Source organism: Heterocephalus glaber, unplaced genomic scaffold, assembly GCF_053883595.1.
Source record: "Heterocephalus glaber isolate CG9 unplaced genomic scaffold, H.glaber_assembly_v1.0 deba00001457, whole genome shotgun sequence".
NCBI classification, from domain to species: domain Eukaryota; kingdom Metazoa; phylum Chordata; class Mammalia; order Rodentia; family Bathyergidae; genus Heterocephalus; species Heterocephalus glaber.
Window position 1 is genome coordinate 30,173,052 of NW_028258305.1, and position 144,179 is coordinate 30,317,230.

A 144,179-nucleotide genomic window follows, 5' to 3' on the forward strand; every position below is an offset into this window, starting at 1 on the left:
TGATTTTTGTAATATGCTTTCTATATCCTTTTAAATTCCGTAAAATCTGTGGTAATGTCTCCTAGATCTTAATATTGTAATTTAAAAAATGTATAACTGATATTGTGTAACAGGAAGAAAAGGTCTAAAAGAGCAGGGAAATTGGGAGGGGTAGGAGAAGGGAAAAAAGGGAAAGGAAAAAAATATGAGAAGAGGAAAAAATATGGAAACAAGGTCTTTGCAAATAGGGAAGGGTGGAGGGGGTGAAGGGAGGGCAAGGGAAGGGGAAACAAAAATAAGAACCAAGATACTCATGTAATGGTACAAGATCCCAATAATGGATGTAACTATTTTATACCGAAAATGTACCAATAAACTTAATGGGGAACCCCCCCCCCCCGCCCAAAACTAAGGGAATGTCTACTGGGGCCTGGGAAATTTTTCTTCTAATGATCATAAAGAGATTCAAGGCTGGAAATAGATCCTCTTTTGTTCACACTGCTGTGTCTTTATGACTTTAGTAGCCAGTTTGTAACTACGGAGGATACATTCGCTTTTTGTTGATGACAATTTTGGTTGCATCCCCTATTACTGTTAGCCTAAAACCTAACTAAAACATTATCACTTGGTAATTTTATCAATTGTCATTCTACTTAAAATATTGAAATAACCTACTTTTCCCCTCAAGATCATATTGCATCCACACACACTTACTAGAATTGGCCTATGAATTTTTTTTTTTTGGTACCGGGAATCGAACCCTGGTCTCTGTGCTTATAAGGCAGGTGGCAGAACCACTGAGCTAAATCCTCAGCCCATGGCCTATGAATTTTAATGATGCCTTTGGAGGCATCTACCTGTGAAGGTTTGCAGATGTCAACAAATGTCACCAGGAAACCAGGTCCTGACACTGTGAGGAGCCGGCCCTTGGTCCGTGGTCCTCTGTGCTCTTGATGAAAGAATTCAGTCAAGACACATAGGTGGCTGTGTAGAAGTCTAGGGAGAATTCATTGTAGATGTAGAGAAATTCATGCCTTCAAGAGAGAAAGTAGGCAGTGCAACAAAGGCACTTGCAAAACAAACAAATAAACATACAACAAAAAAAAATAAAGGCACTTGCTTTGATTGTAAGTCTGGATATTTTTATGCACACAGAGTTACTCCTGGGGGAACTTGGGAGATTATTACACTTATTGACATTTTTCATAAAAATGACTTTGGAATTGCAAAATGTCTGCCTGTTCTTTTTAAATGGTCAGTGTTTCCTCAGGGGCCTTAATTAATCTTTACTTTACAAATTTAGTAAAGAAATTTACAAAAGATAAGTTCCAATTTAAATCAGGTCTCAGCAAGACAGGAGGGTCTTTAAAGACCATTTATTTCCTTTTCTGATCTCATTGGGTCATAAGCTATGGCCACCAGGAATGCTGTATGCCTTGTTCTAGAAAAAGAGGCTCTGTATTTTTGGGTTTAAGGCCTAATAAATGATTTTAAATATGTGAAAGATTGAGTCTTCATTTCTTAACTATAACTGGCACAGCATGCTTTTTTTTTTTTTTTTTTTTGGGGTGCTGGGGATCAAACTCTGGTCCTTGCGTTGTGCAGCAGACAGTGAAATCACTGAGCTAAATCCCTACCCCCACAGCATGCTATTTTTGACTTCTCCTTTATCCCTCAGGCCCACTAATGTTTACCTCCCTAACACAGAGGTCTCTGGCAGGAGAAGAGAGCTTTCTTGTGCATCCATGGTGGGTTGGTAGCTTGTGCTCAGTGCCACATCCTTAGGTGTCCTCTCTGGGGAATCAAGTACAGTCTTAGATTTAAGTCACCCAGTTCAGGGCTGGGTTTGTAGCTCTGTGGAGGACTGCTGATCTAGCATGCCTGAGGCCCTGGGTTCAGTCTCCAGCATCACAAAACATATTCATTGAACTTCAAAGGATCCTGGTGGTCAAATGAGCTATGATCTACAAATTACATTTTTTCTGTGATCATTTTGTAACCTTCTGAGGCTTAATCAACCAGCTGTGCAGCCCACTGCAGATGCTGTGCTCATCTCTGGGCTTTCTCAGCTGCACCTCCTAAGTCTTTCTTTTCTTTTTGGTATTGGGGATCAAACACAGGTAGGCGCTGTGTTGCCGAGTTACATCCCCAGCCTCTTAAGTCTTTCTTATATAAGATATTTGCTGCCATCGTCCTTTATATTTCCTCCTGCGTCGGTTGTCTGTATCTTTGTATCCTCCCTGTCCCCTAAGAGAGACTAGTTGGCTAAATTATTGCTTTAGGGATTGTTTTAGTGGATGTTGGAAAGGGTAGACTGGAAACCAAGTCTAACTTTCTTCATTTCCTTGCTTGTGGAGCTGGGGAACAACATTTTTTAGTGAGTGGATTCAGATTTTCCAGAATCATGTATCATACGTGACTCTAATACATCCCATTCCCCGCCCGGCACCCCCTTTCTTAGATAGGGTCTCACTCTGTAATTCAGGCTGGCCTTGAACTCATGGCGATCTTTCTGTCTCAGCCTCCCAAATGCTGGAATTACAGGCATGCACCACCACCGTGCCCAGCTCTCTTTGTTTTTGTTTTTAAAAATTTATTTATTCCTGAATTTGTGTTACCTAATTTCTCCTTCCTCTTGCTTGGCTCATACTGTCATGGGCATTCCTTTGCTTCAGTTGATCTTTTCACCTTCCCAAGTCTAACTTTTTCTTAGTCCCTCTTTTCCAATCTCAACTGCTCACAAGTAGTTACTTTGTCACATGATATCCCACTTCCTGTCTTTCTACCAGAGACTTATTATTTTTTTACCTTCCTCCCCAGAGCATCTGTGTTTGTACCTGAATTGGCGGTGCTTCCTGGAGCTCTCCTGATTTAAATTTTGAAAGTAGCCACGTATCAATCTTCTGCATACAGTGCTTAATGTCCACCATTTCCAGCTCCCCACAGAGAGGCTATGAACTCGGAAGTTCTCATAGAAACATTACAGAAGATATTAAAATCTCATGTAAATAGGTTTCTTTGTCACAGTGTAGACTGAGTTTATGCTTTTAAAAATATTATTGCAGGGCCAGGGATTTAGTTCGGTGGTTCCGCCAACTGCCTTGCAAATGCAAGGCCCCAGTTCGATCCCTGATACCAAAAAAAAAAAAAAAAAAATTATTGCAAGTATTATGGTAAGAAATAATCTGCCTTTCTTATAACAAGTACCATACCTACGGTCATGGTGAACTTCCCACAGCGTTTCTTCATTAACCCGAATTTGATAAATCCTCTCAGTCGCCATCTATTAAGGATGAAATAAAAGAAAACTCAAATGTACATGAGGAGAGAGCCCCAATATGAGATACAGAGGGTGTTGGTTTTGTTTTTTGTTTTTTTTTTTGGTACCAGAGATCGAACTCGGGTCCTTGTGCTTTTGAGGCAGGCAGCGGAACCACTGAGCTAAATCCCCAGCCCCTGACCTTCAGGTTTAAATAGTGCCCATGAATGAGAATCTACCATACTATTTTCTCATGTGGACATGCACATTTTTGGTTCCACATACTTAAAATAAGAATAGGATGAAAATATTTCATCATTCCTAAGTATGATTATTTTTTGACATCTGTTATGGAACAATTTTGAATTACCGAGCTGGGGCCAAAATAGAGCTAGTGAGGATAATATTTGTATTTCAAGTCTCTTTTGATTCCTGCTTCCCTCCCCCCAGTGCCTATTTTTACCCATCGTTGTCACTAATACATGGTTTTGTGCTATGTTGATTTAACATCCAATGCCCTTGGAAAAAGACAGGTAGGATTAGTTGAGAGCAGGATCTGAGAAGCAAATGAAAGTGGAAGAAGGTCCAGTATGTGTTCACTGCATGACCTCTTGGAAGGGTTTGGAGACTCCTGGTTAGACAGGTGAGGCCAGCAATAGAAGAGGAGTCTTCCCAAGACTTTGAGGTAGCCCCTTCCCAGGTGATGAGAAGTTGTAAAACCATTCATAAGGATGGGAATCCTTAAGTCCAAACAAAAATACTTAAGGACAAAGTGTGGCTCTGCATAGAGTTCTTCTCAGCTCTGGTACCTGGTGGACCAGAGACTCTGGGAGCATCAACAGTGCCTGATTGGCACAGACCCTGGGTCTTTGCTCGGGCACTGTCAGCAGCAGCAGGGCTATGGCTTGGTTCTCAAGAGCTCTGAGGAAAACAGGTGCTAATGGGAGGAGGGCGTTGGGGGAATGGCAAGACTGAGAAAAGAAGTACATTAAAAATCAACCCTTGGGCCAGGGATTTAGCTCAGTGGGTTCACTGCCTGCCTCAAAGTCCCAAGATCAGTCCCTGGTACCAAAGGAAAAAAAAATCAACACTTGCTCAAGAAGAAAACAAATCTGAAGCCTCTGCACAAAAGAGACCTGATGGAAGTTTTCCCAGCTTTGGCAACAATCCTAAAATGATACACAATATTCACAATAAAATGTTATGAGCCAATCAGCCTGAAAATGATAGTAGTATGTTGCACCCCCTTAATTTTTGCAGAAATAAAATAACATAAAGGTTAAATACAATTTTAATAGTTCTTCTCACAAATCTGAAATTGGAATCTGGAGATCTTACTGCTCCAATTTTGGGTTCCCCATAGCAAGTATGGTCACTCCTCAGGATGACATTCCATGGGTTACAGTAGCAGCACATGGTTGTGCTGAGAGTGAGTATATCCTTGAGATGCTCCAGAGGCTTCTTGAACATAGCAGAGAACGGGTTACCAGACAGAGAGCATGGGTTGGCTGTTGCCAGCATAGCCCCAGTGTGGGATCCACAGAGCGGTGATGGTGGATGGGCAGTGTTTCTCTAGTAACAGTGCCCCTTCTCCTAGCAACCTGGGCTCTGGGTTTGAGAAGCAGACTACACTGAATACACTGGAACAACAATCACTTTATCTTCTGAGATCTGGCATTGATGTTACATGGTGACACCGATGGCAAAACCCCCCAAATTCTGATGGAAGCACTGTAGGTATTTAATAGTGGCCTTTGACTTGATGGTGTAGAGAAAACAACCTCTAGCCTTGGATGGTTTGTTCATACTGAAGGGAATTAGGTCTTAACTCAAGGAAAGAACTTACAGGGGGAATGGTCAGGCCAACTCCATGAACCTATTGGCATTGTACAACTCGAGTTCTTCAAGTTGCTACAGTCAACTCAGCTGCGTAGTTTGAGTATGGACTCCAGAGTTCTACAAGGCAGACAAGCATTCTGGCCAAAGCTCAGCCCCACTATTTTATAGAGTAGGTAGCCTTCAGAAAAGTATCTAATTTCTCTTTAAGTTTTTTATTGTAAGATATAAACAGTAATAACACTTTTATTTTAGAGTTATTGTGAGCTTAATTGGAAAAAAGTAATATATTATTATGGTAATATGATAAATATTAGAGGTTATGAATAGTAGAGGAGAATTTCAAGGATTTTCCGAGGTGGGCAGCAGCACCACTGAGCTAAATCCCCAGCCGGTAAAGGATTTTCCCTTGTGACTTGAGACTCTGATTCTGGTCTCTTAGGCTCTGTGTTTCTACTACTCCTAGAACAAGAGCTAAAGGACTAGGATTGCGTCTGGATGGAACACTTCCTTGTGTGATCACCTGGCAAAGGGAAGAGGCTGTCTAGGTGCATGTCTGGATCCCACTGCTCTTGCGCAGAGCCTTACTGGGCTGGTCTGTGAAGTGCTTGCCTAGCACCTGCACTCATGTCTGTGGAGTTAGTTGGAGCTGACTCTGGGCTTTGTTCTTTGGTTTGCAAGACCCAGTGCTCTTTTTCTGCTGATTGAGGTCACATCAGATTGGCAGTCCTGTCTGAATCTCACCTAAACCTCCATGTGATTCCTGGCTTAGTATGGACACCCTATAGAACTACCATGGCCTCTGGTTCTTCATCTAGCTGCTTTGCTAGTCCTCTATGGTATATGTGGTGAGAGGTCAGGACCTTAGCCAAGTAATACTCCGAGAAGATAACTGAGACTCATTTCCATCTAACCACCATATAGTATCATTTTAAATCTACTGCACTATTTTTAATGGAATAAGGCTATCTGGTGGAGCATGAGTCTCCATCATGACTTCCACATGGAAAAGAGGGGCAAGAATCCCTTCTACTTTCTATTTTCTCCTCAACCTATTTAACATCAGCTTCTAGGATGTAAGCCCTAAATGGACAAACCAGAACACATGTCCTTTATTTTTTTTTATTCCTAAATTCCTGGGCTCAAAGGCAATAAAAACATCTATCTGTTAAGTTCAGAGGTTTAGTGTCCTACAGTGCCTGGCCCCAGCACTAATATGTGGGGAGTGGAAAGCAATATTTGACATGTGTGGAGTCAGAAACTAGTCTGGAAAATTCTTCCAGTCACTAGATGGGCAAAACTGTAAAAGGGGGGAATTTTGTTTTCATAGACAACAGTTAAAAAAGGTATTTCTCTATTGTCTACAATATATTGCAAAATACATCATATACAATTATAAATTCCCCACATATTTTTTTCTTCCTTCCTTCCTTTCTGTTTTCTGACTTTTTCTTTCTCGTTCTCTTTTTTTTCTTTTTTTGAGTTTTTGAGACAGTATCCTTATGCGGTTTAGGCTGGCCTTGAACTCACTGTGTAGTCCAGGGTGGCCTTGAACTTGCAGCAACCTCTTGCCTCAGCCTTCTCAGGGCTGGGAATACAGGCATGGGCCACCACAGCTGCCAAATTCCCCATATATTTTCAATGAAAAGTTATTGGATTTGTTTTATTTTTGTGATATTGGGGATTAAACCCGAGACCTTGCACATGCTAAGCAAGTGCTCTACCACTGAACTACATCCCCCAGGCCTCAAAGATTCTTTGAGATTGCTACTGAAAATAAAATTTATATGCCCTGAAATCCAAAGCTCCCACATGAAAGAGACATGATGGAAATTTCCCCAACTTTGACAGTAATCCTAAAAGCTCAATGACATTCGCAATAAAATGTCATAAAATCCAGACAGACTGTTCTCTGTGACCTATAAATTAAAATATTATAAGGGCTGGGGATTTAGCTCAGTGGTTCTGCCACCTGCCTTGCAAGCTCAAGGACCCAGGTTTGATCTCCAGTACCAAAAAAAACCCCAAAACCCCAGCCCCAAAACTATTATTGACTATTCTACAGGCTAAAATAAATGGTCTTTCTACTGTTCCTTCAGAAAATGATATTGCCAAGATGATTTAGTATGAAGAGGCAACCAAAGACTACAACTGAAGAGTTAGAAAAAACATTTTAGGAAGGTATGCTGTGAAGTTAATCAGAAAAACCACATTTTTTGTATGTTTCTGCTGTATGTAGTATATGTTAACTTTAGAAAAATTTGTGATTTGGGGAGTTTTTTGGATCCTAAATAAATATTTAAATTCATGGGCCAGGGATTTAGCTCAGTGGTTCTGGCACCTGCCTCGCAAGCACAAGATCCTGAGTTTGATCCCCAGTACCAAAACAAAACAAAACAAAAAACCCCAAAATATTTGAATTCATAATTTGTTTTCATGTTTTTTTCTTTTTTCCTTTTTTGGCTTTTTGAGGCAGGGTCTCCCTATGTAGTTCAGGCTGGCCTTAAACTCACTATGTAGCCCAGGCTGACCTCAAACTCACAGCAATCCTTCTGCCTCAGCCTCCCGAGTGCTGGGATTACAGCCATGCACCACCACACCTGGCTTATAATTTGTTTTCTTGAAGAAAATTATCCAAGTTTTTAGATGCTTTAGGCTCACAAATTCTAGATCTGTTCTTGATGGGAGATACATGGCCCAAATCTAATTTATAGTGGCCACCAATGGATATTTGGGCACACCGACGGGAACATGTCTTTGGATGAATGTTATGTATCATTTGTATCAGTCAAATCAAAACAAAACAAAAGTTAAGAACCACTGGGTTGGACAGCAGAAACAGAAAATAACTTTACCAAATGGCAACTGCTAGTCCCAGAACTCAGTGTTTCTTATGACTATGTACTTACTTACATGTTTACTACACATATATTTATATACCATATGCATGTGTGCTGATTGTCTATTGCTATATGAAAAATTACACCAGAGCATGTCTTGAAACAACAATCTATTTCATTATGTTTTACTATACCTCACCTCCGAGGGTGATCAAGGTTGAAAGATAAATATTTGCCAAGTAGATCAGGTGGAAGGGACATTACATGCCGATAGCTCAGTCTGAACAAAGAACTGCCATAGGAAATTGAAAGAAAGGACTTGCATTCTGAACAGTTGTAGTTGAAGAAAGATCCCAAGAATATTGGGTGTGGTGGATTAACTAATGGTCAATTTGGAACGCCCAGCTGAATTGAATCAACGTGTTTGGGCTGAGGATTATTGCCAATGGCATAAAAAAAGAACTGGAGAGGAATACTGTGGGGTGTTGATTTTCTAGAAGCTTGCTGCACTTGGATTTCCTGATGTGAACTTGGCTGCTCTCATTGGAGGAGGAGCTTGGGATCTCGCTGTTGCTGGGAATGGCTGCTGTTCTCATCAGGGGAGCTCTGATCTCCACTGTGAGCATCACTTCCTGGCTCCAGCGTAGATCCCTCGGCCTGCTGGCACAAATCCTTCACCCCACCAGCGCAGGTTTTCTGGCTTCCACCAGTGGCCTTTGGGTCTTCCAGGTACAGATCCTCAATATGGACAAGCATAAGACATTGCCATGGGCTCTAGGCCACTGGCTGGACTCATGGAGGACATTGCCTTGGACTTTAGGCCTTCAGGTGGACTTGTGCGGGACATTTGTGCGGGATCCAGACCCTTGGCTGGATTCCTTGAGCCTCTAGTATGTGGTTTTATCTCTGGCACTTCTCTGCATTTGACTTTTTGGGTGACTATTATAAAATAATCCTATAAATTATGTTTCCTGTATTAAATCAATTTCCTTGGAAACCCTGACTACAACATTCAGGGAGGAGAACAATGGGGTGAGACTGAGATAAAGTGTTGGAAGTGAGGTGAGATTTAACCACTGAAGTATAGTGATCAGGTTGCTTTAATGGTAGTGAATCCAAGGGTGAGATGGGTAATGACAGGGACAGTGGACTCTAAGGGCATTGTCAAGGTGCAGTGTTCCTGCCTCTCACCCAGAAGTGTTCAGGAGTTTTGAATTACGCTTAGGCGTAAAATGGAAAGAAAGATTTGGCTATTTGCCAGTTATAAATAAAATATGCTGATTGTAAAAAGGCCACTGTAAATGTTGTCTTAATCTTAAAAGAGGCTCAACTATGCAGTTCCTTCTGTGAAGTCTGGGTTTCCCACTGACTTCAAAGGCATTCCTGAGGGCAGGCGAGTTATGGGAAACATGTTAGGTGTTGGCTTATTCACTATCCTGTTCTCAGAGGAGTGTAAAGCGCATGGTAATGTTTGCTTCAAACTTTAAGCGCATTTTCTATATCATTATTATCTTTGAAACAGTGGTATAGAATACGACATAGTCCTTAGAGAGATCCTGCCAGTATTCTTTTGTATCATGATCATATCTTAAAAACCATTCTTTGTCTACTTTTCCAAACATAAGCAAGTCCAGTCGATGGACTTGGATTTTTTTTGTTACTCCCACTATGAAACTATTTTAGTGACTACCAGACACTTATGATCTCTGTAGAAGTCAATTATTTAAGTAGATGATCCCTACTGCATCCAGCAGATGCAGTATCCAGGACAGTATTTACTCTAGCTGTCTGAAACCATCTCCTGGATATCCAGAAGCTATGGTTCTAGCTACTTAAGTGGCTTGAATAAATTGTTCTTATTACTATGGTGCTTCAGTGCTGAGCCACAAGGGGAGTGTGTTATTCAGAGACACATGCTTAAGAACATGGGCAGCCGGGCATGGTGGCACATGCCTATTATCCCAGCACTTGGGAGGCTGAGGCAGGAGAACAGTTTTCGACCAGCCAAGGCTGCATAGTAAGTTTGAGGCCAGCCTGAACTACATAATGAGACTTTGTCTCAAAAAACCACAAAAACGAAAGCAAAGCAAAACAAAAAGAACATGGCCAATCCAAAAGCCTTTGAATTTGGTATGATATCATTTATTAATTCTTGCAACTATTTCTTGTGCCATTTGAGTTCTGTTCAGAAAGTCCTTACCTATACCTGTCCGTAAGAGTTTTAACTATTTTATCTTCCAGCAAATAGTTTCTGCTTTAAAATTCAGATTTTTGATCTATTTTGATTTTAATTTAATATATGGTGACATATATGAGTCTAGATTCAATCTTTTGTACATGATAAACCCAAAATATAAATAAAGAGCAGAATAAAAGTTAGATAACAAGAAATAGAGAGATCTTTTTCAAATGGAAAGGGAATCAAAGGTTGGAGGGAGGGGAGAGGGAAGAGGATGAAAAAAGAGTTGAGATGTGTTATGTACATATACCAACTCTCCACAAAGGATGTAATCATTATATAATGCAAAGATATACTAACACAAAAATAAAAACTGAAAAAAAGAAAAAAAATTCATGTCCACATATAAAACCGAACAACATGAAACCAAACCAAACCACATTAAGAAAAGAAAAAAAAGACAACAAAAAAACCATGGGCAATTCCAGCAGGCGGAACTGGTTTGAAACCTCAGCTCCTAGTCATTAGCCTTGAACAAATTACCTTTTAAGCCTTAGTTTCTTCACCCATAAAAAGCTGATGATGAGGATAATGCCAGTAATCCTTGCCTTGCAGAGTTATTTTGTAGGTTAGATGAAATTAGTATTAATTATTATTATCAATTATGTTCCTCCTCTTCAAAGGGAAGGTCTTAGACTTGAAAGATCTACTTCATTGGAACAATTATCAAATTGGCCATCATTTATTGGCATGTGCCGGTCACTGGGATAAATACTTCACAGCAGAGGAAACTGGAGGCCTGAGAGGTTAATTATCTTTTTCAAGGTCATAAAAGCAAGCAGCAGGGCTCGTGTTTGAACTTCAAAGCTAGTGTTCCTTCTTTCACTAAGTAAAAGAGATGTTCATGTACTCTGATTTAAGTCATTGTACCTGGGACTGAATACAGAATGGAAGGATCATTATTTCCCTCTTGTAATCAAAAGGGACAGCAGTCCTTGCTCTGGAGAAAAATGGACCCTTAAGATTAGGTAGCAGTTGGGCTGGGGATTTAGCTCAGTAGTGCTGCCGCCTGCCCCAATATTAGGCAGCAGTTTGGCATGGTGGCACATGCCTGTAATCCTAGCACTTGGGAGGCAGGAGGATTACCATAGGTTCAAGGCCAGCCTGGGCTACATAATGAGTTCTAGGCCAGGTTGAACTACATACTAAGACCCTGTCTCAACCCCTTCTTGCCCCCTAAATGTTAAACAGAAACCTGAAATAGATACTCATCTCTCTGTAGTGTTCCATATAGGACAACTGCTTTTCAGGATGCCCACAATTTTCAGCCTGAGTCAACCAGCATTGTGCCATGGAGGCACGAACTCATGTGCAGGCTCCTACGACAAGTATGGTATTAGCTTCAAGGCATCCTTGATATTCCTGATTTGATGTGTTTTAGAGAGTATAAATTAGTGGAGCTAGATGCGGGTGCATACCTGCAATCTCAGCTACTCAGGAAGCTGACACAAAAGGATAGCAAGAGCAAGGTCCATGTGGGTAATCTATTTATTTGTTTGTTTGTTTGTTTTTTGGGGGCAGAGTATTGCTGTGTAGTTCAGGCTGGTCTTGAACTCATTAAGTAGCCTAGGCTAGCCTCAAACTCATGGCGATCCTCCTGCCCTAGCCTCCCAAGTGCTGGGATTACAGACGTGCACTACCATGCCTGGCTGTATGGGCAATTTAGTGAGGCCCTATCTCAAAATAAAAAATGAAAAGGGCTAGGGATGTAGCTCAGTGGTAGAGCACTTGCCTAGTATGTATGATCCCCAGCACTGCAAACAACAAAAGCTACTACCACCAAAATAAGCTAACAATCCAGACTCACCAATTTGGATATAAATAAAATTTGCCTGCTAACCATTAACTGCTATATTGGGAAGTAGTAGACTCTTCAAGAAGTAGTCCTTAGGTCACTAGGGGCATGCCCTTGGAGGGGATTGTGGGAATGTTGGCCCTTCTCTGTCTCCGCTCCTTGACTTGTGATAAGGTGAGTGAAACACTCCACCACAGACTCCCTGCCATTGTCACCTGGCACCACCAGTAGGGGTCAACCCAGTGGGTCAACCCAATCACAGACAGAACTTTCAAAACCACGAGGCAAAACAAACCTTTCTCTCTATATATTGGTTATCTTAGGTGTTTGTTAAAGTAACTAATACTCTAACCCAGAGTCCTTATTTTTGTCTGCATCCACTCCAGCATAAACTCTGATTGCTCTCTGCTTCTGCAAAAAAATTCCTCTCCCCAATTTTTTTTATCTTAAAGGAAGCAAATCAGTTTATCGGCCATAGTCATTGTGCAACTCCTGGGATTAATCAATGGTCACTGTGCCTTGAGGTCAAGGGAAAAAGCCCGTATAGTCCATCCCAAGAATAGAGTACCAGTTGTGTTAGTCAGCTTTCTGTCTCTGGGACAAAATACCTGACATGACTTTGGTTCACACTTTCTGAGATTACAGTCCGTGTTGAGCTGGCTCCTAGGCAGAGACATAATGGCATAAGGGCATCTCAGAGCAGAGCAGCATAGTTCACGGCAGCTAGGAAGCAGCGAGAGCAAGGAAGGGCCAGAGATAAAGGGGCCAGAAACAAAACTACGCTCTCAGGTGATGAGGTTAGTATCACATGGCCTAATCACCTTCAGAAAGCTCCCTATCTGAACACATGAGCCTTTGGGGGGTATTTTTGATACAAATCATAATACCAGTGATTAAGCAAGTTATTGTTTCCTGCTTCAAGGTTTTCCTGTTTCAATGCTGCCAGATTCTGAGGCCAATTCCCTTGCAGCTCTGCTTTGCTTTTCATCTCCTGGGCCTTGAAGCAATTCTGCCTGTGTTCAGGATTCCACATAGTCCAGGGAAACAGCTCACTCATCTTCCGTCAGCTGTTCTTGTACATTCTTGCATCTTCAGGGACACCAGCTTGCAAGTATGGTGTGGCTGAAACAGCACTTCCAGAAAAAACACGTTACTGAAAGAATAAACATGTCTGTAGAAATGCAGTTTGCCCCTCAACATAGGCAGCCTTGACATTCACAGAGAGAACAGTTTATCTCATTTGAGCCACAGAAATATCCAAGTGCTCCACCACTAAGTTATACCCCTTTTTTATTTTGAGATAAGGTTTGGTAAGTTGTCCAGGATGGCTTTGAACTTGCAATCCTCCTGCCTCAGCCTCACCAGTAGTTGGGATTGCAGGCATACACCACCGTACTTGACTCAAATCTCTCTATCTTACAGGGGGGAACACTTTTCTATCTTATACCATCTTCATGAAGGTTAAAAAGATGGGTGAGTTCTAGCTAATTCTCACAGTTTATGCCTTGTGCTTTCCTTCTTCCACAGAAGAATTATAAGAAAGAATGTCTCCCTGAGAAGTGGCAATGAAAGGTTTTCTTTAGGAATCACTACCCTTTTTCTGGACAATGATTTTTTTTTTTTTTTTTTTTTTAAATAAGAGTGTGGGCCGGGGATTTAGCTCAGTGGTTCTGGTGCCTGCCTTGTAAGCTCAAAGTTCCAAGTTTAATCCCCCTTACAAAAAAAAAAAAAAATGATTCAGGTTTAGTAACCACAGGCTGGGGGGGAGGGGATTGAGCTTGGAGACTAAGATGGGCATTACACCAAAAGAGAAAAGCATAGAGGAGGAAAAGGAAAGAGAACAAAACAAAAGGAAAAGAAAATGAACAGAAGGGAAGGGGAGGGAAGGGAAGGGAAACACAAGGGTCAGTAGATGAGACTAACAGATAGAACTGGATTCCTTAACGTTCAAGGCAGAGGGAGGAAACCCATAAAGGCTCTTACATAACAGATGTTTACAACTCCCCAAAGAATGCCCACACTGAAGAGCAGGGGGTGAGCTGAGCTTGATGGACGCTACAGGTCGGGAGGGTCCTGGGTGGCTTATTTTTTTGTTGAGCACATCAAGTTTCATATAGCAGGTTGTTTGAAATGATGTTCCAAATTGTAAAAAATGTTAACACTTTTGTTTGTGAATGTTCTTCTTTGTTTTGTCTCAACAAATAGTTTTAGTGAGTAAAACATCTTTATAGAGTAATTCATGTAAATTTTTTCTTTTCTTTTCTTTGTCTTCTTTTTTTTTTTTGTGTGTGTGTGTGTGTGTGGTGCTGGGGATCAAATTCAGGACCTTGCACTTGCAAGGCAGACATGGCGCCACTGAACTAAATCCACGGCTCTTCTCCTTCTTCTTCTTCTTCTTCTTCTTCTTCTTCTTCTTCTTCTTCTTCTTCTTCTTCTTCTTCTTCTTCTTCTTCTTCTTCTTCTTTCTCTTCTTCTTCTTTTTATGTAGTATGTTATTGGGGCCAATAATAAAACAGAACATGTTCTCACAAAGTGAACTCTCTAAAGTACCATGAAGGAGGGAAGGGTGATTGTCCTTTGTACTGTGGTGTTGGTACAGGCCATTAATTAATTACTCAAAGAATACTGCCAAAAATGTAGATATCCCCTATATCTTCCTATTACTTTCTTTCGCCTTTAATATATCTCTTTCCATGTTTTTCCATACCCACGTTTTCACAATTAAAATTTCTTTTCCTACCTGACATTGTAAACCCTTTGTTTAGTTCCAAATTGTTAATGATAGTGATTTTTAATAAGTATGTATTTATACATGGAGTGTACATTTTTTAAATCTTTGAGTTATTAAAGAGATGAGGTGTTTTGCTCTTTAAAATAAGTAGTTAGTTTATTTTTACATTTTTAAAAATTAAAAAACCCCAGACTATTATTTTTTCTGTTTTTTTGGGACAGGGTCTTGCTATGTAGTCCAGGCTGGCATGGAACTCATGGTGATTCTCCTGTCTCAGCCTCCCAAGTGTTGGGATTACGGGCATGTGCCACCACACCCAGCCCCAGACAATTTTTGGAAATAATTTCAAACTTACAGAAAAGTTTCAAGAATCAAAATAAAACATCAATATAATCTCTATCCAGATTCAGGTATTAGTAACATTTTGCTCTATTTGTTTTATCATCATGCTTTCTCTCTTTGTTCCAACTTCTCTTTCTTTCTCTACATACATAATGCTTTTCTGAACCATTTGAGAGCAAGGTGTGCACATCACAGAACTTTATTCCAGTTGTGCCAGGTTTGGTCAACAGGAGCCCCTTCAATTAACTTCTGTGTCTTAGTCACACACCTGATTACACATTTGAAAACCTCCTTAAATTCTGCCCCAGAAATAATGCTCATGACTCATCTTGGACTCACCCAGCTCTGGAATCAGCCATTTCTCTGAGGATTCCTGTCTCTTTAGGAAATGCAATTAGAGACCAACACTGGGCACTATGTATGATCATTGCTACTCTGGGTATCTTTGCTAAGAGACCTATTTTGTGGACAGAGTTGAAAATCCATGTACACATATACATACTGTATCTATATGTATGCATATAGATTTACATGCATGTTTATACTTTTGTACACTCATATATTATTCAGAAATCTTTTTTTTTGGTACTGGAGATTGAACTTGGGACCTTCCGCTTGTGAGGCAGGTGGCAGAACCACTGAGCTAAATCCTCAGCTTATTCAGAAATCTTGACTGCTAATACTTCTAATTTAATCCATCCTAAGGGGTTCTTGCTGTTTTTCCATTATTTGTATGTTTCTTCTTCCTCATGGAGAATCCTAGCTTTCAATAATGTGGCACTCATTCATTTGCTCAATCCTATAGTACATCTAAAATAAGTTCAGAACTGCTTTGCCCAAATCACTATAAAAACAAGCCTGCTAGAAAGTCCTGGGGAATGTGTAGCTCAGTGGTAGAGCACATGCTTAGCATGTGTGAGGCCCTGGATTTTTCTTTCTTTCTTTTCTTCTTCTTCTTTTTTTTTTGCTCTCCATTGACTCAAAATAACACTGAGATGTAGTTATGGTCCAATGCCATATTTGTAAATTACTTGGATTAATTAGCTTTCTTTTTTTCCTTCTTCAGAATGGTTATTAATTTTATTTGTATTATTTTATTTATTATTATTATTACTAGTAGTAGTGGTAGTAGTATTGGGTTTTTAAAAATTTTTATTTTTTTTAGTATTGGTTTTTTTGAGACAGGGTCTCACTATGTATTTTAGGCTGGCCTGGAACTCACCATATAGCCCAGGCTGGCCTTGAACTTGTGATGATCCTCCTGGCTTGGTCTCTTGAGTGCTGGAATCACAGGTGTGCGCCACCATGCACAGTTGGTTATGTTTTTAACTGGTGAGATCATGTGTGTGACTTGTTTTCAGTTTTAGTTCCTCATTTCCATCCTTGTTTATGTATTTACTTTTGATCACATAGCACATGTTTTCAAGTCAATACTATATAAAAAGGTACAGAGAAATGCCTCTGCATCCTGTACTCCTTTTGTCTTTGGAACTGAATTTATTGCTTTCTGTTTAAACCTTCTGAATTTCTTTTGGGACAGATAAGTAGATATATGTATATTTTGTTATGTCTCCTCTTCACACTAAATATGAGAGCATATACTAAATAGGCTCTTTGCATTTTCCTTTTTTAACAAGAATATCACTTAAAAATTACTACATATCAATTCCTAGAAATCTTCCTTTTTCTTTCTTCCCTTATAACAGCAGCAATGTGCTACATCATGAGTACTTATCATAGTATATTTAACCAAGCACCTATGTTTGGACATTTGGATATTTTCCAATTTCTTGCAGCTGTAAGTAATTGTGGCAATGAATAATCTTGCACAAAAAAATTATTTTTCCAATACAGGGGCCTCATACACGCTAGGCAAGTACTCTTCCACTGAGGTATATCCCCAGCCCCCCCCCTTTTTTTTGGTACCGGGGATTGAACTTGGGTCCTTACACTTGCAGGGCAGATGGCAGAACCACTGAGCTAAATCCCCGGTCCTACCCCAGCCCTTTTAAATGTTAAAACAGGGTGTCACTAACTTACCCAGGTTACCTTCAAACTTATGATCCTCTTGCCTCAGCCTCCCGAGTAGCTAGGATTGTGTGCACCACCAACTCTGGTACGTGTGTGTGTGTGTGTGTGTAATATTATTGGAGTTGTATCTTTGGGGTAAATGCTCAGAAGTGAGATTGATGGGTTGAAGTAAAAGCAAATTCCTTTCTATAGCAAATTCCTATGAAAATAGGTCATGTGAAATTCCTATTGCAAATTCCTTTTTATAGGGGTTACATCATTTTGCATCCTTACCCAGCACTGTATGACAGTAACTTTCTTTTTTTTGGTACCAGGGATTGAACTCAGCACCTTGTGCTTTCAAGGCAGGCATGGCACCACTGAGCTAAATCCCAGGCCCAAAGAGTAACTTTCTCTTGCATTGTTGCCAACTCAGTGTTACCACAAGCTTTTGAATTTTTGCCAAACAGATGGGTGGGAAGTGGTTTTAATCTTCATTTATCTTACTAGGAGTGAAACTGAACTTTTTAAAAAGTTCAAATGTGTTTAAGGTCCATTTTTAGAACACTTTTTAGTGACTATGGATATCCTTTACTCATTTTTTTTCCCTATGGGATTTGAAATTTTTTTTTTTTTTTGGTACTGGGAATCGAACTTGGGTCCTTGCGCTTGTGCAGCAAGCAGCGAAATCCCTGAGCTAAATCCCCAGCCCAGGATTTGAAAATTTTCAATGTTGCTTATTTAGCATTTACATTCACTGCAGGCAGAACCCTGAAAGCTGACCTCCTTCACAGTGGGGCTCAGCATAAGCTCTGCACCCAGATTTCCCCAGGGTTAACATCATTTTACCCTGAAGGCTACTCCTGCCAGGGAGACAGGTTATTTTACCTGTGGTGCTTCTGTTTCCCCATCTATAAATTGACAATCACAATAGCCCTGGTTTCTAAGGATTGTTGTAAGCATTACTTGAAGTAACATACATAAAGCACCTTGAACAGTACATGCAACAGTAGACATTCCACAGATATTAGCTGCTTACAGTCAAGGGAATGTTCTCAATCCCTTATTTCTTTTGATCTCACAAGAAAGCTGTTAGTTGGAAAACATGATGACATGGAAACTTAGAAGCATTAAGCAAATCAGTGGTAGAATGAGAATTGTAACTCATTCCTTTATTTATTCATGTGTTCACTCCACAGGTGTTTACGGAGGCTCTGCTATGGACCAGGCACTGGTCTGGGTGATGGAGGTAGATCCTGAGCTAGACTGACCTTTGAGCTTTAAGGAAACTTGTTCTCTTGCAGTGGTGGGGTCATGTGGGGTGTGGGAAGAGAAAAAAAAACCAAGAAAATCCATTCTGTCTTGTTCATTACTTGACTTTTAGGCACCCAGAAGAGAGTGAAGATTCATTTGCTAAGTGAAAGAATGAAGGAATGGATGACTGAGTGGTGAAAATGTTCAATACGTGGCAGAAGCCAAATCACAAAAGGCTTTTTTCAACTACCCTGAAGAGCCTGGACTTCATCCTGAGCACAAAAATTGCAGGATCTGACTTGCTTCCATGAAAACTTGAGCTGAGAGCTTTGTGGAGGACCCACAGAAGGCTGAACCATGGTCACAGCAAGTCTAGTGGTAGATGATGAAGTCCTCAATCAGGGAGGAGCCTGGTGGGATGGAGAAGAGGAGCTGGGGAGAGATTCGGAAGTCAGAATCCACTTCACATGGGCTTTGACAGGCATAGAGAGAAGTGTTAGAAAGAGAAGTCTGGAATAAAGCCGAGGTTTCACTGTGACAAGAAATTGGAGATGGCTAACGGGGGGAGAAGGCTTTTAAAACCCAGATTTGGGGTGATCGTTGGACCAGGTTCATTTGACTGCTTGCATTTAGTTTCTCTATATTCCCTGCAGGAGCTGTGGACCTGTCTGGGGCACTGTAGTAGCAGCTTACAAGATTAGCAGTAACTAACAGTACAGAATGTACCAGTTAGGAGACTAACTCCCCTGCATTCTCTCATGGGGTGCACTCGGTGCTACATTAACAGCTAATTCTAAATGAAGTTTAGTCTTTGAAGGCAAAACTGTTCATCTTTGCATCTTTTCTTATGTCCCAGATGATACCTTGCACAAGGCAGACTGTGGACAGTATGAAATAGTAAGCAAATGATAGGTTAGGCTGCCCCTGGTCACTGAACCAGGATGGAGGGAGTTAGTCCAGAAAGAGCTCCCAATTCCTTCTGCCAAAGACAGAAAACACACGATTGAACAAACAATTCTCAAACAATCCGACAAAACCCCCTCTATCATGGCATTCTGAACGCTTCAACAATACCAATGCTTTTCTAGAGATCTACAGGGAGGAAGGCTGCGAAACTTAGACTTATGAGAAGACAGGCAGCCATTTGAACACCTGTCTTTATCAGAGAAAAGGGATTTCTACTGCAGCTGGGGGTGGGGTAGGTGCCTCCGCAAGCTGATATTTATTTCACAAAGTGAGCTGAACCTTCTGCAGATGTCACAGGATCCCCTCCAGAAGGTTCCTCACAGTTAGGAAAGGACCTGCTACAGGTCTTCTTTCTGGCTTGCGCTAGGAGCGGAAAGGCAAGGATGTAGTTCGCTCAGTTTCAAAGAGGGGAAGGTCTCCTGAGTAGACGGAGAGCTGAAGCGAACAAGCTGCAGGCTGGTGGTGGGAGAGACAACAACATCCAGGACTTGTGCGGGGGTGAAAGCAAGGATCAGGAGAAGCAGGGCCCCGAGCTCCAGGGTGCAGGGTGGGAAGGGGAACAAGTGCGGAGGAGAAGGCAGAGACAGGAAGGTAAGGAAAAGGGTGCGAGGGCGCGAATGACCACGCAGATGTAAAGAGAATTGGGTAAGTGAATTCGGGAGGGACTCAGTTTTCTGGAGAAACCTCGGTTTCTACAAACCAGCCCAGGTCTAAGGGGGTGTGGCATCTGAGCAGTGTCGGCTGCTGCGCAACCGCTCCCAGCATTTCCTCCAGAAGTGCGAGGCCAGGGGCGGCGGGCGGCGGGCTGCGGCGAGACTGGGGAGCGGTGGGCGTGGCTGGGGAGGGGCGGGGCCGCCGGAGGAGGCCGGAGGCGCACTGGGGGCGGCGCTAGGACCCGCCAGCGGCCCCGCCAGCTCCCTGGAGGTTGATAAAGCGGCGGCGGCGTTTGACGTCAGTGGGGAGTTAATTTTAAATCGGTACAAGATGGCGGAGGGGGACGAGGCAGCGCGAAGGCAGCAGCCGCACCAGGGGCTGAGGCACCGGCGGCGGACCAGCGACCCCAGCGCCGGGGTGAACCACGTCTCGTCCACGACCTCCCTAGGTACGGACTGGAGGGGCAGAGGCTGCAGGGGCCCTGCGGGGAGAGGCCGTGGCCGCTCGGGCTCGCAGGCACCAGCCTCCAGTGGCGGGGTCCTAGACCTGGGCTGCTCCGCTGTGCGCCCGCCCGGCCTCGCCTCGCCCCGCGCTGCCCCGCGCGCCGCCCCACAGCGCTGCCGGGGCCCGCTGCTTCGGGCAGCGGGCGGCGCGCGTGTGCGCCGGGCCCGGCCCCCTGCCACAGCGTGCTCGCCCCGACCTGAGGGGGCGGCCTCGAGCGGGGGCGCGGGCCGGGCCGGGCGCGGGAGGTCGGCGGCGGCGGCGGGACAATCGGTGCCCTCGCTCCTCGCGCGGACGGGGAAGGAGGACGGCCGGGGCGATGGGCCTCGTGGAGGAGGGCTCGCGGACGGCAGGCACCTCGCCGCCAGGTCGGAAAGCGCTCCCGACACCCTCGCGGGAGCGAGCCGCAGTCCGCAGGCCGGGGCTGTGTCCTGGGCTCGCGTCCTGGGCTCTTCGGCCCCCGAGCCCGTTTGCGCGAGTCGCGCGTGGCTAGGGTTGCAAGTGTGGGTTTAGGTGTCAAACTGGGGTTATGAGCCCAGGGGTTACTAGTCATTCGGGTCAGACTGAAAGTGTCTGGTGTGAAGTTACCTGATCCTTCGCTCCTCGGTTTTGCTGAATGTGAGCTCCTACTGTACGTGTACCGGGCGCCCCCGCCCCCTCAAAGACGCAGTTGCACTGGCACCACAATGTTGTGTTTCTCTCACTCAAAGCACCCCTATTTTTAGGAGTTTAGCATTTGATCTTTCACTGGGGTGCGAATTGAACGCATGAAATCTTGATTGAGAATTTTGATGGTGCCTAATGACAGTTTATCAAAGGCTTATAAATTGTAAAAGCCTACAGTTATGTACGTGCAGCCAAGATGTATATATTAAATATACCAGATATGAGCGTGTGTTTTAGATTTCTTTTTTCACAATCTGAAAAAGGTCCTGCTGGATGAAATTTAAAACATTTTGATTAAATATTAACCACAAGGGTTCACTTTAATGAAAAAATTTACTTAGAATACACTTCATCATTCATGGTAGGTCTTGGACATATGTCAGAGGTGGTGACAAACTAAAATTTTCCTTAAGGAAAAAGGCAAGGAAATAAAGCCTGTTTTATTATTTTCTGCCAACCATAGGACTTGACAGAACTGTTTACAGTGCTAGTACTCTATAGAAAAGAATACTACTAAAAAAGGGGCTTTGCCTTAGAGCTCTGCTGGTGGGATTTCTCAAGTTCCTTGGAATACCTATGGATTGCTTAGTTTTTGTGGTGGGACTTGGAGTGCCCGTGGATATGTGCTTTCTTTTTTTCTTAAGTTTATCGTTTTAGATGTAGTTGAAAAGTATTTTATGTACTTGCTTCATCAGGGTGGCATACATTTTGACTCTGTCGTGGTTATGAACTTCGTTATGCTCTCGTACATTGAAAAGAGATGAGTCTTTTGAGACTGTTAAATAATAGGGCCCACCATTTGTTAAATGTTCTTGTCAGCTACTCGGTGGATTTTGTCTTTTTTTTTTTTAATGAGAGACACGTGGAAGTTCACTTGATAACTGTTCCTACCAAATGACTGCCCTAAAACACCCCTTGTACGAGCCATTTTGCTCTGAGTCACCCATTCCAGCATTAAAAAACCAAATAAGCTTGTTAGGATTTGTGTTGAAGGTAAGAACAAATAGGCTGTAAATGATTAGGGACTCATCTATTTTTGATTGTGTACAAAGTTTTTGTTTTTGCTTTTTGGAGAAGTTGAGCTGAGTTGGGGTGAATCTGAGTTACTTTGGTAGTTAAGACCTAGAAGATGCTTTTTGTCTGTGTTTAGAGAAATACTGTTTTCGGGAATGTAGGCTTTTTAGAAAGTAAAAAAATACGCATTATTGACTGTATATATTGACAGGATTCTGTACATGTGATTAAATCTACTGAGTAAATTGTTTTGAAAATCTGTGAAATTCTTTTGGGGAGAAGGAGCTACCTTATAGAGATACTTATTTTAGGGAAAATAAACCATGAGTAAAAATGAGATTTTTTTTCCTGTATGTGGAGTGTACATTGGTGTGCATATATTAGGATTCCTGTGTGTGTGACCTGTATTATAAATTTAGGATAAAGTGTTTGGATAGTCATTAATAAAAATAAGTCTTAGAATTGTTAGAACTTTTCCAAAATTGTGCTTTTTCATAATTGATATTAGGCAGCTACCAAGAGTATGGTATTTGGAAAACTGATTATCAACTAGTGTAATGATGCTGGAGTTCAAGATATCTTTTTTAAACTGTGGGACTTAGTAGCAAGATGAACATAAAAAATTGTTTATGCTCACGTGGAAGACCTATTTGACACACAATTGTAAGCAAAGCTGCTTGGCAGGCTCTCAAAATTAAAAGCCAGAAATGTAAGGGATAAGAGTAGAAGTTAAATTATTTTTGTCATGGTGATTTACAGCTTGCAAGAAGAAGAGTTTTCAATGGGGTGGATGCAGAGAAACAACTTTCTTCTTTTTTCCTCTTTGTCTTTCTCTTTTTTAAGTGTAATGGTATTCTGATTTTGTAGCCATTGTGAGATTTCAAACCCCAGATGTATTACTAACTTTCTAGAAAATTTAGGCTTTTTTTTTTTGACCTTAAGAAAGGAAGATAGATGTGAACGTAGAATAACTGTACTTGAGCCCACAATGAATTCAAGTAAGTTTCTTGCCATCCTTTATTATCCCTTGCCACCCAGGATATAGAACACTTGAGAACTTTCTCTACAGCTTTCCAAGTGTTTAGCCAGAAGAAAACACATCTTGAAAATACAATGACAATAGGGTAATATTTCGTACTTTATAAAGCACTTTAAGCATCTTGTCTTGATTTTATGTATTTCTTAAAAGCCTTCCCGAGAGAATTCAGTTATTCCCAATGGAGAGAGTAACTGATTTACTGATTTCTTCAGTCACAGAAACTACTGAGGCACTCTTGTTTTTTCTTTGTACTGGGGGTCGAACTCAGAACCTTGTCTTCTCCAGGTAGGCAGTGCCACTGAGCTAAATCCCTGGCTACTGAGGCACTCTTACACATCCCTCGTTAGACTTGGAAGAGCCTAGAGGTCCTTCTTAATTGGACACTATCACAGTAATTAGAGATAGCTGGGTAAGACTTGGTTGAATAAGTTTGAAATCATACTGATGAGGAAGGGAGAAGATAGGGCAGTTTAAAAAGGAAAGAGAAGAAAATCAGTAAGTAGACTGGAAAATTTAGTAGGTGAAAAGGTAGATATAAAAAGTAAAGTAGTGAAGTAGAATAGATCTGCTTTTGTTTTTGTTTCTTGTTTTTTGAGACAGGGTCTTGCTATGTAGCTCAGGTTGGCATTGAACTCATGGTAATCCTCCTGCCTCAAAATGGGATTGCAGGATGTGTCACCGTGGCCAGCAGATCTGCTTGTTATGGACATTGAGAAACATGAAGTTCAGAAATGCAAAGCCAAAATAACTTTTACAAATTATTTTTCAAGTTATTAGTAAATAGACTTCTATGTGCTTAGTTATATGGACATGTTGTGAATAGAGTTGTGTAAAAATGTGTGTACTTAAGTAGCCACCTTCACTACTCTGAGACAACTGGCTATATAGTAATTGGTTTTATGGGCAAGTGAGAGCTACTAGAAACAACACAAGTCATGAAAGACTAACTTATATATCCTTTATTTTCCTAAGGAAATAACATGCATTTTGACTGACTTGGATTTGGTCTTCTGGCCAGTATAAGTAGAACCCATGGGATTCCCTTCCTAAACCACTAGCTTAATAACAATTATTCAAACAACCTGTATTACTGTGGTGGACACCAAAATAACCATTTGGTGGTTATATCTTACTAACCTGTAACTCTATTTTTTTTTTTTTTTTTTTTTTTTTTTGGTACCAGGGATTGAACTCTGGTACTCTTGCTTGCACAGCAGGCGGCGAAACCACTGAGCTAAATCCCCAGCCCCACCCGTAACACTAATAACTAGCTAGAGAAATAAGTAATGGATGAAAGATGTATATCTAGGATCTGTAGCACATTTTATTTTTTACTGCAAAATGCCCAGTTGTGGTAGAGAAGAAAGCTAGTGCAGTGGGAGAAGTTATAAGCTCAGTGATTTTGCTTAAACTCTGAGCTTTGAAGTCCTCATATACTGTAATGATACTCTTTTTTTTTTTGTTACCGGGGATCGAACTCGGGTCCTTGCACTTGCGGGGCAGGCGGCGAAACCACTGAGCTAAATCCCTGGCCCCCCATACACTGTAATGATAATCTCCTAACAAGGCTGTTGTGAGAAGCAGATGATAGGGTTCAAGTATTCATAACACAGTTTGTAAAGCTGTGAATTAGGCAGTTATGTAAGAATGTAGCAGTTTGACTACTTGTACTATTACATATATGCTTATATTTGCATTATAGAAAAAGTTAAGACAATTATTTTTCCTGTAATGTGAACAGAAGTTTAGTTTGGGCAAGGATGAATTTATTTAGTTAGGGCAAGGTTAGATTTATCTATAAAATGCTAACAGTATGGTTATGATATGGTTATTGTGAGTATTGAATGTGACAAAAGTGCTTAACCCAGGGCCGGGGATTTAGCTCAGTGGTCCTGCCGCCTGCCTTGCAAGAGCAAGGTAACGAGTTCGATTCCCGGAACCAAAAAACAAAACAAAACAAAAATGCTTAACCCAGTGCCAAGTATTCTCTTGGAGGTAATTATTACTATTTGATTATTTAAGACAAGACTTTTTGTTTCTTGGTCCTCCCCACTCTGCCCCTCTCTTCTGGGGATCAAAATCAGGGCTTCCTGCCTACTTAGGCAAGTCCTCTATCACTGAGCAACACCCCTAGTCCTATAAGATGAGACTGAACTAAAAATTAATGTTTAAAATAGGTGACTTGGAAAGCCTTTGTTCAGTTTTAAAATAAAAGTATATATTCACACTTCTTAGCTCTTTATTTCTATAAACATGTATTTTTTTGAAGCAAAACATTTATTGGTACATTTTAGATATACGTAACGATAACATTCATCATGGGGAGTTTGTACCTGTACATGATATATCTTGCTTCTTTTTTCCATTCCCCTCCCCTCCCTTCAACCCTTCCTCCCTTCCTTATTTACAGAAGCTTTTATAAACATGTATTTTATAGAATCACTTAATCATGTAGTGAAGTTACTTGTTTTCTGGAGTTTTTCAGTTACAAGATTCAATATGAGTTAATTTCTTCGTTTAAGGTCATGGAAGTTTCAATATATTGACTTTTCAAATAGTAAATCTGCAAAATCTGACTTAAGTCTGTTATGTACAGGAATACCTGAAAAATGACGGGCTTGAAATTCTACTGATAGTGACTCCCATTAAAAAAACCTTGTGCACCTCCAGTATTTAATCCTTTATAATAGTCATAGATAGTGATCTCCATCCTTAACTTTTTTTTTTTTTTTTTTTGGGTACCCGGGATCCAACTCAGGACCTTGCGCTTTCAAGGCAGGCGACGGAACCACTGGGCTGAATCCCCGGGCTGTCCTTAACATTTTAACTAAAGACTTCTGAGTTCTGTAAATGTCCTGTGATATCTTTAGAATGGAGACTTGGATTTTAATATTAGTAATATTAGTATTGTAATGTTTGTAACTTTTTTTTTTTCCTTGCTAATGGTTGATATCTACCAAGCTTACAGGTCTTTTTCCTTTCAAATTAAAGAGATAATTTCTATACAGAGTCTTTAGAAACTCAAGCCCTTTAAAAAAAACTCTCAAAAGGGGAGAAATTGGCTCACTAAACAAGTTGCTCTTTTTCATATTCAGATAAGTGGATTTAAAAGAAATCAAATTGGATTAAATTCAGTTTTATTAGAATGGGGGGTTGATTTTTGAATGAAAAATCAGAGCTCTTTATGGGAAAATCATCCTTGTTCTTAGAGTTTTTGAAAGTTATTTAAAAACTTCAGAGATTCCTGTTTTTATCAGACCTTTTAAGTTTTTAAATACATATAATAATATGAATGAACTGTGAAGTACTTGTATAGAGTTGAGGCTTTATATTGCAAGAAAGTAGTAGTGTACTTGGTTAATCTTTCTTAAAAAACAGCTCAGCTTGGCGTGGTGGCACACATCTGTAATCCCAGCACTCAGAAGGCTGAGACAGGAGGATTGCTGTGAGCTTGAGGCCATCCTTGGGTGCATAGTGAGTTCAAGGCGAGGCTGAACTCCACAGCGAGACCCTGTCTCACCAAAGGGGAAAAAAAAGATTATTGGGTCAAATGACAGTAAAGGTTATACGTGCTGTCTCTCTATTAAGGTTAGTTTTGTGTTTGTTTACAAACACAGTAGGTCTTGATTAAAAACAAATGTCAAGACATAAGCAAAAATGACACATAACTTTCAATCTGTATTTCTTTGATTAGAGTTGATGTTGGAAATATTAATATGGTAATTGAAAATGTGAATTCTTTTTTTTTCCCCCATTAAGTTTATTGGTACATTTTAGGTATAAAAAACAGTTACATACATCATTGGGATCTTGTACCATTACATGAGTATCTTGGTTCTTATTTTTTTCCCCCTTCCCTCTGCCCTCCCTTCACCCCCTCCACCGTTCCCTATTTGCAAAGACTTTGTTTCCAGTTTTTTCCTTCTCTCATAGAAAATGTGAATTCTTATTAATGGCCTTTGACCATCTCTCAGTTTCTCTTATTTTGTAAAAGCCTTTTTTTATGCAAGAAATTATTCATACATGGTTTGTAATTTTGTACTTTTTGACCAAGAATAATGTGCTTTTAAAAACGTAAGAGATGGGCATGGGCCACACACCTGTAGTCCCAGCACTCAGGAGGCTGAGGCAGGAAGATTGCTTTGATTTCAAAGCCAGACTAAAATACGCAGTATGACCTTATCTCAACCCCCCCCCCAAGCTTTGTTATTATCATTTGGCATATTGTGTAGCTACCTTGAAAACAAGGCTTTTTTTGCTTGCTTGTAGTAAATACCTGCATAAAAAAGAGGGAGATCACTATTCCAAGCTTTCATGTAGAAGGGAGATCAGAGGGGCCTTATACATATTTCTGAGTTTATCATTCAGTTTATAAGTTCAGAAGTAGAATTAGTGTTGAAAATTTGTGGAGGAGAGTGGGTTTGTTGTTGTTGTTTGTTTATTTGTTTTGGTACTGAGGATCAAACTCAGGACCTTGCAAGGCAGGTGAGGTGCCACTGAGCTAAATCCCTGGCCTAGTACATCCATTTTAAATGACTAAAGTTTATCTTTCTTTATGGCAGAGTAGTATTCCACTGTGTGTAAATACATTTTCTTTTTTTAAAAATAACTTTATTATCAAACACACACACATACAGAAAATTAAAACCATTCGTAGAAGAACAATGCAAGGGGAAAAAAACCCTACAATAATATTCAAATACAGTAGAACTCAACCAAAACAAAACTGAAAAGCACTTAAACATTTTTCCATATAACTTAAAAAAGCATCTCAAGCACCAACAAGACACCAGAGGATGTGATTTGTTTCAGAAAGGTTCCCAAAACCAACATTGAACAAATAACGATCTGGAAAAAAACTCCAGTTAGCATACTCCACATAAGCCAAACTTCTCCCTAATTTAAATTTCGATACAGTCATATGACATGTGATGGAAACACAATCCGAGAAATATGTTATTAGACCATTTCATCCATGTGTATCCTTAATTACACTTTCAGTTTCTTACACCAGAGAAACTATTCGGTATTTATACATGTGTGTCCTATTTATTCCACTTAAGAGGACGGCCTCAATATGCATCCATTTAGCTGTAAATGTCTGTAGTTTCTCGTTCTTTATGGATGTGTAGTACTCCATTTTATATAAAAAAAATCTTTATCCAGTTTCCAGTTGATGGGCAGTTGGGCTGTTTCCAAGCTTTTGCTATTATGAACTGTGCAGCTATAAACATATCGCTGTGGTAAGATTCTTTTAATTCTTTTATGAAGATACCCAGCAGGGGGATAGCTGGGTCGAATGGGACCTCTAAGCCTAGTTCTTTGAGGTATCTCCATACTGATTTCCACAGTGGTTGCACCAGTCTGCACTCCCACCAACAATGGAGAAGGGTTCCTTTCTCCCCACACCCCCTCCAGCATTTGTTATTAGATGATTTCTTAATAGCAGCCATTCTTTGTGGGGTGAGGTGGAATCTCAGTGTTGTTTTCATTTGCATCTATCGAATAACCAGCGATGTCGAACATTTTTTTGTATATTTATTTGCTGCTTTACTTCTTTGTCTGAGAAATGTCTGTTCATTTTCAGATGCCCATTTTTGAATTGGGTCTTTGAATTTGGGGGGTCTGATGTTTTTCAGTTCTTTATATATTCTAGATAGTAGTTCTTTGTCTAAAGCACAGTTGCTGAAAATTTTTTCCTATGTTGTAGGTTGTCTCTTAGCCCTGTTGGTGGTTTCTCTTGCAGTGCAGAAGCTTTTAAATAAGATAAGATCCCAGTTGTTGATTCTTTGTGAAAGTTCCTGTGCCACTGAGGTTTTGTTCATAAAATCTTTTCCTATACCAATATCTTCAAGAGTTCTACCTAACTTATCTTCCAGCAAATTTAGTGTTTCTGTCCTAATAGTTAAATCTTTAATCCACTTTGATCTTAATTTAGTGCGTGGTGATAGGCATGGGTCAAGTTTTAATCTTTGGCAGGTTGAAATCCAGTTTTTCCAACACCATTTATTAAATAGGCTATCTTTCCTCCATTGAGGATGATTGGCTCCTTTGTCAAAGATGAGGTGGCTGAGCATATCTGTAGTTGCTTCTGCATCTTCTAATCTATTCCACTGATCCTCAGGTCTGTTTCTTTGCCAATACCATGCTGTTTTTATCACAGTAGCTTTGTAGTATAGTTTCAAGTTGGTGATTGTTGCCCCCAGCCATATCTCTGTTGCCTAAAATTTCTTTTGCTATTCTAGGTCTCTTCTGGTTCCAAATGAATTTTTGGATTGTTTTCTGTAGTACTGTGAAATATATTGTTGGAATTTCAATTGGGATTGCGTTAAACCTATATAATAGTTTTGGAAGTATGGCCATTTTCACTATATTGGTTCTTCCTATCCAGGAACAAGGGATGTCTTTCCATTTTCTTATTTATCTTCCTCAATATCCTTTTTCAAAGTGTTACAGTTTTCAGTGTAGAGGTCTTTTGGTTCCTTTGTTATATTGATTCCTAGATATATTTCATTTTTTTAGATGCTATTGTAAAAGGAATTATTTCCCTAATTTCTCTGTCAGTGAGTCTGCTATTTGTGTACAAGAAGGCTATTGTTTTTTGAGTGTTGACCTTATATCCAGCTACTCTACTGAATCTGTCAATTAAGTCTAGAAGTCTTTTGGCAGAGTATTTTGGGTCTTCTATGTAAAGTATCATATCATCAGCAAATAATGACAATTTAAGTATGAGTATTTCTACCAGCAGTGTAAAAGCCATCCTGTTCACGCCAACATTTGTTATTATTTGATTTCTTGATAATAGCCATTCTTTCTGGAGTAAGATGGAATATCAGTGTTTTAATTTGCATTTCTCTAATGGCCAGCAATGTTGAGCATTTCTTCATGTATTTATTTGTCATTTGTACTTCTGTGAAGTGTCTATTCTTTTCACTTGCCCATTTTTTTTTTCCTTTGGTACCAGGGATTGAACTTAGGTCCTTGCACTTGCAAGGCAGGCAGTGGAACCACTGTGCTAAATCCCCAGCACTTGCCCGTCTTTTGATTGGGTCTTTTATTTTGGGGGGTCTTAATTTTTTTGAGTTCTTTAGATATTTCTAGATAGTAATCTTCTGTTTGAGGAATAGCTGGCAAATTTTTTTCCCATTCTGTAGGCTGTCTTCACTTTGCTGGTTTTGCTGTGCAGTAGCTTTCTAATTTGATAGGATCGTATTTGTTCGTTCTCAGTATTATTTCCTGTGCAATCAGGATTCTATTCAGAAAATTCTTGCCTATACCTATGACTTCAAGAGTTTTACCTAGTTTATCTTCCAGCAGGTTGTTCTTGTTTTATTTTTATTTTATTTTTTTTCCGCTACTGGGGATCAGACTCAGGACCTTGTGCTTGCCAGGCAGACGCGTGCCACTGAGCTACATCACTGACCCTGTTCTTGTTTTAATATTTAGTTCTTTGATCCATTTTGATTTTATTTTAGTACATGGTGAGAGATACGGGTCTAGATTCAAACTTCTGCATATGGATAGTCCATTTTTCCAACACCATGTATTAAATAGGCCATCTTTCCTCCAGTGTAGTGTATGTTTTTGGCCCCTTTGTCCTAGATCAGATACAATAGTTGAAGGTACCTGGGGTTGTTTCTTTCTTTTTTTTGTTTCTCTCTTGTCTGGAGTTGTTTCTGCATACTCTGTTCTGTTCCATTGATCATCATGTTTTTGTGCTAGTACCGTGCTGTTTTTATCACTGTAGCTTTGTAATATAACTTCAAGTCTGAAATAGTGATGCTTCTTGCTTTGCTCTGGTTATGCAGGATTGCTTTGGCTATTTTGGGGTTCTTCTGGTTCTCTATGAATTTTAGGTTTGTTTTCTCCAGGTCTGTGAAGAATGTTGTTGGCATTTTGATTGGATTGCATTAAATCTGTATGTGACTTTTGGAAGTATGGCCATTTTGACTGTATTGGTTCTGCCTATCCGGTAACAGGGAATATGTTTCTATTTTCTCATGTCCTCTTCAATGTTTTTTCAGACCACTGTAGTTTTCATTGTAGAAGTCTTTCATTTCCTTATTTTAATTCCTAAGTATTTAATTTTTCTTGGTGCTATTGTGAATGGTATTTTTTTTCTAATTTCTTTCTCAGTGGGTTCATTACTAGTGTATAGGAACACTATTGATTTTTTTTGGGGGGGGTACCGGGGATCAAACTCAGGACCTTGTGCTTTCGAGGCAGGTGCGGTGCCACTGAGATAATCCCCAGCCACTATTAATTATTGTATGTTGATTTTGTATCCTGCTATGTTTACTGAGTTTGTTTATTCTTTTCTTTTTTTGGTACTGGGGATCGAACTTGGGTCCTTGTGCTTGCGGGGCAGGCAATGGAACCACTGAGCTAAATCCCCGGCTCCTGAGTTTGTTTATAATCTAGGAATCTTTTGGTGGAATGTTTTGTGTGTCATGTAGAAGATCATGTCATCTGCAAATAATAATAATTTGACATCTTCCTTTCTTATACATATCCCCCTTTTTTTCTTGCTTAACTGTTCTTGCTAATGTCTCGAGTACTATGTTGAACATGAGTGGTGATAGTGAACATCCTGTCTTGTTCCTGATTTTAGTGGGAAAACTTTCAATTTTTTCCCATTTAATATTATGTTGGCAGTAAATCTATCGTAAGTGGCTTTTATCAGTGTCTTAATTTTTTTCTCATTGCTGAGCAAAATACCTGACACAAGTTAAAGGAGAAAAGGCTTATTTTAGTTCACAATTCATAGAGGTTTCAGTTCATAGTTGGCTGTCTCTGAGGTAGGGCAGTATGCCAGAGAGGCATGGAGGCAAGAAGCAGCAGTGAGCCTTCCTTTTCCTTTCTGTCCCATCCAGGCTACAAGCCTTTTGGTTGGTGCCATACACACCAGGGTGGGTCTTCTGCCTTCAGTAAATCCATTCAGCCACAACCAGAGCTATTCCAATCCAGTCAACAGAGAAATCCAGTTACTGCACACCCATGATCCACTCACTCCCAAATCCCTGCTTTGGAGCCCATGAAGCTTTGGGGGACATTTTATGGTTTAGATATAAACCATAGCAATCAGTTTGAGATAAGGTCTTTCTATACCTATTTTATTCAGTGTTTTCTTTCTTTCTTTCTTTCTTTCTTTCTTTCTTTCTTTCTTTCTTTCTTAACATGAAGGGATGTTAGATTTTTTTCAAAGGCTTTTTTTCTGCATCTGTTGAGAGGATTATGTGATTTTTGTTCTTCTATTTATATGATGTTAATACATTTATTGATTTGTATATGTTGAACCAACCTTGCATCCTTGGGATGAAGCCTGCTCTGTCATGATGTACAATCTTTTTGATGATTCACTGTATTTTGTTTGCCTGTATCATGCTGAGGATTTTTGCATCTGCATTTATTAAAGATTGTTCTATAGTTCTCCTTTTTAGTTGGGGCCTTGTGTGGTTTTGGAATCAGATAATCAGCTTTCAGTAGTGACTTTGAGAGTATTCATTCCCTTTTAATTTCATTAAGGATTTTGAGGACTGTTGGTGTTAGATCTTACCTAAAGTTTTAGAATTCAGCAGTGAATCCTTCCCAACCTTTGCTTAGGCTTTTCTTAGTTGGTAGGTACTGCTTCAGTTTTATTTCCTATTATTGGATTATTCAGGATTTAAAAATTACTGTTGGTAATTCATATTTATCTAGGAATCTATCCATTTTTTTCTGAATTCTCTGATTAATGTAAAGGTTTGTGAGGTAGTTGTTAATCTTTTTTTTTTTTTGGTACTGGGGATCGAACTTGGAACCTTATGCTTGCGAGGCAGGCGCCGGAACCACTGAGCTGTTAATCTTTTTTTGAGCCAGGAGTGGTGGTACACACCTGTAATTCTACCACTTTGGGAGGCCGAGGCAGGAGGATTGCAGTGAATTGGGAGGTCAGCCTGGGCTACCTAGTGAGTTTGAGGCCATCCTGGACTAAATAGGGAGACTCTGTCTCAAAAACCAAAAAAAAAAAAAAAAAGAGAGAGAGTATATAGTGGAGAAATGCTTGACATTATTATTCTGGGTTTTTTTTTTTGGTGCTGGGGATTGCACTCGCCACCTTGCGCTTGCCAGGCAGGAGATGGAACCACTGAGCTAAATCCGCGGCCCATTCTGTTTTTTTTCCCCCTAATTAGTCACATTTTATCTATTTGGAAGGATGCTTGTTTTTGGCACCATCCCCCTCCCCCCCTTTATAGCACAACATTTATTGGTACATTTTAGGTGTACATAATGCTAATGCTCATTATAGGGAATTTGTACCTGTACATGGTACATCCCACCATTCCCTTCTTTTTACAGTTGATCTTGTAGTAGGAGTTTTGCCTATATTGAGACACATCTGGAATTTGAATACTTTTCCTTTTTTTGGTACCAGGGATCGAACTTTTTCTTTTTCTTCTTTTTAAACTGCTAGTATAATACTCATCTTAGGCAGAGAGATTGTGGCAAAATAGAATTTAGTGTCTTATATCCATAGTTTTGACAAATACCTTTTTGAGATTTGTCATGATAACCCTATTTATTTTATTTTTTATTTTATGTATGATATATTGTTTTATTTTTAAATTTTTTACCAATTGTACAAATAATACATGTTTATTGCTAGAAAAAAATTGAAAAAAACCCCTGAAGAATAAAGTGAAACAAAAAAATCATCCATAATCATAGAATATATAGACTAAGCACTTTTAGTATTTTTGTTTGTTTTCTCCTCTTTATTTCTTTTAAGATCCGCAGGAAAGAGGTGTGCAGGTAAATAAGTAGATAAATAGGCAGACAGGCATATTTCAAGAAATCAAATTGTACCACAGATATGCAGGATGTGCCAACAAATGCACAAGTACCTTTTGGATGAAAATCAGACAAGAATACACATCACTGCGAAGGGTGTGTCATGCACAGTGGTATTAGTAAAGATTTGTCATTTTTACATACTAAAACTAGGTATTGGTTAACATTTGCTCCCTGAAATTGTCAATTCATTAATTTTATTTGACTTTTTATGTCAGAAATTTCCTGTAGTATAAAACAAAATTTATAAACATTATTTTAATGACTGCATCATAGGCCATTCATTATATTTATATACCATATCTTATCACTGGGCATTTATTTTAATCTTAAGCTGGTTCTGCGTATACGTGTGTGTGTGTGTGTGTGTGTGTGTGTGTATGATTCCTTTAGTAACTGGTTATCTAAAATTTTTTACTCTTTTATGGATTTTATACCTTTGCCTTCCACAGAGTTAATTTTTGAGCCAAAAGGGAATGATTAAACTGGCTGACTTAAGGAAATCTGGTTTTGGTGGCTTCCTGATCCCTGTGTTACAAAACCTTGGAGTCAAAAATACTTTTTGAAATGGAAATGGAATACCTTGTCACCCAATAAAGGCTTTTATGAAAAAAGAACATCCCTTATAAAATATATAGTATAATTTAGTGTTACCGGTTTTCTAGGCTAAAGAAGAATGTGTAAGAACTAGCACTTGCACATATGTTTTCCCAATTTTACTGTCACCTTGAGTTTGGACTTCTTACTGATATCCAGGCTCTTCCAGTACTGTACCTTATATCTGATGTCCCTGTTTTTAGACTTCTACTAACTTCTTACTCATCACTTTAAATTTCTGCAATGCAGTTTTGATCTTATCACTCTTCTGCTCCAGAATTCTCGGAGACTCTCTCTGCTCAGTGATAATGCCATGCCTTACATTCTTTGGCTACATTTTTAAGGTTAGCCTTAATCTGACTTCTAGGGCCAGAGAGAGACAGCCATCTCCAGGTGTCTTCATTGATAGCCATAGTTTATTTTTTTAATTTTTTATTTTTTTGTACCGGGGATTGAACTTGGGTCCTTGTGCTTGTGCAGCAGGCAGCGAAACCACTGAGCTAAATCCTGGGCCTGATAACCATAGTTTAAGTAACTAAATCTGGTGCTGTTTTGTTTTACCCAAGTAGCATTTCCTTTATATTGTCCTTTTTGTTTTTTTTGGTACCAGGGATTGAACTTGGGTCCTTGCTCTTGCACAGCAGGTGGCAAAACCACTGAGCTAGATCCCCAGCCCTATATTGTCCTTTTATACCTTGAGAATAAGGATGTTAGTAGCAAATTGTTCACTAGTATCGTGCTCTGTTCTCTAGTTATTAGCTTGAAATAGGGTAGGAAGCTTTTTACAGTTACAACATACTGAGTAATAATTGTACTGAGCATTGTTGAAGTCAATAAATATGAATATTGAATATATATGCATATTATGCTGAAGATGGTCAAATGTCTTTTGATTGCATCTTCTATTTTAAAGGTCTGCAATTTAAAACTTACCCTTCTAAAAAATTTATGAAGAAAAAAATGTTCCCTAGATGTTGGGGAACGTGTATAAATGATTTGCTGATTGTATACATGATTAAATTTTGACAAGGAGATTTAGTTTTGAAAATAGATGTATACCAAAAATTTTAATAATAACCATCCTTTTTATGTAAAAATCACATTTTTGGTAACTTTTTTCAGGTTTCTAGATATTTTGAGCGCATAAGAATTCAGACGGGTTTATTCTATGTGCTACTTTGGTGATAAAGGAGTTTGGCATAGTTGGAAGATGATGGATTTGATAATTACAGAGATCTGGCTCTGCGTCCTCACGTGATTACTTACAAAGTATTTGTCCTTGCAAATTATTTAATCTGAGCCCCACTATCCTCTTTTATGAAAATAAGAAAAAAACTAATATCCCCACGAAGTGATTTTAAGCATTAATGAAACAATGTATAATATTAGCTCAGAGTAGGTACTCTCCATGTTTTCCTGTCTTCTGTAGTAAAAAGTAGAACATCTAAAATTCTTTCATATGGTAAATTATTTTAAAGGATGAGAAAGTTATTAATAATGTTTTCCTCTCTCCTCCCAGATACCACCTTCAGATTTTGCCTCAAATATTTTTCCTTAGGAGAAATTTTCTCTGATCATTGTTTTGTAAATGGCAACCCCAGGTTTCATTCCTTTTATTTAACCTGTTTTTATTTCTTTGAACTATTTAACACTAGTGGATGTCATGTATATATTTTCTGTTTTTCCACCTTTAGGATGTAAACTCCTAAGAACAAGATTTTTTTGTTTTGTTCACTATTGAATCTTCAGTTCCTAAAACCATGTTAGATGTTCAGTCAGTATTTATACAAGAAATACAGGTTTATGCACTTCCAATTCCAGTTCTTTCATCCTATGCCTCAGAATTACCTTGGTGGTGGTTAGTGGGGTGCTTGTTAAAAATGTAGATGGGCCACTTGCCTGATGAAATGAATCAAATTCTGGAGGGTTAGGATGCAGGAATCTTTACTTAGCAAGCCATGTGGATGGTGTCCATGGGATGAGACTCACTGTTTACTGTGTGGCTAAGGTTAATTAAATGACATTATTTGTGACTGAGTTGAGTTGTAGACCCACTGTGATTCAGTTACAGATGTGCTGACTGTACTAGAGCAAGCAGTTTTTTCTTCCAATTTGTTAATGAAGGGTTATGTGTATAGTTGTGGTATACTCTAGTTTTTGTCCAAAAATCCAGTTTTATCTGGAACATTAGGAATCCAGAAATTTCAAATACCAGATGTTAGTTAATCCATCTCTCCCAAATAAAAACAAACCCTTTAATTCACTCATATTCTGTCCTTGTCATTTTTTTTTTTTGTCCTTGTCATTTTTGACTCAGAAAAGATTAGCTCTATCACTTATTTGATTTGTTTGTTTGTTTTTGGTACCGGGAATCAAAGGGAATCAAACTCGGGTCCTTGGGCTTGCAGCAGGCAGCAAACCACTGAGGTAAATCCCTGGCCCTCTATCACTTATTTGAAATGATAAGCATTATTCAGAAATATGGATTGGTTTGCATCTCTTTAATTTCTGTGATTATACCACTGGGGAACAGTGAGTGATCTTTGTAAGAATTACAGCACTGAAAGTATTTGGTATAGTGGAAACAGCATGGATTTAATGTAAAAATCTTGACGTATGCATATACTACATTTTAGCTGTAGAATCTTGAAGAATTTAAAAAAAACTTTTTTGAATGTCCACATTTACTCTCTGAAATGGGAATAATAGCTAAGTCACAGTTGAATGGATTAGTTTCACAGTGCTTGGCCTAAAGTCATTGAGTCATTCAATGAATATAAATTCTCTTCCCAGTGGAAATAAATTCTGAGACAATTGAAGATGTTTCATGGAAGACAATGTAATATATTTCAAACTTATGAAAGCGATAGATATAATAGATGTCCAATTCCTGTTGCATAGATTTAATACATAAAATTTGCCATACCAGTTTTGAATTCTTTCTACAAGAAAAATAAAATGTTACCATAGAGTTGAGAGGTTCTCCCTATACCTTTTTTTTCTTTCTCTATCTACACTTATTCTGAAGGTGGCATATGTTTCTTTTTTTAGTATTTCTGTAGTGTGTATATATATTTCTCCGTATATAGTATTTTGCTGTGTTTGCAAAATTTTATCTAGTGGTTGATTTACATTTTCATTGAACATTTGTACCTTATCTATGTGTAAATATTTATATTTCCTTTATTTTAAATTCCCTGGCTTACGGTTTGTTTATCCATGGGTATAAGGTGCTCCTTTTTTTTTTTTTTTTCAAACAATTACAAACAAAACTTTAGTGAATAAGAAATCATGTCTCTCTTGTATATATGCTGGAAGGATATAAACAACCTAGCTAAAAAAAAAATTAAAGAATTTTGATTATTGTGTTTTCTCTTTAAAGAATTTGACCACAGAACACAAGTATATTCCTCCCATTAAACAAGATACCTATGAAAAGATGCAGAGCCTTTGTTATGTCTTGTCTTGAGGTGAGATTTTTCTGCAAGACTTCTTAGAAGAAAATGGAAGAGAACCATAGTGTGAGGACTTGCCAAACCTTAGACACTTCTGAGTTTCTGAATTTCTGTATTGTTACTTAGGCTCCCCAGAGCTGCCATTTATTCTAACATCTCTTAACAAGCCAACAAAGGTGACTTCATAAACTGTAACCTCATGTATTCAAAATATCTGATTTAACCTCAGAATTTTCTTGATCTTACAGTACACTTATATTCAGTTGTATGTTTAAAGAACTGGTTAATTGCAAGCTGTGGGAAAAATACTGAGTTCACATATTTATAATCTATTTTACATTTTACTTCATCTATTTAGATAAATGCTTAAAAGCATTTTTATGCCACAGTATTCTTTAAGTGGGAACAGCAAAAATTGTATGACATCAGTGCTGGTTACTATGGAAACAGGATAAATTTCAAGTAGAAAATAATTTGTGAATCTTATAGGAAAAGCAGCTCTACTTTCTGATTTGACAGTAATGAAGGAAGATGAAATATATATTCTTTAAAGTATTTTTTAAAGCATCTGTGTTTTAGGATGGTCTATTATTGTTGGCTAGAGGGGCAGAGCTAATTAGAGGGAAAGTATTTGATAACTGACATTGTTAATAGGTCCTTTTGGATTCTTCCTAGTTTTGTTTTGTTGTAATTTGTGCTGTAGTTCTAGTTTTGTATGAGAGAAAATTTAACCTTATGCATTTTTACTGACATTATCTTATAGGAGCAGATTCTGAGTTAAAACTATTTTCTTGTAATATTTGATTGCCTAATAGCTACTTCTCTCCTTCAAAAAAAATTTTTTTATTGAAGTCCAGGTTTATGTCTTTGTCAATATTCCTATTCCAGGATACATCAGCCTGGGAGGTAGAAACAGCTCTGTCATAAAGCTTACTCTGATGATGATGATCACTTTTGATCAGTAGTTTTCAACCTGAGCTGTATATCATATTAGCCTTTTAAAGCACCTTCTCCTTCTGTTTTTTTAATGTAGTGATTTTTTTGTATATTGTGTCTCTTTTGTGCTTTATATGGAATCCTCAATAGGCTGAAGTTTTAGTTGTATCAGAGTATAAGCACTTTTCCAGGAAGAATGGAGGCTTATAGTTTGGCTTGAAATTTTTGTCTTTCCTTGAAAACTTTGCTTTAACATAATTAGAGACTACATGAAATAAAATTATCTGCATGGCATTTACATACTAAACACTTATAAAATACTGTGACTCTTGTTACTCTGCATGTTCTGAACATTTGGAGTGTTGGTATGTCTTGGAGTTAAAAATGCACACTTTCAAACTTTACCTAAGACTTAAGTAGAGCCAGAATAAGGATTTTAACAAGATCATCAAGTGATTCCTGTTCATATTAAAAGCTTGAGAAGCACTGCCGTAGAGGTAACATTGAATAAGTTTTAGCTCAGTTCCCTCCTATCCTCCCATCTCCTGTGTTTTGGTCATGTTTTCCTTATTTCTAAAGCAAATAAAGTGAATGAAATTAATGAATTTGGGTGCATATCTATAAAGCCCCTGTGAGGGCCTGGGATTTAGCTCAGTGGTGCCGCCGCCTGCCTTGCAGGTGATCCCCCGTACCCCAAAAAACCCCCCAAAACAAAAATGAAAAACCAGATTATAAAGCCCCTGTGAGTGATATATTAGATTTAAATATTGAGTCTGTTTTCAAAGCATATGTATTAGAACTTGAAGATATGTTCTCAGATGTACAATATTCTGAGGATATGTACAGTTTATTGATTCTTTAAAAACATAGGACTGGGCTAGGGATTTAGCTCTGTGGTTCCACTGCCTGCCTCACAAGTGCAAGGTCCCGAGTTCATTCCTCAGTACCAAAAAAAGAAAAACCTTTTAGGACTTAGACAATGCCAGCCCCTCCCCCAATATAATAGGGGATTGATCCTAGGGCCTTTGTACTGAGCTATATCCTCAGTCCTTTTTGTAAAATTTTGAGACAGAGTCACTAAGTTGCTGAATTATCCATGCTGGGCTTGAATTTGCGATCCTCCTGTATCAGCTTCCCAGAGTGCTGGGATTACAGGAGTGCACCACCATGCCTACCGTTTTATTTTTTAACCACAACCTCAAGGCATGATCAGGTACTGTATTTATAAGAATTTACCCACAAAGAAGTAAGTAAATATGTCACCATTGGAAACATTCCAAATTATGTTTTCAAGGCCGTGTATTCAAGACATGAGAATACTATAGATTTTCAGTTGAATGTGTGCAGTGTGAGAATTGGGCAATTCCAGTTTTTTACCATATTGGTAAAACTCTTATGGGCAGTTATCCTAGAAGAATACAGTACAATGTTAATTAGAATGTGTTTGTTTTGGAAGTTGATTACTAGAGTAGCTGTTTTGCTTTATTCTTTTAATAAATGAAAGTGCTAAGAGGCTGGATCTGATTTTTTAAAATCTGCCCTATTGAGATTTACTTTATATAAAATTTACTGATTTGGGAGAAGAGTTTAGTTTAATAAATATAGTTTACAATCATATAGAACATTTTTAATACCACAGAAAATTCCCTTGTTTGTAGTTCTCTTTCTTTACCATTGGCTTCCAGCAGCCACTGATCTGCTTTCTCTCATAGTTTTTTTTGCTTTTTCTAGAATTTCATGTAAATGAAATCATAGCATATGATATTTTGTGTGGCTTCTTTCACTTAGCATAATGTGTAGGTTTACCTCTGTGTATGTGTGTGTGTATACTAGCATGTGTTTGTTTGTTTCTATATAATATAAATATATTTCATTTCATTGCTGAGTAGTAATCTGTTACATAGATTTGACACATGATTTTCTAGTAAATGAAAAAACATTTGGGTTGTTTGCGGATTTGGCTATTATGACTAAATCTGCCATGAACATTTGTGCTCGGATATTTTGTTATCATATGTTTTAATTTCTCTTAAGTACCTGAGAATATGACTATTGGTTGTATGTGTTTAACATCAATATGAGATATTGCCAAAAAGTGTATCAAAGTGACTGCACCAGAAATATTTGTGAGAGCCAGCTACTCCCCACCAACCCTGCACTTTGTCTTGTCATTCAGGTGAGTATATAGTGGCATCTTATTGTGGTATTAGCTTATATTTCCTTAACATGTAATGGTTTTGAATATTTTTTATGTGCTTAGCAAATTGCATGAATGTTTTACTTGTATCTTTAAAAGATTAAAGACTAGAAAACAGGCACAGTATCATCACACTAGAAAAATAATATCAAATCTAGAGTTTAAATTTCTCTGAATGTCTTTTTATGTAATAGTTAATTGGCTTAAGCAAAGGTCAAGCATTGCATTTTGTTGTCTTTTAAGTTTCTTTTATTTAGATTTTTCTTTTTTTCTTCTCTGCTTTTTCAATTTAATCTGTCCAGGTTTGTCTATCCATTGGAATTTCTTATGTCCTGGACTTTTCTGATGCCATTTCTGTGACAGTTTTTTTTTTTTCTGTGACAGTGTTTAACAAGTTTCTATGCCTTCTAAATTTCCTTCTATGCAGTTTTTTTGTTTTGTTTTTTTCCGTGCTGGGAATCAAACCCAGGGCCTTGTGCATGCTGAACAAGTGCCCTACCTCTGAGCTATATCCCGAGTCCTTTTCCATGCAGTTAGAACTAGAGGCTTGTCAGGTTTAGGCTTTTAGAATTGTCCCCTCCAATACATCATGGATGGCATGGTATGCTTCTTGATGCATCACATCAGGAGCACATAATGTCTGATTATCTCTTTTTCATATTAGGATTGACTCGTAGGAGTTAGGTCTTGATCCTATTATAAGCTACTTTACCAGCTTTTTACCCAGTAGTCCCAATCATTGTCCTTTGCTGCTTTCTTGAAGCCCCCATTTCTAAGAAATGAAGTTTAACTGGGTTCTTCTGAGAACCACATTTTCCTATGGGCAAAACAGATTGCCTGTAATATTAAGATGAAAGTTGCATTTCTGACTGAGCGTCTGTAGGGAGGAAATCAGATCATACAAGCAGATATATAGCAACAATAAACTTTTGGTTTTCAGCATTAAATTATGTATGTAGTTCCCGTAGACTACTCCAGTATAGTCTTAAATGTGCAGGTACCACATAAATTCTTTGGAATTTATAAAGCTATTTGTAAAATACTATTTAAGCATTTAACAATTTGCTACTATAGAGTTAAAGGTTGAGGTTAATTTTTTATATACGGGTACCAGGTGTTCTAGTGCTGTTTGCTGAAGACACTATCTCTTCCTCGGCTCTTGAATCGAGTTTATATTCTATAAAATGTTAATGTTAAATAATCTTTCAAAACTCAGTGGACCATATATGTGTGGTTCTGTTTCTAGATTCTCTGTTTTAATCAAATGATCTATATGTCTTTCCTTACACCAACACTGCCTTGATTACTGTAGCTTTACAAGAAGTCTTAAAATTGGGTGCTAAACATCTTCCAACACTGTTTTTGTTTTTGTTTTTGGCTTTTCTGGGTCCTCTGTACTCCTACATAACTTTTAAATTTCAATATCCAGTTCTTCATTTATAGCAAGTATACACAGACCTGAATTTTTATATATACCTTGGGTTTTCTAATCCTGCTAAATTCAAGTATACAAGTTCTAGGGGCTCCTAGAGATTTCTTAGGATTTTCTCTGTAGATGATCATTTCATCTACATATAAAGATTTTGTTTCTGATGTGCCAGTCCTATCCTAGTTGTGTCACTTTATTGCCAGACTATTTTGGTTTAGACCTATGTTTCAAAGTCTAATGGACAGATGAAGAGTAAGCATATATGCCCTTGTTCCCCTCTTTAGGGAGAAAGCATTGTATCATCTCCATTCATAGAAGAATTTTTTTGTTGGAAGTATGGAGTACATGTCTTTGATCTGTTGAGAACAGTCTGTTCTACTTCTAGTCTCCTAATAGCTTTTACCATGAACAGCTGTAGAATTTAGTCCAATACTCTTTCTCCAACTAGTGACAGGATCATATGGCTTTCTCCTTTCCTCTGTTAAAATGATGACTTTTGGGGGTGGATCTTCCAATGCTGAACCAACACTGCCATCCCTATAGTAAAACCACTTTCTACATCCTGCCAGATCTGACTTCTGAGAGTTTGTTTTGTTAAACAAATTTCTATCTATGTTCATACTTTTTTCTTCTATTATCTTTATCCAGTTTTAGGATTAGCACAATGTTGATTTCCTAAAATGAAGGGAGAAGTGTTCCTTCTTTTTTCTGCTTTAAATGTTTGATATAATTTATCAGTTAAAATGTTTATGAGCCTGCTGTTGTCATATAGGTAGGTTTTCAAGCTAGGAATATACTTTCTTTAATAGGTGCTATTCAAATTTTATATTTCCTCCAGAGTTAGTTTCATTAATTTGTCTTCTAAGTTACTTCTTAGAAGTTGTCAAATTTATTTCAAAAAAGATTTTTGTGATATGCTTTCTATATCCTTTTAAATTCCATAAAATCTGTGGTAATGTCTCCTAGATCTTAATATTGTAATTTAAAAAAATGTATAACTGATATTGTGTAACAGGAAGAAAAGGTCTAAAAGAGCAGGGGAATTGGGAGGGGTAGGGGAAGGGAAAAAAGGGAAAGGAAAAAATATGAGAAGAGGAAAAAAATGGAAACAAGGTCTTTGCAAATAGGGAAGGGTGGAGGGGGTGAAGGGAGGGCAAGGGAAGGGGAAAAAAAATAAGAACCAAGAGACTCATGTAATGGTACAAGATCCCAATGATGAATGTAACTGTATTTTATACCGAAAATGTACCAATAAAGTTAATGGGGAAAAATAAATAAATAAATAAATTAATTAATCTCAGGCTCCCTTCCTCATCCTTACAAGGTGTGATTCAAGTGGTATCCCACATATGATCACACACACACAAAAAGAATTAAAGGTACTTCTCAGTGATAAACTGCTTTGCTTTCTTAAAGCAATTCTTACAAGAAATGAATATGTGGAGACCAGTGATCAACTTTAGAGTAGTGCATATTAAAGAATGTAGATAACATGACTGAAGAACAGAATTTTAGCTTACCTTTTAAAAATAGGTAGTTTTGCCATTATGGATCCAAGTATGAATAGAAAATGATGTTTTTGTATTCTATTCAGTTATTAGAAAATTTTAAGTATGTTTGGAAAAACTTGTATATGTGACTTTTTGAGTAGTAAATTTTATGAAATTTGATCATATATTTCTGGTAAGTATTTAATGCCTAAGTTGAGATATACTGTACATGTAAAATACAGCACAGAGCTGATTTTGAAGACTGTAAAAAGTAAACATCTCAATCATGAAATAATCAACTGTTGAAATAACAATATTTGGAATATATTGAATTAACAAATACAAAATATTATTATAATTCTTTTTGATTCTTTTTATTCTTTAATATGATTCCAGAAAACTGAAAATTATGTAGTTAATATTTTATCTGCACAAGGCTATCCTATGTTCTTAAGCAGTCATTTTTGTCTTATTAAATTAATTAGAGTTGGTATGTTTAGCATATTTGTCCTTGATGGGACTATTGATTCAGTTGAGTATAGGTTTGCCATATTACTAATTGTTTTTCTTTTCTGGTTATTGTTTTCTGTTCATCCCTTTTGTTATATTTTCTTTTGGGTGAATGGAATGTTTTTAGTATTGTTTGTTTTTTTTTGGTACCAGGGATCGAACTCGGGTCCTTCTGCTTGCGAGGCAGGCAGCAGAACCCCTGAGCTAAATCCCTGGCCCGTTTTTAGTATTCTTTACTGGTTTTTTTTAAGCTATACTTCTTTTTTATTTAAAAAAAAAAATCATTCCTCTAGGGCACTTTAGGAGTGTAATTTTATTTACGTGTACTCACAACATTTGTCATATTTTTGCTCTTTATTTTTTGCATACATTATAAAACTACATTACAATTTATTATGTTTACTCTAATTTTTCAATTATCTGTTAAGGAAATTATGTTGAGAAAGGAAATAGTCTTTTTTTTTTTTTGGTACTGGGGATCAAACTTGGGACCTTGCGCTTGTGAAGCAGGCGGTGGCCCAGTAGTCTTTTATATTTGTATCTGTTTGCTACTTTAGGTTCACATCTATAGAATAATAAATTTTCCAGTTGGTAACATTACGTTTTAGCTTGAGCAACACTTAGCATCTTTATGTAGTGTACATTTGCGGGTGACATAATCTTAGCTTTCCTTATTTTCTATTTTGCTTGCTCCCCTCCCCCTCCTCTCCTTTCTCCTCCGCTTCCCTTTCCTTCCTTCATTCTTCTCTCCCTCTCTCTCTTCTTACAACCCAAGGCCTCTCATGCTAGGCATAGCTCTCTCTGCTACTGAGTTACACTCTCAGCCCCTTACTTTCCTTAGTCTGGACTTGAAACAGATACCGGCTCTTGTCTTCCGGCCTCTGATAAGAAGCACTCATTTTAAATTATTTCCCTCTGTGTAATATGTATTACCCTTCCACTCCACCCCGTTGACTTTTTAAAATTTTTCCCTTTCCTTATCTTTGGCTTGGAGCAGAAACCGAAGTTATTTTCTTTATGTTTACCTTACCTGAGGTTTGTGGAGTATTTTGGAACTCAAGTCTCTTTCATCACATTTGGAACATTTTATTACTTTTTGAAACTTTTTTCATCTTTGTTTTCCTTTTGTTGTTCTTCTAGAACTCTTAACTTACTGTTGGATGTTGCTTCACAGTTCTCTGATATTCTCTTAGTTTTTCTTCATTTTTTTTCTCTGTTGTTCACATTAGAGAATTTCGTTTTCAAGTGGACTGTGACCCTTTCTTTTGCTATCCCCAATTTGCTACCCCCAATCTGATTGTTAAATCTACCCATTGCTTTTCATTTTAATTATTATAATTCTCAGTTCTAGAATTTTCTCCCCCCCCCACATGGGGGATCCAACTCAGGACCTTGTGCTTGTGAGACAGATGTGGTGCCACTTAGCTAAATCCCCAGCCCTTTCATTTGATTTTTAATAATCTATTTATTGTCTGAGACTCACCATTTGCTCATTATTTTTCTGCAAATCCTTGAATATATTTCAGTTATTTACTTAAAAGCTTTTCTCTGCTAAATTCCTCATCTGGGTCATTGTAGGATTAGTTTTTTTTTTTTAATGGTACGGGGGATTGAGCTCAGGACCTTTTGCTTGTGAGGCAGGCAGCGTCACCACTGAGCTAAATCCCTGGCCCTTTTTTTTTTTTTTAACCCCGGTACCAGGGATTGAATTCAGGACCTTGCACTTGTGAGGCAGGCATGGTACTACTGAGCTAAATCCCCAGCCCAGAGATTAGTTTTTATTTACTGCTTTTCCTTCTTCACCATGATCTGTATTTTCTTCTTTGTATGTCTAATCACTTCTGATGGTATACTGTAATAGTGTATGTTGTGCATTGTAGATATTCTGAATTATGTTACCTAGTTTTGTTATGGCAACCAGCTCAGTTACCACACAGTTACCTGTGTAGGCCTGACTTTATACTTCATAATTGGGGGTCTATGGAAAGCTTAGTACCACTGCTTATACGCCCATTTGTCTGCACTGACTTTTCAAACTACCTTCAGGTCTGTCTTTTCAAGTCTTGATTTTAGGCTTTGTTCAATGTATCTTCAGTGGGCTTTATTGTATGTGGTCCTTAATTCTAAGACAGGGTGCTTCCCAGTGTCTCAGCTGAATAGATGCCTGATGTGTGAGGTCTTTCCACCGTGGTAAGGCTAGAACTGTAATGTCTCAGAACTGTATGACTGGTGGTGGCTGTCTGTCTCCTAATCCTGTAGTGAACATTCTGTAATGTTATTTTCTGTTGTACTAGTGAAGCTTGTTGTCCTTCTGGGTGCCACTCCATATAGATCCATTTTCTCTTGTGTTCTGCCTCACATATTCCTAATGCCTTAGTAATCCTGAACTCAGATCGTTGTGTTCTAGTTCTTGCTATGGTTAGGAATTTGTTCCCTTCCAAAGAATTGGACATGACCCTGGGGGGTGGCCTTCTGAGTTTCCCTTTCAAAGATTACTGTCTTGTGCTGCCTGTTGTCCAATGCCTGAAAAAAGATACCTCATGTGTTTTGTCTAATTTTACTGCTGTTAAGGGCCAGTCCAGTACCGGTTACTTTAATATTAGAGTTGAAGTCTCCATTCTCTCTTGTTCCCCAAGTACCTATGTTTTGAAAACAAAGCAAACAGAGTTTGGGATGATTTGTTTTACTATATATCACCTGCTCTTTTCCCATGTAATTTAATTTAATTTTTATTCAATTGTTTGATCCCATTAAATTTTATGCTGATTTTGAAAAGTATTCTTAACTTCTTAAGAGTGTATATGTGTTCCTTAAGTGGCATGTCAGTATATGGCTAAAAGTTGGGCCACTTTTCAATTCTGAGACACTCATTAATTTAATGTTGAATTAATTAACATTAATTTTTATTACTATAAATAGCACTGGTAAACAGATTTGTATGCCTTTGTTGGCATCTTTGGTTTGTCCTTTTACAATAAATTCCTAGAAATAGGTTTACCACAGAGAGGCTCTTTAAGGCTTTAAAAATATGTGCTGGGATATAAACTTTGAATACTTAGGTACCATTTTCATTTGGGTGTAGAATATGAGTGGTGATTTCCAGGTGCCAGGCTGTAGTCTAAAACATTACTTTGCTTTTGTGGGATAACTGATTTTTATAAATGGACTGAATAGACTAAATCAAGATTACTTTCCATAAAAATTTGTCTCAAATTTGTATTTGAAATGGGAATAATAATCTAAAATAAACTTTCATTGCCTCTGAAAAATGAATTACTCTGTTCTCTGTTAGTTTGGGATTGATATAATCTACCCAACGTAACATTTTATTGTGACGCAGATTTGTAGCACCTTTTTTTTTTTTTTTTTTGTCTTAGCTTATAATTAAGCCTGAAGTTTGCTGACAGTTCTAGGTCAGCTCTGAAATGTAAATTTTGCTGTTGGAATCCATGCTGGTTGCATGACTTTGGCAGATTTAAGATAAAGTATGATTAAACAGTAAAAAGAGGTGTCTTTTTTCAAATAGATTTTATTTCTTAGAGTAATTTTAGGTTCATAGCAAAATTGAGCAGAAAGTACAGTTCTCATACTCAGTTGTGGGCTGGAGTAGGGAGAACTGTTACGCAAGAAGATGTTGAAGGAAAAATACTTGTCCCAGTATTTGTGCATAGAATGGGAATATAGTAACTATTCTGTACACAGGCCTTAATTTCTGTTTAAAATCTTAGGATAATGCTAAATTGAAAAAGACTTCCAACTGTAGGTGATCACCAAATCAAATGCTAATATTTATGGGTTTTCTAATAAAATTTACATAAAATTCTCTTTTATTCAGCTGCCTTAATGAAGTACTTTATCTGTATTTATTCTTAAGTTTGATAGAGAAATGAAAGGAGTTAAGGTGGGTGACCCAGATGGTCAAGTGCTCCATTATACCTTTGAAATACATTTGCCTTTAGAAGTCTATGACTATGTACACATGCTATCTCTGTTTATCTCCCTGACTATTTTTCTCCATGCTAATAAAAGAAACTGAGCCACAGGGTAACTGCAGCCAAATAATCTAGGTGAAATTTCAAGTTAATGATTTCCTGCACATGCCTGTAGTCCCTCCTGGTGCTTAGGAGGTTGATGCAGGAGGATCGAGGCCAGCCTGGTCTACATAGTGAGTTCAAGGCAAACGTGAACTGCATGGTGAGACTCAGTCTCAAAAAAAAAAAAAAAAAAAATTTCCTGCATAGTATCTTTTCTTCCTTTTTTTGTTTTTTGTTTTGTTTTTTTAACCAGTCTCCATAGTTGGTCATTGTAATATTTTAGTGCGTACTACTTTTGAGTTCTCTAAAAGTGTTTTATTGGGTAGAACTTCATGTTTTTTATTGTAGTTTTGAGGTAAAACTCTTGATTTGCTAGAGATATTTTCCCAAACTAATTATAAAATAGGTAAGAATAGACCTCAGACTCTTAAGGGTAGATATAAGACTTTTGGATAATATGTTTTGATTTTATCCATTCAAGAAATATTTATTTATTTATTTATTTAATTTTTTTTAGAAGTATTTATTAAGTACCTAGTAGGCTAGGTATTCAGCACTGTTTTAGGTGCTGGGATGATTAGTTTTGCACACATTCTTTAGAGGGAGAGATAGGTGGTACACATATAAATAAGAGAAAAAGATTTTAGGTATTGAAAAAGACTGAAAAAAATGTTTTAAAGTGATAGGTGACTTAGATTGAATGGTCAGGGAAGACCACACCAAGAAGATAACGTCTGAGTTGAGACCTGGGTGATAGAGATGTGATAGCATGTGAATGTCCAGAGCAGAGCATTCCAGACAGAGGGAAGAACACAGGTTCTTCTGAGATTCTAAGGTGGGAAATAAGTTTGGTCTGTTGAGAGAACAGCGAGAAGGCCAGATGGTCTGGGGCTTTGGGATTGGACTAGAACATGTTCTAAGGTGAAACTAGAGGGGATGCAGGGGTCAGAGCATATAGGACCTTGGAGGCCATGGCAAGGAACTTACCATTTTTCACTGTTTGTTTTCTTTATTCTGTGGTTACAGTGGGAAGCCAATTGAGAGTTTTAAGCAATAGTTTAGCACTCTTGGAGGGAAGACATAGTAAATAATGTGCTTACATGCAATTTTCAAATGATAAAATTAAGGGAGTATATGAGACCTGAACTTGGTTGGGAATCTCAGGGAAGGTTCTTGTTCTTGGGACTGATGTTTAAGCTGAGATTTAAAGAATAAGCATTGATGAGTGGAACAGTGTGGGAAAGTGTATTTCAGACAGGAGTATTGTGAGTAAAGTCTGAGTCTAGAAGAATAACATTAAAGACCTAAAGAAAAACTAGCTTGATTTAAAGAGAGAAGAGTAGCATCAAATACAGCCAGAGAAATTGGCAATCAATACAGGATCTTGTAGAACATGTAGAGGATTTTAATCATTAGTCTTTCCTAACAGTGATTTGAAGATTTGTGCCTGAGCAATGGGATATGCGGTTATGTTAGTGCATAGCTACTGTAGTAAATTCTACTATAAAGAATTTTGGCATTTCAAGGTGTCTTAGTTGCTTTTCTCATTGCTGAGACAAAATACCTGACATCCAAAGTTAAAGGAGGAAAGGTTTATTGTAGCTCACAGTTTGTAGAGGTTTCAGTCCGTAATCAGCTGGCTCCAAAGCAGGGAGTCATGGCAGACAAGCATCACAGAAGAGAAACAGTTCATGACAGGCAGAAGGTAGCAAAGCAAACAAGAGAAGACAAGCCTCTTTCTGTCCCTTATATTGTATCCAGGCTACCAGGATTAGGGCTGTGCCAAACAATCAGTGGACTGATACAGTAATCACCCACCCTTAATCCTAGCATTTTACCATGAATCAATCACACACTCCAGATTCAGCCACCTCTAAAAAAAAACCCCACTTATGACTGCGTGAGGCTTTGGGTGACATCTAGACAGAAGCCATAACACAAGGTATAAATAAAGCCCCCTTTGGATTATTTTATTGTTACCTTAATAACAACCACCTATAGTGCTTACTATGTACTATGCATATTTCACTCATTTAGTACTGGTGACAGGTAGATACTGTTATGATTGCAATTTTATGAATGAGAAAACAGGTGCTGAGAACTTGTGACATAATCTAGGCAGTTTTGCCCTCCAATTTATAGACCTAACCACTAAGCTTAGAAGTTTTTAGTCACACAATTTGCAACTGTTTTACCATCTATCTGGACTTGCCTAATGATGTTAACTTGGAACTTAACTGTGTTGCACTTTTCCTGGAGAGTTTACTTTTTGTGCATTCAGACAGCATTCTTGGCTATGACCATATGTTATTGAAGTAGGCAGTGATAATATCTTCTTTATTTAAATATTGAATACTTTTACTTCCAAAAATTCTTTGAAGTTTCTTGTACTCTACTATGCTTGGTAACTGTTTGTAGCATATTTTGAAATAGTGTTGACTTTGCTATAAGTAGATAAAGGTACCTTGTGATGTGGTGGAAAAGGTTCTAATAGCCTTTGTAAATCAGATAAGCTAGATTTTCTTTGTGTAAAAAGACTAAAAATCCATTAATGTAGGTAATAATTTGTGCTGTGTGAACAAGTTATGTGAATAATGTATTATTGTACTGCTGACTAACTCACTAACTCAGTAGACTGGTTCTGCCCTGAGAATGAAGGGAGAGTCATTGCGTTGACCATAGTGGATAGCATAGATTTTAGATTGTTTTGTTTGTTTTTGCTTTTTTTGAAACAGTTTCCCAGTGTAGTTTAGGCTGGCCTTGAACTTGTGGGGATCCTCTTGCTTCAGCTTCCTGAGTGCTGGGATTGGCTGTGGGCCACTGTGGCCTACAAGTCTCCTTTGTGGCATTTAATAGGCGATGTCTGGTTGAACGAAAGAGTCCTTAGAAATTTTGATGTGAGGGGGGTAAGACCCCTATGAGTAACTTGTTGCTACATGGGACTAAATGGTTGGTAAAAAAGAAAGTTGAACCAGATACATATCCTAGGAAACTATTAGGTGTTGTGTGTGTGTGTGTGTGTGTGTATTTTACTTTATTTTTGTGTGTGTGTGTATTTTACTTTATTTTTTGGGGGGGTACCGGGGATTGAACTTGGGTCCTTCTGCTTGCGAGGCAAGCAGCGGAACCACTGAGCTAAATCCCCAGCCCTATTTTAAAAGAACAGAAACCTGAACTTCGGACATTTGTCTTTGTTGTTTACATTTTCTATAATTATTTCTGCATTACTGTTAAGTAAAGATTTTTCTGCAAAGGTCACTTTATTTTGGTGTGCTATGGTAAACAAAGGAAGGGTTTATGTGGTAGTTTTCACGAACTGCATGCTTTTGAAGTAGTGGCTACATAGTGTTTGGTAAGAAAGAGTCCCAGGAGATGAAACTCTACCAGCTCACCAACTGCTCTCTACTAAAACATTAATTCTGTGCTTTGCTTTCATAAGGAAGGCTATACTACTAGGCTGCTCTCATAAAAGTAGGGATTCGTTAGCTTTATCATGTCATTTTGGAAACTCCGTAGGACTCTGATTTTGCCATTTAAATTCCAGAATGAAAAACAGCATTCAAAACTCATATATACATTTTCATCTTTGTAATCTAGAGAGATTCCAGGTGGTACCTGCCGGGAAATTTGGAATCTGAAGTATTAGGTGAAATGGATGTTTTCCTCCTTATGCATCTAGTTTCTGTGTGCACGGTAGCAAAATGTGATTACAGAAAGATGTGGTGCTTAAGAACAGCTGTTGCTCACATTTAGCTGATAGGATTTAACAGAGGTAGAGGCCACACTTAGTATTGCTTCTCTGTACATATAGTGTGAAATCTGAGTGGTATCCTTTGTCCTGTTAGAGAGGGGGTGAGAAATTCAAAGGTACTCAAACATCACTTTTAAATATTCTCAAATGATCTGTGGGTATTAGATATTTTGCTTGACCTGTGATTCTTAAGGAAAAGTTTATAATGCAGGGATTAAAGTAACCTGTTTCTTTTTTTTTTTTTTTTGGTACCGGGGATCGAACTCAGGTCCTTGCGCTTGCACAGCAAGTGGTGAAACCACTGAGCTAAATCCTCGGCCCTAACCTGTTTCTTTTTAAATTCTAGGTGAGGATTATGAAGATGATGACCTAGTAAACTCTGATGAGGTTATGAAGAAACCATGTCCAGTACAGATTGTTCTTGCTCATGAAGATGATCATAACTTTGAGCTTGATGAAGAAGCTTTGGAGCAGATTTTGCTACAGGAGCACATACGAGATCTTAACATAGTTGTGGTGTCCGTGGCAGGAGCTTTTCGTAAAGGAAAATCATTTCTACTGGACTTCATGCTTAGATATATGTATAACAAGGTGAATAGTGTTTTAAATTCAGCACAATTAAACAAAAACTACCAGCGAACATTTTTTTAAAGACAAAAACCAAGAATGTGCCTTTAACTTTACAGATATAAAAATAGTTCTTTAATAGGATTTCTCCCTTAAGACGGTAACAAAAGTTTGTTTGAGCTCTTGATTTTTTTAATCTATAATGCTTTTGTGATAAAATACATATTGTATGATTGAGCCTCCATGTTCAGTGCATTGTAGATGTAAGATTTCTGAGTGTACCCTGAAAATTTCTGAAGTACTGTATATCTTCTCTCCTTTTTTGTTGTTTCTGTACATTTCCTCCTTGGTGGCTATCTTTACAGTTAGTGAAGCTGGCTGATAGAGACCTTTGTAAAAGAATACCCAAATAAGTTACTTTTAGTGACTGTTTTTTTTTTTTTTTTGAGATAAAGTTCAGTTCCTTAGTGGCTTTCATGGCCTTGGAAGATATCTGAGCCTTATCTCTTGGTTCTATATGTCAGGTATGCTATAATTTTTGCTATTCTTAAGAGTATGTCATGTTATTTCTCAAATCTTGTAATAATCTTGGCTACTCTTTTCTTAGGAGGCCTTTCCTGACTTCTAGGTTGGTTATATCTTCTTCCCAACTCTCATGGCATGGGTCTTATATTTTAGAGCTATTACTTTATTTCCTTATTTTTTTTTTGGTATCGGGGATTGAACTTGGGTCCTTGGGCTTGCACAGCAGGCAGCGAAACCACTGAGCTAAATCCCCGCCCTATTTCCTTATTTTTTTGACTATGTTACTAATATTGGTAGTAATTTATCCATCTGTACTACTTACCGCTTATGTTATTATCTGTTTACCACTTAGCTATCCATCATCTGTTTTGATGGATAGATCTTTCTCCTTCTGTATACGTTGACTTACATGTTACCAATTTCCCCTCTTCTGTCCTGAAGAAAAACCAAACAAAATTTACTTGACTTAGAATGTGTTTCGAACAGCCAGAAGTGGGGCTGAGGGAATGGAAGCTTGATAGGGATAAAGAAGAAGGAATTGGACATTTTGGAGTAGAGCAATTAGCAGGAGTGGTTTTAGAAGGACTTTTGACATTCTGGAGCCCCATGAAGGCACTAAAAATAACTGAACAGAATTCTGTAATTTTCTAAACACCTGTGTAAATCTGAGCATACATCTGCCTTGAAATAAGGAATGAAGAAAACTTTCCCAGTTGTTTTTCCAGGAAGCTTTTACAGTAAATTCTGAATACTACACTCTGTAGATAGGATAATCAGCATTTCTTGAGGCATTTTCAAGTGTGCCGGAGTATCAAGAATGAAGCTCATATTAATGAACAGTATTTTACTTGATTAAAGATATGCTGTTTTAAAGTTTTTCCATTTAGATTTACTTTTGAGTTTATATCTGAAATAGATAAATGTGTAAATAATGGCATATTCTCTTTTAAAAATCTGTACATTTAAAGGTTATAAAAGAATTTCTGTATTTTGAGGTCCTCTAACTCCTTAAATTAACTTATATGTATTGCATCTATTTGTATCTGAACTGTTGACTGCAAAAGTATTTGATTCCGAGTAGGTCACAGTTAGTAAATGGTAGAATGTTAGAAGGAGAAGGAAACTTAGATCACTTGTCTAAGGATGACAGATAAGTTTCACCTCAGATGCCATTTCTGATTCTAACTGTGGTCAATCAGGGATTGTTTAGAGGGGAAGTAGCAGCCTCCCTTTGTCAGGTATTCATAATCCCTGAAATTATATTTATGCCTATTATTATACATTAAATCATCATCTTTATATTTTGCAACGGGCAAAGCTTATTCTTTTTTTTTTGTATTGGGGATCGAGCTTGGGACTTTGGTGCTTGCAAGGCAGGCACTGGAACCACTGAGCTAAATCCCTGGCAATCCCTGAAATTATAAAACTCCACCTTTCCTAAAGGAGGTACTGAAGCTACAGAAAGGTCATGATGGGGTGAGGAAGGTCATAACACCTAGTTAGTGGATTTTGAATTAAAATATCGTTATTAATTTTGTTATAGGGTTGCCATATAGAATTCCTTATATATATAAGACACTTATTCTGTTAAATTGCATGAAACACTGTCTCATTTGGGGATAACATCGTGATTTAGTGGTGTGAGTCATGCTTTTTCTATGAGATGTAATTAAGGAAAATAACAGCAGGATAGTTTTGAAATCATTTCATTAACCTGTGTGTACCTGCCAAGGTGGTATGTTAGGTAAAAAAGAAGAGTAATGGCTTATACTGTTTTTGTGTATCTTCTCTATTGAACTTCCCTGGGCCAATTTATGTAAGTGTGTATTTCACTAAAGGAACTACACATGTGAACATTTTACTTTATAATTTAGAAGTACGTAAGTATTTTCATTTTGAGTAGTTAGCAAAGGAATAAAAATGCAAAGCTGAATGTGAGCCCTTTTCTGTCGGGTAAAAATAAAAACTTTAGTAGCAAAGTTTTAAAATCTAAGAATATTCTGAAATTTTTACCCTAGATCTCCAAATTGCAGGGGAAATTCCTGTGTTTTTAGGTCTCATTTTGTGAAGTAAGTAGCTTCTTGTACAGATTGTTTTTTTGAGCTGCTACTGTGTTTAACAGATGGGTTGTTTTTTACTTGACGTGAGAAGAAGGTTTTTTTTAGTAAACTGAAGGTGTAAACTAAAGGTTTGTCTAGAATAAAATTCTCTCACATCATGTGAAGGTTAATTATTGTAGTAAGGCTTTACTATGGAATGTAAGACATGAGAGTGTGACTAGGATTGCTAGTTTATTGAGTTCATATCTCAGGAGACATTTTGAACTTGTGAGGATGTTCTGAGTTTATCAGGAATGCCATATTTGAAATATACCACAAAATGAAAGTATTGTCGATATACCTAACAATTTGGAAGCAGAAATTTGTTGCTTGTAGAAGTCATTCTTGAAAGTTGTCAAATTAAATGATTGTAAAAATTTATGTGGGGACAATTATGTCTATTATGCCAGTACTTTTAATCAATTTATTTCATGTGCAAAAGAATTCTTTTAAAGGTAGGAACATGTCATTCAGTGTAACTTTAGTCTGTGTTTTTCAGCCACGGTCACTCTTACTTGGCTCAAAAGAAACGTATCTTCTTATTTTGTTATAAACGTTTTTAAATTATAATTTTTAATTATATGTTTGTAATTCATAATGAATACATTCATTATGGAGTATTGATACACATGCAAGTATAATTTTGCATACTGAAAGATACACAAATCTTCAGGATATAGCTTGATGAAATTTTACATGGAGTATATACCAGTATACTCAGCAGTCAGAGGAAATCTAGAACATCCTGCTTTGTGCTCCCTCTCAGTATCTGTCCCCCAAAAGGAACTGTTCTGAACCTCTCACCATAAGCATGTTTCCCATCTTTGAATTTCATATGAATGAACTCATACCCTAAATATTTTTCTTCCTTATTCTTATTTTATTAACATTAGAACTATGAGATGTACCTGTGTTTTTGCATAGAATGATGTCATTATTTTTGTTAGTATTCCATATTTTATTTACCCATTAATCTATTGATGGATATTTACTTTGATATTACAATTTTTACTTGGCTGATTTTTGTGAATCACGTTCTTTTGAAGTCAAGTAGATTAATATAGTGTCAATAGAAGTTGTTGGATGAACTTTCATATTTGGCTACTATAAAAAAGTAGTTTCAATTGTAGGAATCAGTTTACAAAGTTCAAAAATTAATTTAGTAGAATTAAACTATATATATAAAACAACAAAGTGCTCAGAATATTGTCACTAAGTGATTGATGTTGAACTCTTAAAGAGATAAAAATTCTTAATTCTATAGAGTTGCTTCTATTTTATATTAGCCGTTATTCTTTTTAAAAGTTTATCATGAAGAACTTCCAACACAGGTAAAAGTGATAGTAGTATAATGAATGCCCATGTATTGAATTTTTAGCAATCATCAACTCTTGTCAGTCTTGTTTCATCTATGTGCCAACTCATTCTGTAACCTTATGTTTTGTTTTCAAGTAAATCCCAGATATTGAGTGATTTTATTTGTAAATAATTTGGTATCTCTTAAACATAGACTTTTTTGGACATTACAGTAACATTGACATACATAAAACAGTAATTCTATTATGGAATGTCTTACAACTCTTCAGTTTTCCAGTTGCTTTAAATTCTTTTTTTCCAGTAGTTTGAAACCAATCAGATAAGATCAGCATTATGATTGGCTGTCTTTAAAATGTATTTAAAAAAAAAAATCTCTATCTTGGCAATTTATTTTATTTTTTTTTTGTTTTTGGTACCAGGGATTGAACTCGGATCCTTGCACTTGGCCCAGCAGGCAGCGAAACCACTGAGCTAAATCCCCGGCCCCAGCAATTTATTTGTTAAAAGAGATTCATTGCTGAGCTTACAGACATCCACTCTGTATTACTTTTTCCCATTAGTGTAGTTTTACTTGTTTCTTTACCTGATAAATTTTCCAGAAAGTATTAGTCAAATCTAGAGAATTGATTAGAGTCAGGTTTTACTCTTTTTGTTGTTGTTGTTTTTTGTACTGGGCATTGAACTCAGGACCTTACACTTTCAAGGCAAGCACAGTGCCACTGAGCTAAATTCCTGGCCCAGGTTTTACTCTTTTTGGCAAGAGTATTTCATAGATAATGATGTATTCATTTAGTATCTTTTAGTGTAATGGGTTTTGGATCTATTGAATTCTAAGTACTCTGATTATTAAGCAATTAACAGTTCTTTTTTTTGGAGTTTACTCAGAATTCGCAATAATCCTCTGCAGTAATATTAGTATTTTAACTTGGCAGTTTAAGAAATGGGGCCCAGAGTAATTAGCAAGGCTAAGATGACAGACAACTCGTTGGAAAAGCCTTTATTATGAAAAATATATAAACTTGTCTTAAATATATAAACTAGTCTTAGTTACTTTTCTCATTGCAGGACAAAGTACCCGACAGCCCCAAGTTAAAGGAGGAAAGGCTTATTTTAGCTCACAATTTGTAGAGGTTTCAGCTCAGAGTCAGCTGGCTCCAAGGCAGGGCAGCATGGCAGAGGAGAAACAGTTCATGGCAAGACAGGAAGAAGGCAGTGAGCAGCAAGGCTTCCTTTCCCTTTTATCACCCCCAGGCTACAAGCCTGTTGGTTGGTGCCAGCCACAACCAGGGTGGGCCATCCCATTATTCACACACACAGCTATGCTAAATCAATCAATGGACTAATAAAGTTATCATCTATCACACCCTTCCAGGATCACACACCCATGATCCATTCACTCCCCAAAGCCCCACCTGGAAGTCCCTAAGGGGACATTTTAGATATAGACCATAACAGTCATATACCCATAATCTGTATTTCTAGTGTGTAAAGTATACGTTCTTTCCTATACTGAATTATTCTTTTGTCTGTGCTTGCTTTTCATTATTTACTTCACAAGTTGAAATAGACTGACAGAAAGACGTGCTAATGCAAGCTAACTTTCTTGTTGCTTACTAGTGTCCAAGCTGAAATAAAGGATCTTTGCTCTGTTTGGTACACAAGTTTCGACTTGTCTATAACATATTTGCTAAAGGTATTTTAAAAGGAATTATTCTTTATATAGTTTTTATTCTTTACTATTTAAAGAGCTACTCCTAAAACTGCTGGCAGAGATCAGGAGTAAAATATGTCTCTAAGGATGATATGAACCACTACATACAACTTGCCAAAAACATGAATTAGCCCTGTGGATTTTGAACTTGATTTCAATTTTCTCTCCAGGTTAACAGTGTCTGAGGTGTATGACTCATAGGAAATAGATGCATATATGAAGAAAAACTTAGTTTTTTTTTCATGTTCTTTTTCAGGAAAGAAATGTCTCTTCCTAGGGTCACTTTATTTAGTATTGTGGTATAATGTACATGCAATAACTGCATAGACCTTAGTATAGCCAGTGAATTTTTATATCCATGTACTTTGGTAATCACTGCTTCTCTGATAAAGATAAAACACTTCCTGCATTTTAGAAGACTCATTCATTTCTTCTCCCAGTTATTAATTATCTCTAGCTCTAAAGGGCTGCTATTCTGACTTGTGTCACCATATGTTAATTTTGCCTACTTTGAAATTTTGCATAAATGTTATCATAAAGAATGTACACTTTGTTTCTGGTTTCTTTCATATAACTTTAAGTCTACGAGATTTGCTCATGTTACAATATATATCAAAAACTTGTTACATTTTATTGCTGAGTGGTATTTCATTAGATGACTATGTCAATTTATTTACCCTGTTTTTTCTTGGTATGTGAGTTGTTTCCAGTTTTTGTCTCAGGAAGAGTTCCTTGTACAAGTTTTGGTGATGCAGACACTTAATTCTGTTAGATTTATATCCAGAAGTAGAAATGGTGGGTTGTAGGGTAAAATATCTTTTTAGGTATACTAGGGACTGCCAGATTTTTTTCTGGAGTGATTTCACCAATTTGCAACAGCAATGTAAGAGATTTGTAGTTTCTGTATCTATTGTAAACAGCATTGTCAGTCTTCTTAATTTTAGCCACTCTAATAGGTATGCATTTTATTAGTTTGAAATTGTCATTTTACTTGATACAGGTTCATTTGCTTATTTTTTGTTTTTTGTTTTTTTTGGTACTGGGGATCGAACTCGTTTCCTTGCGCTTGCGCAGCAGGTGGCAAAACCACTGAGCTAAATCCCCAGCCCTCATTTGCTTATTAAACTGTCAAGAGTTCAGTGTAGCCTCTTCATTTAATTATTACTTTAATTGAATTTACTTTTTTTTTTTTTCTTTGGTACCAGGGATCAAACTTGGGACCTTGTGCTTGCGAGGCAGGCGGTGGAACCGCTGAGCTAAATCCCCGGCCCTAATTGAATTAACTTTTGAACATTTTATTTTTATATGACAAGCTACTGAAATTTAAATTTTCTTTCCCTCCCCCTCCAATAGCCTTATTTTTATTTTTATTTTTTTTGTACCGGGGATCGAACCCGGGACCTTGCACTTCCAAGCCGGCCGGCGGAACCACTGAGCTAAATCCCTGGCCTAAATTTTCTATTTTTGGTAATGTGAGAAGCAAGCAAAATTAGAATTTGACAGATCATTAAGGGAAATAAAAATTGTAGGCTTATTTTCTTCCCTTGAATATAAAACTAAGGAGGTCACCATAGAGACTAAATGGACAGTGTGGACTACATTTTTTTCTTTTAGTATACTGAGGCCAGTCTGTTCCTCTCTCCCTCTTGAGATTTTGGTTTTGAAATTGAAACTAATTTTCCTTTCTCCCACATGTCCATGTGCCCGGTTTAAATTAATGTGAATGATTTCAGTTAGAAAAACTTTTATCAAAGCTAGAGGAGTTAGAAATGGATGAGAGAGAAGAGTCTACAAAATAATTGTTCCAGGTTTTTATTGCAGTGTTTTAGGAGAGACTTTGTTGGGTGCAGATCTTGAATCTATGCCCTGAAAATGTGGTTATCTGTAGCTTTTGTAATACCTTTCCAACTTGAAGACCGAAGTATATATAGTGCCTCTTGTATAATAGCATTAAAATTATGGTACCTTTTTTTTTTTAAACTATATATCCTTTTATTGGTACATTTTAGGTATACAGTATAATGACATTCATCATTGGAAATTTGCACCTTTACATAATCTCTCTTGATTCTTATTTTTTCCCCCTTCCCCTGCCCTCCCTTCAACCCCTCCATCCCTCCCTATTTACAAAGGCTTTGTTTCCTTTTTTTCATTTTCTCATATTAATTCAATTCCCTTCCTTTCCCCTACCCTTCCCACTTCCCCTTCCCCTTTACCCCTTTTCTTCCTATTTCACATTATCTATTACACCTTTTAGTCCTTATTTACACGTTCAGTTTCTCACACTAGAGAAACTATTCGGTATTTACAAGTGTGTCCTATTTATTTCACTTAAGAGTATTGCCTCCGTGTGCATCCATTTAGCAATAAATATCTCTAATTTCTCATTTTTTATGGCTGAGTAGTACTCCATTTTATAAAAACACCACATTTTCTTTATCCAGTCTCCAGTTGATGGGCATTTGGGCTGTTTCCAAGTTTCAGCTATTACAAACTGTGCTGCTGTGAACATGGGTGCACATATATCACTGTGGTATGATTCTTTCAATTCTTTGGGGAAGATCCCCAGCAGGGGAATAGCAGGGTCAAATGGGACTTCTAGTCCTAGTTCTTTGAGGTATCTCCATACTGATTTCCACAGTGGTTGCACCAGACTGCACTCCCACCAGCAGTGGAGCAGGGTTCCTCTTTCCCCACAGCCCCACCACCATTTGTTATTGGTTGGTTTCATGATAGCAGCCATTCTTTGTGGGATGAGGTGGAATCTCAACGTTGTTTTCATTTGCATCTCTTGAATGACCAGTGATGTCCAACATTTTTTCATATGTTTATTTGCCATTTCTACTTCTTTAGAAGTCTGAGAAATGTCTGTTCATTCCAGATGCCCATTTTTGGATTGGGTCTTTAAATTTGGGAGGTCAAAATTATGGTACCTTTGTCATTGACTATTTCAGTTTTGGATTTGTGTAAATATAAATTACAGATCTTTTTCCATTTAAAGTCTGTTCAAAACGGTAAGTTAAAATGACCATTTCCAGAGTAATGGGTTTATTTAGTCATTCATATTTATCTCAGTATCTGTTTACACATAACTGACTACTCAAACACCAGCATTAGAACATTTAGGAAGTTATACAGTCTTTTGTAATTAACTTTTATAATTGTTTTTGGAAAATTTTTTTTTTGGTACGGGGGATTGAACTTGGGACCTTGGCTTGCGAGGCAGGTGGTGGAACCACTGAGCTAAATCCCCAGCCCTGGAGAAAATTTTTTTAAAGGTAATTAACACCCCACTTTCTTCTCTACTTCTCTGAGACAATTTTGCTGTTCAGCTTGTCAGTTTTAGTTCAGAATTTTTCATTCTGAAAAATGTTTACTTACATATTTCTTTAATAGGATACATTTTCCCACTGATACTTAGGTATACTAAAATTCTTGGTATTTTATGGTACACCTTAATGCTTTTATCAAGAGGCAAGTTTACCTGGGTATGATGGCCCATTCATGTAACCCCAGAACTCAGGAGGCTGAGACAGGAGGCTTACCATGAGTTTGAGGCCAGCCCGGGGTACATAGTCAGTTCAAGGCCAGCCTGAACTGCATAGCTTAAACCAAATGATTTATGTTACATTGCACTAATAATAAATGGGAAGTTAACAGAATCTTCAACAAACCTTTTTTATCCCTAGACTATAGTAGTGTTATGGGGTGGATTTTGTATGATTCGGAACATTTTGTTAAACTTACCAAGTAAAGATTTTGTTTTTATTTTTCTTTTAACAGCTTTTTCTTGGAGATGTAATTCACTTACCATGTAATTCATTCATCTGAAGTGCACAATGCAGTGGTTTTTAGTAACAATGTTGTGCAACCTACAGTTAGTTTTAGAATATTTTCCATGTCTTAAAATGAAGTCCTATATTCTTTGGCTGTCACTCCCTTACTTTTCCTTCAAATCACCAACCTTAAGAAACCACTAATTTATTTTCTGTCTCTACTGATTTGTCTGTTCTGGACATTCATATATAGAATCATAAGTCATAAATATGATTTTTTTTGTGACTGGCTTCATTTTGCATAATGTTTTCATCTCTAGAGTAGCATAATACTTCATTCTTTTTATGGCTGAATCATAATTGTATGGGTATGCCATATTTTATTTATCCAGTCATCAGTAATTGATGTGTGAGTTTCTACCTTTATTACTATTCAGAATAATGCCATAATCCCGTTAACTTATATGATACAGTATATAATGCATTCATTCATTTTATATAATATATGCATATATTAAGTAATGAATAATACTGGTGTTAAATGAGTCTAGCTTAATTTTGTTGTTGTTGTTCTGTCTACCCTTTTGTCTGCCAGCATTATTTATTGGAAAGACTATTTTTTTCTTATTGGACACTCTTAGTGTTTTGTCAAAAAGTCGTTTGATCGTAGATACATGGATGGATTTATTTCTGGACTGTTATGTCTTTTCCATTGATCTCTATATCCTTTCTTATGCCAGTACCACACTGTCTTGATTAGTATTTTTCCATATTGTTTACTTTTTCCATTAGGGCCCTTAGTGTATTTATTAATCACAGTTATGTTGAATTTTTTATCTTATAATTCTAACATAGGCATCATATCTGAGTTGGTGTCTCTTCAGTCTGTTTTTCTTGCCTGTTGACGTGGCTTGATTTTTTTGCTGAAAGTCAGACAGGAAGTATCAGGTCATAGGACTGAAGATTTAGGCTTTTAATATGAAGTTTTTTGTTTATTTTGTTTTGTTTTTTTGAAACAGGGCCTCACCATGTAGCTCAGGCTGGCCTTGAACTCACCGTGTAGCTCAGGCTGGCCTCGATCTTCCTGCCTTGGCCTCCCAAATACTGGAATTACAGGTGTGCACACCACTCCTAGCTGAACGTGAAGTTTTAATGTTACTTAATTCAGCTGTCAGTTTCAGCGGGGTCAGTGTTCTCCCTTTTTCTTCATTGTCTAGGTTTTCTGAAGAATTCCTTCTTATATAGAACCAGTGTGTTGTAGTTTTCTTAGTTATCATTTACTGTCATATTGGAGCCATTTCAATGTGGTAAAATGTGGGGAATGGGAACATATCATATATCATAGTTATATTTCAGTTTTTTAGTCAGCCTGAGTCCCTTGTCTATGACTTTCTCTCTCTCTTCTCTCTCTTCCTTACTTCCTTCTTTCTTTTCTTTTCTTTTCTTTTTTCTTTTCTTTTCTTTCTCCCTCTCCCCTCTCTCTCCCTCCTTCCTTCCCTCCTTTCCTCCCTTCCTTCCTTTCTGTCTCTCTCTCTCTCTCTTTCTCTCTTTCTCTCTTTCTTTCTTTCTCTTCTACTAAACTAGAAGGCTGAAGGGGGCTAGAGTTGGCTGATGGTTCCTCCATAGGGCCAGCTAAGTCTCTGGTAAGGTAGTTTCCTCAAGGAGGGCAGGACTCTTGTATGGACGGACTGCTCTGGCTGTATGTAATTCAAAGAGGTTACTTTTCTCTGGGTGAATTTAAAAATGGGTACTTTTCCCTTCACTCTGCCAGAATCATGAGGAAAATTCTCACCTTGAGAAACCTTGGAGCTCTTTGAGGTAAAATCTAATAAAATGTGGGGTCTCCAAAGACCTTCACTCTAGCCGTTCTTCATTCTCAAACCAGTCTGTTTCGGCTTTCAGTTCAAATTGCCATTTAAATGTCACTACCACTTATTCCGGCACCTTTGTTCCTAGTAAGTGGACCTCTCCTTGTGGCTCTTTGTCTCTAGATTTTGGAGTAATGAATTACCCTATGACCTCAATTGTTTTATCTTAGAAGGGAGAGTCACTGATTTTCCAAGCTTTTTTCTTGTAAAGGGTGGGTTTGTTGGTCTCGTGTGAGCTGGAACTGAAAGCCCAGTGAAAGACAAAAGTCAAATCTCTATGTCAGACATCAGTTTAATAACTGGAGGTGTTTCCTCTATTTTAGTTAGGGACACCTTTTCCCCCCGAGTTGTTGTAATGTGTGCATAACAAAATTAACCACATTAACCTCTTTAATTTGGTGGCATTAATTTACAGTGTTGTGCATTTATCTCTCCTTTTCATCTCCGGAACTTTTTCATCTTCCCAAACTGAAGCTCTGTGTCCTTTACTAACTCCATTTCCCCTCGCTGCCAGTGACTGGTGACCACCATTCCACTTTGTGTTTATGAGTTTGACTAAGCACCTCATATGAGTGCAATAATACAATATTTTCTTTTTGTATCTGGTTTATTTCATTTAACATAGTGTCTTTAAGGTAAAAATATTTAAGTAGAACTTATAAAAAACTACTGCTGAATTCCCCTTTTGCTTTTGTCTGAGTTTGTGACCTAGGTCAATCATGTCACCTATTTGTTGAGCCACAGAATGGAGGAGTTGGACATGGGATAGGGTTGGGAGTGGGTAAGAGATGAAACAATTTTTAACTGTTTTAGTGTGAAATGTTTCATAATTTGTTCTAGGTCCTAAAGTGTTCTTTCATAGTCAGCTGAAAATCCTACAGATTATACTTTTTGTTTGTGGGAAATGTAAGTAGGGAGGATCTTTTCCTTTATTTTATTACTACTAGGGCCCTAATTTCATCTTTTTTGTCTGTTTTACTCATATCCATGATGAGTTTTTATGGTTTCTGGATGGACCTTGATTCTTCCAGCCTGTTTATTATGGAAGGAGTCAGCTTGCCTACAAACTGGAAGCTGGGGTGCTCTTGTACTTGTAGGCCTAGCTGGACTACCAAACTCGGTCTGAAGTTTGCCTTGCAGTTCCACTTTATGATAGGGAGTTTTACCTATCCTTTAGTGAAATATAAATTTATTTCTTAGGATTTAGAGTAGGTAGCGTTTCTTTATTGCTGATAATTGTATTATATAGGTTAGTCTTTTTGGTAGGGGCTATATTTACATTTGACTACACTTAAAATTCATATGACTTCAGATTGCCTTTTGCAACTGAGATCTATTTTATATGATCTTCTCTCTTCCTTTTATTGGAGGAATGAGTTAACTTTTGGAAATAAGATTTTTGAGGCTTGTTTTTTCCTACAGTAGTAAATGGTTTTCGGGTTTCCTAAGTTTGCTTTTAATAAAATTTTACAGCAAATGGGATCAGTGAGACTGCTCTTTGAGGGCAAGAATGTGTGTGTTCTCTGATTTGCCTTTTTTTCATCTTTTTATTAACTAATCAGCTTAGTATAGCATTTAAAAAATATTTCCAGGGCCAGGGGTTTAGCTCAGTGGTTCCGCCGCCTGCCTCACAAGCTCAAGGTCCCAAGTTCGATCCCCAGTACCAAAAAAAAAAAAAATTTCCATTACTGGGTAAACTAACAGGTGATATACATATATTTAATAAATTTTTATAGAGCATTAGTTTTTTAAAAAATTTCTTTTGAGGAATGGGATTAAAAAGCATGTTAGCCTATGATTTTAGTTATCTGTACATTTAAAATTGTTCTTTATTGTCCATGTAATTATATTGTTTCTAGGAATATTTAAAAAGATCATTCCATATCTATTAACCATGCTCAAAATGGAGCACATTTGAGGTTTACAAAAGTAAAATTTCTACTTATTTAATATTTTGAGTGCCTGCTTGCAAGCCAGGCACTATTCTGCATGCTGAGAATATTCAAGCGAATAAAGCAAAACCCCTGCTTTTGTGAAATTTATACACTATTCTCATAGAGATGGAGAAATAAAGAGTTGGGGATTTAGCCCAGTGGCTCTGGTGCCTACCTCGCAATTGCAAGGTCCAGAGTTTGATCCCCGGTACCAAAAAAAAAAACCCAAGATAAATAAAATGTAGAATAAAACCAGAATTCTCTAAGAGGATAGATTCTTTTAACCTTCTTGTATAGGTTGGACCTTTTAAAAATAATCAATTTCATACGTGTTGTGATAGCACACATCTGTAATCTCTGTACTTGAGAGGCTAAGGCAGGAGGATTGCCCTGAATTCTAGCCAGCCTGGGCTTCATAGTGAGTTCAAGGACAGCCCAAACTACACAGCAAGATACTGTCTCAAAAACAAACAAAAAATTCATTCAAAACCAGATTGTTGTTTTACTCTTTGCTGTGGTGGAGATTGAACTCAGGGCCTCACACATGCTGAGTTACCCCTGTGCCACTGAGCTACATTACCAGTCGTTTTAACATTTTTATTTTGAGAACAGGGTCATGCTAAATTGCCGAAATTGGCCTTGAGTTTATGACCCGGCTGCCTTAGCTTCCTGAATAGCTTGGATTACACGTAATGTGCTACTGTGCTTTCCTCAGTACCAGATTTCTCTGACATATTTCCGGGAATGAGTAGGTTCTCAGGTGGCATCCCATTCCCTCCCAATGTTAAAAAAAAAAAAAAATCTTGAGTCCAGGTAGTGAATGATATAGAGGAACTAAACAACATATGCTTTGGGGGAATGGTGATCTTTTGGGTGTAATAGAAATAGGAAGGTGTATGTGTTCGGATCTATGGGGAACATTAGGAAGAGATAGGAAAAGTAGATTAAAGATGAGTTGTTATGCAGCAGATCTTCAGTTGGTCTAATAGGAATTAGGAAAAATCAGATTTTTTTTTTTTTTTTTTTTTTTTAGAAGGACAGTGGCATGACCACATTTCTTGTGAAAATTCAATGACTGAAAAGGATGGGTTAGAGGGTACCTCCAGAAGGTGCAAGGAGACGAATTTGGAACTTCTAAACTATAGACCAAGGCCAGGGGTGGTGGTGCATGCCTGTAATCTCAGCACTCAGGAGGCTGAGGCAGGAGGGTTACAGCAAGTTCAAGGCCAGCCTGGGCTACAAAGTGAGTTCAAATCCAGCCTGAACTACACAGTGAGACTCTATCTCTCTCTCTCTCTCTCTCTCTCTCACACACACACACACACACACACACACACACACACACACACACACCAGGGGCAAGACCACCAGTTGTACTTGTCTAGTGGTGTGATTTTTCTTTAATCCTTATGAAGGATGCCTTAGGGAACACAAGTCCACTGAATATACTGTGAATGGGGTTGTGCCATGTATGGTAGCCTTGTAATCACCCGAGATGAAGTATTGAAAATGGAAAAAAAAAAAAAAAGTCCAAGAGGATTTTGTGATTTATAGGAATGATATCCTGCTAGGGATAGGAGTTTTGTGGTATAATAATAATTACAGATTGAAGTTTCAGGCTGTATCCTCACATTATGTGATGGTCCGAATGGCAGTTTTTTGGCATCTTATATCTGCCTTATTGATCCATCTTCTCTGTACCCCTAATTTAGGGGCTTGTGATCTGTTTGGTATTAAATATTTAAGCTTATTAGAAGTATTTCTGAAACAGGAATTTTCCCCTTGGAATACATTGAAGAAAGGATATGTAGACTTTTAAATATACTAAAATATAGAGGATATCCCAGATTTAATTTTCCAGATATGAGGTATTAACTTTTGTATTGTTTCATTTATTTATTTATTTTTATGGTGTTGGGAATTGAATCCATAGCCTTGTGCATGTTAAGTAAGTGGTCTACCACTGAACTGTATTCTTAGCCCCATAATGTTTAATTGTAATAATGTAGCCTTGTGTTTCTAGTTGAAGCATTTTATTATGGAAAAATATAAACATACCCTCAAATAAAGTGAGAGTGTTATGAACCCCAGTATACCTATCAACACTCTGCTGGTCTTGTTTTATCTCTTTCCCTTTCTTGTGTGTGGTATTTTAAAACAAATACCAAGGATATTTTTTCACTACAACTTTTTAAATGTCTAATGGATAAGGGCTATTTTTTTTTCTTAAAACAACACAGTATCATTCACATCAATCATATTTACCCCCACTTTAACACTGTCTGATATGATACACAGTCTGGATTCAGATTTTCTGTTTATTTCAAAAAAGGTGTTTTTACAGTTGGATTGTTTAAGTCAGGTTCCAAACAAGTCTTGATTATTTTTAAAGTTGATTATTTTAAAAAGACAATCAAGACAGTGTGAAAACATTTTAGGAAAAGCTATTCTAGGAGAGTGCTGCTGTTCTGACCATCATTCTGTCTGGAACTTAGTTTTTTTGGTTCAAGAAACAATTAAAAGAACTAGTATCTTTTTTGTGATTTTAAATCCATTATAGGAAATCTTTCTAAAAGACAAGGGTGGGTCTAACTCCATTTATCTAAAAGCCTAGAGAATGGAAATTTGAACTGATTTTGTGAAGATTCAGACTTGCAGGAGACCACATTTCTATAGAATCCCATGCAGGACTTGGGACTGCTTTCGGAATTACTTGTATACATTACATGGTGTATTTTTTCACTCTGGAGTTAGCTTCCTCCTCTGTAAGATACAGAATGAGTGATAATTTTTTAAATTCTTAATTTTTATGTCTTTTATTTTACATGTATCTTTGATTTTTGACAGGATTCTCAAAGTTGGATTGGTGGAAACAATGAACCATTGACTGGCTTTACATGGCGAGGTGGTTGTGAAAGAGAAACAACAGGCATACAAGTTTGGAATGAAGTATTTGTGATTGACAGACCTAATGGAACAAAAGTAAAATTCTGTTTATACTTTTCTATTTTTTTGAGCTATTTTCCAATATTAAAAATCAGAACAACACAGCCTGTCTGATAACTTTTAACATAAGGGTTAGAATATGTAGAATATGAGTGCTTTTCTTGATTTAATTTCTGCTTTTGACATTTATTATTTAATATCTGATTTTTATAGTCATTTTTGGTGACTATTTAACTAAGTATTTTAAACTTTTGAATTCCTAGGTGGCTGTGCTGCTAATGGATACCCAGGGTGCCTTTGATAGCCAGTCAACTATCAAAGACTGTGCAACAGTTTTTGCTCTGAGCACTATGACTAGTTCGGTCCAGGTGAGACATGAGATAAGTGCTGTGATCACATAACCCGCATACCTTGGCCCCTCCTCAAAATGTGTTTTGATTGAAACATTTAAAAAAAAACATTAAACTTAAAAACAGCTACTTGTTTCTTATTGTTACTTACATTTCTGTGCTTGCTGTTCTAGCTCCTAATCTGAAATTCCACATAGTGCTTTGATTAGTTATAAAGAAAGCAGTAAACCAATAGCCAGTTCTTTTGCATTTTCATTGTCGCATCTGTGGTTTTTTTTTTGTTTTAAAGGAAAGGATATTACATGCTATCTGTAATTGAAATAGACCATGTAGCTGCCAGATACAGTGTTTTGTTTTTTGGCCAAACCAAGTCTAGTATCTGGTGTTCTCATTGATATCTGTGACAGCTAATAAACTACAAGAGGTAGAAGCATAAGGATGAATTCATACTTAATTTAGGAAACTTAGGTGGTACTTAAGTAAGGATTTATAATACCTATTTGATTTTTTTGTTTGTTTGTTTTGTTTTGGTACTGGGAATTGAACTCTGTGAACTACATCCCTGGCAATACCTATTTGATTCTAATAGGGATAAAATCTCGTATTTTTCACTTTATGTTTAGTGTTCTGTTGAGTTCTAGTTTCTTAAAACAAGGCTATCTCTTTTCTGCATATTTTAGACTAATTGTACTCAATTAAACCACATCATTTTTGTATTTATTTTTTTCGTTTCTGAGATTATCTAAGATTGAGATACATCTCTGTTTGAAAAATTAATTACTGAAGTGTATTTGTATTCTCCCAAGATAAGAAATTTTCCTTGTCAGTAGCAGTTCCTTTCTTTTTTTTCCCCTCAGTACTGAGGATTGAACCTAAGGTCTTCACATTAAGCTATATTCCCAGCACTTCTTTAATTTTTAACTTTTGAGTCAAGGTCTCACTAAGTTGCCCAGGTTGGGTTTAATTTGCAGTCCTCCTGCCTTAGTCTCCTTTATTGTCTGGAACATATAACCGGTCAGTGTAAGTACCCATTTCCCGCCTTCCACAATTTGAAGTACCTAGGTGTCAGGGTGGAAAGAAGTTCGGATATTAATATAAGCTAAAAGAGGGGTACTTTTCAGCGTAGCTTCTGTTTATCACAGGGCTGGGGATAATTGTCACTACTTACTAAGTGATGCTGTCAGGGACCCTCAGCCTCTCTTTTTTTCCCCTCAATCTCTTTTTTTACACTTTCAGCTTTCTTTCTCTGGTCATCCAAAATGGTATTCATGATTCCCTTGAGACAAGCAGACCCCATCTCTCCATATTTACATTATTACATTTTAGCCCTTCATGTTAGCTGGCCTTTTAGAACTTTGCTAAATTATAACGAGGGTGTTTTCTGTCCTAAAACTTGTCATTTGGGGTTCTCTTGTTTGTTTATCCAACTTGTGGATACTGGTTTTGGACAGTAACTTTAAGCCGCTCAGCCATGTTCTTATCTGTAAAATGAGGGTTTTATCCATCTTGCTTATCTCACATGTGGTTGTTGTATGTAGTTAGAGATGAGATATAAATGAGATAATACTTATCAAAGTGCTTTGTAGGCTCTAAATGGCCAAGAAGATAAAGGTATTTGTCACTGCCTTTTTCCTGATCTTTGAGGGTAGTTTTCTTAAATAAAATCTGGCTGGTAGATCATTGACAAATTGAGCACCTATTAAGTACAAGGCAGTATGCTAAGTACTAATGATCTAAAATAAATGAGTCTCCTTTTTTGCTACTTGCAACCTAGCCCTGACAGTAAAAGGATCTGGACCTACTTTCTACAAGCTGAAGTCTCCACGAGTAAAAATAGGTTGGTCATGCTATGAGGTTTTAATTAAACATGAACTTTAACCACCTCAATCATGGATTACTTTTTAGATAACCTGTTTGGAATTATCAGTAGCTGAGAATATTTTAGGTTTTCTGGTGTATATTGGGTGCTTATATTCTGATCTTCAAGTTCATCTAGATTGTCATTTATTTGCTATTAGAACAATTTGTTTTCTCTTTGAGGTAACCCTATTAGAATATATATATTTTAGCAGAAGTGACACCAGTAGGTGCTCACTTTTCTCCTGTAGCAGGCTAGGTTCTTTTATAAAGGTCTGTCTATTAAGGAATGGACCTAAAGAATCTTTTCCCAGTTTATTTTCTTTGAGGATACTTTAGAGCCTCCATTAACACCTCTGGTCTGTGTGCCTTAGAAAGACTCAAAAAAAAAAAATTCTAGAAAGGGAAGAGTGCCACCTACTGTTTTTTTAATTAGCTTCCACAAAGTATTACAATTTCTGGTGAAATTTACATGTTTAGGTTGATGAGTTAAGTTCAAAACAGAACCACATTAGAGTCAGTGGTATTTGAGTTTCTGTTTTCTTTTTTTGGTACCAAGGATCAAACTCATGACCTTGTGCTTGTGAGGCAGAGTCAGTGGTATTTGAGATACGCACTGAATAACTATACTTTGTACCTGGCAGGGATTTATTTCGTTTCCTTTTGTTTGTGCTGGGAATCAAACCCAGGGCCTTGTGTATCAGGCAAACAATGCACAACTGAGTCAGCTATATTCACAGTCCCAGGAATTTGTTTTTGTAGATATTTTGCCTCTCAAATTCACCACCTTAGAAAAATGACTATGGAAACAACCTTTACTTTTTTTCTTTTTAAATGATCATGACATGGCATTAAAGAAACTTTTTTAAAAATTTGAGACAACGTCTCTCTGTGTAGCTGAGGCTGGCCTTGAACTCCCCATGTAACCCAGGCTGACCTCAAATTCACAGTGTTTCTCCTGTGTTCCACCACATCGGGCTAAAGGACATTTTGAGCAGGAGAAAAAGAAGCTACATAGTACACTTTTTATCTTTTTTTTTAGGCCCCCAGTATGCTGTACTTGTGGTTTTTACGAATGTTATCACTACCTCTCACACCTTCATGTTTTGAGTGTTAGGAAAAAGGAGAAAGTCTTTTCTGTACCACTGGTTAAAATAGAGGCAAATTGATAACAGTTGTTCTGAGTTATTGAATAACCTTCATTTTCACAATGAAAGTTATATGTAAGTTGGTATTCAGAATAAACACTAATAAAAACAAAACAAATTTTGTTTTAACAGGTATATAATTTGTCTCAGAATATTCAAGAAGATGATCTTCAACACTTGCAAGTACGAATGTCTCATATACCAAAGTATTAAAATTTAATACTCACTTTAGTCTTATACTCAGAAGCCTAGAAAATTTTAGCAAAATTGAATGTTATATGATTTTGAACTGATAAATGATTTCTGAACTAGAGGACATTTCAGTGTATACTTGATGTGTTAGTAAATTAAATGTTTGGCTTTCAGATGATATCAAGGGCTCTGACATCTGGTGCTCTGATATAGAATAGTTTTACAAATGTCTTTCAATCTTCAGGGCTTATTTTAAATAATATGATTTAATAGTTATTTACAGAATATGGAAGACTTGCCATGGAAGAAATCTATCAGAAACCATTTCAGGTAAGTAAGTGTTTTATCATTTAAAAAAATTTACCTATGGGAAACTGTGAAGCCTCCTCAGCTTATAATTGGAGAAACAAGGATATTACAACAAACTCATTTCTAGTGACAGGGTCAGAGTTGACACTAACCTACCAATAGGAGACCAATGGGATTGGAACTAGAACAAACAAATCTAGATTGATTCTTAATACTTTAACTTAGGTTAAGGGGTTCATGCTTCTTTTAATTATTATTTAATTTGAAAACTTAGGTCATTGAGGAATTTAAGATAGTCATGTCATTTTTTTCAAATACGTGATAAAGTAACAGTATTTTAGGTTTATTTTTTGTGGTATATTGCAAGCTGAAGTTAGGTCTATTTTTATTAGTACATGTTTGAATTGCATAATTGTTTATATTCCTTATGTGGAGTTGGTACATGTACATAACATGTCTTCATTCCTTTTTTTCACTTCCCTCCCCTCCTTTTCCCTTCTTTCCATTTTTTTTTTTTTTTTTTTTGTACCAGGGATCGGGTCCTTGCACTTGCAGGGCAGGCGGTGGAACCACTGAGCTAAATCCCCAGCCCTCCATTCTTTCCATTTCTTGATCCCCTTCCCATTTGAAAAAGATCTATTTTGGTTTCAAATGGAGAAGTTCCAGGTAGTTCTCTTTTTGAAGCAAGTATAATTTGCAGGTTGCTATCGGTACTGCTTGGTTAGTTGCAGTTAGAATGAGGGAGAAGGACACTACCATGTTTGCTTATCATTATGTAAGGTCCTTCCTGTATGACAACACTGCTAGTGATTATTGGGAATTGACATTGATTTTTGCCTCTGCCTTGTGTGGCTGCTATGGTGGTTTTTTTTTGGTACTGGGGATCGAGCTCGGGACCTTGCACTTGCAAGGCAGGTGGCGGAACCACTGAGCTAAATCCCTAGCCCTCACTTTTGTGAAATAATTAGACAGGTCATGGCTTAATTTTATGTATATGAGTGAAATTTACTGTATTTGTACTATGTCTTTATTTTCTGGTACCAGGGATCGAACTTGGGACCTAACGCTTGCGAAGCAGGTGGCAAAACCACTGAGCTAAATCCCCGACCCTGGACTGTGTCTTTTTTAAATTTTTGAACTAGGGTAATTTTGCCATCTGGGAAATATTCTAAGTTGTCACAGTTTGTGGGGAGGTTAATGTTACCAACATGTAGTGTGCCAAGAAGCCAGAAATTCTGTTTAATATCCTAATGTGCGTAAGACATACATGGATAATTAGGGATTATGTGGCCCAGCTGGGTGTGGTGGCAAATCTATAATCTCAGGTGTAATTACACCAGTAATTCATTGATCTTTTAGTTGTGTAGACTTGCTTTAAAAGTATGCAAAGCTGGACATGGTGGTGCATGTCTGTAGTCCCAACACCTCGGAGGCTGAGGCAGGAGGATCCTCATAAGTTTGAGGCCACCCTGGGCTACATAGTGAGTTCAGGGCCAGCCTGAACTACAAAGTGAGAACCTGCCTCAGAAAAAAAAAGTATGATCTAAATGCCATAAAAGTATGATATACTGTACCCTTTGTTCATTTTTAAAATCCTATATTATTGCTTGGGTGAAGTTCTCAATGGAGGTGATGACTTGGTATATGGGGACTGGGAATGATGTGGATTTAGGTAGGCCCTTGATATAACCATGTGCAGTATTGACCATTTGGTTACTATAACTTTTGGTAAGGGTTGTTTAGGGGAGAGAGGGAGATTTCAATAGTAGTAATAGTTGTGATTTTTTAAAGATTATTTCCTAAGAAATGTTTTAAATTTTTTTCTCTGTATAGACGTTAATGTTTTTGATTAGAGATTGGAGTTATCCTTATGAACATTCGTATGGTTTAGAAGGTGGAAAACAATTTCTTGAAAAGCGATTGCAGGTAAGCCCCCATTTCTTGGAGGGGAGAGCATAAGCACCAAGCTGGGCAAAGGGGTGGGCTGCCTGGCTTTTGCTTATAGGGCCGATCCCGAAGTGTCACTGGCGTAAATTAAGTTATTCCACGTTAACCCAGGTGACTTGATACACTTTATTTTTTTGTTTGTTGGTTTGTTTTGTTTTGGTACCAGGAATTGAACTCAGGTCCTTGCGCTTGCAAGGCAGAACCGCTGAGCTAAATCCCCTGCCCCTTGATACACTTTATTTTTTAAAAAATATGTTGGTTTCACTCCTGCAAAAAACAAAACAAAACAAAAAAGCAAAAAACCCCCACAAAAAACCAAACCCCAAACAAAACAAAAAACAATGCCCTTGAATCAAAATTAGGAAAAAGTATTTCTCTCCAGAGCAAATTGCCCTCAGTAAATAGATGTTCAGAGGGTCGAGGTTTTTTGAAGGACACTTAACTTTTTGATTTACTTAATTGCTCACATGTCTCTTTCTGGGCCAGCTGAGCTTCTGAACATTATGCATTGAACATAAATGATGACACCCTTGCTGAAAGGAATGCGGTCTTTGATCAAGTGATAGCAAATGGAGCCAGAAAAGAGATCTTAAATATCATCTATTTCAGCATTCTCTCTCTCTCTGATATATAAAATATATGTCATATCATATATATATACACAGTGAAACCAGGACCCAGAAAAGTGACTTTCCTGTGGTCACTTAACTAATTATTGGTAACTAATTCTAGAATCCAAATGGCTTCACTCCTGTACAGCATGTCACACTAAGATATTCCTGGAAAGTAAGCTCACCAACAAGGTCATGATTTTTTTTTTTTTTTGGTACATGGGGATCGAACTCAGGCCCTTCCACTTTCGAGGCAGGCGGCAGCACTACTGAGCTGAATCCCTGGCCCTAGGTCATGATTTTTTATCCCTAAAGATATCTTCCTATGGAAATACTTGGGAAACCTGCAGGTCATTTACTTTAGATTGAGATCTGTTCACATGTACAAAAGATTCATAAGGAACATTTTATGTAAGATTTTGTTTTTCTATGGCATGGTGCATTTGGTTTCTCAACCATTTTCAAAGACTTGAGGTACAGTGTGATTTGTTTTTTTAATTTCTAAAGTGAGATTAAGATCAACTCCTTATTTATTCTTGGATTATTTGAAATGTATTTCAGAACCTTTAGATAATTTCAGTTTTACCAGTTTTTCTCTTGTTTGTTGAGAGGAAATTAATACAGAGTACATCAGGCATACCAGCTAAATTCTGTATAATGCACCTCAAAGATGAGGTTTTTAAACTTTTGTCGATGTGGTACATGTATTCAGAAGGTTGCTTGCTGCCAGCTTGTAACCTGCACCCAGAAGCACCAGCCTCCATACTTCTTACCCGAAAAACCTCTTCCAGTATCCCGGCTTATAACAGGCTTTGTTTTTGTATATATAAATAAAATCACAGAAATTATTCTTTTTTTGTGTCTAGCTTTTTTGTCCAGTATTTTGTTTTTGAGATTAAGCCATATTGTCTGTAGTTTAGTTCATTTATTCTCATTGCCATATAGTATTCTTCTAAATGAGGATAACTGCTTTTCCATTCCACTGTTGATGGAGATTTAGGTAGTTTCCAAGGTTTTAATTATGAATGACACATGTTTTGTTACAATGGCTTTTGAGAAGAATCTTTGGAAGGTATATGAATTACATTTAGATGTTTGTAATTATTCAAAACATTTCTAAGTGTAAGATTTTTTTCTTTCAGAAAGTACATAGTAATCTGTCTTCTCAAAGCTCTGATAGCTACCATAAATTATAGGTAATCATGTAGAGAGAGCCCTGGAGTAATAACAAATTTCTAAGGTTCTTTGACTGCACTGGAAACTTTTTATTTTAGTTCTTGTTTTTCTTAGTGGCTAGCTAACTTTTTTATATATAGGCAAATTAGTAGTTTTTGTTTCATTTTGACATCATAATTACAGTAAGGGCACATTATTTACTTACTATTTTATAAGTCACAACCGTATCTTATTCCTCACATGAGTTAGATGATTATTTGTGGTTTTTGGTATCTCAGGCCACTTATTTAGGTAAAAAAGTCTTTTGGTTTAAGAAAATGTGTGTCTTATCAAAGTGGTCAGAAATGGGCCTTTTGTAATTTTTCATATTGTCAAAAAATACTCCTCTGAAGTACCATGTGAGTTGAGTGTACATGCATGGAGTATGTGTGTGTTTTTTCTTTTTTAAAATTTTAAAGAATTTTCTTTCTCCTTTTTATGCCATTATTCTGTCTCTTTCTACTCTTAGGTAAAACAAAATCAACACGAAGAGCTACAGAATGTAAGGAAGCACATTCATAATTGTTTCTCAAATCTGGGTTGCTTCCTTTTGCCACATCCTGGTCTTAAAGTTGCAACTAATCCTAGTTTTGATGGGAGATTAAAAGGTGGGAATTCTTATTCTTGCTAAAGTTGGAACTTACTTTTTAGAGGATGAAAGTTTTTTGAAAATACATGAGTCCTTAAATGTCCTGTTTTATACTGCCGAATATTTTGATGCATTGATAATGATATGATTGTAATAGTATTGTCTGTAGCTTTCTTTTGACTTGTTTGTAACTCTTGAATATTGATTAACCTATTTTATAAGGTAGCCTTGTTCAGAACTCATGTCTTAAATTTTGAAGGCTGAGAACATTCTTTCATATTTCATCTGATTACAGCCTGCTAAAAAGCTTTATTAAAATTATCAGATTTAAATCTGTTTCAGAGTTGACAGCATAATTTTTTATGTTTATTTTAGGATTATTTTGAGTGTGATGGCAAAAGGCTTGAGGATTGACAAAACTTTTACAGCATGTCTAGGAAAACAATCTAGTATTAAATTTTAATCTCTTGAATTGTTTGCCTCTTTTGAAGATGATATTTTAGATGACACTTAATGTGGAATTTGGTAGTCCATTACTTGAACTGGAAGAATTATGGGGAAATGGACAAAGTAGCATAGTAGAGTAATGGGGAATATATATTTTTCCTAGGAAATGTGGCATGTTTAAGTTTTTTAAAGTGATTTTACTTATGTAATAGATAGTATGTACTCATTTCATAAAACAGAATTTTATGAATCCTTACAATAGGTACTTAATTAAATTATTTTTGACTAACAATGTTGACTGATTTCATGCCCACTAGATATTGATGAAGAATTTAAACGAGAGCTTCGAAATCTAGTTCCTTTGCTGCTTGCCCCTGAAAATTTGGTCGAAAAAGAGATAAGTGGATCTAAAGTCACTTGTAGAGATCTTGTAGAATATTTTAAGGTAGGTAGACTCTTAATGTGGCTTTGTCTAAGCTAGAAGTATAATCAGCTTAAAACTAATTTGTGTATATAAGAAATTTCTTCATTTTAAATTAAAAACATTTTTTCTGTCTCGAATCGAGTGTATCAACATTTAAGGCAATAGCAGGTTACTTGTGACTGGTAGATAGTGATTTTTATTTGTTCACAGAATTATCCTACTTCTCCATCTCTCATGTGGAAAGAAAAGCTATTCCTTGTATTGTAATGCCTCTCTGTCATTTACGAGTGATAATAGAGATTGGAAGCATAATTCTGCATCCTGAGTTCTCACAAAAGCATTTCCTCCGAGTTCTGAGAACTTGATAAGAGCAGCTGAAAGTATTTATACCAGCCTTTGAAATCATTTAAATTGTTCAGTTTTTTTTCTATTTTTCTGTGTCCTTTATATCTTGCTTATCAGAACAAGAGGACTATAGAGCATTGTATTACTAATAGGAGTTACAGATAGGTGGGAGGGAAAATACCTTTGACTAAGAATATATTTTTGTTCACTCATTGGATACTTGATAACTCATATTATATTTGTTTAAGAGTTAATTTTGAGTCAGTAGAAAGATGAAAGTCTCATGGACTTCAAAAAACATCCTTTTCTTTTAAACTAAAAATTAGGTAATTTTGCTTGAGCTGAAATATAATTTCAGCTAGTCAAAGTAAAATACTGAATTAAAATGTTTTCTAACCTATTTGAGACATCAACAATAGGAGAGAATTATAATTTTTTCACAAAGTGGATGGCATTTTATATATAAAACCTTTAAACATGAGATACACTATACAAATTGGAATTATATTTAGAAGCATTTCTCAAGGATATTATTTAGCAACCTACTTATTTAATAATATTGAAAACAGGATTAACTATTGGAATAAGAGTATGATTTTTAAACCTTGGAATTTTCTTTTAATAGTATGAATTATTTTTATATTAATGATTTTTCTTTGGGAATCTTCTTTTAGGCTTACATTAAAATTTATCAAGGAGAGGAACTTCCACATCCAAAGTCCATGCTTCAGGTAGAGAATCTGTGTCTGTGTCTCTGTCTGTCTGTCTGTCTGTCTGTCTGGGTCGGGGTGGAGGAGGGTGGTGTTGCTTGTATAGTTATTTATGAGGAAGAACAAAGGTCTTTGCTTTAGAGAGAAATGCTGGAAATGGAGGTGCGGGGAAGTGTGTTCTTTTCTCATGTAGATAAATTTTATACATCTATGGCAGTATATATCGTGGGTCCTAAGTTCCTATATGATTTTTTAAAAAATAACTGCAGATTGTAGGCCTTGAACATGTATAGGCCCCTAGAAATAAGAGTCCTTGATACCTTCTCTTCAGATGTTTAAAGTATAGAAATTTTCTGTTACATAAGATGGTTTAATGTGGGTCTCTGAAATAAGCTTCTATTTTCTGAGTCTTTGACAAAGTGTTGTTTGAAATACGATTTATTTTCATAATAATGATTTAGAGGTGCTTCTAGGAATAAAGATTTCCTTTTTCAATAGTGTTCTTTGGAACAATGATTTTAATTCAGTTAATTTTTTTTAAGATTCACTACTGTGGGTAAATTCTCAGTTTTTGTTTTTTGGGTTTTGTTTTCGTTTTTTTTGGAGACACAGTCTCTCTATGTCCTTTGGGTTGGCCTTAAGCTCACTAGGTAACCTACTTTTGATTTGAATTCAAGGTGATCCTTCTGCCTCAGCCTCCTGAGTGCTGGGATTATAGGCATGTGCTACCACACCTGTTTAATTTCTCAGTTTTATAGTGGATTTGACAGTGTTTTCTAATAAAACTCATGTAATATGCAGTTTTGTGGGTTTGGAAATACCTGTTGTATGAATCTGGTTAGAGAGAGAACCACATGTAGGGAATTCATGATTCTTTACATCTGGAGACTCAGTACATATTTATCTCTCTCCATTGCCTAAACATATGAGGTATTTTTTACAAGCTTATTTTATGTAATATATTTTTTGGGTTTTTTGAGACAGGGTCTCACCGTGTAGTTTACACTGGCCCTGAACTCACTACGCAGCCCAGGCTGGCCTTGAATTTGCGCTGGGTTACAGGCATGCACCACCACACATGCTCTATAAGCCTATTTTAATATGAGCCTAAGCAAAACAAAATGAATCTGGCAGGTTTTTGTATTAGAAGCTTATACCCTACTAATATACCCTTGCAAAGGAAAGGAGAACTAAAAATTGGTATTTTCTGTGGTTCATTGTTAGACTTGTTCATTGTACGTAATTTATTGAGATAATCAAAATTTTGAGTCATGAGGTATTTTTTTGCACAATAATGGTATATTTAATTTATCTTTTAGGCAACAGCTGAAGCTAATAATCTTGCTGCAGTAGCAGGAGCACGAGATAGCTATTGCAAAAGTATGGAACAGGTTTGTAACTAAATTTAAATTTGATGCTAGGATGGGATGGATGATTTTTATATTTAAAGTATAGTAATACCTTGGTTCACAAATGCTTCTGCTTGCAAACAATTCAGTTGGCAAACAAAAGCATTTGACAACTATTTGGAAACTCTGCATAGGACAACAAACGTGACCACAGTCATCTTCCCCACACAAATACAAATGCAACCATCTTCCCAAAATAGTAAAAAAAAAATTAAGTTTGTAAACCGAGGTACCACTGTAATTGTGTTTGTTACATATTGTCACATGACATTGTTCTGAAATTCCTTTTATGATTTCTACTAGAAATAAACTGTAAAAATAATTTACATGGCTAGAATGCAGAATTCAGATGCTGTTATTATATAAACTGCTGAAATATTTTCTGGTTCATGATTCTGAGTGCTATTATTAGTAGCCTCTGATGGAATTAACATTAGCTTAAGGCCAATAGCAGTTTCTGCCTTAAACTTGCTCAACCATTAAAGTACTATATTCATGTGTAATCTTTTATCTTCTGTCTTGTCTACAATCTTTTGTACTATTATGGTGTGTGGCTGGTCCAGTAGAGTCAGGTGTAGAGCTCAGAATTTGGTTGTAGAGGTATCAGTCATATTTGGAAAATGATTTGCTTGAGTCAGTTAAAACATGTGAAAAATAATAAATTATGATTAGGTGTGAGGTATGATGAACAAGTTTGAAATTGATTTGTAAAAATTATGAAACTTTTTCAGGCATTAATATTTCTAGCATATAATCTCTCCAACTATAACTGTTTCTGTACAGGTATGTGGTGGGGACAAGCCTTACATTGCACCTTCAGACCTGGAGCGAAAACACCTGGATCTCAAGGAAGTGGCCATTAGACAGTTTCGTTCTGTGAAAAAAATGGGTGGAGATGAGTTCTGCCGTCGTTATCAGGACCAGCTTGAAGCTGAAATTGAAGAAACCTATGCAAATTTTATAAAGCACAATGATGGCAAAAATATCTTCTATGCTGCTCGTACCCCTGCCACGCTGTTTGCAGTTATGTTTGCAATGTATATAATCTCAGGACTGACTGGCTTCATTGGTCTAAACTCTATAGCTGTCTTGTGTAACCTTGTCATGGGGTTAGCACTGACGTCGCTTTGTACTTGGGCCTATGTTAAATACTCTGGGGAGTTCAGAGAAATTGGAACAATGATTGATCAGATTGCTGAAACACTATGGGAACAGGTTGGTATCCATCTTTTGGCTTTTCAATGACTAATCTCATTTTCCCTGTGAATTTGTCCACCTTCTTTTCTTTACATGAGGAATAACAAAAGGATATTTTGTTTTGATTGGATAAAGAATCTGTACTATACTATCTGTACTTGAGGATGTCCTTATCTTTAAAGTCATAATTATAGTATACTTTGGTTAACTTAACTTACTTTGGTTAACTGTAGTATCCTCTGAATAGATTCTTGCTTAATAGGGCTGATTATGCCAGACCATGGGCAGGACCATTGTGTCTAATTTTTTTTCTTTGAGAAAATAAAATATAATCAATGAACAATTTAAAAGGTAAGGAAAAGAAATTTGGAAGTACAGTCAATGCTTTTGAAAATAAGTTTCTTACTAATATCATGAAGAGACACTGTAGGAAAATCTGAATGATAAGTCTTTAATGCCTTCCATGAAGATAGTGGTGATTTAGTGACGACTATATGGAACAATTCTACAGAGATCGCTTTCTGAAGAAACTTTGATGTCTGTACCATGGGAATACTAGTGAACAAAGCAAAGCATCTGGAGCAGAGAACCAACTTGAGCCATAATCTTTTACCTCAAAGGAGAATTCAGAGTCAGGCTGTGAACTCTTGCCCACCAAGCATCTACTAAAGAAAGCCATTTTGTATACCTTCCAGCTGTGTTTTGGAATTGCCCGTGTACGGATAATTTCACTTAAGTGGGATTGAGGATGTCATTAAAATGGTCATTGTGAAATACCTGAGCATCAAGGACCAGAATGAAAGCGGTGGTTATTACTAATGAGGGATAGATGTAAGAGGCATTTTCACATGCTGTTTCTGGAGCGGTGAGGTATTTACCTTACTTAAAGGTTTAGGATTTGCAGGCTCATATTTGTTTTGGATTTAAATTCAAAGACTAAAGAAGTAGGGCATTTTTGAAGAAAGTTGATTGAATATTGACTTGTCTTATAATAATATCATATGTCATTATAAATTGACCGATTATATTGGATTTTGTCTTCTCTTTAGAGAAATGCTCTATTTATTAACATCTAACTTGGAAGTTTATGTTTGGATATTTGTTAAGTTTACATTTTTATCTTTTAAAAACCTCACTATTTTATGGTCCTTTCGTAATTTCTAATAGAAGATGAATTAAAAGCCATCACCACCTCCTTTTTGAAAAAATATGATGTACTTTAAAATTTTGGACCGTGACTAATTTTCTGCATCATGAATTTCAGTAATTGTACAATGTCTTCTTTTGAAATATACTCATCTGTTTAGCATTGATTCTAAGATTTTAGAGGTGCCATTATTACAGAACAATTAAATGGAAGACTCTAAGGTGTGTAAAATTATTTCCATGATAGTATAGTTGAGGTAAGGGGATCCTTAGAGATCTGCGCTGTGTCAGCAGACCTTATCTAAATTTCTTTGCATTTCTCTTTTTTCTTCTTTTGCTTCAGAGGAGTCCCAGGAAGGTGAGAAACCTACAAAGTCTTAAATTCTTGTAGTCTTAACTCTGTAGCTTCATTCTCCTAACAAATCACTCCATGTTTTAGGTGTTTTCCAAACTGTTTGAAGTTACTAGACGTCGAATGGTTCATCGTGCTCTTTCATCAGCACAGCTACAGAGACTGTCATCCAACAATAACAAGAAGAAAAATTAGACAGTATTTTTAACTTTTTTCTCTATCTGAAGTGTTCACACTTATACATGTAGGACAATAAGCAGGACCGTCTGGGCCGGTCTGCATAAATGCTGTATACATACCAGATTTGATGCTGCATATAGGGTATGGAATTGCACATCCATCTCATAGGATTTGTAAGTGGTTTGAATAAGAGGAAAGTAATTTTTGTTGCATATGTCTAATTGCATAATTTGTAACATCATAACCTTTCTTTTGGGAGAAGCATCTTTATTTCTCACATTCCTGGTTATTTTTGTCATTGCTTTGAATTGAATTTTTATATCTATTTTTATATGTAGCACTTTTTTTACCTCATGTTTTTGTTTGTTTTGCACATTTCTCATACCACAGGTATTGAAGCCCCTGGGTGATAATTTGATGGAGGAGAACATAAGGCAGTCTGTAACAAACTCTATCAAAGCAGGCCTGACTGACCAGGTGTCTCATCAAGCCAGATTAAAGACAGACTGACAGTTCATCTCCTCATGGACTCCACTCTCCCTTTTTCATGCTTGCTGTAAAATGAGAACTCAAATAAAAATAAACCAAAGTTTACAATCAACTGTAGAAGTAGTTTAGTATAACTGGCTTCACAGATGGCTGCCACAGAGTGTGAAATTGTTTGTTGTTTTTAAGCATTCTTTTAATGGCTCCTTAGACCTGGAGATTGGCTGAGGAGCATTAGTTTATCATGCACATTTGTGCCATGTTTAATTCTTTTTTTCTTTTTACTTAATCTAATGTTAGTGAAATTTGTCTTATATAAAAGGATATTTCAGGGAAATATTTTAAGAAATCTATTTAGTCTCTTTAAGTGTCTCATTGAAATTTTAATTTTTAGAGAATTTATGAATCACTGTATCAAGAATCAGATCAGAATGACAATGAAGCCTTTATTGAGCCACTACATTAAAAATATATATTGCTTTACTGCCTTCAATACCAGTATTACATAAATGCATGTGTCAGAAACTTCACAAAAATTACATGACAACTCTTAGAGCTGAGAAAGTAATTCTGAGGTGTACATTTGTCTTGCCTTTTTAAATTTATAAACCTGCCCTAAAAGGAGATGCATATCTGGGAAAACCTGAACTGTCTTTTTGCAGTTTAGCCTTCATGTACATAAAATATGCCATTAATTTTATTGGGGGAGAAATTCCATCCAAAAATGTTGCCTACAGCTATGAGTTAAGAGTGTCTGTACAGTGTGTAGCTTTTATTTTCTAAAATCACAGATAGGGCATGTATATGAATTATAAATATATAAATACAATTTTGTATTAAAAGTTTTGTAGTTTATGGCAAAATTTGGTTCTGTGGTAGGCTAATAAGTACAGTTCCTATGGAAGGAATGTTTGTGGCTCATGTCAGTGTGTGACTGCATAGACAATTTGAAGTTTTTGATATATTTGTGATATTTATCTTCCTTGAGCACTGCAATCTCACCTCCCCAAGGGAATTCAATGGGAATGTTTATTGTGACTCGTTCTCTGTTGCATTTTAAAGTTATTTCCTGTAATTTATTTTCAGTACATAATTAAAAATTTGTTGTATATATAAAATGAAATGTGATTTTTTTAAAAAGAAATTCTTCAAATACATATTCCACTACATAAATCATATTTGTCTATACTGAAGGAGCATGAGCAGGAAACACTCAAGTTGAGAGTATAAGGTATTGTATCTTGAAGCTGAGTGTGTAAAAAATTATTTTCTTTGTCTATGTAAGGGAAAACTTGTGAGTAGCCTATGTGTAGCTAGGGGTTTATTAATTTCTCTCCCCCCCTTTCCTCTGTGTGTGTGTGTGTGTGTGTGTGTGTGTGTGAGAGAGAGAATGTGATATATGTAAGGCTAACATGTTTTCAAAACTTTTGTAGCCTCTGTGAACACCTATTAAAACACCTGGTTTGGTTTTTAAGTGAAGAAAATTCAAGTCTTGTATGCATGAAAGCTTTTAATTTACTTTGGTTAATGTATCTTTCCCCATTCAAATCCTATTTTGTATGGATTGTATTTGTTTCCATCTGTATTAAATTGCTGCCTACTCACCTGTTCTTAAACATAAAGAATCTTTCCTAAAAATGTCTCTTTTATTTCTTACACCACCCCATTTTATGAGTGCTGTGGACTGTTTCTGTGAATGAAAAATAAAGTTTGTTGTATAATAGAAATTCTTCTGAAATGAAAGACTTATGTAGCCTACCTTTTAAAAATGATAAAGATAATTAGCTTTTTTTTTTTTTGGTACTGGGGATCGAACTTGGGTCCTTGTGCTTGCGAGGCAGGCGGCGGCACCACTGAGCTAAATCCCCGGCCCAGATAATTAGATTTTTAAATATTTCTTGTTAGAATGTTTTTTCCCAAGGAAGGTACATTCTCTATAGGATTCCAAGAAAGCACTTTACTTTCAGTTAGAAGGCTCTGAACATTGTTAGGCAAGAAGCAATAAAAAGGATTAAAGACAAATTCAAAACTGTTGACTGAAATGACTTTAGTGTTAGTATATTTTCTGTGGTACAGTTTTTAGTAATTATTACAAGTTAGGTTTTAAAAAGGATTTTCTCAATGGCATGTGATTTGTCCTATTTAAGACACAATTGACATTTGAAAAGAGGCAATCATCTGTGACCCTGCTCTTGAGTATGCCTTGTGTGTTTCTCATGAAGATGGATAACTAGTCATCCTTGCTTCAGTGAAAATATTTCTATTTGTAGAATTTAATAACTATTTCACCTTTTTCTTTTTTTAAAGACAGTCTTATCACCTAGTTCAGGCTGGCCTTGAACTCACTTTGTAGCCCAGGTTGGCTCAAATTCACGATGATCCTCCTGCCTTCTGAATACTGGGATTACAGCCGTGCACCACTATGCCCTGCAGTATTTCACTTTTGAGGGTTATATTTTCAGTGAACTCTGAGAAGAAATTCGTTAGTTCAATTTTGAAATTAAAACTGTGCTATTATAGAACTCACCCTTGAGGTAGGCATGAGTGCTGTTATTTTAGTTATATTCATTACTATGGGACTTAAAAATTTCTGGTCTTAACTCGGTTAAGAACCTATTAAAATTACCATAAAATTCCAGAAAACACTGATGTGGCTGTTAATGGTTTGCTGTATAAATATCCAAAATAACCCCTCAAAAAGTATTTGGTCAGACTTTTAGCCCAGTAATAAGGAGGCTTTTAAACTAGATGTTTATTTGTTAGTGTAGGTTGCTTATGTCTTTTGGTCATATATTGGCTTCAGCTGAAAAATTCATGGTCCACGTGAATTTGACCAGAATTGATGTATGCATTCTAGTATTTTTCCATTCATGTCATAGTTGTGAGTGATGATGGAGATCAGCTTGGACAGCTGGCAGCAGTGCTTTGGGCAGCTGTTTTCTCCCTGATTCTCTGCCATAGAGAGGACTTGACTTTGGGCAAAAAAAAAAAAAAAAAGTCTCCCAGCAACATAGAATTGCAGTATTATCTACTTAAGTCTTAGATTAAATTCGAAGACCTCCTGACCTTCAGATTTGCATTTTGCTAGAATTTAGGCTGAAGAATTGGGCGACTTAAGACTACAGTGAAATACAGCCTTTATGTTCTTTTTTTTTTTTTTTTTTTGGTACGGGGGTTGAACTCAGGTCCTTGTGCTTGCGCAGCAGGCGGCGAAACCACTGAGCTAAATCCCCGGCCCCTAACTTTTATATTTTAAGTTTGTGACTTCTGGGGCTCTTCAGAGCCAAAGATACCAGCTGATCAGGTCAAAAGACCCTAAAGATGTGTGTAAAAAGGTTTAGGGGAGGGAATCACAGCTGTTGGATAGTTACGTAAAACATTTTCACACGTACGTTTGCATTCCTGATAGTCCTGTGAGATTATATAGGTCACCTCATCAAAAAAGAAGTCTCCTCTCGCAAGCGGAAGGACCCGAGTTCGATCGCCGGTACCAAAAAACCCCCGAAAAAACAAAAAAACAAAAAAGAAGTCTCCTGTACCTCAGGCTTGCAAACCTAGGTTTTTTAATCATTGAGAAGCTTTAGATAAGTAATGTCCCTAACTCAGGATGTAAGAAGTTTTGTGTTGGCTACATCCTGAAAAGTGAAGGGGGGGGGGATTTTTGCTAAAATTGAATGAAACTGTCAAAATTACCCACAATATTGGCACTTTAAACTGAATTATGTGATCAAGAAGTGAAAGTCTCCCTCTTCATTTGATTGTATACTTTAGGGATAACCATTATTGACTTTGGTATGTGTTCTGTTGAAATCTTTCCTGTGCTTATTGACATGTCTGTGTGTGCACAAGGCATTCTTGATTTTTATTTTACACAAAATAAGGATTACCTGAAAAGATTTTTTTTTCATATAACATGGATGTTTTCCTAGGTTATTAAGTAACTAATACTCATGTGGTGGCTTTGATTTGATTCTTTTGAGAGCAAATAGGGTGGGTTTTTTTTGGGGAGGTGGGGATCACCATGGTGCCCAAGCTGGTCTTGAACTCCTGGGCTTAAGTGAATCTCCTTCAGTCTCCTGAGTAATTGGGACTACAGGTGCATTCCACCATGCCCAGTCAGTGGGATTTTGACGAGAGAACACTAGACTTTATATCTCTTTCTAACTACTACCTGAAGCTTGTCCATACCTTACTTTCTATCATTATTAGGATTATTATTAAGAGCTATAAAGGTTTGTTTTGCTTTTTGTTTTCCAGTGCTGAGGATTGGGCCGAGGGGCTTTTGCTTGGTAAGTAAACATCTTACCAGTGACCTACATCCCCAGCCCTTTAGGAATTTTAAAATGACTAGCATAGTCAGTCTCGAGGCAAATAAATCTATAGCCACATAGAGCAAGAAAAGTCATCTAAAATGGGATAGTTTAAACTTCCTAGTTACAAAATACAACGACTGCCTAAAGCTTGGATAACCTGGTAAGAGTACTTAAATTTCAATTCAAGGAAAAAGAGATGGATCTTAGAGTTAAAACTGAGACTACCGCTCCCCAACTGTGTAAACTTGGACAAATGCTTATGTTTAACAGTTGAGCCTCAGGTTCTTTGCCTGTAAGATGGGAATATCTACTTAGGGATCTTAGGAGGATGTGGGGAGAATGTATCAAGATCCTATCAGACATCTTTTAAATCATTTGTCTGGATACGATATACCCGTTTTTAACTTTGTACCCTCTTCTTTCTACAGAGAATGAATTTTGGAGGGTGGTGGTCATTGCTTTTTTGTCTATGGAAAAACATTTATCGGTATTTTCCCACAACCTGATTAAATTCCTTGGACAGAAATTATAACTTTTTTATCATTTGCATTATCAAATATTTTTATACATAGTACATACTCGAGTATTTTTAAATGGGCTGATACAGTTAACTACATGCCTTCCACCTGCCTGCCTTCCTTACACATAGACTATCTTCTGTGGTCAGGTTAGGTGTTCTTTGGCAAGTATGTGCTCCTAAATATTAGTGGTTGTATTTTCTCATTTTGTATCAAAATAGTAAAGAACACAATCATTAATCTCTGGTAAAATAACTTGGAGAGAAGTCAAAGGTAAACTGCCCTCTTGGATTTGGATTATCTTGAGAATTTTAATATAGCAATTTGATCTAATGTAATCTCCTGTGTTCATAAAATCTCCCAGAATTGGGTTTACAGGCATGTCTGGTGAGATAAAGTCCTTGTTATATTTATTGTGCATCTCTAAGAGGAATGTTCATAATACTTAGAGTTCAGACCAGTCTTTCCTCAGAAGGGTGAAGGTTTTACAAGGGGGGGAAAGACCAAACAACATCTAAACTAAGAGTGGGCATTTTCATCTCCACTTTTATACAAGCAGGAGTCACCTGAGGTTCAGGGAAGTCACCCATGTTTAGCAAAGGGAGAGAAGCTGGCTCTACTGGCCCATGCTCCAGGTGGCTGTGTACTGTCTTCCCCATCTTTCCACTGTTTAAAGAGTCTCACACAAGCAGAGAAGAGGAAAGAGAGGGAAAGATGTCAACATCTGGCAGGAGCCGCAGGGCAGTGGTCTGCTGTGGCTCTGGCCTAGGTGACTGCAAGACAGAGATGCGGTATAGGTGAGGTTATAGAGATCTGGGCCAGCTGGTGACCAGCCTTGCAGACCGCGTGGGGGACTTGATGGTTAGGTACCAAGGGTATGTAGACAAGTCTTAGAAAAACAATAAATAGTCAAAGTATGGGTTTTTATTTTGAATCTATAATCACACATTCTTGGGTCTCCCTCACATTGTATAGTAAATTTAAATCTATTTCTAGTAATTCAGACCATTCTGATGCACGTTATAGCATAAGAGCCACTAATAGAGAAGTGTTTCCTAATGGGTAGTAGGATTATGGATTTCTGATGCTCTTTTTATGCTTTTGCAGTGAGGGAAGCTTGCTGCACAGAGCTGAAATTATGTTGTATTCTGTTGTTTCTGTGGAAGAGGAGGAGCCTGGGTTGTGAAGTACAGATGCTGACAATGGATTGAAAGAATACACATCTGTATTAAAGGGAATATTGTGTCCCAGATTACAGATCCATTCTCCTTAGATAGTTTTCATAACTATGCCACTTAGCTTCACAAGCTTTAGATGAGTTCTCCCCTTTTTAAATACTTAAGGAACAAATTATTTTTAGGCACAGCTGATTGTTGCAATCTTCATTTATTGGGAAAATGTTAGAGGAACAGGAGTTCTATAGTTTGCCATGAGGAGAATTTTAAAACAAATAGCCTGAATAGTCCAGCAGTAAACAGCAGTCACACATCTGAATCAGTAGGTCAGTCTTTGGGGCTCAGGAAGTTCTAAATGGTCTAGCAATATTTATTTCACTAGAAATTAAATGTTAAAACAAGCCCATATGTTCATTTTGTTTTGTTTTGGTACCGGAGATCGAACTCAGGACCTTGCGCTTGCCAGGCAGGCAGCAGAACCACTGAGCTAAATCCCTGGGCCAGAACAAGCACATATGTTAACTGTAAAAAATTCTATGAGGTATACAACACATTGCTTTGATATGCATAATGATTATTGTAGTCAAGCAAATTAGTATGTCCCTTAGCTCAGTTACTTTTTTTTGTTGTAAGTGCCTAAAATCTACTCAGCAGATTTCCAGTATACAATTCAACATCACTGTAGTCCTCATGCTGTACATTCTAAGACACTCATTTTACCTAACTGCAACATTATACCTTTAACCTCTATGTTCCCATCATTCCCAACCATCATCCATTCTACTCTATGTATGCAATTTTCCCATTTGTAATATTCCATAAATGAGTGAAATCATGCAGTATTTTTCTGTTTTGTTTATTTCACTTTGCATAATATCTTCAAGTTTTATCCTTGTCACAAACAGTAGGATATCCTCCCAGTGGTGTGTGTGTGTGTGTGTGTGTGTGTGTGTGTGTGTGTACCTCACAATTTTTTCATTCATTCATCCAGTGACAGATACTACAGTTGTTTCTGTATTCTGTTGTGGATAATGTTGCAGTGAACATGAGAGATCACATTTTTATGAGATGGTGATTTCATTTCCTTTGAGGGATTGCTAGGTCAACATAGTTCTATTTTCAGTGTCTTTAGGAGTCTATGTACTGTTTTTTTCAGTGGTTACATCAATATACATTCCCATAATAGTGTACAAGAATTTCCTTTTCTCTGCATCCTGGCCAACACTTGTTATCGCTTACTTTTTTTTAATTTTCTTTTTTTTTAATGAAAGCCATCTCAGCATGTATGAGGTGATAGCTCATTGTGGTTTTGATCTGCATTTCATTGATGATCAATGATGTTGAGCACCTTTACATATACCTGTTTGCTATTTTTATGATGTCTTTGGAGAAATGTCTATTTGGGCCCTTTGCTAATTTTTAAATTGGGTTATTTTATTTTTGCTGTTTAGTTGTATGAGTTCCTTATATAGTTTGGATATTAATCCCTTTTTATATAGCTTGCAAATACATAGTTTGCAGATATTTTCTTCAATGTGCAGGCTGTCTTATTCCATGTTAATATTTTTATGGTGATTTCAAATAAACATTTTGAGAAAAATAGTATTGTTTTACACTTCTGGAAAGAGTACTTAATAGGCTTATCAGAAAATAACTGGGTTCTTGTATGAGCTTTTGCATTCACTTTTTGCAATATGTTGTTTTGGTTGAAGTGTATGAAGGAAATCTGTCCTCACAGATAAGTAGTTGGGAAGGGAAGACCTTATAGAACCCCAAGTGCCTTCGGGACTCCCCATGGTTCTTGAACTATACTTGGGAACCACGGCCCTTTACTAAGAAATATCCTTGGCAGGAGTGTTAACACTCCAATATGACTTTGAAAGGACGTGCTGTGCTGTCTTTTGCTTTATTTCCAAGTTTTGGATAATTTTTCTTGTTACTTCAAAGCTCATGTCATGCTCCTGTTGCCAGAGACAGACTGGCTCAGACAGACTATTCTCTTTGTAAACAGTAGAAATTGGAATTATATAAGACCCTTTCTTTAAAATCCCCCTAAAGCAAACAAAAACTTTTTCCTTCAACATAAGAATGTGTGCCAGAAAATTTAGAAATGTGGAAGCATTAACCCATAATATTTTGACTTGTCAGAGATAAACACCAATGCCATTTCCTCCCCTTGTAGTCTGATATGTGTGTTGTGTGAAAGTAAGCGTGTATTAAAAGTTTGGTTACCATTCTATACCTATCCTGGCCCTCCCGGTTGTGATTCTCAGTGAGGTGGTGAGGCTCAGGCAACTGAAGTTTTAAAGGTTCCCCAGGTGATTCTGTTTGTGCAGCCAGGACAGAGAAATGCTGCCTACATCATCCCTCCTCAACATTTCCCTGTCCTCCCTCTCCCTTGCTCTGTGCCCTCTATAATACTGTCTGTTGTAAGCTTTCTGTTTTCCTCAGTGCTTCTCTTCATTTCTTGCCTTCCCTGAAACTGGGTTTTCTCTCCTAGGCCCTGGGTAGTGAAGCATGTCTCCCCTGCAGCCCTCTCAAGGCCATTCTGCACACCCTGGGGCAGTTGGTGGTGAACCTATGGCATTGAAAACTGTTAGGTCATGGCCCTAGGCGGTCCAAGCTGTAATGCAGCCTGAGCTGTTCCTGTGCTTCACTGCTCCATTTCAAGTCTGGTTTGTTACATCTCCTTTAATGTTAGGCTTTTCCACTGGTCACCCCAACATATCATTGGCACTCTGCTGAGTGCCACTTCCCCTGTTTCATTAATAACTAGCACCTGGCTAATGGCTTTCCTGTTCTTTCTGTGGTTGATCTTGTAACTCCACATAAAATGACCCAATCCATACCTTAATTTCTTAAGCCTTAAGGATATTTCCTTCCATGCCATCTCTACTCATTAATCATCCCCTCCCACTATAACTGTGCTGCCTCTCAAATCTACATTTTGACAGCTGTCCTTTTGATTCATTTATGGGAATATTTCCTTTCAGTCAGTTCTCTAATCTGATTAAAACCTCATCGTTTACCCCTACTAGTACTTTCTGATGTCACCTCATCTCACTTCCCTTCTCGGGGAAGTGCTCCAGCCAGCATTACAACTATTTCCTCATAAATATCCTTGTAACCACCTTGCAAAACTTCAACTGTTTATAAACTTAAATCTCTAATTACCTATATCCTAGCAGCTGAATATTGTTGGAGAAAATCACAGAATACTGCTGACTAGAATCTGACTTTTCATAAGTTCCACAGCTGTATCTCTAGTCATACACTATCATCTCTCTCCAGCCTTGACTGACCTCTTTACTTCCCTCCAGTCTGTCCTCCCAAAGTATTCACAATGCACTTATCCTAAAGAGATGATCAGACCGTATACCTTCCCTGCTTCAACTTCTTCAGTGAGTTTCCCTTTCTGCCAGAAAAACAAAACCAAAACAACCTCCCTCCCATGCCAAAAAACCAATTCAGACTTTTTACCATGTCTGAGGAGCTGACCCTGGCATATTTCATTTTTTCCTTTTCTGCCGTTAACTGTCTTGCAGCTACCCTGACCCTTCCCTTAAACACACCAGACCTGTCTCAGGGCTTCTCTGTTCATTGTCATTCTTTCTCTAGATCTTCCTTCTCATCATTCAGATACTATCTCAAATGTTACCTGCTAAGAGGCCTTTCCGAAACACTCTAAAGTCAGCCCTTCCCCTTACCCAGTGGGCCTATTGTATTATCCCACATTAGCCTCCATACCTGATATTGCTTTACATATGTTATTTGTTTACATATTATTTTTCTCTATTAGTATGCTGCCTTCCAAAAAGAAGGAATTCTCTTGATCACTGTCATATTTTAGCTCTTAGAACAATGCCTGGCACAGTGAGAACATAATACAAAATATTAACTACCTGAGTTGTCAGACCTGTGTATGCCCCCACCCCGTAACTGGAGATTGAGCCCAGAGGTGCTCTACCACTGAGGTATCTCTCCAGCCCTTTTTATTTTTTATTTTGAAATAGGGCCTTGCTAAGTTGCTCAGGCTGGCCTTGAGCTTGTGATCCTCCTGCCTTAACCACTGTAGTAGCTGGGATTACAGGTATTTGCCATTATGCCAGGACTTGTAATCCTGCTTTTAAACATAGATTTAAGCCATAAATAATCAATCATAGCAAATTTAAGCTTTAAATAATTGCCTATCTCTCAGTCACAGCAAATCTCTCAGTCAGGTTATGTAAACATTTTCATGCCACAAACTTGGAGGGACCTTGAGAAAGAAATGAGTAAGTTTAGCATTGAAAATAAGAATTTTACCTCAGCTATACTTTTTAGGGTTTGATCTAAAATGTACCCCAAAAGACGTGTTCAGAGGTGGAGTTTTTGGAAGTTGATAGAATCATGGGCACTAACCTCATTGTCTTAGTTACTTCTCTCATTGCGGAGACAAAATACCCAACACCCCAAGTTAAAGGAGGAAAAGTTTATTGTAGCTTACACTTTGTAGAGGTTTCAGTTCGTAGTTGGCTGGCTCCCAGGCAGGGTAACACGGCAGAGGGGCATTGCAGAGGAGAAACAGTCCATGGTGGGCAGAAGGCAGTGAAGTAGCGAAGAAGCAGCCACCGCCAATGCCTGCCTCTCCCTTATCTCTTCCAGGCTAGCTGCCCTTTGTGTGGTTCCACTCACCCTCAAGGTGGGCTTTCCCATTATCCACACCCAGAACTATGCCAAACTAATCAGTGGACTAATTTAGGAACCACACACACCTTAATCCCAGTGTCACACACAGTCCTAGCTTCACATATCCTAGATCCAGCTCCCTCTGGAAAGCCCCACCTATGGGTGCATGAGGCTTTGGGGGAGTCATCTATACAAAAGCCATAACAGCTGAGTGTGCCGCTATGAGATGGGGGCTGGTCAGAAGAAGTAGGACACTGGGGGTGTGCTTTTTTTTTTTCTTCCTGTACGGGGTATTGAACTCAAGGCCTTGCACTTGCCAGGCGGGTGTGGTGCCACTGAGCTACATCCCCAGCCCCCTAGGGGTGTGCTTTTGAAGGGCATATCCTGTCCCCACCCCTTTCCCTTCTTTCTGGCTCTTCCTATACTTTCTGCTTTCCAGATGCTCTGAGTTGAGCAGGGTTTTTTTCCCCACCATCCTCTTCTGGGATAGGAGATTAGGGCATGACAAAGCTGGCTGGGGAAGTATGTGACCTGTTAATTACAAGATCCCGGACTCATGGGCAGAACAGCTCCCAAAGCCCTGCACAAGGACTTCTCGAAGAACTTGAGCAGGTTTTCAGTAGGATGGCCTGGACCTGACATCAGCCTGAGGCATGGGATCCCAGCAGCACCTCTCAGGACCTGTATGAAGAAATTCTTTCAGGTTTCCTCAAGATTTAGATGTATAAGGACACAGATTCCAAGAAGAGTTTGCAATCATGGCTTTCCACTTGATAGCCTGCCCTACTTCCTCCAGGATGTAGTTTTATTGCTTTTTCTCCTTTTACTCAGCCCAAGCTCACTCTGCAGAGCCAGTGTTTCCCTCACTCTTCACTTTTACTTTTTCAGATGAACTTGGCCACTGCTTTTTGCTCATTTTGTTCAATTCTTTTTTTGAGATGAGAAGAATCTGGGATCTAACTCTACAGGGAGAGGTGAGCAATCCAGAACCCAGTAACATTTCATTGGTGAGCCAGTTTTAGAAAGAGCTACCTGATAACATTTTGTCATAATGTTTCTTGGAGATAGCAGACCATGGTCTGAAACCTCTGAAACTGTCAGCCAAGAATCTTAAGTTGCATATGTTAGGTATTTGTCCTAACATGGGAAAGCTGACTAATACAATATTGGCAGATACCCTCCGATGCTTAAAAGACACTATTCACACATTAAGTGGAACTTCCCCAAGTTTTCAAGGACAATACAGGTAGAATAGTGGAGAAGAATGAGTGAACAGAGGCTTGGGAGAGAAGCAAAGATGGAGGAGGCAGAACTCTTACTAGTTTCACACTGGTTTGTGTCCAGTGGTACGGAGACAGACTCATTTTTCCCCTGCTGGAGAGGGGAATGTGGCTTGGGCAGTAGCCAGTGCGCACCTCCCCGTTGCCTCCCTTTGCTCCCCCAGTGGACTGGGACAACTTGGTTCAGTGTTTTCCCTGTATATCTAGTGATTCTTCCCAGGCTGTCAAACTGCCATTCTCAACATGAGTGCAGCCAGACATCCTAGTGCCCCTCCTGCACTCCTGCCACTTTTGAAGAAAACTGGATAAGATCAGGAAGGGAGAGATCTGGGCCCCTTATTTGCATATCCAACCTTCACAGCAGGCTTTCAGCCCCATCCCTCACTGACCCTGGTTTGCAGCTGCTGTTTTACTTCATTTTTGTTTGGTACCGGGGATCAAACTTGGGTCCTTGCGCTTTTGAGGCAGGTGGTGGAACCACTGAGCTAAATCCCTGGCCCACAGCTGCTGTTTTATAAGCAGCACTCCCAGGCACTTCTGGGTTTGAGTCCAGGAAGGCTACCTCCGGAGTACTGACCCCTCTGCTGCAGCACACGTCCTGTTAACCTTTGGTGTTCCTGTAAACCTGCTTGTGATTTATTTCTTAGGTAGTGTGGGCTCTTGTTAAACTACTTGGGGTTTCTATCTTGAGCAGTAGTAGGAAAGAACAGTCATTTCAAAAGAAAGAGCAATGAACACTCACAGCTGTTAGCACCAAAGAGGTCCAGACAACCAGCAGCCAATGAAGATCAGCAGCAGAAATCAGCACCTAGCAAAGTTGACCTGTGGTGTCCAGAACAAGGTGGCACTGGAAGGCAGCAGCCGGCAGTGACAGAGACCAGCAGCTGGCTGTGTCAACTGTTGGCATTCAGCATTACCTAGTGTCACCTGGGCTGCTAGCAGAGCTGCACTTTGCCAATCCAAGATTTCCATCTGAATCAAGCAGAAGAAGAACCCTAGTCTGATTGGCCACTGTACTGCCCAAGGAAGTTGACCCTACCGTGTCTGCAAACAGCCATAGTGTTGAGTGTCAGGCTTTTATCCCTGGTTGTTTGTGGTGTCAATGTTTGTGTACCTATGGAGTGTGCTTTTCCAGATTGAAGGGGTATGGTTCCAGGTGTAGAAGATCAAATGAAAAATTACAAACAGGGATCATTGAAAATATTATTGTGAAAATTTCCAAACATGAGAGTAGTATAATGACCTTTATGTGCCCTTCACATAGCTCAACTGATGGTCAGCATATAGCCAGTCTGGTTTCATCTATACACTTCTGCCACTCCCACCTCAGACTTTGAAGGAAATCTCAGATATCATTTCAGTCACAAATGCCTCAGTACATATGTCTAAAACAACTTTCATTTAAGCAAACACACTACCTTAGGATTCCCAGAAGAGTAAAACACTTGTACATATCAGATATCTAGTCAGCATTCAAATTTCCCCAGTTGCCTCATTTTGTATAGCCAAAGATTCTATGTGCTACAAGAGATTGAGCTGTTTATGAGCAGTGTCATTGTGTGTCACAAGCCCTAAATATCATTGATTGCTAAAAACATTAAGGAAGATCCATTTGCTTTACCTCTTAATCCTTTAAGAGTTGATACCTAGAATGAATAATTCTCAGTTTCATTGATCAGAGTATGTCTTAATATGAACAAATGAAAAAAACCCCTAATACCTAACATACATATCCTTCTCCCACCATCAAAAGAATAAAATTGCATTTCAAATTTAATAGCTTTTCATTCTTCAGATAGTTGAAATTATGGATGTAGGAACCCAAGGAAGCATTATATTGTTGACTCAGAAACTTGCTGCTCTGAATCTCACTTCCTATCCCAGGCAGAAGAAGTTTTTTTGAGACAGGGTCTCGCTATGCAGTTCAGGCTGGGCTTGAACTCACTATGTAGCCCAGGCTGGCCTCGAACTTCTGGTGATCCCCTTCCTCAGCCTCTTGAGTGCTGGGATTATAAGCGTGTGCCACCTTGAAACCACAGGCAGAAGTTTTCAAGGTGAATACAGAAAGTGGCTTTGGAAGGACCAAGGGAGGGAGCCACTATAATACTACTAGTAGTAATAATAATAATAAAGCAGTTATAGAAACAGTATTCATTAATTCATTCAGCCAATTTATTCATTCCATAAATATTAGGTATTAAATATCAAGTATAAATACCAAGTATGTTATATGATACCGATATGGAAGGGCCAAGGAAGAGAGCTGCTGAGGAGGAGGAGGAGGAGGAGGAGAAGGAGGAGGAGGAGGAGGAGGAGGAGGAGGAGGAGGAGGAGGAGGACAGCAATTGTAGAAGTAAAATTCAATTTTTTTCATTCCACTCTTATTTATTGGATGCTAGTTAAAGGCAGGTGGGAAATGTCAGTAAGCAAAAGACATAAGCATCACAGCCTTGCTAGGAAAGTCAGACAATAAATGTAACAAAGCAAACTGCGTGGTTTATTAGAATGTGATGAGTGCTGTAGAAAAGAAATTGATGTAGAACAAGGGGCAAGCAAGGCTCACTACTGCAAATGACACAGAAAGGCCAGGCTTTACCGGTGCTATCTGAGCAAAGACGTGGAGAAGGAGGAGTGAGCCATGTAAATGGTTTTGGGAGGAGCATTCTAGAGAAAAGGAGCAGGCATCATTCCTCATCATGCTGAAGAATGAGCATGGGCATCATTTTAAAGGGCTCGTTAGGGGGCAAGTCTGACTGGGAGTGGAGTAGACAAGGATAGAATGGCAGGAGATGAGGTCCAGGTTACTGAGGGGGCCAAGTCGACTTGTTGACCCTTACAAGGAATTTTTAGGAGGGAACAATTGGAACAATTATAACAGCAGACTTATATTCTGACTGTCATTCTGGCTATTGTGATGAGAATAGATTGGGCAACAATTCTTGGGAGTTTTCAATGATGAGGAAACTGAGGGTGAGGGAAGCAAGACTCATTGTCCTTCAGCACACAGCTACTAAATTTTTTCCTATGAATCAAGCTTCTTAACTCTGACAGAATCCATTGTAGCCAGTTTAAGTAGGAAGGAAATCACAAAGGCTGTAGAAACTTGTAGAAAATTTTGGGATAGCTCCAAACCATCCCTCAGACCTGAGGAGCAGGGGGCTGCATCACACCAGAGCCTGTGATGTGGAGGCCCTCATTGCCGGCGTCATCTCCAGGCTGCCTTTGCTGCCCTTAATCTCATCTGTTTCCGCAGACAGCTCACTTCCGCAACAGTTTTGCCCTGTAGATCTCATGGATAGAAATGAACACACCTGTTGGTATCCTAATTTCATTGTCCTCTAAAAAGTTACTTTATATGAGGAAGGTATGATTCATTCTTGGGGAATGATCAAAGTGAGGAGAGTAAGTTTGAAAGATTCAGGGTAGGCTCAGGTGACAAAATTCAGGGAGCTAATCCTCTGGCTGTGGGACAACAACATGCACTCACTTTCTATCTTCCGTCTCTAACCTGCACCACACAATGAAACTTTGTACAAAGTCTGTGCATGCTTTGTACAAAACATGCTATTCCCTCCTAAAATGGGGCAAGGCCCCAATCCGAAGTTATTTGCAGTCAGCTCTAAGGATTTTGATCGATGTTCATTCCTCTGAGCCCAATCCTATTATTATATTCTGTGAGCTATGGATGAACTGTAAAATTAAGAGACTATATAGACTGGGCAGGAAAGGGAACAAGGTAATAAAAAGAATTAAAATCTATACTCATATATGTAACTCACCAAGGAGAGAGAAAAATGAGACCCCCATTGATATTTACCCACTTTGTGTTCCTTTGCCCTCAGCCACGACTCTGGTTTTACCTGTGGGATGACCCACACCTTCATTCTTGAGGGATTTGAGCCCTTGGTGGTCCTCTGCTCTTTAGGGTTGCTCTAGTTCTCTGTTAACTTTCCCTATTAACCAAAGTAGCATAAAGAAGTGGTCTCAGAGGATCCTCTGGTTTCCAGATATTCCTTGCTATTTCTCCTGGATACTCAAGATCAATGACAGCAGCTGAAACACTAAACACCCCTCTCCCCTTTTATTTTCTTGTTTGCTGCTGTCGTGTAAGGAACCTAAAATGATAAGGGCCATTCTCAACTGGTAAAAATATTCCCCTGGTGGAAATGTTTCTCTCTTGGATATTAATATTTCTAAACCAGGGGAGTGTAAAATCATAGGGATGGAAAGCAAAATATTTTCAAGTGGACCTGAAGGCTTAAAATGAAAATCCCCACACTACTTTTACTTATGTGTTCCTGGACATACTTTCTGTCTATTGGAGGAATACTATTTTACTATTGGCTAAAAGAAGGTCCTGCATATGGTGGGGCAATACCCAATCCTACAGTGTTGTCTCTTGGTTGGCACTGGAGATTTCGAAAGGCCATTCTACCATTCTAAAAAGTTGTCAGCTTCACTGAGCAACCTTCTGCTAGTCTTACCATGTACTCTGTGAGCACCAGCTGTAGGAGGGTGCCGTCAGATGTGTCAAAGCCTGGGCATCTGAGGATGCTTGAGTGCACCTGAGGACACAACTCTGTTGTTTAGTGCAGGTGCACGATGGAGTTTGTTATAATAATAGTGAATCAGCATGGATGACCATGCACATACCACAGGACTATGCAAGGTCACCCAAAATGTTTTGTCTTACTGTGTCTTACTTAGCTAAGCTGATAAAGAAGTACTGTAAGTTCTGTGCTGGAAATTAAAGTTTAGTTCCTGTTTTCTTGTGGTGTCTGCTCCACCCAGTGTTCTTTTCTTTGGGAAGCTCGCCTGATCCCTGATCAGGCCTTCCTTCAGCCCATTGGCCCGGACACCAGCTTATTGCATTATTACCTTTGTTATAAAATGCTTTCATCATAAAAACACCTATGAGTTTAATATCATGATGGTGATTAAGGCATTTAATAGATTCACATAGGATAGTGTGTATGGAAGACAAATCCATAGCCAGAAAAAATGTATGTCCTAGTGAACACAAATTGCAGCCTTTTGATGATGGAAGCCTCCTATGTGGTCATCTATCCAGATGGCAAGCAGTCCCAGAGCCGAACTGGAAGCTCAGAGTTGGTTGCTGTAGGTGACAGTTTGGGCCCTCAGCCGTAGTGGTGAGCAGATCGGCCTTGGTGGGAAGTTTGTTCTGGAGCTCAGACATAAACCTCCATTCTTGCTTTCAAGGTCACTGAATTCACGCAGCAATTGAGCAAGCACTGAAGTGGCTCAGGGGCAGTTTCAACACTGTGCTGGGGAATTTCAATTTACTTTGTTTAGTGAAGTCCACTATTGAGACCAGATTTCAGGACACAAATGAGCAGATGATTATAACCTTTTCCAATTTGCTTGATGATTTAAATTCATATTTTCTGCTAAAGGAATCCTTGTCAAAATTTTAGCTTACTCTAACATGATCTAGTACTCTCAGAATCTATTCTTATGAGCATTGTATGGATAAATAAGCAAAAATTGAAAAATTTCCTCCAGGGTTTGACTTTGTAGTTAGTCCCATGGGATAAGTAGATGTGATTATAGAAAAACAGGAGGAAAATTGACATCTCTTTAAAGCTAACTATCATGGAGCCTTTAAGCAAGGTGGGATCAGCTTCTTAAAGGGAAAGAAGGGCTTGTTTCTGCTCTCAAGAGTGGCTCCAGAGCTGGGTTGTAGCTTAGTGGGAGAGCATTTGCTTAGCATGCATGAAGCCCTGGTTTGATTCCTGAGCACTGCAATTAAAAAAACAAAAACAAATCAAAAACAAAAACAAAAAAACAAAGGTGCCTTGAGGCATGCTTAATCAGTATCTTCTCTCAGCCACTTCCCCCATTCTCAAGTGCCTTTTCCTTTTTTTTTTTTTCCTGCTTGTATGATTTATATCTGTGTTCCCCCAAGTTCAGCTTCTCTGTGTTAGGGAAGCCAGGCTCATTTTAATGTTTCCCCTGGGTGGGGTTCTACTGCAGTTATCTCTATCACATACACTGGGACTTAATTATGCTCCCTTTAAAACTGTCCTGCACAGGCATATTGTCCCGACTCCAGAGCAAAGCCCAAGCTTCTTGGAAGGTACATAGATGCACATAGTATTGATCGCTTAACCCTGGGGTCACTTATTTCTTATTCAGTAAATGTACACCTAATTGAAGATGATGCCTACATTCCCATCTCCGCCTTCACTGGCCCTTGGAAGATGTATGCATAATCATTGGAGGGTTGGCAGCAGTGGGTGTGGCCTGGAGCAAGGGATGGAAAATGACTCGGAGAGCTCTGTATGGTCTCTCAACAAGTTCTGCCGTCTTGGAGAAAATTCTGTGTTTCTATTTTTACCTCATGGCTTTTAGATCCCAGACTCTCAAAGAATTATTTCTTGAAAGTCACATTTAGAAAGTCTACATGTATCTTTAAGATTGAATATTCTAATTTAATTAGTTTGTTTAGACTAGTGGAATTAGACTTCTGATAAGCCATGCATAATTGGAACCAAGTTATTTTCAAATACTTATGAGCATAGCATTGCAGTACATTTACATTTTCTCTTGGGCCTATAAATCTTGGTATCCTATCTATAGAGTCAGTAAGTGCACCTTCCTTATCTGTATACTCACTCATTCAACACATTTATTGAGTACCTACTACTGTATATTCCAGGTACTGTATTATGCTACATGCTGGGGACACAGTGGTGAGTGAACCACCTGCCCAATCTATTTTCCCTTAGCAAAAAAGATTACATCCTTGATAAGAGGCTATCACATGCCAAAATATCTATGGCCTGGTGCTAAATTAGGAAGTCCTGCCATTTACCTACTGTACAGCAGGGGGCAGATGAAGTCTATCTTTAAAAATCAGTCTGGTAGTTCAGCATTTCCCATGTAGCAGATTGTAGTTGTTACTTGATTCAGATTTTGAAGGAAATCAGAATGTGTTTTTGCCTTTACACACATTGTTTGTTTGATGTTAGCTATGCCTGGTGTCATATCTGGAAGAAAAGAAAAAGAACTACAGGTGCATTTCATCTTCATAGTAAATACTTTTCTGGAAGAGTTGCTGGAGGAGCTTGCTAAGTAAAGGGATTCTTTTCTGATTCTTGTAAAAACCAAAGACTATCAAGTGGATTTAATATTAAATTAGTATTTTATATAAATCTGAATTTTTATTCAGGCATTTACTTAAATTGAATTTCAGCCACATTTTTACTATTGCTGAAAGGATGGGTAAAGAAATGATCATTTTCATTAGTTAATGTTATCCTTATTCTTTTGTTTTTTTTTTTTTTTGGAGACAGAGTCTGGCTATGTACTTCAGGCTAGCCTTGAACTCATTATGTAGCCCAGACTGCCCTCACACTCATGGTTATCTTCTTCCCTCAGCCTCCCAAGTGCTGGGATTACAGGTGTGTTGCCCCCATGGCCAGCTTCTCAGTTTTTGAGAGTGAATATGAAGAAATTTTCAGAAACATAGAGAAAGCAAGTAGGTATGTATGTATGTTTGTATGTATGTATGTATGTTTTGATATCATTGTGACCATTACTACGGTGTCAACATCAAGAGGCAGGAAAAAGAAAGTCCTAGGGATGTGGATCTTGCATTTAGACAAAGATTTTAACAGCATATTCTAATTTTGGGCTTTTAAATGCCATTTTAGAGTAACTGAATGCCAAATTGTTAACATTCACTAAATATTAAAATTTCCTTTTGTCTTATTTACTTTTTTGTTGCTGGGACAAAATACCCTACACCCACAAGTTAAAAGAGGAGAGGTTTATTTTGGTTCCCAGTTTGTAGAGTCTTCAGTCCATAGTCAGCTGCCTCTAAGGCAGGACTGCAGGGCAGAAAGGCATGGAAGCGGCAGGAAGCAGACAGAGGGATCAAGGGAGGAGGAGGGAGATAGACCCTTATAGCCCATGCCCACAGTGACCCACCTTTTCCAATTAGGCTTCACCTTCCAACATCATATCCAGATATAAACTCATCAGTGGACACATCCATTGATAAGTATCACACCTCCATGATCTGATCATTTCCCAAAAGCCCCACCTATGATGAGTCAATAGAGCTTTGGGGGAACATCTAAATATAAACCACAACACCCTTGAAAAGGAAAAATCTGAGCTAAAAAGAGATGAGGTACCTAAGCAGGCATCTTTTCTCAACCAGTTTCCTGTTTTTTTGTTAATCTCAGAATTCCCAGGTCCTGATGTCCCATTACTCATGGGACAATCACATGAATATTATACCAGATCTCTGGCCATTGCTCTGTAGGAAGCCACTGATAAGTAGGTATGGAAGGGAGGGGACTAAATCAGTTTCTAATAAATCTGAGAGCCAATTACATCTTGCAATTCTGTTGAATTATTTATTGTTCTCAACAGATATTAAGTTCTGCAGGAGAGGATCACATTAATCTTGCTCACCATTGACTTTCCTATGCCCACCATGTTTTTCATATAGCAATGCTTTAAGAACAAAAATGACAGTTCTCCCATTGACCTCATTAAGAAAAAGTCTAAAGAGATTAAGAAATCTGGGTAGTCCCAGGCATGATTTACTTGGCACTTGTGTGTATTTGGCAATTGTGTATGTGTGCACCAATCATCCATCCACAAACATGTTGAAATGTGAAGATAATAGGAAGAGCTAAGGAATTTTTGAAATGCCTTCACATTTGAGCATCCAGTGTTATAGATTCTTTCAATTAGAATGGCCCTATCCTGCCTCTCCCATCCAATTAAGGAATCCTGCAATTTCTCTAAAGGGAAGTCACTCATATTTTGTTGGAACACTTAAATCCTGAGATAACTACTTCAAGGCCTTTTCATTTTTGGTGGGAGTAGTGGAGATGTTTTAACAGTTCAGAAAAAGTCAGAAAATAATGAAATGACATCCATATGCCCACTGTTTAAGAATTAATAAGTACTAATGTTCTGTCCTTTTTGCTAATTCATTATTGGGAAATAATTCTCACTGGGCTTCTTACGTTTCTGTGCTTCTGTAAGTGAAATATTGACTTCCCTTTTGTTCTGGACTATCTTTTCAAGGATGTTTGTAAAGTAAACTTGTGTGCCACCACACCCAGCTCTCTTCATGACTATTTAGCTTCCTAAGGCCCTGGAGAAGCCAGTCACAGAGAGGCAGGATAATAATAAAATCAGGGACCCGAGACAGGCAGGCATGGATCAGAATCTCTGTATGACTCTGAGATTTGGGGAAATTCCTTAATTTCTTTGAACTTCAATCTCATCTCGGTGAAATGAGTATCAGAATACCTTTTGGGAGGCCTAAAGGGAGCTCATTCTGTCTTCTAAAAGTGCTAGCTTAGTGCCCGGGACACATTTGATGTTCTTCCCATCATTTTCAATTTCTGAAGATTTGAAAAATAATTAAATTTCAGACGTTTGTGGAAGCCATCATCATAACAAAAGCCAGTCTCTGTGGTTAGGAAGAAAACTGACAGAGAGACGCTTATTTTAATCCTTTGGTTTCCAGCTCTATCCAGAAACCAAAGAGCTTTCAACACTGGCAAACCAAATTGATGATTCTGCCTCTTACAGAAGGGAATCAATAAATAAGAGCTCTGAGGCTGACAAATTACAGGAACTGCAAGCCTACCAGTGTTTCATAATTTCATGACAAACACCCGTAAGTTACTTACAGTTCCTGGACTGGAATCTTTTCTTACCAGGATCCCAATGACCAGGCCTGGAGTTGGCCATGTCTCTTCTAGTTTTGTAACTTTGTTCGTATGATTTGTCTGCATTTTGGGGCCACTGTGAGCTTGGCTATCTCCTGGCTTGGTGGGTTTCTCACTACCCAGAGCCAGCCAATCTCCAGGGAGGGCCTTGGAAGGCTACCTGTACTGGTGACTTTTGCCTCTCAGCTCCAGCAAGAATGGACAGGGCCGAGGCTCACTGTCTTGGAGGCTTTTCCTGGTTTCTGGCTCAATCTTCTCTGTGCTCCCTAGAGAGGTACCTGCATAACCCCAGGAGTGCCATTGCCATCATCCACTCTGGGGGTCAGGGTCTGCCCTGGGCCAGCGGAGCACCTTTGCTCCTACTACTACCCTAGCTGTCGGCCTAGCTTTCAGCCTTTGTGGGCAGCTTTCCCTTCTCCCTGTAAGTCTGTACTTGTTACTAAAAGTCTGGGTTTTTGTTTGTTTTGTTTTTTGTTTTGTACTGGGGATTTAACCCAGAGTCTTCATATTAAGCCATAACCCCAAAGTGTTTTTTTAATTTTTAATTTTGAGATAGGATATTGCTAAATCACCAAGTTGCCCCAGCTGGGCTTGAATTTGCCATCATCCTGCCTCAGCTTTTCGGAGTGTTGGAATTACAGGCATGCGCCACTACACCTGGCAAGTCTGTCTTGATTCCCATTGTCTCCATGAAAGATCATTTGTGTGTGAGGAACTGACATTCCAACCCCCACTTCACCCCCATTTTAAGCAAAGAAGGATTTATTACGCAGTGTCCAGGGAAAAATGTCTCTGACATCCGTGGACATGACAGGGTTCAGTCCACTGGAAATGTCTGAATGCTGGGAACTGAGATTGCTCTTTCCACTTCTAAGCCTGAATGATCTCTCTGCTCTGTCTCTCTGTCTCTTAGTGCTCTGGTGACTTCTGGTGCTTGGGATAGATCAGCTTGGCTGTCCCAGCTCTGACTCTGCATGTTTCCATTCAGTCACTCGCATCTCATGATTTATTATTTCTGGGACAGTTCAAATACTGGAAGAGTCTGGCTGGTAGCATGTGAGCCAACTGATTGACACATTTGAGTCAGATGTCGGTGTCTGGCCCAATTAATGTTGGCAGGGTCAGGTCGTGGGCACTGGCTGTGAGGCAGATCAAGTTTTCTGAGAAGTCTGTGGTCTGGTTAAGTTTACACAGCACAAAAAGCAGGAAATTGGCAAGGCAGGTAAAAGGGTCACCTGCTTTGATCAGTGAGATGATTCAGGCTCAGGGAAGTTAGGTGACTTACCTGGTACCACACAGCACTGATACCAGGCCCAAGATCCAGATTCTCTTCCTCCAGGTCCAGTGCTCCCTCCTTTCTGAGTGCCAGGGTCTGCCCTGGTGAAGCATTGGTGGGGAGCATCACATTAATGGGATGCCTGGAGACTTGCTTTGATCATATTCTCAAGTTGTCAAGGCTAGGGTGTCAGGGCAGAGCGGGAAAGGGGAAGAGCAGGAGAAGGACAGGGTGCAAGAGTCAAGGAGCTTGTCATTATTTCTCCTGGAAGGGAGAGGTTGGGCCTCAGGATTCTGGCTTCTGTGATAAGGGATGTCTGAGTCACAGAGAGCAGGGGTAACTGGGGATGGTGGTGCATGCTGCAGTCTTAGGAGGCTGAGGCAGGAGGATTGCTTAAGCCCAGGAGCTCAAGACAGGCTGGGTAACATAGTGAAACTGTCTCAGAAATGCATGCGTACATGTAAACATACATACATACCTACATACATACCTGAAACAAGACACATGGATGGGAATGAGGGAAATCAGACAGACTCTCTCTGTGGCTCTAACAGGCTTCTGAGGTGGAATTTGCAGAACTAGAGACCCCTGTCCAGGGTCCACGAAGCTATTCAGACCTCACTGGATGGCTGTGTCACAGCAGGTGACAGATCTGTGCATGGGTGGTGCATGCATTTGGCCTAGGAAGGGTCTGGGAGGAAGTCAGGGCAAGAGAAAGTTTCCCGGTCTTTTCCCTTCACGCACGTACTTTCCTCACAATCGGCTGCCTTCTGAAGCCACACCCTTCCCCTCTGTTGCCAAATGACAGGTGAGGCCCACAGTCCCAGACAATCCCATGCAGGGTTTAGGGTGTACATTCACACCATTTCCTGTCACCAGGAAAAATGCCGCTGTCGGGAGGCTCAAGTCCTCATGTTTCTAGCTCTTGCCTCAGTTTTCCTGAATCATGAGATCATTTGCATCTGTTATGAAAGAAGAGAAATACAGAAAATGCTTCTTTGCTGGAATCTACCTCGGCCATGGCCTGTGTGGCCAATGCTGGGCCTGTGTGCCGAGTGGGGCCCCCCAAAGCTGCCACACACTTCCCAGTGCTTGGCTCTGACTGCCTGGGTCACTCAGGTTTTAAGAGAGATGCTGGAGGGCCGGAGATTTAGCTCAGAGGTTCCGCCTCCTGCCTTGCAAGTGGAAGGACCCGAGTTTGATCCCCGGTACAAAAAAAAAAAAAGAAAAAAAAAGAGAGAGATGCTAGAAATCTGAATTGGAAAGATTCTGCTACACACTTTCTTAAAAACAGCACAGGACAAACAAAAGAGGACTTGCCTTGAAGGCAAGTGGGCTAGTAACTTCTCAGTTACCTGTTCTCTGAAAAAAATCTCTCCCAGGCACTTCACCCCTAGGTTTTCTTCCGGAAAACTCATGGCTTTGGCCTAACTGTAAGACAGCATCAGCAATTCTAAGACATCCTACAAATTATCTGACCCAAATTCAGGGTTGTAAAGGTCATGGTAAATGAGGAAAGATTGAAAAGACATCATAGATCTAAGGAGGACACATGATGATTAAATACAGTATGGGGTCCAGGATGGGATTCTTGAATACCAGTGGAAAGGTTGGTGAAGTCTGAATAGCATCTGGAGTTTGGCTGGTGGTTCTGTTCCAGTGTCTATTTCTTCATTTTGACAAATGTAGCATGGTAACAAAGATGCTAACGTTAGTGGGGACTGGGCGAGGGCCATATGGGAACTCCCTGTAATCAAAACACACGCCATCTCTCTATTGTCTTTCTTTTAACCTATGAAGCATCCATATACATCAGTGAGTTCTGTGGTCATTTCATTTGGATGAAATGGTACCAGAGACTCCTAAAGTGGGCCTCTGGGTTAGCCCAAAGCATGCATGTAACTCTCCTGAGCAAAATGGTGTCTTCCTCTTAGTGAAGGACAGTCTGCCTAATGCTCTGTCACTCACTACCCTACAGTGGCTGGGCTGAGTTTGAAATTCACAGGCAGCATTTAGGTACAGACTAAGGACAGACATTCTGCCTAAAAGTACAGTGATTTGACCTGCCAGGCTGTGGGATCCTTTTCCAAGTGGCTTTGTGTCTCAGGATCCAAGAAAACCCTCTCCTTTCCAAGAAAGCATTCCCAGTATTTGGAAAATTGGTGAGGCAGAGAGGGCTGAAGTGAGCTGTCAAAGGAAAAGAAGGGGCCAGCATGGAAGCAAGAACACTTTCCATCTATTTTCATCTCTTTGGAAGAGTTAAATTTCTCCAAATTTGTGTTCTCTTCAACTCCACAGGAATCTTACTGCTCTGCAGGATTCCAAGGCAATTATTCGTCCTTGAAAGGCAGAGCCTCTCTTCAATCAAGCGACTACAAATCCAAGATAGCTTGGACTCGTTCCACTAATAGCATGGAAAGCTATTAACTGAAGTTGTTTGAAAAGGGAAGTGGCTCAAATATCTCTGGTCTCACAATAAAAGCTCCTGCAGTGTCAGATTATGGTTGCCAAATGGCCCAGTGGAGTGAGGAGTCAGATTTCTCCTAATGAGAGGTTATTTATTACCCACTGAGCCAACATACTCTCCCTTGCTCACTTGCACAAGATAAGATGAAGAGTCCTTTCAAGTGGAATTAAGTCTAAGGAAAAATATCCCATGTGTTCCCAGCTAATGCTTGGTTTTGGGCTCTGGTTGTACAAGGAGAGAGGGTGGATGGCCCCCTCTGCAGGTGGTTCGAGGGACTCTGCAAGACTTTCTTTGCCCCAGCCTCTAATGCTTGAAGTTGAGCTTACTGTGAACATTCCTTTTGGTCAAGGCAGTTTCCAAGACAGCCTCTATGAAAATGTTAAGAACCTGTGGTGTTCACCTTCATTAACCCAAACAGAAGCAGTTCTTTGAGGAACTGCTTCTCCCCAGCCCCTTTACTGTGCTCTGAGGGGCTGCCAGTCCCAGAGCTCTGCACCCTTGGCTATGGGGTGGGCATGTACACTTCCCTCTGCTCCAGTAATTGGTTCAGGGATGGGCACATGGCAGAGTCTGGGTCTTTCCTAGGATTGTTCTAAGACCATCTGGTGGTGAGGGCATCTTGACTCAGGGAGGTTGGAGGGGTACGAATCTAGGGCTGCCAGAGGCTGTTTTCAGTCACATTCTCTATCTCTGCTAGAGAGAATGAGAGAGGAGAGAAGGAGAAAGAGGTATCCTCATGGCATGGAGGCCCAATTCTCAGTTCTAAGAGACAAGACATGTGTGGCTATTCCAGTACCCTTCTAGTAAAGCTTGTTTGTACTGGGCTTCTACCCTTAGCAAGAAAGAATATTCTGATTAACACACTCATAAGTATGCCTGTCTGCTATAGTTTCCCTAAACACCATTTCTGCTCTCCAAGTCTAACCTTTTCTTCACTTCTACTTTCTTGGTCACCTGGCCTTGTGGTGCAAGAGGCCTCCTAGCTGGCTGTATTTATGAGAGGGGCTGCTCAGCCAAGATAGCAGAAGGAAGAAAGTGTTGTGCGGACTGAAAATGAGACTAAGTTCACACTAAGGACTTACAGTGGCCCCAGCTCCTTGCTCCTCACTTCTTCAGGCTCCTGCTGAGATATGCCTGGGAGTAAGTCAGCCATGGCCGAGTTTCCGCTTCCACCTAAGCAGCCCACCATTCATCCTTTGTGCTCCCTGCAGTAAGCTTGGTTGGTGAGCATGCAGGTGGTCTGCAGGGATTGGGTCCAGCAGGAAGGTGGCTGTCACTGAGCACAGTGCTCCAGGGATGGGGACCTGGAGGCCCTGCTGAGAGTATGACAGGGTGTTGGGTCAGAGCAGAAGCCCATGAGGGTGGAGAATAATAAACTCCTTCATGGGTCTAAAGGCACTCAGAGACTGAATTGCAATGATAAATAATCCCAGGATTTGTTCAAAGCTCAGTAATATCCCCTCTTGCCTGGAGCTGGGCAGGGCAGCCCGCGGGACATTTCAGATCTTATGTCTATGACAACCTCCTCAGACTTTCCTGGTGTTGGAGGAGGGGTTCCGCAAAAACAACTGAAGGACATTCATCTAATTGAAATCAAAGTTACAACCACATTTACTGCCTGGGTTTTTGTGCAGGTACGTGAATAAGGAACGCTGTACTGGCTGTGGAGAACTTGCCATTTATAGAGAAAATATTTTCTGAACACCTAATGCATACCAATTCTGCACTAGGCATGTGGGTGAGAGAGAAGGCCTGGATAAAACATGTCATTATTCTTGAGTTCCAGTTGAGTTGGGGAGGCAAACTCGAGTCAGATGACCAGTGCTCTGGAAGCCCGAGACAGGAGCCCAGCCTGGGCAATTTAGCAATTTAGTGAGACTCTGTCTCAAAATAAAGAATAGAAAAGGGCAGGGGATGTAGCTCATTGTAAAGGTCCTGAGTTCAATTCCTAATATTGGAAAAAAAAAAGAGTCAGGTGAGACTCTAGAATCTAGGCATTGTTCAATGCTCTAGAATGGGCCACTGAAGAGAGAAGAAGCCTTGAGGAGCTGCCTTTGAGCTGGTTCTTGCAAGAGCAAGGAGAGAACCAGATAAGAGGACCAAATTCTGAGTCCTGGTGAGAAGGTTGAAGAAGCAAATTAGTACTCCAAGTATGGCACCCAAGAGCCAGTGAAAAGGAAAAATCCCACTAGAACCAAGGGTCTTTTGGGAGCACTGGGCATGAGGGCGGATCTCTGTAGGACCAATGTTTGGGGACCCACAGCAGGGCCAGAGGGTAGACCTTTTTGTCCAAAACTTCTGCTGGTGTTGGTTCGGAAAGGAGTTCACTGAGAAACTGTGGGCAGCCGGACTGCTGGAGAGGGTGTAGTAGCCCCTGGGGCAGGAAGTCCTTCTTCCCTGCCATGGATCCCAGTCTCAATCTGCTTTGCCACTCTGCAGTTAGCCATGGCCTGTGCTGAACACACTTTGATTTAAAAAGAAATACTTTCCAGGCATCATGAAGAAGTCTCTGAAAGCTTACCATTCAGAGGTAAGTTTTAATGTAGGTAGAGGGAAGACAGGGTGGAGTTGAAAGTCATGTTTGGGTACAAAACTGTGCATATTGCTTTGCTGTGCTTTGAGAATGCTCTGGGCTATGGGGGAAGATAAAATTATCTGACTGTAACTTGAGGAAAGAGCCTAATTTCTTCTCATTTCTCTTAGAAGTAAAAATGAATTGTGTATTTCTATGGTGTATGTGTGTGTGTGTGGGGGTGCTGGCAGGGCTGTCAGATAATATTATATCCAACAAAAGACTCTTATTATATGTGTTATTGAATCAGTTACCTCGGGAAGAAATTCTTAAAATCCTTCAAAATAAATGTTTTTCAGCCTTCCAGCAAAGATTTTTCCCAGAGCCATAGGAAAAGACGTTACATCTTTCCTAAGTTGATTCTAGCACTCTTTCTCCTTTTCCACTGGAAGGCTGCTGTGTAAGGGTGGGAGACTCATTACACTGTATCTGGACTCCCTGTTCTTCCTTAAATCCCACCTCTAACAATTCCTTTTCCAAACTTTTGAAGGCTTTGTGGATTTCTTAGAATGTTCTCGAGAAGAAGACACATGTCTGTTGAAAGACCCCATAGGCACCAGGGCTTCCAGGCTAAGTCAGTGGCTTAACATCCTCTTTGGCTATGGCATCTTTGGGAGGGATGCCCACTGTGGAGCCCAGGATGGGCACCAGCCCAGCATATACAGCAACTGCAAAGGATCCTGGGAGCTTGTCTCCATGGCCCTCAGCTGTTGGAGATGAGGCTGGCTCTGGGAAACCCAGATCATGGTGGTGGGGTTGGGGATGGTGTTGGAGAACCTGGGCAGGGTTAGATCTAAGAGATGTGGCTTAGTGTGTTACAATGAAATTGCAGCTCACTCCACAAGTCTGAAGATGGGAAGTTCCTTCCATTCAGTTTTTTCCTTTCAATTTCCTAGGCAATATGTCACCTCATCTCTCTCAGGTTTATCCTCCATGTCTGATGAAGGGAATGAACTAAGTAATCTCCAAGGTTATTTATTTATTTATTTATTTAGCACTGACTTCTGCAAGGTTGGCTACATAACTTAGAGGGCCCAGTTCAAAATGAAAATGCAGGGCCCTTGTCATAAAATCCGGGGAAAAGTGTTTTTTTTTGGGGGGGGTACTAGGGATCGAACTCTGGACCTTGTGCTTGCAAGGCAGGCAGCGGAACCACTGAGCTAAATCCCCAGCCCGAGAAAAGTGTTATTAAAGGTACTAACATATAAAGCTCTTTCTTCTTTTCTGTGGTATCTCTCTTGACTTGTCATGATGTTTTCTGTTACCCAATGTTCTAAGAAAAATCGATATATAATATCAGCATGAACTTTACCATTCATAATTATGTAATGTCAATTTAAAGTGTAAATATAAGAGCATATAAAGTACACATAGAATCACTGAAATTATACAATTATTTGTGTTTCTTTCTTTTGTTTTTTTGAGACAGGATCTCTCTCTCTCTATTTTTTGGTACTGGGGATTGAACTCAGAACCTTGCACTTGCCAGACAGGTGTGGCGCCACTGAGCTACATCCCCAGCCCCTGGATCTTAATATGGAGTCCAGGCTGGTCTTAAACTTGGGACCCTCTTGCCTCAGCCTCCCGAGGGCTGAGATTGCTGGCATGCGTCACCAGGCCTGGCTTATAATTTGTATTTCTTACCTTGTATGTGCATAGATATAGTATTTTGTTTTTAATACAATGATGGAAACCTTACACACAATTGACAGCTATTTCGTTTCTTGACAGGCACACACTGTACTCACACTCTGCCTTTGGCTCACTAATTAGCGTGGAGGGACTGAAGGCCAAGGAATTCTACATTGTCCTATTTTCCCCTTTTCTTCTATGCCACCTTTTTATATATAGTTGATTGGCTAACACAGGAAAGTAACATGAGTAAGAAAGCAAAAAGTTGTTATAGGAAAATATCATCTGTTTATGCAAAAACAACAACAAAAAAGGAACCACAAGATCTTATACAAAGAATTTATAAGAAAAAGAAAGAAAGACACAGGAAAAACAAATATATGAAGTCTCCAGAGAAGTGTTTCACTGCAGGATAAAAGCCACAGGGTTAACAAAAACAATGATAAACCACTGTGCAGCTATCAGAGTGGCCAAAATCCAAAACAGTGACAGCACTTAATCCTGGCACGGAGGCAGAGCAGCAGGAATGCCCATTCATTGCTGGTGCAGTCACTTTGAGAGACAGTTTGGTAGCTTCTTACAAAACTAAGCATTCCCCTGCGCTAGGATCCAGCATCACACTCCTTGGTATTGACTCCATTTAGCTGGAGTCTTCTGTTCAAACAAAAACTGCACACAGATGTTTATAGCAGCTTTATTTATAATTGTCCAATTTTAGAAGCAACCAAGGTGTCTTTCAGTACATGAATGGAAAAATTAACTAAAAAGAAATAAATTATGAAGTCACGAAAGGACATGGAGGAACCCTAATGTGTTTTACTAGGTGAAACAAGCCAATGTGAAAGGCTGTGTACTGTATGCTACGAACATTCTGAAAACTATGGAGCCAGTACTATGGAGGTGGTAAAACAGTCACTGGTTGTCAAGGGCTTGGGTTGGGGTGGGAAAGGAGAGATGAGTTGGCAGAGCACAGAGAAATTTTGGGGAAGTAAAATTATACCCTGATAGTGAATATATACAGTTATATATCTGAATAAACATGTAGAATGTATGGCAGCGCAATGGAGGCCTAATGTCAACTGTGGACTTTGGATGATAATGATGTAGCAATGTAGATTCATCCATTGTAATAAATATGCTTTTAATGTGGGATGCTGGGGGGCATTGGGGTGCTGTGTGTGTATGGGGGTCCATGGGAATGCTCCATCTTTCTGTTTAGTTTCGCTGTGGATATTAAAAGTCTAAAAACTAAAGTTTATTTTTTAAAAAAATTAATAACAAAACATCTAAGAATTAATTAAAATAAATCAAAGACCCCCAAATCAGGGGAGATGTGCAGAATAACAAAAGTTGCTGATATATAAACAGGGATAATACAAATTACCAAATAAGATCAAGGGATGATAGACTATTTATATAGACCAATGACATTAGAGAAATAGAGAAAGTTGTAAAATGTCTATTATCCCCATCAAGCACTCAGCCCAGAATTAAAACCAACCACCAGACGTGGTGGTGCATGAGGGAAGTTGAGGCAGGAGGATGGCTGTGAATTCGAGGTCAGCCTGGGCTACATAGTGAGTTTAAGGCCAGGCTTAATTATATAGTGAGACCCTGTCTCAAAAAGAAAATGAAAATTAATACCAACCGACCAACCAACTAAACAAGCAAATACATGAAAACTCTGTCATTGAACTTGTGGGTATTCTGGGAGGACTCCAAAGGAAGTCAGTGCTGAATATAGAGGATATAAACGAGAAACCTAAGCAGATTGAAAAGTGAATAAAGGATTTCAAAGTTGGGAGACACAATCAGCCTGTTAACCTTCGAACAAACCCTTCCCTATTACTTTCTGTAATGTGAGTTTTGTCTTCTTACAGATTTTTAAAAAAATCTCATTTATAGTATAATCTCTTTTTTTTTTTTTTTGGTACCAGAGATTGAACTTGGGACCTTGAGCTTCAGTGGCAGCCACTGAGCTAAATTCCCCGCCCATTTATAGTATAATCTTAAGAAAATGAAGTGTATGAGATAAAGCACACTTATCTGAATAAGACCATATTCCTAAAAAGTGAAATATAAAATGTTTTTTAAAAAAAATATAATGTTTTGAGAATTTAAAAAATGGTTGAGAAAAAAATGATGGAATTGGAAGACAATGAGAGGACATCCAGCATATACATAATTGAAGGGACTAAGAAAGAAATCATCAAATTAATGGAATAGAATACAAATTTATTGACATAATTCAACAAAACTTCCCAGAAATAAGTGACTTGAACATATTTAATGAAAAAGTGAGAAGAGCTCCAGGGAACACTCACCAAGAATAGTCCGTATGGAGATAAATCTTAATAAATACGTTGCACTTCAAACACAGCTAAAGACTTTTTCGAACATCATCTGAGGTTCCTAATTGTAACTTCTGATTCTTTCTGTTTAGCATTTTGCTGTTCTTTTATATTCAATCATCCTTCATTAAAAACTGGTTGTAGTCTTATATGTGAATATAAGTGATACCTTGGCTCACCAACTTGATTTTTTTCCATGATTCTGGTTGTAAACCAAGTTGGATGAGAACTGAATCAAATCCAATGGTTAGGTTCAATGTTGACCTTACAGAGAAATTTGATTCGGTTCTTGTCCTGTTCAGTTTGCAACCAGAATCATGGAGAGAATTGAGTTTGTGAACTGAGGCACCCCTGTATAATTATGTGCAGAAGTAGATTTTATTTTATGGTGAAATCTAAAAGTCTATTTCACATTATAAACTCTTTACTGTGTTTGATCTCCCAGGTGATAAGATGAAGTCAGGTATAAAGAATAAAGCATATGACCTTAGGTTTCTCCATAGCAACATTCAGCACGAGAAAACAACAAATAACTCCAAAACACCCCAGAAAGAAAGTGTAATCTACAGATTTTATATTCAGCTACCGATATTTTATTCATTTATAGAGGCAACTTGCCATTCTGAACATGACAAACTTCAGGGAATATAGTTCCCATAAACCCTTCCCAAGAAATCTATTAGATAAAAAATATTTAATCCAACTGCAAGATGGCTGGAAACACTGTGAAAAAATACTAGTGGTGAGTATTGAATGATTCTACTAAACTACAGGGCCTATTAAACAACTATGGAAATTGAAGTGCCATAAATAAATGCAAGTATTATTTTCCCCAGTGATATAAACCATACATAACAAAAGTAAAGGAAGAAAGAAGGTGAAAAGTTGTATAAATGCTTATTATGTCTTAACAGCTAGGTTAAAGCAGGGATTGTCAAATTATGGCTAACAGGGATCCCACAAAACTAACTGCATTACAGGTTAGAGTTTAAAGCCATTAATTTGTAGAATTTACAATTTATGTGCAGAAAGTGGGAGGAAAGAACCTTACAGTACATAATGCAGCTTTTATTCCTCTAGGTTCCTCAAAGCATAATAAAAAACAGTGGCTGATTGGCTTCAAAAATTGAAGAAGGCAGAGAGGGGGAGAGAATGAACTTTGGAAAGGCAAGCCAAGCCAAACCAAGCCAATCCATATTGAGCTGGGCACTGGATCTAGGTAAAAGAATCTTGCTAGGCAGACTCCAGAAGCCAAACATTAAAGTCAGAGGCACCTCACAGCTGTTTTCCCCTTCAAGATTCTAGTGCTCTATCCCCTCATTCCTGAGGACATGGAGATCTGTATTCTCAGCTTAGAAGTTCCATTTAAATTTTTGGCCTGTTTGGTTTCAATTAACTACTAGACTTTTTAAAGTTGCCAGTTAACTGAAGTTCTTTCTTTGTGAGGATCTCAGATCGCAGGAGTCTTCCACTTTCCTTTGACTTCCTGTCCACAAACTATCTAGCCCACCCATATTTGCCCATAAATTAGGAGGGCAACGAAAGCACCTCATGTCTTTCCTCTGAAGAAGCTAGTTGAACTTTCTAGATCTGGCCATCTATCTGTATCGTCTTTGTGTGTGAACTGTCCTCTCTTGTCAGAATTTACCCTTCCATTTTTCCAGCCCCACATGCCTATGGCAGTTCCATACTACACTCTGTAATTTCCTTTAAGCAATGAAAGAAGAGGTTCCAGGGGTGAGAACTGTGCCCTACGTTCACAATCAATGCTGCTAAAATTCATAGTTGTTGCCTCTTCCACCTGGGGTAGTGAGGCCCTGAGCAGGTAGGTTTACTGTAGTAGGCCCAACCGTGGGAACAATTGCCTCTTATCCTAAGTTGGGCTAGTGATGTGAAAACTCCTTTCCTTGCTAGGAGGAGAGACACAGGCTCAGCACCTTGCCTGATCTGAAGCCAGCAGTATGCCCCATAATTTGTCTGAACATACTCCCTGTGCCAGCTTGCTAAAGCTCACACCTGGGGTGCTCAGGTACACTGGGACATGCCCTAAGTAGCAAATTAAGGCCCTCAGGAGAGGCACTGTGGCTGGTACTGATTGTGGCACCTAGGGCAGCAGATGGAGAATTTGGGAGTGTTTGTACTTTCTCAACATTTGGAGGTGCTGCTAGGGGTAGGGAGATGCTGGTCACTCTGGCGTGCACACCATACACCATCTGCACATCACAACACTATTCCATATCCCACACTGCTTCCCTGTGTCCCACCATAAAGTCATGTGGGTAAAGATCTCACTGGTCATTGCCTGACCCTAAATGTGAACTCCACTTTACATATAAACACATCATTTTTTTTACAAGATGATAAAATACACTGAGTTTTCCAAGAATGCAAGTACCTTGTAAATCAATGGTCTATTTTATCTTCAAGTAATAGTGTTCTGATTTTTTACGTATTTGATTTATGTGCAGTTTGAGAACTACAAATTCTTGCTTTTTGTTTAAACAGTCAGCCCCCAGCACAAATCCATGAGGGAATAAGTCTGTGTAGTAGAAGTACTTAATAGGCAACACATGTTGAATAATGTCTTGAGTGTATGTTTATAAGGCAAAATTTATGAAAGACCAATGATTAGTTAATAGATCCCATGCCTCAAAACACTGGCTGTTTGCACTTGAATTTCTCAAACAGGACAGTGAAGACTGATACCAAATCTGTAAAAAAAGGTTTAACTTTTCTGTTTTGTTATGACAGCAATGGAGGAGAATTTAAACAAGTCTTTCTGGATTATTCAGGATATCATGTTCTAGTGATTATGAATACACAGTGTAGTGATTGTGTATGCAGATTTGTTTATGATCATCTTGGAAACAATAGCACTAGTTTGTAATTGGCTAATGATACAATAATAGAAGGAAACAGCTTTCAGGTATTTGGAAAATTAATTTATCTGAAATAACCCATTTCTTTAAAAACACTGGGCAAAATAAACATTACTGTAGTCTTCAGTGTAATCGTTTGCTGTGCTCTGTATGGAAGAGGAAGACAGTGGATGTTTCTTGAGTACCACTGGTTTTAAACTTTGCTCATGTTAGAATAACCTTACCCCGAGATAACTGGAAGTAGTACTTTATTGAAGCCCAAGGGAAAATAGTTCCTTGGGGAATTGTGATCTGATACATCCATACATCTTTTCAAATATTTCCTCTTCCCTTTCTATGACTTTGAAAGCAAAGCTCTCAATAAAGTCAGTACCATACTCTGCTATGAGGGCCTGACAAATATGTTTTCCCCATCTCAGGCTTCAGCTAATGTAATTTGGAATTCAATTGATCAAAGACCAACTACTAGTACACACAAGTAATGCTCTTCAAGAAAGGCAAACCAAAATACCAGCTCACTGTGTGAACACGGATGCTTGAAACTAAAACTACTGCCTGTGTATCAGTCAGCACTTACAAGAGACAGATTTAACACAAGATATATAAATATGTGAGAATTTACAAGATTGACTTACAGTGGCCACCCCACCCACAGAGTCAGAGTGCAAAAGGTCTGTCTGCATGCTGGAGACCTGAAGGATCCAGTGTAAGGCCTGGAGCTCAGTGTAGTGTCCTGTATGAGTCCATATCAGGAGGCCGAAGGGTCTTCACTGCAAGGCTGAAGGGCCTGTGATGGAAGCCGGGCGATGATGTCCAGGGTGAAGGTGAAGACTGGAGCTCTTCCAAAGAAACAGAAGCGAGCTTTTCTTCCTCGCTTCCCTTTGATGCTGTTCAGGTGACAAGCCTCCCCAGGGTGGCTCTTCTGTCTTCAGTAAATCTCCTGAGCTACACCTGAGCCAATTTAGTTGGGCATTTCTTATTCAAGTTGACACAATCAGTTAACTGTCACAGCCTGCAAACTAGTTTCCAAATATTTACCACAGAATTCAAGGCCCCATAAAATTGAGCCCTGTATTAATTAGGGCACAGATAGCAATAATTATACTTGAGGGGTTTGTACAAAAATCCAAAGTATCATATCTTACATAAGATAGCCGTTTACTCCTTTCTCATGTGAGTGGCCATGAATAACGGGTGGCTTTATCATCCTCTACTTCTGTTTTTTTGTTTGTTTGTTTGGTACCAGGGATCGAACTCAGGACCTTGCGCTTGCCAGGCAGGTGTGGCGCCACTGAACTACATCCCTGGCTCTGTTGTCCTCTATTTGTGGATTCCACCTCTAAAACTAAGGCAGTTGCTTTAGTTATCACCATTTCCATCCAGAATAAAGAGTCGGGAAGGAAGTCCTGGGCCTAAGGCTCAGTCTTTGGAAATTCAGAGTAGGGCATTAGTAGTACATGACTTCCGCTTAGGTACTATGAACCCAGACCTGTGGTACATTACAACACCTTGAGACCTGTCACGTGACCACAAGGCAGGGAACTACATCCTCTAGCTGTGCCCTGTGTGCCAAGATAAAACTAGGGGTTTTCTTCTTAAATGGAAGAAGAGGCACATTCTAGGGGGCAATTAACAGCTCCGACTTTGAGGCCATGTCTCCCTTTCCTTTTCCTATATTCTAGCCACACAAAATGTGTTATTGGACATGGGCTTTGTTCCCTGGTTTTGAGTCTTTTTGCTTAGCTCCCTTTGGACACCTTTTCTTTCCTCCACTTGACAAAATATTCCTCATTCTTCAAGGTGTAGGTAACATGCCATTTTCTCCATGATACCCAACTTACCCATTATCCCTCTTCCTTTTCTTTCCCTCTAGCTCTTAGTTTACACTGGACAAATAAATGCTATTATCCATGAGACACTTTATGTGATATTCTTTACTTGTAAATATGTGAATTGTATTCTTTTTCTGCCTTATTTGTGTTTATGTTTTATTTTTTCATGATAGTTTGTGAGTTTCTTGGAGCAATGCTCAAGATGTATAATATTTTGAATTCCTAGCTCTGCTTCTTGGAAGGGAACTTGACCAAGTGATTAAAATTGGCTGAATTTAGTTTTTTCTTTTCCCTGTTAAAAATAGGTGAATAATATTACTTTCCCAAATATTAAGTGAGATGCTTTATATGCAAGCCTTAGCACTGTGGCAGAGATGCAGGAAGTGCTCACTAAATATGAATCACTATTAGTATTTTTTCTCTCATCTTCTAGTAATATAAGAATCTCACATATTCTGGCCTCTGGTAAGCACCAAATAGATAATTGTTCTCAAAATAAGACATTCATAGTTCATTTGTAACTAGTTTTAGTGTTAAAATATAATTTCTAAGCTATGCACAGCTTCTGGTAAAGTCATTTGCCTCATCACACCTTTTCTGATGAGTAGCACTGTTCTTATTTTCAGGTAGGATGAAGTGCAGATAGGGCAGGAGACTTGTGGAAGGTGCTCTTAGTAAGTCTGACAGGGGTGCAGCTCTTTGGAATTCATCATGTGCAGTGCTCTTTTACTTCCCACTTTGACATCTGGGACTTTTGAAAAATAAAAATCCTACCAAGACCATGTTATTGTTCGTAAGCTGTGAGGTAATTTTCCTGTTGAACTCTAAATGAGATAGACTAGTGCACTTAGGAGGAGCTGTTTTAAGTTCTTTAAAATATGGATGCCCAAAGAAGCTAAGCAAAGGTCTGAGCAAGCTGAAGCCCTGGATGTGCTACTTGAGGGGAGCTCCCCAGCCTTAGCAACTGTGCCCTTCTGCTTGCCACGGATGCATCCAAGTCCACCATGCAGCTTCCTTTTGGGAGTACTGGTGTCCTACGAATGTTTGAGTGAACTTTTCTGTGAGATCAAGTCTTAAGAATGGGTTATCAGGGGCCGGGGATTTAGCTCAGTGGTCCCGCCACCTGCCTTGCAAGCGCAAGGTCCCGAATTTGATCCCTGGTACCAAAAAGAAAAAGAAAAAAAAAAGAATGGGTTATCAGGATCAGCAGCATGGAAGACTAGGCACAGAACTTGCAGCCTTCGTGTTCTGGGAATTAAAAACTCAATTTAACAAAAACTACAAGCATACGCAAAGCTTATACATGGGACCTTATACACTAAGTATAACTGGTTTCATAGCCGGGGAGCCTATGCATCCAAAGGACCAGTAGAGGGAGCAAAAGTTCAAAAGGGGTGTGTCTGTGGAGAGATGAGGATATCAGCGAAGAGAACTGCTTGCAGCTGGTGTTCCCTGCCCAGCAAGCACCTGAGAAGCCCTTGCTGAGAAGGAGGCATTTCCTCTAATATTCCTACATCCCCTTTTGCATGTGGTAAGTAGGAAGGTAGCCACTGTGCGGTGACCAGCCCAGGTGGCCTCCCTCCTGCTCCTAGTACTACAGGGGTGTGGGCAGTGAGCAGTTTCTGCTGTGGGCCCTGGAGGAAGATCTGTAGAAACCAGGAATTGCAAATAAGCTTCTGGCTCATGACACAAATGGAATGAGAGTAGTGCTTTGAAAGGAAGACCAGTGGTCTGTTTTCAGTAAACACATGGTGCCATCTTGGTGGGCGCCATCTTGGGAGCTCTCAACCAGCAGGTGTCTTAGTGCAGAACCAGCTCATTATGTTGCCTCATTAGATTGTTGGCTGCAGTCACCCAAAGCAGAATACATCTAGGAATATAGCTACTGAGAAGTATAGGAATTGATGAAAGAAACAAGAACTTTTATTGAGGAATATAAAAGAAGATTTGCATAAACGAAGAGATGTATCATGTCCCTGGACAGGTAGATTTGAAATTCTTAGTCTGTCAACTCAATGTTAAGAGATGGTTGCAGTAAATCAGAGATCTTGGCTGCTGTTAGCTGCAGGCAGGAAAATCAGGCTGCACTGAGAAACTTGATCTCCAGCAGCACTGGGCAGGGGTCAGCCCCACAGCTCTGGGTTCATGGCTGTGCATTCATCGAGAATGGGAGCTGTGGAGGGAGGGTGCTGCAAATTCCCTATAACTCTGGCCTCTGGCTCAACCTCCTGGTGATAGGAAGGATCTAGAAAAACTAAAGAATGAAGATTAATGATAGCTGAGAACAATTAATCACTAGAATTAGGGACTTGGGAAACCTGAGGTAAAGGGAAGCTGCCAGTGAAGGGAGATGGAAACCACTGACACAAGGTGAACCTGCCAGCCTACTATGCAGATATAATAGGAGAGGAAGTCGTGCCATTGCTCATTCCACCACTAACCACAGATTCTGACCACTCCATGCCTGGGAGACAACAAAGACGCATTCACAGGGTTTGGCTCCTTTCCCCTGTATTCTGCACCTGTACAGAAGCCAGTCACTCGAGGCTGCCCTGCCTCAGCCAGCTGGAAAGCACACCCTGGTTGCTACAGCGCTCTGTACTCTTTCTTCTCACAGATATCTCTTCCCATGTGCCCAGACATATGAATTCTGGCAATGCCTGCTAATGATATGGCTGGTAGTGTCTTCTGTGTTGCCTCCAGGAGATTTTATTTGATCTGAAGCCACTGAGACATGAAACAGAAATTTATCACTTTGGAGATGCCTTGTGTTATAGTTTGGATTTGGGATGCCCTCCAAAGGCTCTTGTGTTGAGGTGGGGTCTAGTTAGAGGAAGTGCCCCACTGGGAGCATGCCTTAAAAGGATATGGTGGGACCCTGGTTCCAACCTCTCTCTCTTGCCCCCCTCTCTCCCATGAAAGGAGTCACTTTGTTCCATCACATCTTCCTGACCATGAGATTCTTTCTCACCAAATGTCCAATCACAATGGACTGAAACCATGAGCCAAAATAAAACTTTCCTCCTTTAAGTTGTTTAATCTCAGGTATATTGTCACAGTGACAAAAATTGACTAACACACCTGTGACCAAGCCAATAAGAATTCCATAATCAGTAAGCAAACATATTTTGAGGGCCAACAAATCGATAGGCCCTGTGCCAGGTCACAAAGATAAAGAAGACTGGGCTGAGGAGTTGGTCTAAGGCAAGAAGTGCCAGAAGACTGGGTTTGGCTCCTGGCTTTGCCGGGGATCAGGGAGCAGTCTTCTCTGAGTCTCAGTTTCCTCATTCACTCACTGTAATTAGTGAAGGGTATAGATGATCTTGCTCCTGCTTTACTTCTAATGTTCTGTGTTGTGAGTCTGCAAGTGCAGGCAGAATCATGAATAACTGGAAGAAACTTGTGTGTGTTCTCAGAAAAACCTGGGAACCTGATTTTCCCCTTTATAACTGTTATGTAGTAATTGATCATACAAAATCATGTGATAATCACACAGTTACGTGATGAGGCCTGGTAACAAGAAGAGCACTTCTAAGGCACATGATCAACACTACTGTTTAGGTCAGTGGCTCTTCTCCTATTCCATTGCCTTCAGTCCCCTAGAAACACCAGTATTTTGAATTTTACATCTATAAGTCCTTGCAGAGGGCCGGGGATTTAGCTTAGTGGTGTCGTTGCCTTCCTTGAAAGTGCAAGGTCCTGAGTTTGAGTCCCTGTGCCCTCCCCCCAAAAGCCATGTATAAATCCTTGCTTAAAAAAATAATTTAGCACTCATGTATATGATATCAAATAATGTATTATTTAATTTTGCTCACTTTATCAAAATGGTATTATAAAGTCTTCATTCCACTTATATTTTTTCACTCAATATTTTGTTTCTGAGATTCATCCACACTGCATATAATTCATTATCATCACATATGTATATCACTTTACTGTCTGACTAGTTATAAATAATTGTTTATTCTTTCTTTGGGCACTTTGTCTTGTTTTTAGTTGTTATGACAATGTTGATATGAACATTCTTATACAGTAATACCATGCAAGACTTTCTCCAGGGGGGTACTTTGGTTCATGAACTTAATTTGCTCTGTGATTCTTGGGAAGATGGCCATGTTCGTATTCTTATGGGGAAGAGCACCATGGTCCTGTTCATCATAGATGTGGAGTTCACAAATGGAAACAAAATTTTGCCTAATGCTTCTGTTCATGAACCAAATTGTTTGCAAACAGATGCATTTGTGAACCGAGGCATCATTGTCTTTAGAAGTAGACTCATATAAATCTTGTGCACATGTGCAAGAGTTTCTCTAGGGTAGAATTGCTAACTTGAAATATATGAATATTCAGCTTTCTTCCAGAATAACTGTAGCAATTTAGACTCCTACCAACAGTGTATAAAAATTCCACTGACTAAGTCTTTGATAGTGTCAGACTTTTGAATTTTTGCCAGTCCATTTGGTGAAAAGTAGAACCCCACTTGTGTCTTAATTGGTGTCTCTAATTGAGTTGAGTGTGAAGTTGAGTGTTCTTCCATGTATTTACAGGCCATTCATGTTTCCTGCTCTGAACAACCTGCTCCTATCTTTTGCCCATTTTTCTGTCTAGATTGTTTGGCTTTATACTTATTAATTTATTTGACTTTGAAGAGATTTTTAAAACTCCTTTATGAAGATTTTATTGGTTATAAATATTGTAAATGTCTTCTGGTTTGTGGTTTTTCTGATCATTTTCTTCATGGATTCTATTGTTAAACAAAAGTTCTTAATTTGAATATAGCTAATTTTTTTGTAGTTAGCACTTTTGTGTGTAGTTGAAGAAATCTTCACCTCTTTGAGATTGTACAAATGTTTTCCTCTAGGGACTTCAAATATGCTAAAGTTTTGCCTTTTACATTACATTAAGTCTAGAGGGTTTGATTTTTGGTATGGTGTGAAGCAAGTGTAGTTATTTTCTATGTAGGTAACCAATGTGCCTGCAGCTTTTGTGGATAATTCCTTATGTCCTTAGTGACCTGCAGTGTTTTTCTGCCATTCTCAGACACCCAACGTCTCTCTTCCTCTCTCTGTCTCTTTTCCTGGTCCTTTTGTCTGACCCTTTGGGCAATTTATCTGTCTCTGTGCTCACACAGCACTGTCTTCATTATTTCAGCTTTGTAGTATGTCTTCATTTTCTTCTTTAGGAGAGACTTGTTTATTCTTAGTCCTTAGTCTTTCATATACCTTTGAGATTTGTTGGTCAAACTTCTCAACAATTCTGTGTGGCTTCTTATTGGTATCCAATATTTAGATCAGTTTGGGAAGAAGTGATATTTGTGTGGATATTTCCCAAACATTATGCTATGGTTCTTGAATAGCTGATGCTCTAGGGGGAGACAGACATAGACACATTGTTGTAATATCACGAGATAAATATCATAAACATGAAACACTCACTGGGAGTTAAGGGGAGGATGTTTAGTGGGAACGTGCATGAGGATCCACAGTGAAGACAGATGCTGTATTTTGGCTTTGGAGGTCAAAAAGCCTGTCTAGTCCATTTTGTCAGACCCTCCGGATTGGAAATAATCACCAAGGCTATCCTCACTGAAGTCTACTGAGCTGGGCTACAATGACTGCGATGGTTCCACGGTTGCATCTGGACCTGTAAGACCAACTTGTGTGCCTATCCATTCTTCTCTTGGAACTAGCACATGGCAACTCTTCTAGTAACATGTTCACCCCATACCCTGAGTATTGTTGTTATGTTAGTAGGTCTGTCTTGTCTTTCTCAGATAGACCTAGTTAGAGTCTCTTCAATCTTTTATGAAACCAATTTGTACCAGCTTTGCAAGCTCAACTTTTAATATCTTTGGCTCCAGCATTTTACTCAACTCTGGACTATTTCCTGGTCACACTTAAACAACCAGAGCATATCACCTTTGGGTGTCTTTTATGGCCCAAAATGCTTCACACGAAATCTGGGCACTGACACAGTCACATTGTTTGAAGTCTTACCTGGTTTGAAGTTTTGGCTCTGCCTCTTTAGCTGGTTGACATTGGGCCAATCATTTTTTTAAAGCAAGAAAATGTCTTTATTTTTTGTCTTGATCTCAATACAACTTTCCTCAAAATTAAGTCACATATTATAACACTCAGAAAATCAGGAAGGATTTGCTTTTCTTCCAATACAGTTAACAGAAAAAAAAATTAAAGAAGAAATTAATGTTGAGCCAACCATTTAACCTTTTTGATTATGTAGTTCTTTGTATAGAACATAGGATGGTAATTTAGGGTGGCAGATAATGTATATAAAGGGTCTTATACATATGCTCTTTTGTTTTGTTTTGTTTTTTCTGGTCCTGGGGATCGAACTCAGGACCTTGCACTTGCAAGGCAGGTGTGGTGCCACTGAGCTAGATCCCCGGCTACATCTGGTCTTTTAATGGAAGGTACAAAGAGATATTAATTTCAGAAACTAGAACAGAAGAAGATAATTTATTTCTGAGATTTTTTTTTTCTGGGAGGAGCTTATGAAATAGTGGGAGCTGAGCTATTTAAAGGACATGTCCTAGGAGAAGAGCACATAGCAACACAGTCCAAAGAACCCTGTGTATACTCTATTCTGATCCAGAAAGGATTCAAGACACATAAAAGCAGATGGGTTAGAACACAGTAACAAAGTAGAAATGGATGAAAAAGCAAAGTAAAATCACAGATGAGATGGACAGTGGAGATGGGAAGCAGCAAAGGCCGCGGATGCTACCAAGGAGTCTGCTCCACACATTTGCTTTACACGGGCCACAAATTTGTCGCTAACCTTTCCTGTGGCCACCACCAGTAGTGCCAAGGACAATGATAGCAGTAAGGAGTGCCAAATACAGGAGGATGGCCAGCGTGGAGAGGGGGTGGAAAGGGGAGGCTTCTTGGAAATGGGGAGGTTTGAACCACATTTGAAGGGTGCAAGAATGACAGGCTCCAGATAGCAGGAGCCACCCAAGCAAAATAAGTAGACGGAGAGCCAGGAGGTGGCCTCGTGTATGGAGACCCTTCTGGACAGTCTCAAGGCCTTTAATATCAGACTGGAAATTTCCTACAAAAAGGAGCACTGGCTCGCCTGAGGGGAACATGACCTGGCAGAAACGGCGCTTGGAGGAAATTGTCCTGGCACCACACAGCTGCAGTTTTGCCCTTTGTAAAGTATAATTTATCCTGGACATTTTGGAAAGTGCCTTCATCCATGTCTCTCCTGATGTGGTCCACAACTGGCTCTGCCATTGGAAAATGCAGAATATTTACAAAATCTGTGCAGCATTAGCATCACGTAACTTTTGCTTTAAACGTAGTGAAGCAAACTGCAGACTTAGAAATGGCATGTATCCCTCCGGAGTGATTTCGTCCAGGTCCCCTGTGTGATTTAAAACTCCTGGTTGTTGCTACATCTAGTGTGTGGACAGTGGCTTGAGTGTGGAAATCTGGGGACAGGGACTAGAATCAATCTTAGAAATAACAAACAGCAACTTTCGCTTTCTGTTTGCTTTTCTTGGAAGTATGTTTTGAGAGTTTAAAATGACTCTAGATTTAAAAACATCCTGCTGAAATAGTACAATCAGCAGGGTTTTCCTTTTGAGAAGGTGGTTGTATTGTTATAGTATGTGGAGCTCACGACTAGTTCACATATTTGTATATAAGATGTAAGCTGGAATTATGCCTGAACTTGTTTCTCCCTCGTATTTTGAGAGTCTGGTGCTTCTTCAGTCTCCAGAAGAAATGTGATTGGTAGTTGCTCAGTTGTGGAGTGACAGAGGCTAGTAGAAGGCAAGAACACTTAGTACCTCAGGGACTAAGCATTTCGGGGCTGGAAAATATTTGATGGAACATAGATTCTCTCAGCCTGAGATGCAACCCTCTTTGGCAAGACCGGAGGCAATCTCTTCTTGTTCCAAGTTACTTGTGGCCCATGTGTAACCCATCCTCTGGGGACAGCTGCTACAAGGCCATGTTCCTTTTTCTCCCTGGGAGAAATCTCCTGGATATCTATTGGAATCTGTTTCATGGATTCCATTTCTTTGGTATGTTTGCCATTCATAATTTCCATCATTTTCCTAAGCTCCTCTATTTTTTAAATCTATATCTGCTCTAGAGTCACTAACCATATCTTTCATCGTGGTTACCATCTCTGTAGTTATCTGAGAAATTATTTCTGATTTGATTTTTTTCTAGAGCCTCGTTTGTCTGCTTTGTTACTCCTGCTGTTACCACTTCAGAGAGTCCAGGCTTTTGAATTGTTCCACCTCATTTCCTCCTGGGTTTGCCTTTGGTGAGCTTGAAGTATGGGGTTTCATTTTGCTTAAGTGTCTTCCCATTTTCCATTTTTTACGTTTAATTCCTGGGTTGATGCTTATAAATTGCTTATGGCAGGTAGATTTATTGCTAGTATTTGGAACCCTTAGGAAATGAATACTTCTCAGAGATGTCTTCAAGGTGTAGCTGGCTTTTGGGTTTTGAGTCTGTTGCAAGATCCTACCTCTTCAATTTATTGGGGGTGAGAAGTTGCTGCCTATTTGGCCTAGCCCCTGGTTCTTTGGCACTGGTCTATAGTATTGTTTTATGACCCTTAGGCAGTCTCAGTCTTGGCACGACAGGAAGAACAACTGATTAGAACAATTATGTCACCTTGGCTAAAGTAGTACACTCAGCAATAACAATAGCACCAAACAGTATAGAAAATGACAAACCGTAGTAACTATGCCATCAACTCCATGAAATCTTTCCTGAAGGCTTTTTCCCTTGCCAAGCACTCAACATGCATGAAAGACCATAGAGAAAAAGTTATTTTCAAATGCAGCCTTCTTCCTACACATGTCTGGGGGACACAGACTGTAATTTTATTCCTTCTTTCTTCTGCTCTGCACAAAGGAGGTGCCCGATACTGCTTTGTTGGAGAAATGTACTGAGTAGCAAATGAATTCTGCACTTTGCTTCCTGTGTACTCAAATAAGAAAGGCAGCAGGATACTTTCCAGTTCATTAACAATCGTGTTGCACAAACCTAATGTAGGCAAGCAGCAGATGTGCTGCCAAATACTGGTGCCTCTTCAGGGGTTCTTCACTGTGACAGAAAAATGAATCCTCATTTACATCTGGCTTTCCCTTGAAGAGCAAGACCTCTACAAAAACATCCGAGGAGAGGTGCCCCTAAACCCCAGGACTATCCTATGGTAACCCTCTACCATCCTATGAGACAGCTTGTGAAGAGTCTTGCCACTGAGCAGGGCTGGGACAGCACTGGGAATGTCTAGGGACACTGTGGCACACAGGTCTGCACCAGATGGGAATCAGTTCAACTGCAAAGCCTCTTAGAAGATAGGTGTGGGGTTTGCAGGGTCAGCCAGAGGCATAACCTAAGCTTGTGTCTTGCCAAGTCTTCACCTTCCTCTGCCAAGTCACTCTCTGTATTTGGCTCCCCATTGGACCTGGCACTCAGAGCCAGACCTCAGCCCCGGAGACCCATTCTAACCTAAGTTGACTCTCCTTTTGGAGAAAGCCACCCGGAGAGGATTTGCCTATTTCTTTCTAAGCATCCAAGGACAGCTAAACAAATGGAACAGACTAGTAAAGTTCTGAGTGGTTTTGTAATAAAAGGTGAAGGGAAGAAAGTGTATTCTTCCAGCCAGCTGAGAACATGCTTCCTAGCTCCTGCTCTCCAAGGCACCAAGCAAGAGGGAGCTGAAGTGAGCCTGTGAATAGTTTGGAACTGGATCTTAAGGAAGGCAAGGGGAAGCTCTATGGAGGTGATATCAAAGGCACTGACTCTGAGTCCCAACTTCAGCCCTTTGCCTGTGGGATCCAAGGAAAGTTATAGTTAATTAATGAAGTTCATTGACCTCTTGATCCACCAGTTACTCATTCTCAGATCAGATCAAGGAAATACTTTCCTCAAGCTATATTCCCTTAGGATTATATGAACCAACATATGCACATACCTGGCACATGGTAATACTCAGTACAGATTGGATTCTTTTCCTTCCAAGGAGATCTTGAGAATGTCAAAGAGACCATCAGATTCAGGGAGAAATGAGGACAAATATTTAAGGCATTCCCACCAACTGCAAGAGCCCAGAGTCTGGTGGAAGGTGCAGACTAGCAGAGTACTAGTAAGAAGGGGATTGGGTGCATGGGAGCTCATGAGAGGGGCACCTACTCTGGAGGTCTGGGAAGGGAGGGCTCCCTATGATCCTAGGTCTGAGGATTATAGAAATTACCTATGAAAAGTGTATTGGATGCCAGTTAGAACAGAAGAACAGTAAATGTAAACACTTTGGACACAAGAAATTCTTGTGTTAATGGGCTGCTGGTAATTCGAAGACCCATAGTAACAACTTTGGCTGTGGACTACTGTGTACTAAGTGCTCTACTCAATGCTTTGCATACATTATTTCGTTAATTTTCATGACCTGTTGAACAGCATATTATTAATCAGCTTATTTGTCAGATGAGGAGATGAAGGTACAGATGATAAAGGAATCTTCTTAGATCTTGGAGCTTTCAGGTAGTGGTGATGGGTTTTGATCAAGACTTCCTGGGGACCAGAGTTTGCAGTGGTTCTAAACCAGTGCACAGAACTGCCTTCAGAGAGATTTCTGTACATGTAGGGATGACTTTGCTGTAGGCAATCCTGTTAAATCAGCATCTAGGTGAACAGAACAGATCTACACAGCCATAATCTTGCAGATCTTCTTGGGTTGGTGGAGATCTACTGCCATGATCGACTAAACAACAGCTCACAAGACCACTTTCCCTTAAAGTTATCCTGAAGGAGATGCTTGGCCCCAGGCACACACACCTCATGTGGATGCCACTATGTGGAATGGGAATCTTGTGAAATTCACATGACCTGTATGTGGAGAAAGTGAGTTACTGATTAGGTCTTGGAGCTTATTTGTTTTTCAGCGAGTTTTATAGAAAATATTTTTCCTGCAACAGAGTTTGGCCCAGTTCAGGATATAATAATGGAACTGGGTGAATTTGGTTGGGGATGTTGGAAGAGGTGAATAGCTGTCATGATTTAAGTGAAAATATTTACAAGTTTTCAAATGAAAAATTTTGACATACATAGAGAGTTCCATTTATTATGATATTTTTCACTGTTAAATTTCCTATCATGATTTTATAAAGCTTAGGGTTTTTTGATGTTATTGTTATTGGGGATCGAACTCAGGACCTTGTGCTTGCGAGGCAGGCACAGTGCCACTGAGCTAAACCCCCAGCTCAAAGCAAAGGGTTTTTATAAGAAAAGAAAGGGATGCTCAATATCCTAGCTATAAGGACAAAAAAAAAATCACAAGAATCTACTTTGTATCCCCTAGAATGACTGTAATCAGAGACACGTAATAAATATTGGCAAGGATGTGGGGAAAATGGGATCTTCATACACTGCTGGTGGGAATGCAAAATATTGCAGTTGCTTTGGAAAGCAGTCTGGCAGTGCCTCAAAAGGTCAAGCATAGAGTTCCCAGATGACTCAACAGTTCTACTCCTAGTTATATACCCCAAATTTAAAATACACCCACAAATAACAAAAAAACAGAAATAGAAAACTCAAAATAAACTTACTCATTCCTCATCATAACCAAAAGATGAAAGCAAGTCAAATGTCCATGAACTGATGAATGGAAAAGCAAACTATGGTATATCCATATAATGAAATATTGATCTGCAATAAAAAATGAAGTAGTGATGAACTTTGAAAATATGCTAAATGAAAAATACTAGTCAAAAAGATCATATGTTGTATGATTTCATTTCTATGAAGTATCTAGCATAAGCAAATCTATGCAGATGTAAAGCAGATAGTTGCTTAGGGCTGTGTATGGGCTGGAGGAATGGGGAGTGATGCTAATGAGTATGGGCTTTCTTTTCAGAAGGATAAAAATATTCTAATATTGATTGAGGTGGTGGCTGTACAACTCTGAATATACTAAAACCACTTTCAATAGATGAATTGTACAATATGTAAACGACAGCAAATAAATTATTTTGTAAAAAAAAAAACAAACCTAACCATTGTGACCAGTAACTGCAGATGGCAGGGCTTGGGGAACCATGACGTATTAGCATGCTTTTCTCCCTTCTCACACTGGTCCCCAGCAGGCTCCTTTGGGCCAGTGGAATAAGAGAGTTGCATTTACTAAAGGAGAAAGACAAGCACAGTGAGATTGTGGAGTATCCCAAGCTAACATAGTTTTGCAGAGAGAGGTCCAGGCACCCAGGCCTTCAGGCAGTTTGATGATCTGCAATTCCTGAGCTATGTCCTACTGAGCCTCCCTGGGGGACACTGGTGGGTAAGGGTGGGGAGTTGGGATGAACACGGGGTGTTGGAGTTGCTGATCAGGCTGAGCTCTGATCTCCTATTTAGTTTCAGTCGAAGCATTTCTGGGTTTAAATTGACATACTGGGCTCATTTATGTTGTTTTTAATAAAGGGTTTCCTTGCCAAAATCCACTGTCTTTATACCCATGGCTCTCAGATTGCAAAGACAACAAACATAACACTTCCCTTGCCCTGAGCGTCCAAAGCACTGATGTAGCTTTAGAAGAATATCCACATTTCAGGGCCAGGGATTTAGCTCAGTAGGTCTGCTGCCTGCCTCACAAGTGCAAGGTCCTGAGTTTGATCCTTGATACCAAAAAAAAAAAAAAAAAAAAAAAAAAATTGTCCACATTTCAGACAAAAAAGCGATAACTTGGGCTGCCAAGATCTGGCTGTTTTGGTGTTGACTGTGTTGAGTAATGCATCCACTAGGTATCTGTTTACATCACTAATTGCCAGGGGACAAGTAAGAATTTCTATCGAAGGCTAAAATATAATGTTGCTAGAAAACAACAAAGGTCAAGTGTTTGTGGAATTATCAGAGAACTGGGTCACTTAAAACTATTATTGTACAAGAATGTCCTTGTCCTCAGAAATGCTCCCATCTTCCAAGATTGTCTTTAGAAGCAGAAGTGATTTCTCAACAAAATCTAGGTTTGTTTTTAGCTTGTTAACAGAGCTGGGAGTGGTGGTGCATGCCTGCAATCCCAGCACTACCAAGGGCAGCCCGGGGTACATAGTGAGTTAAAGGCCAGCCTGGACTACAGAGAGAGACCCTTTCTCAAAAGAAAAAAAAAAAAGAGTCAATTTGTCTTAACAAGTAATGACATAAGTTTACCAGACAAAGGAGTCTATTTTTCATCTCCTGTGTTTAATCTGTGTGGACAGATGGTTGTAAATATCGTAAGTGGCTGTACTCGGCTGGTCTTAGAGAGGCCCATTTGTTAACAGCCATGGTTTGCTGGTTTCCCATGTTTTTTCATGGACCAAAAGCCTGTTTGCCCATTATCACCACAAGGGCTGGAGAACAAAAGCCCAGGCCCCAGGAGCCTATGTTGAAAGCTGACATGACCTTTGACCTCTACTAGTGAGGCTTCACTAGAGAAAGAGTCAAGCTCCAGTAACCTTTAATGACAGACCTTGTGAGGGTTAAAAAAACATCTCCAGCATCCAGCTGGGTCTTTATTGGGGAGGCATTCAGACTGCCTTTGTAACAGCATCCAGGCACTGGGCACCTGCTAAGCACTCATCCTGAGCCTGTGCCTGCTAAGAGCCCCTCCACATATCTGCCTGAGCCCACATTTTTTTATTCCTCTTGTCACCAGCACCCTACCCGCTCCTGCCAATGCTAGGGGGAGGCTGAAACAGTGGCAGGTCCAAGTGATCCTTGATTTTCTTTTCTTTTTTTTTAAAAAATTACTTTTATTGGTACATTTTAGGTATACAATAGAATGACATTCATCATTGGAAATTTGCACCTTTACATAATCCATCTTGGTTCTTATTTTTCTCCCTTTCCCTGCCCTCCCTTCAACCCCTCCATTCCTCCCTATTTACAAAGACTTTGCTTCCGTTTTTTCGTTTTCTCATATTAATTCCATTCCATTCTTTCCTTTCCCCTACCCCTCCCACTTCCTTCCCCTTTGCCCCTTTTCTTCCTAGTTCACATTATCTATTATACCTTTTAGTCCTTGTTTACACTTTCAGTTTCTCACTAGAGAAACTATTTGGTATTTACACATGTGTGTCCTATTTATTTCACTTAAGAGTATGGCCTCAATATGCATCCATTTAGCTATAAATGACTCTAGTTTCTCATTCTTTATGGCTGAGTAGTACTCCATTTTATAAAAAAACCACATCTTCTTTATCCAGTTTCCAGTTGATGGGCACTTGGGCTGTTTCCAAACCTTAGCTATTACAAACTGTGCTGCTATAAACATAGGTGCACATATCTCACTGTGGTATGATTCTTTTAATTCTTTGGGGAAGATACCCAGTAGGGGAATACCTGGGTCAAATGGGACCTCTAGTCCTAGTTCTTTGAAATATTTCCATACAGATTTATACAGTGGTTGCACCAGTCTACACTCCCATGAGCAATGGAGAAGGGTTCCTTTCTCTCCACACCCCTGCCAGCATTTGTTATTGGTTGATTTCTTGATAGCAGCCGTTCTTTGTGGGGTGAGGTGGAATCTCAGTGTTGTTTTCATCTGCATCTCTTGAATGACCAGTGATGTTGAACATTTTTTCATATATTTATTTGCTGCTTTTACTTCTTTGTCTGAGAAATGTCTGTTCATTTCGGATGCCCATTTTTGAATTGGGTCTTTGAAGATGTTTTTCAATTCTTTATATATTCTAGATAGTAGACTTTTGTCTGAGGTACAGCTGCTAAAAATTTCTTCCCATATTGTAGGTTGTCTCTTAGCTCTGTTGGTAGTTTCTCTTGCAGCCCAGAAGCTTTTTAATAAGGTGAGATCCCAGTTGTTGATTCTTTATGTTAGCTCCCTTGCTACTGAACTTTTGTTCATAAAGTCTTTTCCTATGCCAATGTCATTGAGAGTTCTACCTAACTTATCTTCCAGCAAGTTTACTGTTTCTATCTTGATATTTAGCTCTTTAATCCACTTCGATCTTAGTTTAGTGCACAGTGATAGGTATGTGTCTAGTTTTAATCTTTGGCAGGTTGAAATCCAGTTTTTCCAACACTATTTATTGAACAGGGTATCTTTTCTCCAATGAGGGTGATTGGCTCCTTTGTCAAAGATGAGGTGGCTGAGTATGTCTGGAGTTGTTTCTGCATCTTCTAATCTGTTCCACTGATCTTCGGATCTGTTTCTTTGCCAATACCATGCTGTTTTTTATCACAGTAGCTTTGTAGTATAGTTTCAAGTTCGGGATTGTGATACCCCCAGCTATGTCTCTGCTGCCTAGAATTGCTTTGGTATTCTAGGTTTCTTCTACTTCCAAATGAATTTTTGGATTGTTTTCTCTAGTTCTGTGAAGTATATTGTTGGAATTTCAATCAGTATTGCATTAAATCTATATAGTAGTTTTGGAAGTATGGCCATTTTCACTATATTGATTCTTCCTCCCCAGGAACAAGGGATATCTTTCCATTTTCTTATATCCTCTTCAATCTCCTTCTTCAGAGTGCTGTAGTTTTCAGTGTAGAGGTCTTTAGCTTCCTTTGTTAGGTTGATTCCTAGGTATTTCATTTTTTTAGATGCTATTGTAAAAGGAATTATTTCCCAAATTTCTCTCTCAATGGGTCTGCTATTTGCATACAAGAAGGCTATTGTTTTTTGAGTGTTGACCTTATATCCAGCTACTCTACTGAATCTATCAATTAGGTCTAGAAGACTTTTGACCGAGTTTTTTGGGTCTTCTATGTAAAGTATCATATCATCAGTAAATAATGACAGTTTTACTTCTTCCTTTCCTATCTTTATTCCTTTTATTTCTTTCTCTTGTCTAATTGCTATGGCTAATGTTTCCAGAACAATATTGAACAGGAGTGGTGATAGTGGGCATCCTTGTCTTGTTCCTGATTTTAGGGTGAAAGTTTTCAGTTTTTGACCATGTAGTATGATGTTGGCTGTTGGTTTTTCACTGATAGCCTTAATCAGGTTGAGATAAAGACCTTCTATTCCAATTTTCTGTAGGGTTTTTATCATGAATGGGTGCTGGATTTTTGTCAAATGCCTTTTCTGCATCTGTTGAGATGATCATATGTTTTTTGTCCTTGACTCTGTTAATATAGTGCATTACATTTATTGATTTATGGATGTTGAACCATCCTTGCATCCCTGGGATAAATCTGACTTGGTCAGGGTATATGATCTTCTTGATGACACTCTGGATTCTGTTTGCCAGTATCTTGTTGAGGATTTTTGCATCTATGTTCATTAGGGAGATTGGTCTGTAGTTCTCTTTTTGGGTTGGGTCTTCCCCTGGTTTTGGAATCAAAGTAACACTTGGTTCCAGGGAAGAATTTGGAAGTCTTGCTTCCCTTTCAATTTCCTTGATGAGTTTAAAGAGTAATGGCGATAGTTCTTCTTTAAATGTCTTGTAGAATTCAGCAGTGAACCCATCAGGACCTGGGCTTTTCTTTGTTGGTAAATTTTTTATTACATTTTCAATTTCACTCATTGTTATTGGGGTGTTTAGAATTTCTATATCTTCTTCATTTAACTTTGGCAATTTGTATGTATCTAGGAATCTGTCCATTTCTTCTGTGTTTTCCATTTTATTAGAGTATAGGTTCTCAAAGTAGGTATTGATGATCCTCTGAATTTCTGCTGGATCTGTTGTGGCTTCACCCTTTTCATTCTTAATTGCATGGATTTGAGCCTTTTCTTTCCTTTTTTTGATAAGGTTGGCTAAAGGTTTATCAATTTTATTTATTCTTTAGAAAAACCAGCTCTTCGATTCATTGATTTTTTTTTTGTATCATTCTCTTAGTCTCCATTGCATTGATTTCTGCTTGGATCTTTATAATTTCCTTTCTTGTACAAGCTTTGGGTTTGTTATGCTCTTCTTTTTGTAGGACCTTGAGGTTCTGCATTAGGTTATTTAACTGAGTTCTCTCTGTTGTCCTAATATGGGCATTCACTGCTATGAGTTTCCTGCATAGAGCTGCTTTCATTGTGTCCCACAGATTCCTGTATGTTGTATTGGCATTCTCATTTACTTGTAGAAACTGTCTAATTTCTTCTTTAATTTCCTCTGTGACCCATTGGTTGTTCAGGAGAGTGTTATTCAATTTCCATGTGTTTGTGGGTGTTTTGTGGTTTCTTATGTTATTGAGCTCCAATTTTATTGCACTATGGTCTGATAATATACAGGGGATAACTTGAATTCTTTTATATTTACTTAGATTTGCCCTATGAGATAGCATGTGATCTATTTTGGAGAATGACCCGTGTGCAGCTGAGAAGAATGTGTATTCTGATTTTGTGGGGTGGAGCACTCTATAAACATCTATGAAGTCCATTTGTTCAATAGCTTGGGTCAGTTCTAGAATTTCATTGTTAATTTTTTTCCTAGATGATCTGTCTATTTGTGATAGAGGGGTGTTGAGGTCCCCCACTACAGTTATGTTATTCTTTATTTGGTTTTTCATGTCCATTAATATTTGTTTTATATAGTTGGGGGCATTCGTATTTGGTGCATAAATATTTAGGATTGTCATCTCTTCCTCTTGGATTGTTCCCTTCACAAGGTTGTATTGACCATCTTTGTCTCTCTTAACTAGTTTTGGTTTGAAATCTACTTTGTCTGCAAATAAGATTGCTACCCCTGCTTTTTTCTGGGTTCCTGTTTTATGGAGAACTGTTTTCCATCCTTTTACTTTCAGTCTATGAATTTCTTTTTGAGTTAGGTGTGTTTCTTGTATACAGCATATTGCTGGATTTTGCTTCTTAATCCATTCTGTCAGTCTGTTTCTTTTGATTGGTGAATTGAGGCCATTAACATTGATAGTTATAATTGAGAGATATTGATTCATCCTTGTCATGATGTTTTACTTTTGTTGGCTCTTTTATTCCTTATTTTCCCCCCTTTCCCCTTAGTGCTTTACCTTGCATGGTATCTTCTCTCTGTTGGCCCTCATGGAGTTGTGACCTTCATTGTCTTTTTCTAGGATATTGCATAAAATTGTTTGGAGTGCTGGTTTGGTGTTCATGAAATTTCTCAGATGTTCTTTGTCATGAAAGTATCTAATTTCTCCATTGATTTTGAAAGATAATTTTGCAGGATACAACAGTCTAGGTTGGAAGTTATTTTCTTTTAGGGCTTGAAATACTTCACTCCAGGCTCTCCTTGATTTGAGGGTTTGTGTTGAGAAATCTGCCGTGCTTCTGATGGGCTTTCCTTTGTAGGTAATTTGTTTCTTTTCTCTAACTGCCTGTAGAATTTTGTTGTTCTGTTGGGTTTCTGAGATCTTGACTATTATATGTCTAGGTGTAGATTTTTTTTTATCGTGGCTGGGTGGAGTTCTATATGCCTCACTTATCTGTGTGTCAATTCTCCACCTCTGTCTGGGAAGTTTTCTACTATTACTTCTGTGAACATTTTTTTTTTATGTCAATTGTACTTTCTCCTGTTTTTTCACGGACTCCTATGTGTCTTATGTTATTCTTCTTTGCATCATCTAACAGCTGTTGGATTGATTTCTCATGGTCCCTTATTATCTTTAAGAAATCTCTGTTTTCATGGTCCTTAACTGTGATCCTGTCTTCTATATCTGATATTCTGTCTTCAGATTCTCTTAGTCTGCTCTGCATGCTTTCAATGGAATTTTTTAATCCCCTGGATATCTGTTTGAATCTGTTTCATGGATTCCATTTCTTTCTTATGTTGGGTAATTATGGTTTCCATTTCTTTCTTATGCTGGGCATTCATGGCTTCCAGCATGTTTCTGATCTCATCTATTTTCTTATCTGTTTCTGCTCTAGAGCCTCTAGTCATGTCTTTCACTCTACTCACCATCTCTGTATTTATCTGGGAGATTATTTCTGCTTTGAATTTTTCTAGAGCCTCATGTATCTGCTTTGTTACTTCTTGTGCTTTCAGTTCAGGGTGTCCAGGTGGTTGATTATCCAATCTCATTTTCCCCAGAGTTTCCTTTTTGTGGCTTGGAAGCCTGCATTTGTGCCTTGCTTAAATGTCTTCTCATTTTTTTTTTTTTTTTTTTTCTGTACCGGAGATCAAACTTGGGTCCTTGCGCTTGAGCAGTGTCTTCTCATTTTTGTTTTTGGTACTGTCCTTGGTTTAATTCCTGGGTTGATATTTCAAAATTACTTAATGCAGGTATCTTTGTTGCTTGTGTTTGAAACCCTTGTGGAATGATTGCTTTTCAGAGGTGTCTTCCAGATATGGCTTGTGTTTAGGTTTTGAGGCTCTAATGACTCTGATGCTATTTTATTTTCCTTATACCAGGAAGGAAAACTGATTAGATCAATCACAATATGTTAGGCCAAATGTTACAATAAGCAACACCATAGCATCAGCGCAGCTTAGAAAATGACAATTTGTGGTAGTTATTAATCTATCACATTTAACTATGTGAAGTATAATCCCCTGTGCCTTTGTAGTGTGGTACCAGGTAGCAGAAGAGCCAGAATGCGGGAGTGGTGGTGGATGGAATTGGGCCTTGCAGGGGCCCGCATGGCTAAGCGGAGTGCCGGATGGAGGCAGGGCTCTAAGCTGCTCCCGGGACCTCACGGTGCTATGGGCAGGAACCGGAATGCAGCCCCCAGTCCTAGCTCTTTGAGGTATCTCCATACTGATTTCCATAGTGGTTGCACGAGTCGACACTCCCACCACAGTGGAGCAGTGTTCCTCTTTCCCCACAGCCCTGTCAGCATTTGTTATTGGTTGATTTCATGATAACACCCATTCTTTCTGGGGTGAGGTGTAATCTCAGTGTTGTTCTCATTTGCATCTCTCGAATGACCAGTGGTGTTGAACATTTTTTCACATGCTTATTTGCTATTTCTACTTCTTTAGAAGTCTGAGAAATCTCTGTCCATGTCAGATGCCCATTTTTGGATTGGGCCTTTACATTTGGGAGGTCTGATTTTTTTAAAGTTCTTTCTAAATTCAAGATAGTAGACTTTTGTCTGAGGAACAGCAGGTGAAAATTTTTTCCCACATTGTGGGTTGTCTCTTCACTGTTGGTGGTTTCTCTTGTTGTGCAGAAGCTTTTTAATAAGAAGAGACTTCACTTGTTGATTGTGCTAGTTCACGGGGAACTGATGTTTTGTTCATAAAATCTTTTCCTACACCAGTGTCTTCAAGAGTTCTACCTAACCTCTGCTCCAGGCGGTTCAACGTTTCTGTTTCAATATTTAGATCTGTAATCCATTTTGATTTTAGTTTAGTGCATGGTGAGAGATATAGGTCTAGTTTTAAACTTTGACAAGTTGAAACCCAATTTCTCCAGCACCATTTATTAAAGAGGCTATCTTTCCTCCAGTGAGGGTGTTTGACTCCTTTGTCAAAGATGAGGTGGCTGAGTGTGTTTGGAGTTGTTTCTGCATCTTCTAATCTGATCCACTGGTCCTCAGGTCTGTTTCTTTGCCAGTACCATGCTGTTTTTATCACAGTAGCTTTGTAGTATAGTTTCAAGTTGGGGGTTATGATACCCCCTGCCATGTCTTTGTTGCCTAGAATTGCTTTTGCTATTCTGGGTCTCTTCTTGTTCCAAATGAATTTTTGGATTGTTTTCTCAAGGTCAATGAAGTATGCTGCTGGAATTTCAATTGGGATTGCATTGAATCTGTATAGCAGTTTTGAAAGTATGGCCATTTTCACTATGTTGATTTTTCTGACTCAGGAGCAAGGGATGTCTTTCCATTTTCTGATATCATCTTCAATCTCTCTTTTCAGAGTGCTATAGTTTTCAGAGCAGAGATCTTTGATTTCTTTTGTTAGGTTGGTTCCTAGGTATTTCAGTTTTTTGGATGGTATTGTGAAAGGAATTATTTCCCCTATTTCTGTCTCAGTGAATCTGTTGTTCATGTAGAGGAAAGCTATTGATTTTTGTGTGTTGACCTTGTATTCAGCTACTGTACTGAATTTGATTATTAAGTCTAGAAGACTTTTGGTGGTGTTCTTGGGGTCTTCTACAAAGGGTATCATGTCATCTGCAAATAATGACAATTTGGCTTCTTCATTTCCTATCTTTATCCCTTTATTTTTTCTCTTGTCTAATTGCTGTGGCTTATGTTTCCAAAACTATATTGAACAGAAGTGGTAATAGTGGACATCCTTGTCCTGTTTCTGATTTTAGTGTGAATAATTTCAATTTTTGACCATTTAGTATGATATTGGCTGTTGGTTTTTCATAGACGGCTTTTATCAGATTGAGGTAGAGACTATCTATTCCAATTTTTTGTAGGTTTTTTTCTAGGGTTTTTATCATAAATGTGTGTTGGATTTTGTCAAATGCTTTTCCTGCATCTATTGAGATGATGATATGGTTTTTGTCCTTGGCTCTATTGATGCAGTGCATTACATTTATTGATTTGCATATGTTGAACCATCCCTGCATCCCTGGGGTGAATCCCACTTGGTCAGGGTGTATGATCTTCTTGATGATTTTCTGCATTGTATTTGCCAGTATCCTATTAAAGAGTTTTGCATCTAAGTTCATTAGTGAGATTGGCCTATAGTTCTCTTTTTTGGTTGGGTCTTTCTCTGCTTTGGGGATCAAGGTGGTGCTTGCTTCAAGAAATGAATTCAGGAGTATTGCTTCCCTTTCAATTTCATTGAAGAGTTTAAACAGTAGTGGCAGTAGTTCCTTTCTAAATGTCTTGTAGAATTCAGCAGTGAAGCCACCAGGATGCAGGCTTTTCTTAGTTGGTAAGTTTTTAATTACATTTTGAATTTCACTGATTGATATTGGGTTGTTTAGAATTTTTAGGTCTTCTTCGTTCAACTTTGGTAATTCATACATGTGCAGGAATCTGTCCATTTCTTCTGTGTTGTCCATCTTATTGGCGTATAGGTTCTGGAAGTAGATATTGATGATCTTCTGTATTTCTGCTGGGTCTGTTGTAATTTCATCCTTTTCTTTCCTAATTGCATGGATTTGGGCCTTTTCTTTCCTTTTTCTGATAAGGTTGGCTAAGGGTTTGTCAATTTTGTTTATTCTCTTGAAGAACCAATTCTTGGCTTCATTGAGTTTTTGTATTGTTTTCTTAATCTCCATTGCATTGATTTCTGCCCTGATCTTTATAATTTCCTCCCTTGTATGGGCTTTGGGTTTGTCCTGGTCTTCTTTTTCTGGAAGCTTGAGGTTCAGCATCATGTTGTTTAATTGTGGTCACTCTGTTTTCCTAATATATATATTCACTGCTATGAATTTCCTTCATAAGACTGCTTTCATTGTGTCCCCTAGATTCTGACATGCTGTATTGTCATTGTAGGTTAATTTTAGGAACTGTCTGATTGCTTCTTTAATTTCCTCTGTGACCCATTGATTATTCAGAAGTGTGTTGTTCAATTTCCACGTGTTTATGAAATTCTCGTGGTTTCTTTTGGTATTGATTTCCAGTTTCATCGCACTATGGTCTGATAATACACAGGGGATAACTTCAGTTCCTTTGCACTTACTTAAACATGTTCTAAGAGTGAGTATGTGGTCTATTTTGGAGAATAATTCATGTGCAGCTGAAAAGAATGTGTATTCTGATTTTGTGGGGTGGAACACTCTTTAAACATCTGTTAAGTTCATTTGTTCAAGAGTTTGAGTTCTAGTATTTCATTACTTGTTTTTTGTCTAGTTGATTGATCTATTTGTGACAATGGGGTATTGAGGTCCCCCACTACTATTGTATTAGTGCTTATTTGATTTTTCATGTCCGATAGTATTTGTTTTATATAGTTGGGTGCACTAGTGTTTGGTGCATATATGTTTGTGATTGTCATCTCTTCCTCTTGGATTGTTCCCTTTACAAGGATGTAGTATCCTTCTTTGTCTCTCTTAATCAGTGTTGGTTTGAAATCCACTTGCTCTACAATGAGGATAGCTACTCCTCCTTTTTTGTTGGTTTCTGTCCCATGGAGTATTGTTTTCCACCCTTTAACTTTCAGTCTATGAGTTTCTTTTTGAATTAAGTGTGTTTCTTGTATGCAGCATACTGTTGGATCTTGTTTCTTGACCCATTCTGCCAGTCTATTTCTTTTAATTGGTTAATTAAGACCAGTAACATTGATAGTTTTAACTGATATATATTGACTTATCATTTTTATGACTTTTTCCTTTTGTTGGATTCTCCCCCTTTGCATTTAAATTCTTTTTGTGCCTGATGGATCCATTCTGTTGGGCTTCCTGGGGTTGCAATCCTCATTGTCTTTTCCTAGGATATTGACTACAATTTTTTGGAGTGCTGGTTTGGTATTCATGAAGTTTCTAAGGTGCTCTTTGTCATAAAAGTATCTTATTTCTCCATGAACTTTGAAAGATAGTTTTGCAGGGTACATCAATCTGGGTTGGAGGCTGTTTTCTTTTAGGGCTTGAAATATGTTACTCCAGCCTCTTCTTGCCTTGAGGATTTGTGTTGAGAATTCTGCTGTGATTCTGATGGCCTTTCCTTTGTATGTGAGTTGTTTCTTTTGTCCA

The 144,179-nt window shown here is 38.6% G+C and overlaps 1 protein-coding gene across 3 annotated transcripts; it reads left to right on the plus strand.

The window, feature by feature from the left end:
• Positions 1-20,194: 20,194 nt before the first annotated feature.
• Atl2 (atlastin GTPase 2) lies at positions 20,195-85,649 on the plus strand. 3 transcript variants are annotated; one of them, XM_004839313.4, is made up of 14 exons: positions 20,195-20,353; positions 52,701-52,945; positions 68,999-69,133; positions 69,361-69,465; positions 72,585-72,635; positions 72,918-72,974; positions 74,787-74,879; positions 77,196-77,334; positions 78,080-78,207; positions 79,206-79,262; positions 80,561-80,632; positions 81,434-81,865; positions 83,337-83,351; positions 83,433-83,697. In XM_004839313.4, the coding sequence occupies exons 1-14, from the start codon at positions 20,236-20,238 to the stop codon at positions 83,538-83,540; spliced, it is 1,755 nt and encodes a 584-aa protein (XP_004839370.1). In that variant the 5' UTR covers positions 20,195-20,235; the 3' UTR covers positions 83,541-83,697. The 3 variants fall into 3 exon arrangements, with proteins under 3 accessions (XP_004839370.1, XP_004839371.1, XP_087072587.1); XM_004839314.3 differs by lacking the exons at positions 83,337-83,351; positions 83,433-83,697 and adding an exon at positions 83,916-85,649; XM_087216461.1 differs by lacking the exon at positions 52,701-52,945 and having other exon boundaries at positions 20,220-20,353.
• Positions 85,650-144,179: the final 58,530 nt, after the last annotated feature.

Coding starts and splice junctions, on each gene's coding strand:
- Atl2 (XM_004839313.4), top strand. CDS start 20,236: ATGGCGGAGGGGGACGAGGCAGCGCGAAGGCAGCAGCCGCACCAGGGG. Junction 20,354..52,700: donor CTCGTCCACGACCTCCCTAG/GTACGGACTGGA, acceptor TTTAAATTCTAG/GTGAGGATTATGAAGATGAT. Junction 80,633..81,433: donor ATTGCAAAAGTATGGAACAG/GTTTGTAACTAA, acceptor GTTTCTGTACAG/GTATGTGGTGGGGACAAGCC.